Source organism: Trichomycterus rosablanca, chromosome 5 (genome assembly GCF_030014385.1).
Source record: "Trichomycterus rosablanca isolate fTriRos1 chromosome 5, fTriRos1.hap1, whole genome shotgun sequence".
Taxonomy (NCBI): Eukaryota; Metazoa; Chordata; class Actinopteri; order Siluriformes; family Trichomycteridae; genus Trichomycterus; species Trichomycterus rosablanca.
Genome location: NC_085992.1, coordinates 23067492 through 23188151, shown reverse-complemented (window position 1 = coordinate 23188151; position 120660 = coordinate 23067492). Strand labels below are relative to the sequence as shown.

Here is a 120660-nt window from a genome sequence, read left to right as displayed (position 1 = left end):
GGTCCTTATCTTTACAGCAAGACATGCTTAAGATGAGACGGTTATAAAAGCATCTGGATCAGTAAATCAGGTTGGGTGTAGTCAAGCTGTAGCCTAGTGGTTAGGGTACCGGACTAGTAATCAGAAAGTCGCTGGTTCAAGCCTCACAACTGCCAGGTTGCTGCTGTTGGGCCCTTGAGCAAAGCCCTTAACCCTCAATTGCTCAGAATGTAAACTGTAACTGTACTGTAAGTCGCTTTGGATAAGGGCGTCTGCGAAATGCCAAAAATGTAAAATGTAAATGTAAATGCATTCTCGTGTCTAAGCCATCAATACTACTGCCTTTCTTGTTCTTGCAACAGCGACCTCTACTGTGTGGTCAAGGTGTCACCATCAGTGGTCTAGTCTGTAGTTCCTTCTTGGCCATTGAGGAGGAGATGAAGATGCAATAGGGAATTCGACAAAAACAAAGCCCTGTGATGGACTGGCACCTTGTCTGGGATGTGCTACTGAATTGATAGATTAATATATATAATATATAATATAATAATATAAATAATATATAATATAATATGTATGTATGTATGTATATACAGTGGTACCTTGAAACTCAACATCAATTGGTTCTGGGACTGGCGTTGAGTTTAAAAGGCACTAAGTTTCAAGGTATTTTTACCATAAGGATATATGGGAAACCTGTTAATGCCTTCCATGGTCCCGTGGAACTGTATATATTTTAGGCTTATGTAAAATAATAGGGTTGTTTTTGACACTTATACACTGAAAATAACACACAAATTACACACAAATGCAGATTCGTCTTATATGCACACTTTGATGATGTTTTACTGCACCGCTCAAGCCGAGCTCTGAACAAAGCAGTTGTTCAATGTTAATCTGAAAGGAAGTAAATGAATTTATTAAAAAAAAAAAAAAAAAAAACGGAACACATTGAGTTTAAGGGAAATGTTGAGTTTAAGGGTACAAATTTCTCAACAAAGGGCATTGAGTTTCAAAGATTTTAAGTTTAGGGGGCGTTGAGTTACAAGGTACCACTGTACTGATATATTATTACTATGACAATTATCCAGGCTAGATTAAAAAAAAGCCAGCTCTACCTAGTAAGCCACACGAGCAGCTGTTAAGTGAACTGTACTCACCAGGGTACTCCTAAACTATGATTTGATTGACTGACTTATTGACATTGCAATAATTTATATAACCACTTTGTCACTTTGTTATCCACAGGAGGATAACTGTATGTTTATCAGTGATAGACAGTTTCCTAATTAGTCTTCATCGCAATAGTGTATGCAATATCTTGAGAACACTGGAAAATAAGTCTTAAGAAAGCAACTTTTGTTACGAAATAAAATCACGAGATTTGATCACGAGTTAAAAAAAAAAAGTAACCCATGACTTTTCTGTACTTCTGCACCACAGTGTAACTGCAGGCTGTAGTGTTTTTTACTAACTGTAAGTCTGGTGAGTGGTGTGTGACCATGTGACTGATAAGAGTTCAGGCGACGGTGACCTCTGATGGTCTGGAACAGTATTACAGTATCAGCAGCTGATAAGCTGCCTATAAACGAACTACTCAAGCAAGTAAAATATATACACTGATCAGCCGTAACATTAAAACCACCTCCTTGTTTTATCAGCTCCACTTACCATATAGAAGCACTTTGTAGTTCTACAATTACTGACTGTGGTCCATCTGTTATCCCCCTTTTATGCTGTTCTGCAATGGTCAGGACTCTCCCAGGACCACTACAGAGTAGGCATTATTTGGGTGGTGGATCATTCTCAGCACTGCAGTGACACTGACATGGTGGTGATGTGTTAGTGTGTGTTGTGCTGGTATGAGTGTTATCAGACACAGCAGTGCTGATGGAGTTTTTTAACACCTCACTGTCACTGCTGGACTCAGAATAGTCCACCAAACAAAAATATCCAGCCAAGAGCGGCCCATGGGCAGCATCCTGTGACCACTGATGAAGGTCTAGAAGATGATGACCAACTCAAACAGCAGCAATATATGTGTGATCATCTCTGACTTTATGTCTACAAGGTGGACCAACTAGGTAGGAGTGTCTAACAGAGTGGACAGTGAGTGGACACGGTATTTAAAAACTCCAGCAGTGCTGCTGTGTCTGATCCACTCATACCAGCACAACACACACTAACACACCACCACCATGTCATTGTCACTGCAGTGCTGAGAATGATCCACCACCTAAATAATACCTGCTCTGTGGTGGTCCTGTGGGGGTCCTGACCATTGAAGAACAGGTTGAAAGCAGGCTAAAAACAATATGTAGAGAAATAGATGGACATCAGTCAGTAATTGTTGAACTGCAGAGTAGTTCTTGGTAAGTGGAGCTGATAAAATGGACAGTGAGTGTAGAAACAAGGAGGTGGTTTTAATATTATGGATGATCAGTGTATATACTATTGTTTTAAAATGTAACATTTGCAATTTAAGCTAAAAACATATAAAAAGGAAAGAAAAGTGCACGTCTTTGGACTCAACACAGAAAGGACCCGGATGTGCCCCACCTGGGGATCGAACCCAGGATTTTCTTACTGTGCTACCCATAGAGCCACCGTGCCGCCCCAGCAGGTGATAAGTGGGCTATTAACGCACTACTCAAGCAAATAAAAAAATATATTATTGTTTTAAAAAGCAAGATTTGCAATTTAAGCTAAATAAAAAGGAGAGAAAAGTGACATAAAGTTAGCATTTAAATAGTATGTTTTTTGGTAATACAGCACTGATATAAAGGTGCCAGTTATTTTATTTTATTCAACGTTTTATTTTGGTTAGGGTCATGGCAGGTCCAACAAGTAAAAACAAGTAAATAAATAAACAATGAAACTTGTAGATCTGGGAAAGTGTTGTATTGAGGCTAAGTGGTAAAATCAATTTTAATTGAATACATTTTTAATGGGTTTAATGCATTTTCTACCCATTTTCTCCCGACTTTTAGCATATCTAATTACCCGAATGTATTATGCTTCCTCTCTACTGATGCTGATTCTCATCCTGATTGAAGAGAGCGAGACTGACACACGCCCCCTCCGACACGTGTGCAGTAGCCAACTGCATCTTTTCACCTTTAAATGCTGATCAGCTTTGTGTACAGAGAGCCACACCCTGATCAACGCATTATTTCTTGCTTCTGTGCAGGCACCATCAATCAGCCAGCAGAGGTCGTACTTGCCTCAGTTATGAGGAGTCCCTATCCGACTCCCACTCTGTATAAACAACAGCTAATCGTTGTTCATGCAGGCGCCCAGCCTGCCGGATGGAAGAGCTGAGTTTCAAACTGACGAGTTCGAAATGTCAGCTCTGGTGTGCTATCGTGTTTTACTACTGCACCATCTGGGCGCCAGATTTTTTATGTGTTACCACTGTTTCACCCTGGTCAGGGTCACCGTGTGTCCGGTCTCCCAGAATACACTCTGCGCAATGCAGAAACACGCTCCGGACAGGACACCAATCCAATGTGAGGCCATCACCAGTACCACAGACATGTATGTACACACCTGACCTTATGTGTTCTGGGGCTTACATTATGAGGAGGTTCGTCCTGTGACCACTGATGAAGGTCTAGAAGATGATGACCAACTCAAACAGCAGCAATAGCTGACCGATCGTCTCTGACTTTACATCTACAAAGTGGACCAACTAGGTAGGAGTGTCTAATAGAGTGGACAGTGAGTGGACACGGTATTTAAAAACTCCAGCAGCTCTGCTGTGTCTAATCCACTCATACCAGCACAACACACACTAACACACCACCACCATGTCAGTGTCCCTGCAGTGCTAAGAATCATCCACCACCTAAATAATACCTGCTCTGTAGTGGTCCTGTAGTGGTTCCTGACAATGGAAGAACAGGGTGAAAGCAGGCTAGCATGCAGTGCTTCATATGGTAAGTGGAGCTGATGAAATGGACAGTGAGTGTAAAAACAAGGAGGTGCTTTTAATCAGTGGTGTATAAAGTACCGGAAGGCCATACTTGAGTAAAAGTACAAGTATCTTACCAGAAATTTACTTTGATAGAAGTAAAAGTCACCTTTTAGAATATTACTTGAGTAAAAGTCTAAAAGTATCTGATGTTTAATGTACTTAAGTATCAAAAGTAATTTGATATTAAATGTACTTAAGTATTAAAAGTAGAAGTAAAAGTAAATGCTGTTAGTATAAATGGAAGCGGTCATTTTAAATATAAAGATTGTTCTTTTAAGCCTGTAAACCACCTTAACAATTAACCTGTTTTCTTCCTTTCATCTGAACATGATTTGTGCCAATTCATGATCATAATTAACTGTTGACATCACCTGTTTGAAATCATGACATTATTTAGTTGTTTTTTTAACTTATTACTAGCCCTAAATGTTCCTGTTCCAACGTTTTTAGAATGTGAGTCGATGTAAATGTAAGAAACACTGCATCTATTTTATTTGCATTTTCTATACTGTCCCATTTTTGTATTTGGGTAGTATATTTCAATAACAAAAAAATAATTTTGGCATAATTAATTTAAAGCAAAACTCAAGAGAGTTTAACAAAACGTGTGGCACTTTTATCCCTTTAATGATCTGTTCAACCATTAATTCAAATCAAAATATTTGAGTAAAATAAGCTGTTTTTAAATAATTTTTTTTGGGCTGTATTTACTCACTGAATGGCATGTGTTAAACAAAAAAAAATATTGGTATTCTTACTTTAAGAAAATACCATTTCTAACTTGAAGCCAACAGCTGAAAAATCATTAATAATAAGTTGGATAAGTTGAGTTCTTGTTGAGATCATTAAAGGGTTAAAGATGTGCTGCATGTTCCTCAGCACCATGAATATCTCCTCTGTCAGTGTGATACAGAAGTTATCTGAGGAAATATTTGTCCGTAGGTGAGTTTTTAAAAATTATGGACACGTCTTCATGAGTTTTCAGTCAATGAATTCCAAACAAATTTAGTGAAACGATGCTGCAGCTTTACTTTGTTAATCATTGTTAACTTACATCAGTGTGTTGGACGGGGAGCTTCTGAAATGTCCATATTTGCGTGAACGACGCACTTTTAGAAAACTCCAATAGCTTTTAGAGAACGTTTGCACATGCGCATTCATGTGTTTAACCACCGTCTAACTTACAAGCGCAGATTCACCGAACCAGCGTGCAGTCCGTCACACATCTCACATCATTTAACTTTCATTTTGTAGTAACGAGTAACGAATTTACATATAGCGAATGTAACGGAGTAAAAGTACACAATTTCTTTAGAAAATGTAGTGGAGTAAAAGTGAAAGTTGCCGAAAATTTTTATACTCCAGTAAAGTACAAATACTTCAAAAAACTACTTAAGTACTGTAAAAAAGTAGTATTACTTCGTTACTATACACCACTGCTTTTAATGTTATGGCTGGTCAGTGTATATAGCTTTTATAGCATTTTGCAGTGTCATGATGAGTGTGGCGCTGGAAGAAAAAGATTAGTTGACTTGGCAACAGCAATCAGTGTGATTCATTAACCTAAGAAAACCTATGAGACAAAGAGAGAGGGAGCGTGGGAGAGAGAGAGAGAAGCACACTTTCTTCTTTACTGCCCAAACAAACGTGGTATTTAAACAGTTTGTGGAAATTAAGAAGGTATTCCTCTTGTGACTTTTTCTTGTGCACTGTTCTGTATTTAAACTTTGTTGGCAGAGCCTTTTGTCTGGCCAGCTTTAGAATTGTTGACACTCTCTATAATGGTAGGTAAAAAGGTCATAAAAACGTCTTTGTAATCAGCTGGGGCATGGCAAAAGCTTGAATATGTGGTCATCAAACTTTTTTGGATCATTGTCCTGCTCAAATACTAAATCACTGCACTGAAACACTGTTTGACTAAGGGCATGTTATACTGTTATACACCAAACACACAGAAAATGCTGATGTTTTTCATTACAACGTTTGTGGATAGAAATGGATTTTGGTGCCATGCTGAATTTTACAAATCTAAATACAATGAATTACAGTTTGCCAAAGGCAGGTTTCAAGGGTTGTGGTACTGATTTAACTCAAAATGTGTTCAAGGTACAATAAGTTCCTTTTTTGTAATATCATAAGATATTCATTAAATATCTAAGGCAATCAGAAAGAGGCACACCAGAGCTAGGATTTTGAATACATCGTATCAAATCTCAGGGACCCCAAAACTGATGCAATTACGACCTCTGCTGGCTGATTGATGGCGTCTGCACAGAGTAGAGGAATAATGCTGATCAGGGGGTGGCTCTCCGTGCACAAGGCTGATTGGCATATGAACTCGCCTCACGCAAGTGAAAAAATGCAGTCGGCTACTGCTCACGTGTCGGAGGAGGTGTGTGTCAGTTCGCTCTCCTTAATCGATGCGGGGGTCATTACCAGTAGAGAGAAGGCATAACGCAATTGGGTAAAAATTGGACGAGCTAAAAATTTGGAAAAAAAAAAGGGAGAAAATGCATAAAAATTAATAATAATAGTACAAGGGATCTTTAAAAAGTTTCTGCACTTTTTTATTTTAGTTGGACACGGTGAAGGCGGAAGGAGTAGTAATTGGTCGTGTCTGAGAGACGGAGAGAGAGCTTATAGTCCGGATTTAGCGCCATCTGATTTTCACCTTTTTGGAACGCTCAAAGAAGCTTTAAGGGAAAGAAGATTTTCATGTGATGATGATGTGAAAGCAGTGGAGCATCAGTGGCTATGCACTCAACCAAAAACATCTGCTGATGGCATTAAAAAGTTGGTACGAAGCTGGAAAAATGCATCAGAAGACGACTATTTAGAAAAATTATGTAATTTGTTTTTGAAATTCTTAATAAAAAGAGTTTTGGTTTTTTTTAAATATGCAGAAACTTTTTGAAGATCCCTCATATTATGATTGGCACTGTGTTTAAGGTTGTTTATAAACATATTAACAAGTACAGTACAATGAAATGCTTTTTCTGTATGTTTGGAAGCTGAGGTCTGAGCGCAGGGGTGGTCTTTGTACAGCCCAGGAGCTGAGAGGGTTAAGGGCCTTGATCAAGGAGTGGCTGCATGGATTAAAACCAAACAACCTCAGGTTCGATAGCTCAAAGCTCTACCCACTAGGCTATCACTGTCCAACTGTCACCAATCACACACACACACACACACACACACACACAGTATATTCTTAGAAAATACACAATACACATTAATAAATAAATATTTCTAAACATTTATTAAAATGTTTATTGCAATTATTCAACAACAGAATAGCACATGACATACGCAAAAAGTATGTGGACACCCCTTTAACTATTTAGTTCCATACCCATTACTAATTGGGGGACAGTATAGAAAATGCTAATTAAAAGCAGTGTTTTTTACATTTACTTTGACTTTTATTTCATTGTTGACAATATGAACCTGAGATATTTCATGTTTTTTTCTCTGATCTACTTAATTTAATTTGTTAATACCAGGGTTCTTAAAAACGTTTCCGCACTTTTTTTAAACTCTATTTATTAAGAATTTCAAAAACAAGTGCGTAGCCACTGATGCACTGCTGCTTTCACATTATCATCACATGAAAATCTTCTTCCCCTTAAAGCTTCTTTGGGTGTCCAAAAAGGTGGAAATCAGATGGTGCTAAATCCAGACTATAAGCTCTATCTCTCAGACACGACCAATTACTACTTCTCCCGCCAACCAAAAATATAAAAGTGCTGAAACTTTTTGAAGATCCCTCGTATATATGTTTATTTAATTTAGGGCTAGTGATGAGGTAAAAAAAAAAGTGATTTCAAACAAGTAATGTCAACAGGTTACAAGCCTATGTGCTCCTGGAGTGTGTTTATGTGCCACACAACTCTCTCCAGCAGCACATTTTAGAGAAGTTTTGTTTAGGTTGGCAAGCCAACGCCCCCTCACTGTGATTGGTCTCCGGCTAATTACCCAAAGCTGCACCTCATCTAAGGTAATAAGCTCATGGGATTTAAGAAGGCAGCTTGGGAACAGTCATTGGAGGGTGGAGAGTCGGAGGGATGGCGACGAGAGGAGGGCGTGACACGCTGTTACAGGCGGTTGGCAACGACTGGGCTGTGAGTGGACAGGAGTTTGCAGAGGGAAGTGACGAATCAGGAAATGAGATGGTCCAGGGAAGCGGGAGTTTTGACGAGTGGAATGTAGTAAGGAGGAGAAATAAACGTAAACAGAGGGATAAATCGGATGAAAGCGATAGTGATAAAAGAGCAAATGAAGTGAAAAGGAGCAGAGAGGAATATAAGGTGTTCATTAAAATGGAACAAGAGGAATCTACGTTTGATGATTGGAGCCCTATGCAACTAACCAAAGTGATACACAAAGCAATTGGGGAGGTAAGATTCGCTAAAAAACTAAGAAATGGATCACTGATAGTTATCTGTAAAAACGCAGAACAACAAAAGAAAGCAATCAAAATAAATATGATAAATGGCAAAAAGGTGAAATGTTCAATGGGGTATGACAAAAAAATTATTAGAGGAGTAATTTTTGGGATCCCTTTGAATGAATCACTAGAATCTATTAAAGAAAATATAACGAATGTAAAAATAAGAGAAGTAAAACGAATGAAGATGAAAAGAAATGGAAATATTATGGACAGTCTATCAGTATTACTTACATTTGAGGAAGAACGGCTCCCGGAAAAGGTACTTATAGGATACATGAGCTATGAGGTCAGACTATATATCCCACCGCCGCTTAGATGTTTTAAATGTCAGAGATTTGGACATGTAGCTGCAGTGTGTAAAGGAAAACAAAGGTGTAGTAAATGCAGTGAGGAACATGAATATGGTAAATGCAAAGAAGGAGCAGTAATGAAGTGTTGTAATTGTGGAGGGGAGCACAGCTCAGCGTATCGCGGATGCATGATAAGTAAGAGAATGCAGGAGGTACAGAGGATTAAAGCTGTGCAAGGGATATCTTACGCAGAGGCTACCAAGAAGGTCCCAAGAGACATACCTGAACTAGAAAAAGGGAAAAAAGATATGTACAAAAACAAGGATCAATGCGCTAAATGTGATAAATTAGATGAAGAAACATTATTGGTGAGTAAAGGTAACTTTGTACTTTTTATGGCAGAGATAATTAATTGTTCAGCACAGACAACTAGAAAAAATGAAAGGATTAAAATAATAATTAAATCAGCTGAGAAATACTTGGGTATGAAGGGGTTGTCCTGGGAAAATGTGAGAGATACGCTTAATGAAGAAGCACCACAGGTTCAGACAGGGACAGGATCTTCACAAGCATAATGATTTTAAATATACTACAGTGGAATGCAAGGAACTTGATTTCAAATGGGCAAGAATTTAAGAAGTTTATTGTAAGTTTAAGCATCAAACCTAGCATTATATGCATTCAGGAATCATGGTTGGTACCAAGGCTGGATTTTATTATAAAAGGGTACACTGCAGTAAGAAGGGATAGGAAAACAAGAAAAGGAGGAGGAGTTGTCACCTTTGTTCAAAGAGGACTACAATACAGGGAATTTAAAAAAGGGAAGGATATGGAATATATAATTATAGAAGTATGGTCAAACAAAGGTAGTGTGAAAATAATTAATTATTATAACCCATGTCAGCGGATAGAGACAGGACATCTTAATGAAATCTGGAAGGATTTAAAAGGGAAAGTTATCTGGTGTGGGGATTTTAATGCACACAGTACATTGTGGGGTGAGAGGGATGATATGAACGGAAACGTAATAGAAGAATTCATAGAAGAAGAACAGTTAGTTAAATGATGGGACAAGCACAAGAATTGATATTGGGAGGGGCTCAGAATCAGTAATAGACCTCACTATAGTAACAAAAACAATGTCTGATAGATGTGAATGGGAAGTAATAAAAGAAACTACCATAGGGAGTGATCATTACCCCATAATAATTAGAATAGGAATGGAATTTAAATTTGATCGGGAAATTAGAGAAAAAAATTGGGTCCTAAATAAGGCAGATTGGAATAAATTTAGAGAAAATAGTGAGAAACTTTTGTTGAGAATTGAGAATAAACAAAACATTGAAAGGATAAGTAGCGAAATTAGTTCAGGAATAAGTAGTGCTGCGGAAATAGCAATCCCAAAAACTAAACTTAAGAAAATAAATAAAATAGTCCCATGGTGGACACTATAAAGCAGAAATAAAGCATTCAAAATCTTAAAAAAAAACACATAACTTTCAAAACCTAATTGAATATAAAAGGACCCAAGCTATTGTCAGAAAAACAGTAAAATATGCCAAAAAAGAGTACTGGCAGAGGTTCTGTAATTCAATTGGTAGAACTACACCAGTGGAAAAGGTCTGGAGTATGATAAAGAAAATGAAAGGGAATGGTAAGGAATATGACTTTCCAGTATTGATACAGGACCAAAAGGTAGTTACTACTAGTAAAGAGAAAACAGGGTTAATAGCAAAGACTTTAGTTAATGTACATAGCACAAACAATTTGAATGAAGATGAAAAGAGAGCAAGAAAAGAAATAACTGAAAAGTATCAGGTTCAACTAGAAAATGAGAGAGAAGAAGGAGACGTATTGAACATGTTATTCTCAAGAGCAGAACTTAATAACGCACTAAGGAAATTAGGAATAACATCACCAGGGGAAGATGGAATATGTTATTGTATGTTAGAAAACCTAAGTGACAAGGGAAAGGAAGTGCTGATAAGTTTATATAACAGGATATGGATAGAGGGGCACATTCCAAGTGCATGGAAAGAATCAATAATCATTCCAATCAGGAAGCCGGGAAAAGACCCTAAATATCCTAGCAATTATAGGCCTATTGCTCTTACATCTCATATGGGAAAAACAATGGAAAAAATGATAAATGAAAGACTGTCATACTGGATTGAAACTAAAGGAATACTGCAGAATCATCAAAGTGGATTTCGAAGAGGAAGGAGCACTATAGACCCAGTTATACGACTAGAAGATGACATAAGAAAAGCTCAAATAAATAAAGAGACATTGATAGCTGTATTTTTTGACATAGAAAAGGCATATGACATGTTATGGAAGGAAGGTCTGTTAATTAAACTAAACCAAATAGGAATTAAGGGACGAATTTTCCAATGGGTTAAGGAATTCTTAACAAAAAGGACAATAAAAGTTAAAGTTAATGGAGAAGTTAGTAAAAGTTACATCGTTGAAAATGGTGTTCCACAAGGAAGTATTATTAGTCCTTTACTATTCTCTGTAATGATAAATGAAATATTCAAAGATGTAGGACAGTCGGTAAATGTTGCACTGTTTGCAGATGATGGAACTATGTGGAAAAAAGGAAGAAATATAGGTTTTGTGATAAACAAGATGCAGCAAGCTATAAATAGTATCGAAGAGTGGGCCCTGCAGTGGGGATTTAGAATATCAATCGACAAAACTAAAACAATGTTTTTCACCAGAAAGAGAACAGATTTAAATGTAAAACTTAAAATATCAGGGAAGGAGCTGGAAAAAGTAGAGTCATTTAAATATTTAGGAATTTGGTTTGATAAAAGACTTACATGGGCAACACATATTCAAAAGATAATTGACAAATGTAAAAAAGTATTGAACATAATGAGATGTTTGCGAGGTGTTGAATGGGGAGCAAGCAGAACTGCGTTAAAGGCTATCTACACAGGGCTCATTAGATCAGTGTTTGATTATGGATGCTTGGTGTATGGATCTGCGGCCAAAAGTTTAATAACCAAACTAGACATTATTCAAAACCAGGCATTAAGATTATGTTGTGGGGCAGTTAAAACAACACCGGTTACATCAATTCAAGTAGAGATGGGGGAGATGCCTCTACATCTTAGAAGAGACCAACTGGCCCTGGTATATTGGGCAAATCTTAAAGGTCATAATGAAAACCACATAAGCCAATCAGTATTAAGGCAGTGTCAAGAAAGAGTGAAAGAAAAAGTTAGAAGCTATGGATGGACAATAAATAGCAAAGTTAATGACATGGAAATAAAACAGTTAGAAGTAAGTCCTACAGTGGCATATCCAGCTGTCCCTCCCTGGGTACAAGAAGAAATAATAATAGACTGGTGCCTGTTGAACAAAAGACAAGAACATGAAATAGACAAATACTGGGTGATGAATTATATGGATAAAAAATACAAAAACAATACTATAATATATACAGATGCATCAAAAAGAACAGACAAAAGAATGGGAATATCATGTGTCATACCAGAACATAAAATATTCTGTAATAAAAGAATAAATGATGAGTTGGCTGTATATACGGGAGAATTAGTGGCAATTCAACAAGCAATGACATGGATAGAGCATAATAGACCAAAAGAGGTGGTAGTGGCATCAGATTCCAGCTCAGCTCTATTAAGTCTTGAATTATCTCAGGTTGAGGCAAGACAAGATATTGTATGGGAAATAAAACAGTTGGTAAATGACATAACAAAATCAGGGACAAGAATTTCATTTGTATGGGTTCCGGCTCATATAGGAGTAGCAGGGAATGAATGTGCAGACAAATACGCAAAACAAGCAGCAGGAAAAGAAAGAATTGAAATTAAGATCAAATATAGTAAAGCAGAAATGAAAAGTATTATTAAAGCTAAAATGAAAGACAAATGGCAAGAGTTATTGGACACAGCACAGACAGGTAGACAGTTTTATAATATTCAAAGAAGAGTGGGAAAGGGCAGAACCACAAGCAGAGGAAAACAAGAGGAAGAAGTGTTATCAAGGTTGAGATTTGGACACACAGGGCTAAATAGCACACTAGCAATAATTAAGAAACATGAAAATGGGAAATGTAATTACTGCAATAAACCGGAAACAGTAGAACATGTAATTCTTCACTGCTCTAGGTATCATTATTATAGACTCAGATTAATACAACAACTAGAAGAAAATAAACTTAAACTGAATGTTCAGGACATCCTAAAAAAAGGGTCAGGAGAAATTGATTTTAAGATTCTTTTTTCTTTTTTGAAGGAAACAGGATTAGTAAACAGGATATAGGAAAATAGACTAAAACTCTACAAACTACTGGTTCCATACTCCAGTCTAGATGGTGCACCAAAAAGCTAGTTGCCATCCGCCAAAAAAAACAAGAAGAAGAAGAAGAAGAAGACAGTCATTGGAGACTATTTTGACTTTGACTTGTTAAGCTCTTGTTAGTCCATGCTCTTGTTAGTCCATGCTCTTGTTAGTCCATGCTCTTGTTAGTCCATGCTCAGTGTTTTTCTTGTTCCTGTCTTGTGTTAGTCTAACATGTTTAACCTTAGCTTAGGGTCTAGTATAGTTTAGTCAGGTTTCTTGTGTGTTTAGATTAGCGTTGGCTGTGGGTAGAGCATAGTTTAGCTTTAGCATTGTTCATGTGTTTAAATTAGTGTTAGCATTAGCATGTAGCTTAGGTCGTGTGTTTGTGTCTGGTCTTGTCTTGTGTACCCTTGTCTTGTCTTGTTTTGTCATTATTAAGTACTTTGTGAAACATCTCTGCATGTGTGTTCGCCCCTCTCTGTCACGTTAGCCCAATTCGTTACAGTTTCTCAAAAATGGAAAGGTTGGAAGGGATCTGCAAATTGTATTCTTCTACAGTGCATAATATCATTAAATGGGTCAAGGAATTTGAAGGAATTTCACAGCATAAAGGGCAACAGTGTCATACTTATTTGGAATATCTAACCACAAGGGCAAGAGATTACTTTTTTTGGAATATATAAAATACATTAAATGTTTCTCAGCTTGGTGTAAAAGAAACTAGCCAGCATAGAGCGCTGCACCTCAAGCCCGCTGAATAGCTTTGGGATAAATTTAATGCACCCAACCATTCTCTCACAAGTTTCTACAGAAACACGCCAATGTGTTGTGCAATGTCATCTAAAAAAAAATCTGCAAGAAAGGGTTACTGTATATAAGCTTTTTTGATTTTGTAATCGTTGTCCAACAAGGTGTGTTGGGCGTGTTCCTTACGAGGTATGCTTTTAGTTACAGCTCTATACAGTCGTATGCTATATCACTGTTACTCAGCGTAAAGCAGTGATACAATGAACAAGTCAGTGAGTAAATGAATGAATGGTTTAGAGAAGGGTGGGAGCTGTAAGCCAAACACTTTTTAATATTTAGATTAATAAGTTGGCAAAAAATAGTAGAAAAGTCATTTCCTGTTTACACTCTGCATGACTCAGTGAATTATTTCCTTTTCTATGCAGATAACCTGCTTCTGCTGTCCGCCACTGCACAGGGTCTACAGCAGAACCTGGACCTAACAAAGTGACTAATGTCATGATATTCCAAACAGAATACAGATCTCAGGGGTCAATACACATTTACAAAGGATCTTCAAAAAGTTTCTGCACTTTTATATTTTCGTTGGAAACGGTGAGGGTGGGAGGAGTAGTGTAATTGGTCGTGTCTGAGAGACTGAGAGAGAGCTTATAGTCTGGATTTAGGTGAATTTCCACCTTTTTGGACCGCTCAAAGAAGCTTTAAGGGGGAGAAAATTTTCATATGATGATGATGTGAAAGCAGCGGTGCATCAGTGGTTACATGCTTAACCAAAAACATTTTTTGCTGATGCCATTAAAAAGTTGGTACAACGCTGGGAAAAATACATCAGAAGGTGACTATGTAGAAAAGTGATGTAATTTGTTTTTGAAATTCTTAATAAATAGAGTTTTAAAAAGTTCAGAAACGTTTTGAAGAAACCTTGAACATTAGCTACTAACAATATTAAATATTCAAACATTTATAATTAGTTAGGAGTCAAAACTAGTTCTTCTGGATACTTTAACCTGGCAGTGAATGAAGAAAGAAGAAAAGCACCCAGGGCTTTTTTTGCCATAAAACAAAACATTCCAGTAGTCATTCAAATCGGCTAAAATATTTAAACCTGTAATTAAACCAATTGCCCTATTTGGCTGTGAGGTGTGGGGACCGCTTACAAATCATGAACTCAGCAAATGAGACAAACATCCAAATGAGACCCTGTAAAACTATTTAAAGGTGCACAGAAACACCACAAATAATGCCAGCAGGGCAGAATTAGGTCGGCCCTTATTGTCCCTACTTCCCTTACTGATGAGAAAAGCTGGCGTATGTTCTCAGTGAACACAAAGAGATTAGCATACTGCCAGCACTGGATATTCAGACCTGCCACAGGGACAGTGAGTGACCATATCAGATCTCAGATATACAGATCCACGAGCACACGCTGACAGTTTAATTTATAAAAGTGATAACAGTAATAATAATATTATTAATAAAATATTATACGGTTAATATATTATTATTAAAGACGGCGGTAGTGGTGGAAGTAATTATGATAATGGGAGTATTGATGTAGTATAGTTTATTATTGTTTTTATTACTATCGTTGGTAGCTGTAATAGTATGGCTGGTGGTGGTGTTATTACTTTTGTTTATCATTTTAATTTTCTTATCAAAGCCTTGATATGTCAATAAAGTACTATTAAATTAAACTGAATTGAATTGAAGTGAGAGAGAGTTACTGCAGTATATCTGCACCAGAATAAAGTAACACTGTACAGTTATATAAGCCTCTAAAGCAGGGGTGTCAAACTCATTTTCACCGAGGGCCACATCAGCATTATGGTGGCCCTCAAAGGGCCGATTGTAACGTATCCTGCTGTGATTGCAGTCTGTCGTTTTTCTTGGAGGCCAAATTCTGCATTTATATTGTCCTACTTTACCACAGACACGGCCTTATAACACAAGAGACGCACCGGTTTCTCTTCCTGAAGCACAAACTTGTTTTCACTTTCATTAAATTTCCTCCTTCTGCTTAATTTTCTTACTTATCTTCTTGTACATTTTAGGATCATGTGTAAATATGTGTAACATCATCTACTGGCGGGCTGTGTCACTTTGCAGGTCACAAAATCAGCCTGCATTTTGAAAGATGCAGTTTGTTTAGGATTTTACAGTGTATTTTTAAGACAATCATTCTGCCCTCACTACTAGTTATCCCCCTTTCTCAGCTAGACAGACAGACAGACAGACAGACAGACAGCTCCCTTCAGAATAGTCGGTTTATTTGCTCGCCAGCTGTGTGATACACTGTGTGCATCAAAATGAAGTAAAAATACAAACAATAAAAACAATAAAGAACTTAATACAGTAAAGGCACACAGCTGTAGTCAAGTGTTACATCTGGTACAATATGAGATTTAACCAAACGTAAAATAACGAGTTAAAATTTTGTGTAAAGATACTAATTGCTATAGTAACAGTAACAACAGTATTTAATTACGGTAAATTTGTAACTAAAACGCTGTGATATACTCACTAAACATTTACTAACAACTGAGAATATAAACGCCACTACTTACAGACGATGCTTTGGTATTATACTGAAAGATATTTGTATTTATTTATTATTGTTTACATTACTGACTACGCTACTTCGCGTTCTCTTTGCCGTAAAAGTCACATGGCTTCTTAGCGAAGGTTAAAGTTAGTTGCCATGACTACGATGTCACGGTTGTCTCTTAAAGGCGCAGGAGTCCCGTTAAATTATAAGCGCGTCTCTGTAACGACTCGAACCATCACAACAATCATACAGTCGTTAAACCTCTCGCGGGCCACATAAAATGACGTGGCGGGCCGTGAGTTTGACACCCCTGCTCTAAAGGAACTACAGTAGGATTTTTTTAAATGTCTATAATATATAATATATAATATGGCATCTTTTTCAGTTATGCTAAGTTCACACTACATGACTTTCAGGGTGTTCAGATCGCTGTACAGTTCACACTACACAACTTGATCTCTTGTAATCTGGAGTCTTTAAAGTCGTTGCTGTTTTCACACTACACAATTGACTGGCAATAAGGGGTCACACACTACACAATCTATCACAGGGAGGAATCCCAGACGAGTCTATCTGGTCTCCCAGATTCGTGTCACGAAAACACACGGAGAGGTAAAAAAGCGTAAAAAAGAAAGAGGAAAAAGAAAATAATCTGAGAAAACCCGGCCAGCAGGGATTGCCCTGTTTTGCAGAGAGAGTTGGGGGTAAATAAATATTTTTGCAATGCACTGTTGGTATGATGGTTTGTCGTGAATGATAAGGTCACTAATACTGTAAAGCTTGTGTTTGTGCTGATGTATTCTAATAGAAACTATATTATGCTCCTGCCCCACAAATGAACAACTTCTCCCCCAGGTTTCCCCTCACCTAGTATCTTGGAGTGACTGGAGTTTGACACTGCACTCACTGCCAGTCACAACCTGATTGCAACACTTTTGACACTACATGATTTTGAGTCGCTGACAGGTCCACATATTTACCATGCTAGAAACCTTTACCCCTTTTCCACCGACGCAGTTCCAGTTCCGTTCCGGTTCCCGAACTTGATTTTGAACCGGTTCCACCGAAAAAAAGACAGGAAACTTGCATTCTAATTTGGCACCACAGAATAACTGTTTTTTCAGCAGAACCGTGACGTCATCTGTGGGCGTGTTTAAAGTGGACCTTTTCACATTATATAGAATTTAAACCACTTTCATCTTTTAAAGTTCACCTGATTAAAATTTGATCCAGTTTGCCGCTGATATTTTCAAAGCGCTGAACTGTGTGATATAATGTGGTAAAAGTGACCCGGACAGTATAAACACTTCACGTGAAAAGTAAAGCATAATGTGGAAACACTGAGGGATAAATTTGGGCAGTACAGAGCACTTATAACCAGTAATAACGGAAAGAAATTGAGTGTTTCTGTGTGGTACTTTTAGTACATTCAGCCACGTTACGCTTTATTTAGGTGAAGCTTTTTGTGGATTCAGAACCCCGAGCTGCATAAACACCACATGTGAAGTAAATCCAGCTAAACACAGATACATGTGGAGCTTTTAGACTGGATTTGATGGTTATTTCACACAGATGTTTGTTTGTGTCGTGGAATTTTAGTGATGTTTTATTGCTCAAGTCAAGTGCTGAGCAAACCGAGAGTCGCAGTGAAAGCGAAGCGCAAAACGCTTCTCACGTCAATGAACTAAAGAAAACAACAACTGCAACAAACACGTCTACGTCTTCTTATCACCAATAGTTGAGCGATGCTTTTTGCATAAAAACGAACATCTGTAACAACAGCACAAATGCTCGCACATAATCTACACAGTCAAACACAAATCATTAACCAAATTATCTAAACAAAAAAACTGGAAGAACTAGAATAAAGAGTCTCCTCACTCAGCTAGTCCTGAAACACAGTTCAGTATTAACACACTAACACTACACTAACACCACACACACACTCAGGACCAGAACATAACAGCAAACCCAATCAAAATTACTCAAACAAAACCCCTTATTGGGAAACTTAATCAAAATCAAAGAGTAAAATGAAATGTTATTTGGCCCTAAATTGACAGTACAGCATAGCAGGTTACCTAAGCATCCTGTCTGACCCAAAACTCAGGTCACCCCTGACCAATGTACAAAAATAACAAAATTCATTACCAAAAATAGTCAAATATTAAGAATTTTAAAACCTTTCTGATGATGAGAATAGCTGCCATATGTTCTCGGTGAACATAAAGAGCTCAGCATACTGGCAGCAGTGAACGTTCAGTCCTGCCACAGGAACAGTGAGTGACTATATCAGATCTCAGATATACAGATTCACGAGCACATGCTTACAGTTTAATTTATAATTATTATTATTCATTCATTCATTCTCTTTTACCACCGCTTTATCCTATTCCGGGTTGTGGTGGGTCTAATTTACTGGGTAAAAGGTAGGAAACACCTTGATGGTTGCACGCCCACACACACATTCACACATAGACTCATATTTAGGGCAATTTTGTGTCTCCAGTAAACCTGACTGCATGTCTTTGGACTGTGGGAGGAGACCGGCGCACCCAAAGGGAAACCACACAGATATGAGGAGAACATGCAAGTCCTACACAGAAAGGACTCGGACTGCTCCACCTGGGAATCAAACCCAGGACCTTCTTGCTGTAAGGCGACAGTGCCACCAAGCAACCTTGTCACCTATTATTATTTTTATGTTAGATAATTGTTATTATTATTATATATATATATATATATTATATATATATATATATACTGATCAGCCATAACATTAAAACCACCTCCTTGTTTCTACACTCACTGTCCATTTTATTGGCTCCACTTACCATATAGAAGCACTTTGTAGTTCTACAATTACTGACTGTAGTCCATTTATTTCTGTACATACCTTTTTAACCTGCTTTCACCCTGTTGTTTAATGGTCAGGACCCCCACAGGACCACTACAGAGTAGGTATTATTTAGGTGGTGGATGATTCTCAGCACTGCAGTGACACTGACATGGTGGTGGTGTGTTAGTGTGTGTTGTGCTGGTATGAGTGGAAAAGACACAGCAGCGCTGATGGAGTTTTTAAACATCTCACTGTCACTGCTGGACTGAGAATAGTCCACCAACCAAATTTATCCAGCCAACAGCGCATGTGGGCAGCGTCCCTTGACCACTGATGAAGGTCTAGATGATGACCAACTCAAACAGCAGCAACAGATGAGCGATCGTCTCTGACTTTACATCTACAAGGTGGACCAACTAGGTAGGAGTGTCTAATAGAGTGGACAGTGAGTGAACACGGTATTTAAAAACTCCAGCAGCGCTGCTGGGTCTGATCCACTCATACCAGCACAAAACACACTCTAACACACCACCACCATGTCATTGTCACTGCAGTGCTGAGATCATCCACCACCTAAATAATACCTGCTCTGTGGTGGTCCTGACCATTGAAGAACAGGGTGAAAGCAGGCTAAAAAAGTATGTAAAGAAATAGATGGACTACAGTAAGTAATTGTAGAACTTCAACGTGCTTCTATATGGTAAGTGGAGCTGATAAAATGGACAGTGAGTGTAGAAACAAGGTGGTTTTAATGTTATGGCTGATCAATGTACAGTATAATACTGTATATACTATATACGGAGAGAGAGAGAGAGCAGGAATGTAGACTTGCTGAGTCATAAGATGACGCGCCTGACGAGCTTGGATCGGTCACGTGGTCTCCATCAGCTCTATGTTAGCGTGAGGGAAGCAACTGTCCTCGACACGACGTTTCAACTCTATTGCGAGCTGATGTAGATGTACCGCACTTTATTCCCCTCATACTTTCGTGTCTCTCTTTGTTCACCTTTACTTATTACAGCAGCAGTTTAGTGCTTTACAGTAACTGTGTGACCGTCACCGCTTTTTCGCTTTTTAATTGCAGTCGAGGCTTTTATCGCTGCTCACAGTTCGAGTCGTTGCCTTCGACTAGCGTTTGAGTTACCTCTCAGAGCAGCCAAGGCCTTTTGTTTTTACTTAACAGGTTCATCCCGCTATTGCCGTTTTTAACTTCTAACGTTGGCTATCTTGAACCGAACCTGACTGAATTAGCGGTCAGCTAAACAACGCGCTCGTGTCAGGTAGCCCGCTGTCTGTTTCGGTCGGTGAGTTTGTGCGATCCGTGCTAATGGGCTTGCTGTCTCAAGGCTCGCCGCTTAACTGGGTAGAGACCAAGAAATATGCCGACCATGTCAGAAAACACGGCATTCTGCAGTTTCTCAACATCTACAACAAGGTGAAGGACCGACAAAAGGATGTGTTAAAATGGGGCGACGAGGTAAGAATGTCCACTCCTCCATCCTCCATGTGTGCGTTTCCGTTTCGTTCAAGCGTTTGTTTACATCTAGCTCCACTGACTGTTGTGGTTGTAACTGCACGCAGTTGGAAACCACGTTACTGTCAACAGAACACTAGAAAATATTGTCTAGAGTGCAAGCAAGGTACATGCTTTGGATTTGAAAGTCTTGTTAAGTTACCAAATAAGTACGGCTTTAGTAAACTTTCACTTGTTGTTTTAGTTCTAGTTTATTATAACATCAGCGTATTAGGTATTACGTATTTGGCCTAGCAATGTGTCTAAAAATCCTGTTGTTTTATTTACAGGTGGAATACATGCTGGTGGAACTAGACGAGAAAAATGAAAAAGCTCGTCTGATTCTGAATGGACACAAAGTTTTGGAGACGCTGCAAGAACAGGGCGAAAATATCGATCCCAAGTAAGCTTTAAACGTTGCCGTTTAATCTGTGCTTGTTTCATTTGGATTTTTGTGATCTGAAAGTGCTGCTGTCAAATGCCCTTTACCCTAGACACGCCTAGCTTTCTAAATACATTTAACACACAGAAACATTACATACTGAACGTGAGTGGATAGATGGAGAACTACGGGCTATTTTTAAGTGAGTTTGTCTGGATTAGGCTTTGAGTTGGTCATGTGTGCTAATTGAACTGTAAAGCTATGGCATTTCTTGTTCCCACCTCTGCTGGAAACACTTAAAAGAAGAGAACAATCGTGCAATCACATGTACTTTCTCTCTCTTACACACACACACGCACCCACCCCACCCCACCCCACCCAACCAAGCAGTTTTTAAAGACTTTGCATTACGCCCAGGACTCCTTTTCCCCAGATGCAAATGTATGTAAAGCTATCATTTTTATTCATGTTTACTGTTCTTGTCTTTCCTAATTTCCAGCCATCCAACCCTGTGGAGACCAGAGTATGGTAGCTACATGATTGAGGGCACGCCAGGTCAGCCTTATGGAGGGACAATGTCCGAGTTCAACACAGTAGAGGACAACATGGTCAAAAGGAGGAGGGAGGCATCGTCAGTGCTCCACGAGCACGAGACGCTCTGCACCATCACAGCATTCCCCAGGTAGCGTGCAGTAGACGACATGCAACACACACAGCAACAGTATTTCCTCTGCATTTGCATTAACCAGCAGTGACGTGCAACATTTATGTCCTGTCCTAACAAGAGCAGGAATTATTTGTTTGTGCCATTGTTTCCTATTGGTTTGGGTGGTGCTGCTTGATTTGCTGCTGTGCTACTTTGAGTGAACATTTACCTCTTTGATGCTTGTTTTTACTGCTTCTTGCTGTGCTCAAAAGTTCAGTCTGATTGAACTTTGACCCAGTCTTCCCTGACTTATTCAAGATGCCGCAAAAGATACAAATTGTTTATAGACTGAAGAGAAGCACGGGCGGCCCTTGGCAGTTAGAAACTTTCTCACTGTTTCATAAAACCCTGAACTGTTAAATTCAACCTTAAATTGAGCATTACATTGTGAGAACAATATGGTCTGGTGAAAGGTGAAATAAGAAGACAGGTCTGAATTTTAGAGAGCCAGTTACTAATTCTCTAATTGCTTATTGTGGTTAATTGTGATTAATTGACCCTTAGTTTGCTAGAACAAAGTTTCATTAATTTTAGGCCGCAGTAAAACCGGTTCTACAGAAAGTACTGGGCACATAGCAGGAATGCCCTAGACAGGTTTTCAATCCATCACAAAGCTTTGGCCAAACCCCCATCCCCCATGACCTAGCCAAGCACAGTCTGTGTAGATGCCGGTCGGTTTAAAAGCACCGCTATTGTTCAAGGACAGATTTTATTGGTAATGAGCTCACATAATAGTGTAAACCACTGATTAAAATATAACAAACACTTCACATGTGATAGAAAATTGTTAATTACATTTTTCACTTTTTTAATACAATATTGGTTTTAGTATTGAGTATCAGTTGAATATAATTTTGTTTCAATCAGTTACTAAATTCTTAGTAACTGAGCTGATATGCAAAATGTCAAAGGTTTGATAGAGATCTGCTTCCTACTAGTTTATTTATGTGTCCTGTTTGCCTACGCCAAACATCCTCATGGCTTAGAATATATCAGCCTGTTGACTGGAAATTGTAAAAATGCGTGGCGTGCCTTTGCAGTAATTTCTAAAAAGACATTAACATAAAATATGTTAATATCCTTCAGTTAATAATGGCAAAGTTCATTTCTGCCTTGCCAAAAGCTTCAATACTTTTTATGTGTACTGGAATTTTTTTTTTTTTTTATTTGTTACCAGGCTGTTTTTTTGTGCAGAAAACAGTCAAATGTATTACTTGAAGTGTGGCTGCTTTGCATTTAATCTGTTCCAAATCCTGTGTTTCAGGTTGGGTTGCCCAGGATTTACAAAGCCGGAATTTAGGCCGACTCCTGTTGAAAAAGGAGTGTCAAAGTCCCTCTTCTTTCCTGATGAGGCGATCAACAGGCACCCCCGATTCAGGTGCAGGTTAAGAACATCCGTTTGGCTTGGCAGTTCAGACGATTGTACATAGATATTTACTCTGAACCCTGCTGTTATGAAAGTGCATGTTTCACATTATTAACAGGTGCTCATTTGTTCATCTGTTTCAGCACTTTGACCAGAAATATTCGTCACAGAAGGGGAGAAAAGGTTGTGATCAATGTACCGAGTGAGTACATCTTATTTACTTTGCATTTAATACATTTGGGTTCAAGAGCTAGGCGCCCAGGTGGCACGTGCACACCAGCGCCGAGATTTTGAACATCCCAGTTAAAATCTTGGCTCTGCTACCGGTCGGCAGGGTCTTCAAATGCTGTGCTCTATCCCATGGTTAGGGATAGAGATGTCTGTGCAGAAGCAGAGGCGCAAAGAAGGGGTTCGCTAGGACTGCGTACGCGTCTGAGGGTCTGATAGGTTTTTAAAAAAAAAAGTATGCATTTTCTCCCCATTTAGCACACTCAATTTGTCTTTCGCTGCTGACGGATACCAGATTGCATTCGAGGAGAGCACGTCGCTGCACACGCCTCTTCCGACATTTTCACAGCCCTCCTCTTCTCGCCCCTGCTTTCTGCACAGGCGTCTCTTCCGCCAATCAGTGTCCTTACACAGCGTATGAAGACCCACCCACCCACACATAGTCCGGCCCCCACCCTGCAGATACGGTGGCCAATTAGTATCTGCTGCAGGCACTTCCAATTATGCCCGCTAGATGGCGCCCAGCCAACCAAAGGCAACGCCGAGTTTCGAACCGAGGAGTTCAGAATCTCGGTGTTAGTGTGCTAGCAGAATATCCCGCTGCGCCACCTGGGCGCCCCATAGTATTATTTTATGTAAAAGCAGCAAGCTGAGCTTCAAAAACTATGAATTGTCCTGTCTCTGAATATTTCATTTTCATGTTTACCATTGCTTTACCATAGTCAGGGTCTCACTGGGTCCAGTTTTTTCAAAATCATTGGGTGCAATGCAGTAACACACCCCGGACAGAACACAATCCATTGCAGAGCCTTGGCCATCCTCTCAGACATAGCCAGTCAATGTCCGTATGTAGATGCCTAACTGGCCAATTGCACTACTTTGGGATTCGAACCATGAATTTCAATGGTAGTGGGCCAGAGATGTAGAGAAAATATATTTTATTTCATTTTCATTTTTAACACTGCTTAATCCTGGCCAGGGTGGTAGGTCCGGTGTCCACTAAAACACTGTGCACAAGGCAAGAACACACACCGAACCAGGTGTTAATCCATCTCAGGCTTTGGTGACCAAACCTCATGCCCATCCCAAGCCAATCATGTCTGTGTAGACGCCCAACCGGTCGACATCAGTGTGTATATCGGAGTGTATTTTGCTGCTGCACCACCTGAGCGAAATTATAATTTTTGTTGCCATTTAGATCAAACTCTGGTTTGTTAAACATTTTCTTGTTTACTGTTTTCATAGTTTTCAAAGACAAGAACACGGCATCTCCATTTTTGGAGACATTTCCTGAAGATGATGGTGAAGCAGCGCGTGCAGTCATCCCTGACCACATCTACATGGATGCTATGGGCTTTGGAACGGGAAACTGTTGTCTGCAGGTAAAACCGTTCATGCAGTACATTACAAAGTATTTCTCATCTGCCATTCCATGTGAAGTTATTGTTAGGGATACAACTCTACATAGTGTTAATGGGTACAATGTGGTAGCTATTTGCTGTCTGATTGCCTGTTTGTTTTGTTTCTGTTATTGTAGGTCACATTTCAGGCTTGTAGCATCAATGAGGCACGATACCTGTATGACCAGCTGGCCACTTTCTGCCCTATTGTGGTAAGTAAGACCACTGAAGAGTAAAATTCTGGGTTGAATTTACCAATAGGCTTAATAAGTGCCCGAGATCATATACACAGTTTTCATATATATGTTATTGTTTTTTTTTTTGTTGATTGACTAATCCAGATATATTCACATTATCATGTGCATCATATATCAATAACTTGTCCTGCCCCCACCTTATAACAATCTATTGGTTAGAAAAGGCAGCAACTTTACTTTGCATGCAAGGCATCAAAATAGTCATTAAAATAGTAATGGCCCATGCTCATTTTCCATTTTTAAATACATGAAAATGTTTTATCCTTTCACACTTCGGATTACAACTATGGCATTGTGTGAAAAATGCAGCATGGGTTTGCATTTTAGATAGCACGTTTTCTTATCATGGAATCACTTGCTGTGACCTCCATATGAATTAAAGGTTAGATTAAAACAATAAAAATTTAATTTACTCATTTCACTTTTATTTTTTATTTTTTATTTATTTTTTTTAAATTATCTATTTTTTTCCCACTTTTTCCCCCCAACTTTTATCCCTATTCTAATTGTGTCCAATTACCCTGATTGTCCTCTATACTGATTCGACCCTTTTGCTGCTGACTGAGGACGCCACTCAACTGACTTGCGCCCCCTCCGGCACGCAGTCAGTACAGCCTGCATTTTTCACCTGCACGAGCCGAGTTAATACACCGAGAGACACGGAGGGTGCAGGCGCCGTCAGTCAACCAGCAGGGGCCGCAGTTGTACCAGTTATGAGGACCTATGCTCCGACTCTACACCTAAGCCCCTGAACAACAGCCAAACGTTGTTCATACTGCCGCCCAACCCAGTCGGAAAGGTAGAGCTGAGTTTCGATACGATGCATCTAGAAACCCAACTCTGGTGAGCTAGCGTACTTTACCGCTGCGCCACCTGAGCGGCCTCGTTTCACTTTTTTAAAAATCTCTTATGTTCATTGACAGAGCTTTCTTGTTTTAACTAAAGTGCATTTCATAACAAAACTGCATATGTATTTTCCGCACTATATGGCGCACCGGGTTATAAGGCGCAGTCTCAATTACGGGATCTATTTCTGTACTTAACCCATACATAAGGCGCACCGCATTATAAGGCGCTAAAACATACGGTCTACAAAAAAAGGATACCTACCGGAGGCGTGGCGGAGGTAAGCGTACGTACTGTACGTATTACGTAATGCTCTCTGATTGGTTTATCGCTGCCAGCGTACGTAGTGTACGTATTACATCCCTGTGTCAGCGGGAAATGGTCCGATAGTCCAGCCATTCTCAACCGGGGTGCCGTCTGGCTTCATCAGGGCTGCCGTCAAAAACATTCTGATGTTATTTAAATAAATAAACGCGGGTTGCGTCTGCTGCGTACAGCGATGAGTCGTTTGCGAAAGATCCAAACTGAATAACAGGAACCGAGTCGTACGCGTTGGCTCGCAAAGGGGAGGGGGGGGTGTCGGAAGCGCCTGCCATACGCAACCGCTTGTTGGTTTCACCAAGTGGAGGGGTGTGTGGCGCGAGGAGGGATGCAGAGGGTAAGTGCTTCTTAATACATTTCAGACTGGGGTGACTCAAGATTTTGAACACTAGTAAAGGGTGCCGTGACTGAAAAAATGTTGAGAAACACTGCGATAGTCAATCAAGCGGAGCGCTTACCAAAGTCGCACAACAACATTTTTACAGATTTTGGAACTCAGTGCACACATAAGGCGCACCTGATTATAAGGCGCACGGCAGATTTTGGAGAAAATTTAAGGCTTTTAGGTGCGCCTTATAGTGCGGAAAATACGGTAAATAAACTGTCAATATTGTCTGTCAATCGAGTATTGTTGCATATCATGTGAAAGGCGTAAATGCAGCAGTAAGCAGAAATATGCACTAAACCAAGCACAAAAAGCTTCTCTTGTAAAGGCAGCCTTTGAGTTTTGTCTAAATTGCTATAGAGTTGCACAGATACTAACTTGCTTTAAACACCATATAGCCCCCTAGTGGTCAGCATGTATACACATTCACCAGTCACCTAAAACAGACACTGATTAAGATAATAATCTGCTACATAATGTTTGTCTCATTGTCGTTTCTTGTGGTTGGTGAAAATGTACCTGACTTGGGAACGCTAAATAGTATACAAATGCTAGTTATCAACTCTACAGTACCGTTACACCCTCGCATTTGACCTACATCAAAAAACCTACTCATGAGAAAGAATGTTTGATGGCACCCATGTGGAATTTAACCTAAGAAATTCTGTGGTGACCTGGTGGAACAATACTGTGGCTTAAAAGCCACCAACAAAACCGGAGGATACTTGCAAAAAAGTGGTGGCCAAATAATTAGAAACAAAGCAACAAATGAATGACACAAATACAAAGTGGGCAATGTGGGTGAAGCAAGAAAAACTCCAGGCAGTACTCACTACATAATGCGTTTGATATTTGCAGATATCAGTTGTTAGCTGGAGATAATCAAACAGTTGCTAAGTGTATTTGTTGCTCAGCTGTCAATCATTAACATTCCTACATTTCAGCCAACAGCAGCAGATCAAAGCAATTATTCATTTCAAATGTGCTGAAATATGTGCAGATGGCCCTTAGTGCTGCTTCACCTTTCTATCGTGGCTTTGTGTCGGATATCGACTGCCGGTGGGGTGTGATCTCGGCCTCTGTGGACGACAGGACTCGGGAGGAGCATGGGCTCGAGGTGAAACTTTTTCAAACTTTTAAGGCTTGTCTGTTCAGTTTATGCTGTATGCAAGACAAGTTAAATGTGTTTTCTGTACAGTAACCTTGATTGCTTGGGTGTTCTGCAGCCTTTGAAAAACAACAAGTTCAGGATCCACAAGTCCAGATATGATTCAATCGACAGCTACCTGTGTTTTTGTGGGGAGAAATATAATGATATTGAACTGACGAAAGACGAAGAGATCTATAAACAGCTTCAGGATGCAGGTAGATACAATAGAGCGGTATTGTACACTGATTATGTTGAAAGAAAAAGGTTGTGAAACCTTTAACATAATTTAAATATCTGCAAAATGTGGTCTGTCAATACAAAAATAATAGAAGACATATCCATAGATAGAAACTCTAAAGAAAAGTATTGTGTGGTTGTTCATTTCTGAGACAGTGGCAGAAATACATAACTCCATATTTAAAATAAAGCTGTTTTGCACAAGATCTTTTTACTCATACTGCAAAGCTTTATGCTTAGGAACAGATCACAATCTGGGTGTCTAATGCTTCTGGGGTTCACTATTTTTTTTGCAGTTGTGCTCTAAAGAATAAGAAGTGTAACTTGTTTTTGCAGGAATTGATAAATTACTGGCCCAACACATTGCCCACCTTTTTATACGTGATCCACTGTCGCTCTTCGAGGAGAAGATCAATCTGGACGATGAGAACGAGTCTGATCATTTTGAGGTATTTTGAGTATATTTTGAATGTATTATTTTTCTTTGCATCACTTTTAAAATTCAGGCTTGTTTAGAAATGCCATTGAGTTTTACAGCATTTTTTTCATGGGACAGAACCTGCAGTCGACCAACTGGCAGACCATGCGGTTCAAACCACCCCCTCCAAACTCTGACATAGGTTGGAGAGTGGAGTTTCGCCCTATGGAGGTATGTGTCTTAAATAAGCTCTTACATAAGTGTTTACATAAGTAGTTAGTCAAAACACCTGCATTGCATTCAGCAGAACCTTTAAGCTAAGCGCAATGTAAAAGTAAAGTTTGCATTCTTTAATTTAAATGTGAAAGCACAGTGCTGTGCATGCATATGCAGTGTTCAGGATGGGGAGGAAAAAACCTTAACAATGTTTTTTGCTTAATATTGAGTTTAATATACAAGTACATAGTAAATCAAGCAAAAGCTAGGTGATTTAGGTGCCTTTCTATAGACATGTAGGCATCTATAAAAATGAACTACACCATAATGGTATTCTGATTTGGAGTATACCCTGGCCAGTGTAAATATATTACTTGTAAATGTAGTATTTTTTTCCAGTTATACTAGTAATGCTCATTTAATTCACCACCAATTCAAGGTCTAGTAAAGTAAAGTCAAAAGATAAGATAATCCTTTATTAGTCCCACACTGGGGAAATTCACAAAATCAAAATGTTCTGCTAAATTAGCTATGGGAAATTACCCTAGCCCACCAACCAGACAGGCATCTACACAGCCATGATTGGCAATGTCTGAGAGGAGGGATGGCCAGAGCCCCGCAGTGCATTAGCGTCCTGTTTAGGGTATTCCTGTCTTGGGCCCAGTGAAAACTGGCATGACCATCATGTGGCTAAAAAGAAATAAATAAATGTATAAAAATGCAAGTGGACACACAGTGTGACTTGTGCTATATGGCCAAATGTATGTGGACAATTTACCATTAGTGTATTGGACAGCCGAAACCATGGACAGTAATATGTAAAAAGGTCCCAAACTGTTGCAACAAAGTCGGAAGCATATAATTTATTTTCTACCGTTGATTTAGTACAGTTTTTTTGAAGTGTTTGGCTTGAATATCTGAACTTAATAATTAGAAGGGGTGTCCACATACTTTGGGTCATACCAAATAGCTAGAATATGTGGTTAGAAAAAGCTCCATCCAGCATTCCAGTTTTTTTATACAGTATTGTACTGTAGATTATATACACTATGCTTTTATTTTTGTTGCTCCTGTATTTAGGGGTTGCCTAAGCAGATAATTTCTGCTCTGCATACCTGATCTGGCACAGTTTTTACATCAGATGCCCTATCTGATTCAACCCTCCTTATTTTATCCAGCCCCCCTTCCCCCTTCACCAAGACCTAGACTGACTGACAGCACTGCTGAGATCTGCAGTTCAAATCTCAGTAGTGCTTGTGGGCTATCATATTTTACCACTGCAACACCTGAGTGCCCAATGCTTTATACATATTATTTACCAGCTAATGTGTGCCAAGGTTGTTAACTGGAAGCATGGTTTTCATTTTTTCTATTCTTAAACATAATTAGCTGAGTTGAAATGTAGGTTTTCACATACAGGTATTGTTCATGAGACCTGACTGATTTGTCCAAATTTAATAAAACAACTCATCTTGTCTCAACAGGTTCAGCTGACAGATTTTGAGAACTCTGCATATGTTGTGTTCATTGTCCTTCTTACCCGGGTGATCCTGTCTTACAAGTTAGACTTCCTCATTCCCTTGTCAAAGGTTGGTAAAATTCTTAATTATTTGCCAAGGCTATTTTAGTTATGTTTTAAAACGATGTCAGTTAGATTTGCTTTTAAATCTTAATGTAAAAAACTAGTAAAACTAGTAAAACTAGAAAATACAGAAAGACACATTTATATCAGATTTATGCCAGGATTCTTAAAGAATGACCATTTTTTATAGGTTGATGAAAACATGAAAGTTGCTCAGAAGCGAAACGCTGTGCAAGAGGGCCTGTTTTACTTCCGGAAGGACATCTACAAAGGTAAAGAAATGTTGAACTGTAATTACAATTATGAAAGCATGAAAGAACATGTAATTACAATTATGAAAGCAGCTTGAGCTTAAACCAATGCTCATCGAAAATAACATATATTGTTTGTAATTTTCCTCAAGGCTGCAACCTCTTAATTGACTCAGCTTCCACAGCAGTTCAAAACGGAGTAGAGAGCGAGGGGGTGCACGAGGAGTACACCCTGATGAGCATCGACACAATCATCAATGGCAAGGTACACATTCTTGGTTCAGCCAATCAGTTCAGCTGAGCTTAGCAGTAAATGAACTCTTGATTAAAATGCTGATTGTGATTTATTCAGGAGGGAGTGTTCCAGGGTCTGATACCAATCCTGAACTGCTACCTGGAGAATATGGAAGTGGATGTAGACACACGCTGCACTATCCTGAACTATCTGAAACTCATCAAGAAGCGAGCATCTGGTATGTAAACAACCACTCTAGGGCTGAGCGTATACAGTACACTCAGAATATTTAAAGTTAACTGCATTCACAAGACACTTCAGACCAGGGGGTCTGGCAAATCCAGGGTGTGGGAATTTGAGGAGAATTTTTGTTGGACGCAATCAGAACTCATTTTAACTAGTTCACTGGATTTTTCTCTTGCATTTCAGTGCCTAAAATCTTCAGCGTCACTTCACCTTACTTGGTGCTTACATTGCCCAAGTTTCCTCAACTTGTCTAAACACTGACTAAACACTTGGAAACCCATGCAACATTGCTTATGTCAAAATTAATGAGACATTATAAATAGGTGTCTCAATGATGCCACTGTTTTCCTTAAACCCCTCTTGTGACTCTTGGAAGTTGGTTGGCAGAGCTAATTAATATGCTAGGCCATTTGTACATTCTAAGACTCCGTATAAATTTGCTACTGGGGATGGCCAAGGCGCTGTGATGGATTGGTGTTCTGTCCATGGTATGGTAATGCACTGTGTCAAGTGAGTCTTGAGAAAACAGACTCACTGTGACCCTGACCAGGCTGCAGCAGTGATAAAATCAAAGAAAAACAAAATTAAATTCTGCATATATAATTTCTCTAAAATTGTGCTTGAGTGGCCCAACCTGCCGTGATCCTGACCATGATACAGTGGTTAATGAAAATTAAAAAGGAATAAATAAATTACATTGAAGAATTTGTTAGTATTTGGCAGTACTGACTGATCATGTTAGTTGCTTTATACAAATGGTCTGAATTCCTGACTTATTATTATACATTGTTCTTCTTATTGTCTATCTTTTTATACTGAGTGCTGTACTATCCCTTCGGTGCTGCAACGATGTGAATTTCCCCACTGTGGCACTAATAAAGGATTATCTTATCTTATCTTATCTTAATTCCTTGAGAGTTCAGATGCTCAGATGACTTTGAGCAGGTAATTTTAATCTTACTTACTAGAAGCTGATTTACGTTCATATGATTGCAGTCATTGTTCACCTGTTATAAATATGGACGTACCAAACTCTAAGAGATTCTGAAATTTGTTTACTATAGTATACTGTATTATACTGATTATGCGAATAGAAAAGAAAATCGCTGTACTAAATTCGAGACATACGCAAAACATTCTGCATTTTCCCTAGAGGTCTTAGATTTTTTCCACCACTATGTACTACATACAGTATGTTGATAGTTCTGACAGTTTGGGAAAGTAGTAACATGAATCTTTGCTACCAAATGTGATTTTTAATAGGCACTTTTTTTCTTTTCTATATTCAGATGCTACTTACTTGATATAATGCACTAATCCCCGACGGTACTAATTTCAAAAGCAAAAGTACAGGTCTTAAAAAAACTGTAGCTACATGGCTAATGTTTTAACTTGATGTGTGTTCATGTTTCTAATTAATCTCAGGAGAACTGATGACTATGGCCAGATGGATGAGGGAGTTCGTCACCAAGCATCCACAGTACAAGAAAGACAGTGTGATCTCCGACAGAATAAACTACGACCTGATTTGTCAGTGCGACCGAATTGCTAGGGGCCAGGAGCACTGCCCTGAACTGATCGGTGATCTAATAAACAGAGGACTATGAAGGTCTTTAACATTTTCTGAAAAGAATGTGCATTTTAATTCTTTCTTTTGGGATGAAAACCGACAACCAAAATCTTTTACTTAACGCAAAGATAAGAATGTTAAAGGCAGGGTTCCAATTCATAGTTCAAAATGCAAGGCTTGGCCAAATGTTTATTGAATTTGTATATATAAGATTTTTATGATTCTTCAAATTATTTTATTATCTTTGAGAATGAAAGCTATTGAGAGCAGATATGTACATATTTCATTGTTGTTTCTGACTAGATGCAGCTCTGCATGAAATGTAAATGTAGCGTAAATGATTTGTACATCAGTAAGATTTTTTTCAGTGACGCATACTGTAAATATTAATTCCTTCATCAGATATTAACAAGTGTACTTTCTTTTTGTCATGGACAAATTCAGTGGCTTTAACTGCAGTGTCTTGAGTAAATGGATTCTGCTGTGTTGCTATTTTCTTGGTTTGAATCAGGTATATGCATAATAGATTTTATACATAGGAAAAAAACTTGGTGTATAGGTCTGTATGAGGCATCACACGTGACTTAGTAGTGATGTGGTTGATCAGTGTTTTTTAAAGATAAATAACTTGACTAAATAAGTAATAGTAGGTTTAAGGTAGCTGGACGTAGATTTAATTTAAATATTTGTTTTTGCTTAGTAGTTCATTTGTACAGCAATCCACTAGAGGGTGCACCTGTCCCGGACACCGTCGGATGAGCTTTGAAAAGCTTTCTGGCTGGGGTTCATTGTGCCAGGATGTCACGACCTTGCTGGTGTTGATGGCCTTTTAATGAAGTGATTCCTGTACACATCAAACGTTTAGTTTGGTTTATTATTTAATTAGCATGTTTCCTTGTTGAAAAATATGTTCATTAATATTTGTCTGCAAAGCACAATATTATGCCTATCTTTGCTCCTCAAAGGATCTGTTTTAGTTTTAAACCATGATTACAATCACCTGTTGACATGAAATGTTTAAAATCACATCATTATTAATTTTCTTAATCTCATAACCAGCCTTTCATTGCCCCTGTCTTAATTTGGGTTCATAAAAAACAAGCTCATGGTCAGGTGTCCAAATACTTCTGGCTGTATAGTGTATGTGTAAATTACCCATTCAATGACAGATAACTGACCATGGCTTTTGAAATGTACCCAGTTATCCAGATGATTCTTTTTTTGGCACAGAAAAAGTAAATCCATTATTTTCATAACATTTTATGTTACCTGTGTATGGTACAGTTTTAACCTGGAACTGTGGATGCAGGTATGACTATTAATAACAGTCTGTTTCCAAATCCATAAGGTGATATTTAGTACAGTCTAAGGAATTGATGGTGCTTCTTTGCTGACAAAAAGATTCTTTAGTCTAATGGGATGAAAATGTAACTTTTTAGATGAAACAGCAAAATGTACTTTGTTGCAGTACTATAGCAAAAAAACAGGCACTGTACATCATCTGGCTAATACCATCCTTAAAGTAAAATATGGTGGTGGACAGCGGTAAGAACTGAAGGACAATTAAATGTATCCAGATACAGGAACACCCCTAAAGAAATGCTCCTCCAGAGTGTACACAACTCCGATTGGTGTGCCAGTTCACCTTTTAACATGACAATGACTTGAATCATACAAGCAAAACGCGTGGCTTTGAGGAAAGTCTCTGAATGTCCCTGAGTGGCCAAGCCAAAGCCCAGACTCCATGAAACATTTGTGAAAAGACCTGAAGATGTCTGTTCACAAATGCTTACCATACAATCCAACTGGGTTTGCGAGTCTGCCATGAAAAATGGGATAAACTGCCTAGCTGTAGAAACTTAAAGAAATGTACAAAGGAGCAGCCCCATTATGTTTCCACCCTGATATCTCTGTGAGTATGGTGTTCTTGGGACTATATGTGCAACCCTCCTTTTTTAAGAATGACAAGCTGCACACTTACCAAAGCTGTCTATTTTAAGTACTTTGAGATCTGCATTATCTCTGCATAGAGAACTTGGCTGTAGTGTGTAGGAACAGATTTAATTGTGGTGCATTGTTCGACTTGTTTATTGTTTAACTGTTTTAGGTTGTTTAAGTGACTGCTTGTGTGTGTTATAAACAAATTTCTTCCTGGGTACCTTAAACTTTCAGAAACATTAGGGCAAGCCAAAGCCTAGTGGTTAAGGTACTGGACTAGTAATCATAAGGGCCCTTGAGCAAGGCCCTTAACCCTCAGTTGCTCAGACTGTATACTGTTTGTTTATTGGGATTTTAACATCATGTTTTACACTTTGGTTACATTCATGACAGGAACGGTAGTTACTAATTACACAAGGTTCTTCAGTTCACAAGGTTATATCAAACATTTTGTCATTTTGTATCTCCAATTCACTTACTTGTCTTTGGGCTGTGGGAGGAAACCAGAGCTCCCGGAGGAAACCCACACAGACACGGGGAGAACATGCAAACTCCACACAGAAAGGACCCGGACCGTCCCACCTGGGGATCGAACCCAGTACCTTCTTGCTGTGAGGCGACAGTGCTACCCACCGAGCCACCGTGTTGCCCCGACTGTATACTGTAATGTAATCACTTTGGATAAAGGTGGTAAATGCTGAAAATGTGAATGAAACTTCTTTATCTTCAGCATAATTACAAGTTGCATGACATTTTCCTAATGAACATCAGTGCCCTCTAAAACCAATTTGCACTACTGTATTTTACAACACTTATATTTACAATGTAAGATTTTACCATCCATTATTAATATAAATGAAATACGTTTTCCCTATAATTTTTAAAACATATCTTTATGTTTATAAATTTAACGTGCGTTAAAAGGCATTGTGGGTTTTATCTTTTAACCTCACTAGAAGTTGTATTAACTATCACATCTTGCAGTTTTAACAGTATTAAATAGTGTTTTTTTGCGAGCTGATGCATCCTCACTGAAGAGCCGGATAAGCACATCAGCCCACTTTCCCATAGAGGCAGTGAGTGGACTTTCTGCCCAAAACGCATGCGCACAGCGTTCTGGCGCTATTTCACAGCCACATGAGAGCAACGCCGTGATTGGTCAGTTCTTGCTCCAGACTGATCGGGTGATGTTGGACAATCAGTTGGGAACGCCTAGTGAGCTCAGGGCAGGATGTTCTTTTCTACAAACTAACTGCTCAGTGTGTGGAATTATCAGTCAATTATACTGAGATATAACAGTTACATTAGATTATACTGCTTTGTTTCTGTTTTAAGAATTGATTAACTCTTGTCCAGTTAAACAAAAAAGTTATAATATGCCTGCATTTAATAAATAGTTTACACATTTTGATAAGAGATTTACAGTACAGTAGACCCTTGACTTGCGAATTTAATTGGTTCCAAAGGGCTGTTCTTAATTCAAAATGTTTGTTAGTGTTACGACGAATCTTTTTGTCGAGAAGCCTTGAAGAAGCAGTCGGAGAATCCAGAAAGTACTCTTCAAAAACACTTTATTAAGTGTAAGAAATGATCTGTGAATATATGTCAGAGCTAAGCCGATCGGCGCTCCTTTTCTCCTGCAATCCAGATGATCGCCAGCCAAAGAAAAAGAGACCCGTGTGTCTGAGCGCGCGGTTTTTTAAACTAAGCTAGGCTCCTCCTCCTTCACTGCTGGTGGAGCCAATGAAATGTGCTAAAAAAGCCCAGGGCTCCGCCCCTCCCCCCCTACGGCAGACATCTGGAGGGTCCCTAACAAGGGATCATGGTAGGCGCCATTTTGAGTGCACCTACCAGACAAAGAGCCACGTGGGGAAATGCCGTACAACTTCTCACATTGAATTTATGTTTAATAATGATGTTATGTTCCAAAAATCCTAACAAACCCCCCTTGAAAGCATCTTAATGCTTTCACATTAACTTTTAACTTTAGGTTAGGTGTTTCTAGATTCCAGGAGAAAAGGATAGCCGTCAGCAACCCCCAATTTAACCCCTTCTGACTACATGGCCACTGGGCTGAATTTTTACAATAAAAGGTATCTAAAAAATAAAAAGGCTGCCAGTTAAACTAAAGGAACCGTACCTTTCGCAACAGCTCCTAACCCTAAAACAAACAAACAAACAAACAAACAAACAAAAAATAATAAATAAAAAATAGAATAGGAAATCAAAATAAAGGAATTTAAAAATGGGAAATCAAAAAGAGAAGAGAAGAGAAGAAAAACAATGGGTGCATAGCTTCTACAGGAAATCCGTTCAGGTTGCCCTCCACAGGACGGAGCTGCAGATATTCAGAAGGGGCCCATAGCCTCTGTTTCTCTGCATGGCTCTTACTGTCTCATGGATTCTCCCCTGTCGGTCTTACCTGTTTCCGCAGCAGCACAAACATTTAAACGATGAAGCACAGAGAATATCATTCATATAAATAGCAGAATATCAAACATATATACATCATAAACAATCCTGAGCTACCCCTTGCGTTTTGTAGCTAAACTATGTGTGTTGCACTTAACTAGTGTTTTCAAAGATGGTCTATGTGTCTGCGAACTATATGTTTATGTTTTTCTCTCCTAGTCTGACTAAATCCTTCCTCATCTTCTTGTTTCGTTCCGTTGGCTCCACTGGACTCTTCTTCCACATAGTCGGCTTTGCCGGGCTTTTCTGCTGTGGTTTGTTCCCTGTAGGCAGGTCCAGTTGGTGGCACTTCTGTCCCTTGGAATGGGTCTCCCAGCCCCCACGGAGTCTGCCTCTGCCAGTCCTTCCAAGTCTCCTTCCTTCATCACGGTGTGTGATCAGTAGTGCTGGTCCTCTCTCCTCATCTTGTCTGGTCGGTTTTATCTTTAATTAAGCAGAATTAGTAGCACTTATGCCACTTGAAATGGGTCTTCCGGCCCACCTTCAAGGGTATCCTCCACCTCATCATCTATATGATACTTAGACAAGTCTGCCAACACCATCTGGATGACTGGTGGATCCTGCCCCCCTCTACTTCCTCTACTCACTACTTCTACTACAAATTTTTCTATTAATACCCTGATACACGGGACACAACAACAACCACATACCACTAAAATTGCCAATCCCACACATACTGACATCACCAAACTCGTAATAACTCCCTTCCATGGTCCAAATATCTTTTCTAGCCACTTGACCCATTCATTGTCTATCCCTGAATTTTCCTTCCATTCTCGTGACAAAGCCCTCAATCCTTCCAAAGCTCGTGTCACACTACCATCGGGTGCAGTATTATTAGGGATGAAGGTGCAACACGATGAACCCACAATCTGGCAAACTCCACCTTTCTCTGCTAACAACATGTCTAATGCCATTCTATTCTGTATGGTCATAAGTGAAGTCTGGTCTAGCTGGTCTCTGTCCCTCAATGGCCTGAACACTGAGTTTATCCAGTCTACATTATAGTTACCCACCAAAAGAGTGCACTTTCAAACCCTGCAGCAATCTGGTTCCTAGCCTTAAATTCATCTGGGACCCCCCTTGGGACCCCTATACCATCAATCCACACGGTCTTGTCGAAGGATCCGCCAGGTTTGACCTCTCGGGTGTCTCTTCGATGGCTGTGGTGATTGGTCAGGACGTCCGCGGCATCCTCCACTCCGTGCTGCTTGTAAATTCTGAAAGGCATAATCAGAAAGACCAACGCACACCCCCCAGACCAATTCCCATGCAACCTTCGCCGGATTCTCATATCTCCACACAACCATACTAAATCCGCCCTACTGAATTTTTGTGCATTCAGCTGGCTGCCTGTATAATTCCCATCACTATCCAGGATAATGGTTTCCTTACACCATCCTTCTGAAAAATTTCCCCTGTTTATCGGTCCTGGTTTGTTGCTCCTGAAACAGGTGTAATTGCCTTTATAGGCTTTGATGTTAGTTGGGGTTGGTTCCTGCTTAGTAGGATCTGAATGCTCCTCATCCCTTAACGACATCTGCTGGAGAACTTTTAACATATTACTTACATTTTCATATGGAGGAGGGGCCCTAGGCAAAGGTATTGCACCGGAATTCAAAACTGATGGATCAGGGACTGGTAACTTAGGTTGTGGTGTGTTAACGTCTAGAGTCGCAAGTCTTTTGCTCATTTCTTTATCTGCCTTGCTTATTACAACTTTCATATGTTGCAAAGCCACCTTAGTTCTAACTAGTTGATGCTGCAGCTTTACCAGCTGTCTCCTGTTTGCTAATGCCCTCAGTCACCCTTCTCGATCTAATTTCTCCTGCTGCGCCTCAACTTCTCCCTGCTGGTGTTCCAAGATTTTTAATCTCTGTGCAGCTGGAGGAACAGGCTCACTTGAAACTGGATACAATCCCCTAGTTTCCCAATTATGAAATAATTTTTTATATTTCTCACCTTCCTTGTCTCTACCTTTTACTGGTGTGGTGTCTTTGATCCTATTAATAACTACCTGCTGCAATTGTCCTGCTGTTAGATCTCCCATTTTAGGTTACACTACTCTACTTTTTTTTTTCTAAATATAACTAACTCTGAAGTTTACTGTATATATTGTTATCAAAGACCTGAGCAGTCAAAGTCAAACACAAGTGTGATGGACTGGATAAAGTGTCAAGCTAAAAGGCAACGCACACCAAGTTATTCACCTGGGGAAGAAATGGTCTTACACAGAGATGGGGAGTCGCAGATAATGTCAGTCACTCGTGATGTCACTTTAGCTCCGCCCCTTGAGGGTCGTCCAGGGCCCCCGGTGGGATTCCTCCAATTCACTACCAACTACAGAGGGGAGCACATGCAGTATTTCTAAAGTTTATCATCAACACTACAATGGAGGCCTTAAACTTTTGGATCACGTAGACATGTGTTCCTAACTTCACAACCCCCACACATTAGAACAAAGAAACAATAGAACAATCTCTCAACAATACATGCACCAACACACCCAGCAAATCTCTTATCACAATTAACAAGCACTGTGTTACTCTCAAATAATTTTAATCTTATTCCCTATAACAACCCTGATTAAGGAGATTTTCCTTAATTACTTGTGAAAATGTTTTACTCTTCTCAGTTGTGAGGGATAATACTTTTCACAAATGGATGAATTCTACTCTGAGTGCCCCCTTTCCTAGTTTAAGAATTAAAACCTATTGTTCAAATACAATTCACCAGGGCTTGTAAGTCAATGGATTCTTTCAGACGCTACCCACATTAAAACACACTTAATAAGGTACCATAACAAATACTTCATCTTAACTCACAGTTTGCGCAAAATTATCTGCAACAACTTACCCCAGGCATACACAAAGACAAAATGGCCGACAAACCAGAGATAACAAAGCACACTGCACACACAAAGACAGGATGGCCAACAGACAAAAATAACGCAAAGCACACACAAAGACAAGATGGCCGACAAACCAAAGATAAAGCACACTGCACAGATAAAGACAAGATGGCCGACAAACCAAAGATAATAAAGCACACTGCACACACAAAGACAAGATGGCCGACAAACCAAAGATAACAGAGCACACTGCACACACAAAGACAAGATGGCCGACAAACCAAAGATAACAGAGCACACTGCACACACAAAGACAAGATGGCCGACAAACCAAAGATAACAGAGCACACTGCACACACAAAGACAAGATGGCCGACAAACCAAAGATAACAAAACACACTGCACACACAAAGACAAGATGGCCGACAAACCAAAGATAACAAAACACACTGCACACACACGGTTTCACCCGCGGTTCGCAGACAAATTTACACAGAAATTTACTGACAAACAAAACTCCTGATGTACTATTTTTCGAACCGAATTTAGAATTTAGAATAATCAAATTAATCGGGCCCCGCTACCAAAACAGACAGGCTCGTTAAAATTTAGAACAATCAAATTAATCGAGCCCCCCTACCAAAACAGACAGGCTCGTTGAATTTTAGAACAATCAAATTAATCGAGCCCCGCTACCAAAACTCTCCTTTCGCTCCAATGGTGTCCGCGAGCTCCGACCCAGCTGAACACAATGGCGCCCTGTATAGTTTATTTAGACCGGTCTGGTTCAAACTCAGCAATCAGGAAACATACATTTTAGCTCCAGCATATATTCACAGTTTTAAACTATCTAATGATACTTTAGTAATTTAATCAGACACTTACGGATTCTGAGATTCAATTTCACACTCACTACGCTAAATAATAAGTGCAGCTAATCTATACAGAGAACGTCTGTTTACCTTGTGTAGGCGCGCCTTGTACTGAGTACAAAAGATTCCCAGAATCCAGGTCTTAGCTCAGTCAGCTGAATCAATTTGATGCTATTTCAGGCCTCTTCGAACCATCCTCTGCTACCATCTGTTACGACGAATCTTTTTGTCGAGAAGCCTTGAAGAAGCAGTCGGAGAATCCAGAAAGTACTCTTCAAAAACACTTTATTAAGTGTAAGAAATGATCTGTGAATATATGTCAGAGCTAAGCCGATCGGCGCTCCTTTTCTCCTGCAATCCAGATGATCGCCAGCCAAAAAGAAAAGAGACCCCTTGCGTCTGAGCGCGCGGTTTTTTAAAACTAAGCTAGGCTCCTCCTCCTTCACTGCTGGTGGAGCCAATGAAATGTGCTAAAAAAGCCCAGGGCTCCGCCCCTCCCCCCCTACGGCAGACATCTGGAGGGTCCCTAACAAGGGATCATGGTAGGCGCCATTTTGAGTGCACCTACCAGACAAAGAGCCACGTGGGGAAATGCCGTAAAACTTCTCACATTGAATTTATGTTTAATAATGATGTTATGTTCCAAAAATCCTAACACTACCCAACTGGCTGATCAGCCTCAGTCTATATTCGTATCAGATTGTAATTTACTGGGAGGGCATTGACATTAACGACACAGAAACTGTAAGATTACTACAGTACAAAATCCATTCACGGAGGGGGTGTAACTTTCAAGTTGACAAATCGATGTAGCCACATGCCATTAGAGATGTTTGCTAATTTACTATAGTGTATTTAGGAAAGCTACCATTTCATATAGCTGTTTGTGACAATCAAATAGAACCGCTGTAGTTTATTATTATTTACTGTCATTTTGCTGCAGTGCTGGATTTGCTGCATGTAAACAGGAACTTAGCCAGCCTTAACATTATAGTACATGCAGAAGTCTGTTGTTTTTCCCACTCGTATTCCGAAAGGCTAGTAAACTAGGATTGGCTGGTGGTATCCCGCCCCTACATACTGATTCGACAATCTCCAAGTCTGTTAAAGCAAAGTAGGCGGGTCATAACTGAAAACAGGTGGGAAATGCAAATCTACGTCATAAACGTTGCATTAGCAATTTTAGTCAACAAGCAGATTAGCAAGCAGCTATATGCATCGAAAGATATTTACCATGTCGGTTTCTCTCTTAGCTTCTGGGTGCAGACGCTTTAATCGTGTAATATCAGCGTGTTTACAGATCACGGTCGGAAAAACGGACAACGCAGCGAGAAAATTTGCGAGCTCGTCACACGGCAGCCATCACGCTAAGTGTTTGAGTAGAATCTAACCTGCAAGGTCGCTGCAGCTCTGCTTTATATAGCAGAGTCATGTGAAGCAAGTCGTACTCAAATACCTGCCAAACATCAGCTCTGATCTTCAAACTAAATGTTTAATCAAAGCAAACAGCACTGACTTTTAAACTGTCTTTTACAAAAAGTTTATTAAAATCATGATGGGTGCAACACAATCCAAGAAATGCAGAATTTTGCAGGGAATTTAAAGATTTTTACCACCTACAATCCATTACATTATTAAAAGATTCAGATAATCCAAAGAAATGGGCGGCACGGTGGCTTAGTAGGGTAGCAAGAAGGTCCCGCTAGATGCACAAACCAGTGCATTGTAGTGCCAGTCCCAAGCCCGGATAAAATAGGGAGGGTTGTGTCAGGAAGAGCATCCGGCATAAAATTTGTGCCAAATCAATGTGGATCATGATCCGCCAAGAGCCGACACCGCAACCGAACGGGGCAAAGGTCGAGGAAGAATAAAATAATCCAAAGAAATATGCATGCATAAAGTGACACCCCCCCCCCCCCCCCCCAAAAAAAAAGAGAATTAAAAGCCTGTGACTTTTGATACCTATTAATATAACCACATGAGCTTGCTACTTTACTGTGCAAAGCAAGAGCAGCACGATGACTTCAATTGGTACCACTGTCGCCTCACAGCAAGAAGGTCCTGGGTTTGATTATCAGGGGGAGCGTTCTTACCGTGTCTGTGTGGGTTTCCTCCAGGGCTCCGGGTTCCTCCCACAGTCCAAATACATGCAAGTGTGGTGAATTGGAGATACAAAATTGTTTGCAACTGTGTTTGAAATTAAAAAGACTTAAACTGATAAATCTTGCGTAATCAGTAACTACCTGTCCTGTCATGAATGTATCCAAAGTGTGTAAAACATGATGTTTAAATCATAATAAATAATATAAATAAAAAATAATACTGTGCAAAAAGCTAAATAATACAGATATTCCGAAACTGCAATGATTTTTCTAAAGATTTGACAAGGTATACAGAGCAACAGATGGACCTTGGTCAGTAAATGTATGCCCCCACTGCATCTATATAGAAGGTGTACCTTCTAAAAGGAAAATGAATTGACATTTAAGACAGGTGTTCCTAATTAAGTGCTTGAATACAGGTCAAAAATGATTTGCAAATCATTGTTGTCTGCTTTTATTTACAGTTATCCTATTTGAGCAACTATTATAGAACTAGAGTTGTAAAATACTGTAGCTCTGATTTTAAGAACAAAGTGAACAGTTTGATTATTATATAAAGTGGGATTATTGGGGTGTAAAAAAATCCATAAATAAGTTTTTATTTACTTATTAATTGTATCAGTGTTTTTAGTGGGTAAAACAGTTGTTGATGCAGCACACCAACATGGATTCTGGGGACCTGCATTCAAGCCTTGCCCTAGGTCACTGTTTGTGAGAGGTTATGCATGTTCTACCTGTCTTCACATGAGTTTCTCTCACCCTCCAAGACACAGATAATGTAGATTACCTGCTCTAAACTGTCTGTAAGTGTAAATAAGTAAAATACTTTGTTAGTGTGTGTTGTCTGCTCATGGTTTGATTGTTAAACGTCTGTTCTCAGTTTTTGGAGAAAAGACACAAACATTTTCTACAATAAGGAGGCCAATTTGGACCCAGTTATTTCTCACTGGAGTGGCACAATTCAACCTCTTCATGATGCTCTAAAATCTTAGTGTACTTTTCTGCTTTAATGCTGCCATCACACACCAGGCGCAAGTAGATAGCTCACAGACAGCCATGGTGAGTACCCACCAACAGTGGACAAGCCATGCAGGCACTGGAACTGGACATCGGAGCAATAGATAAAGATCAACTGAACTGACGAATCCTGTTTTCTCCAATACTTTGTGGATGGCCAGGCATATGCACATCATTTAAATGGCACCAGAATGCACTGTAGGATGGCTCATCAGTGTATGTCTGTATTGACAATGAGGAGGTATTTTTTTCCAAAAGAATGGCCAAATAATTTTCAAGGATCACAGTGAAATTTCAGACATTAGATCCTAGTCAGAACATCTTCCTAACTACAGTCTAGTGCCCAGCTACACGTCCTGATATTGCAGAGTGAGACGTGGCCCTGGGTCAACAGGGGAGGTGCTTCAATCGAAATCGTTCAACCAGTCACAAACTAGCCGCCGCTATGACATCACCACATTTGCCGGGCCTTTCTCGTTTTTCTCCTTTTTTTCTATTTTTCTCATTTTTTAACCTCAACCAGAGAAAAAGCTCCGTGCCACGCACGCACTGAATCCCCTTGTTATAATACATGCTTAACATGTAGTAGTACAGTTTTTTTTGCTTACACAGAATAATATTTTACATATTGTAGCTAGCCTTGGCTTGGCTAATCTCTCATAGCTTTTTGCTATGCTAGCTAGTAGTAGTTAAGCTAGCTGGCTAACCTAATGGTAAATCTGAGAAATTTATTTCATGCTTTGCACACTGTTAATATTTTGCTTGGAACAATGATTTCCAACATTCTTTGAAATACTGAAAGTAACACAGTTGCCGGATCTTTTAGCTTGCATACTCATTATACCTAGCTAGGATTAGCTAGCCCCGGCAAATGTGGTGATGTCATAGCAGCAGCTAGTTTGTGATTGGTCGAACGATTTCAATTGAAGCACCTCCCCTGTTGACCCAGGGCCACATCTCACTCTGCAATATCAGGTTGTGCAATGCCAGCTACATAACCAGAAGTTGTAAATTGGTTGGAAGGGTTCTGGAAAAAAACGAATTAAACACCTAGACTTTGCCAGACGTTTAACTAAAAATGTAAGCGGGGCCGAGTCAAATTACACAAAATTAGAGCTTTTTGGCTACAAATGTCAAATAAAGATGCACCCATACATGATGGTGGATCTGTGATATTATGGGGCTGCTTTTTTTCAAAGACCCTGGACAACTTGTTTGATATATTTTATCACAGATTCCATTATGTACCAGCAGATATTAAATCAAAACCTGAAAGACTCAGCCAGGAAGCTTAAACTGTAGTTGTTTGGAATTAACTTCCAGCAGGACAGTGATCTATGGCACACCTTATAATCAACACAAAAAAAGTTCACTGACAACAGAATCAAGGTTTTGTCATGACCGTCCCAGTCTCCTGACTTAATAGGAGAGTCCACATGCTGACCTTGGAATCTGAAGGATCTGGAGAGATTCTGTATGGAGAAAAGGTCTGCCATGTATTATACGGATATATACGATATATATACGGATATTAAACATTATAAGACAAGCTGTTATGTGTAAAATCATGCTGAGATTTAGTTGCCAGATTTAGTTTAACTTCTCTTGATAACTGTACATATGATATGTAAGTGCAGTTGACAGATCAAAAGGATAAGCAATAAAGTTTTTTTAATCACCTTTTTAGTTAATTTTCAGAGGATCAAGTAGATTGGCTTTGGGTTAATAAGAAAGATAAGAAGAGCTCTAAAAGCCCTGTGCAGGAAACTGTTGGATGTAACATGATGTAACTTGATGTAACTATATCTGCAGCATTCCATAAATCAGACATGTATGATGAGGCAAAATTACTTGCCTAATATTTGACATTTTCGGCATTTAGCAGCTGCTTTTATCCAAAGCGACTTACAGTACTGTGACAGTATATTGTCTAAGCAACTAAAGGTTAAGGGCCTTGCTCAAGGGCCCAACAGTGGCAGGGTTTGAACCAGCAACCTTTCAATTACTAGTCCAGTACCTTAACCACTAGGCTACAACTTTATTACAAATTTATTTATTTATTACAAATACTTGTAATAAATGTTTATAATTAAGCTACTTTTTAAATTAAACTTACAGTTCATGTTGCCTTCAAGATGACATATTGTCCAGTAATGTCTATGCATTTTTCAACAAGACAATGAAAAACCACAAGCTGCACACATTACAAAGGTATGTCTGCAGAAGAAGAGTACGCGTAGTGGACTGGGCTGAGAATTTTGAAACAAAAAAATTCGACATTGACAACATGTTTGCAGAAAGAATAGGACAAAATGACCTGAAACAATCCATCATTTAGTATCCTCTGTGCCAAAACATCTTTTAAGTGTTGTGAAAAGAAATTTTAGCTTAATTAAAGCAAAAAATACAACAACCCCCTCCATGCTATAAGTGTAAAAACATGCAAATTTTTTGTCAAAGATATCATTGCTTGGGTCTCCTGGGGTTAAGCCATAACAAACTCAGGAACAAAAGGGCAGTTGTTGCTCAGAAGTTAAGTTAATTAGAGTTCATTAAAGTTAATTACTGAACTAGTAATTAGAGGACTGCTAGTTCAAGCCTCACCATCATCAATATGCCACTGTTGGGCTCCTGAACAAGGAAGGTCCTTAACCGTCAATTGCTTCAACTATATTCAGTCACAATTTTTAACAGATGCTTTTATCCAAAGCGTTTTAATACTGCAAATGTAATGTCGGACAAGCTCACCAAACCTTCTTATAAACATCCTGACCAAGGTGGGAAAGAGGGTAACTATTCATTAATCATCTGACCTTTACTCGCTTCCCCAGCCATTGGCATGTCTTCATTTGATTAAAACTAATTATTGCTTACACCTGTTAATCCCGTGTGCACATACAACTTTCACGGGATATCTCTAGATGATTTGTTATTTTTCCATTCCATTGACTTTGGTCTATTTTGGTCTTGAGAAACACTTCAATTCAAACATTCAGTTTGTCATTTCCAAACTGCTTAGTTTCTGCGTTATCCTTGTACAGGTACACACACAAGTACAGTATGGTTTCTCTTCTAGAACTGTACCTGAAAAGAAAAACGTGTATTCTTGGTTATACTGATTATGTCGACTGTGCAAGAAGAATGTCATTATTTTCAACTGAAGTAGAACTAAAGCCCATTTTCATATCAACTCAAATAACCCAAAGTTAAGAAAAATACTCCACATGGGCATAATAAATTCATAATTTCATAACATAATAGAATAATAAGAAAAGTGTCGCCTATAAAATGTTTTCATATGTTTAAGTTTTTAAAACGTGGCTGTTTGAATTTTGTGTGGATTTCTCATGTTCCTGACTTGCTTTACTGTTGTGTTTACAAATGGCACACCAATGTACTGGGAAAGCGCAGTTTCCTATTAGGTAAAGGAGGAGGAGGAGGGGTTAGTAGCTCGCGTTGTACAGTATTTGTTACATCCATCTATCCATTCACGTCTATTCGAAACGTTAAATGCTATATTAAAATACCAACACGAATAATCTGTAATAAACGGGTTTGATTGTTTATTTTCAGGTTTAGTAAATGCGCGCGTGTTGTGAAGCTTTATGGCTGGATTAGAGTGAATCATCTTTAGCTAGGCTAGCGAGCGTTACAACGGGTATGCCTGGTACTAACAGGAGGCCTGAACTGCGTTGTTAAATCGTTTAAATAAAAAAGAAAAACACAGTTTTTGTGTCGCAATGGAGGAAATTCTAAGAAAGCTTCAGAAGGACGCATCTGGGAATAAATACAAAGCTATTCGTGATGCTTGCGGCGTGGCGTATGGTGAGTGTTCATGTGTTTGTGCATTACACCTGTCAACATCTCCATATTACATTCATTACAGTCGGAGATTTAAGTCTCCGTTTATATACAGCTTTACAGCTATACTTTTAGTATTATACTTGCTATTTACATGAGTGTCATTCATAATGTGGTGTTCTACAAAAAGACTATATTTTAAAGCTTCAAAATGTAAATTTGCTTTGACAGTAACTGTAAAATGTAACGTCTCCTAACGTCTGCCTACTACACTTATTAGTACAGTTGCTAACAATATTATTTATTATTTATCTGTTTGCAATAAACCAGTCACACAAGAACAATTTAAATAGCCCACAACTAATATAACAAGTGGTTAATCCAAATTCAACACTAACTGCACTCTCAGAATTATTCAAACCCTTCATGACAAGCGTCTTTAGTACTGATTAGAGCATCATTTTGCATTATGACCTGCTGCAAACATGATGCACAGCCAGACACCAGCTTCTGGCAGCGTTTTTAAGGAGTCTTAGCCCATTCCTCATGGGCAGGGGCGGCACGGTGGCTAAGTGGGTAGCACTGTCGCCTCACAGCAATAAGGTCCTGGGTTCGATCCTCAGGTAGGGCGATCTGGGTCCTTTCTGTGTGGAGTTTGCATGTTCTCCCTGTGTCCGCATGGGTTTCCTCCGGGTGCTCCAGTTTCCTTCCACAGTCCAAAGACATGCAAGTGAGGTGAATTAGAGACACTAAATTGTCCAAGACTGTTCCATATTCCATTCATGTCATGAATGTAACCAAAGTGTAAAACATGACGTTAAAAGCCTAATAAACAAACAAACAAACTCATGGGCAATGGCCTCCAGTTCACTAATATTCTTGGGTTTACACACTGCAACCCCCTTTTTTAAATCCCACTCAATATTTTTATGGGTGGTTAAGTCAGGTGACTGTAACGGCCCCTTCAGAATCTTCTAGGACTTAATCTGAAAACTGTTGGAGTCTGAGATATGCTTGGGAGTGTCGCCCAAGCTTCAGCTTTCTAACTGAGGGCATTATGTTTTCTCCTAGAATTGCTGAGCCACTGCCATGCTTCACTTTTGTTTCATCGCTGTACAGAACATAATCCCAAAACTTTTGTGGCTTACTTATATGGTTTTGAGGATGCTGGAGCTTTTGGGTTAGTAGAGGTGTACATCTTGGAGTTTGGGCATGGAGTATGCTCCTTACTGTGCAAACTGAAACTCAATGTCTGCTGCCACCACATCTTGCTGCAGGTCCTATGCAGTCACTTAAGGGTTTTTGAATACCTGCTTCTTAAGGAATCTGGTGGCAGCCATTGATCGCTTCCTCCTTGTGCCACGAGTGGGTAGTGTAGCCAGTTTTTGTTTAACCTGCAAACTCTGCTTCCAACTGTATTTTTAGGAACATATCCAGTTCCTTGTTTGTGCAAGGTAATTATAATGTCTTTTAACTTTTTGGATAACTGTATTGACATATTTCTTACATGCAGTCAAACCTCAGTCAAAAAGCCCCTAGCCAGTCAAGTTATTTTATGTGTTTTATCTTAAGCACACCTGAGGCAACCAATAAAGCCCTTAATTAGTTGCTTTAGGTGTGCTTGAGACAACCCCATTTGCAAATGTGTGCTGTTATGATGGATTTGATTGAGATTTGAATCTCACTCTAAGACTGCAGTAGTCATTAATAGTGGCACTTTGTGTTGAATTTGGAGAAACCACTTGTTATATTAGTTGTGTTGAGCCATTTAGGGTATTTGTTGTGTTTAGATGTTCTTATTTGATTGGTTTATTGTAAACACCACTGTAACACCACAGGTGGTGTTCTATTTTAACATAGTTGCAATCAAAATTCATCAATTTATTTAAATTAAATGTATTATTACATTTATATTCATTTGGACTATAATGCTTAGATTTGCCATGCACTAGATTACTGTTTTGGGTCTTTATTATTGCATTTATTTCTGGATTGGTAGGTAAGCATATGTTAAGACTTGATCAGTATATCAGATTGCATTAAATATTCTAAAGTAAATAGCAGATTTGATACCCATCAACGTTGTGTAGTGGTAAACTTGGGTTGTGGGGACTGTCTTACGTCCTCCAGTGTCTGTATGGATTTTTTCACATTCCAAAATATGCCACCAGGTTGAATGGCCTAGGTGTGTGATTAATATTTTTGAATTATTGGTTCAGAGTGCAATTTTAACATGTACACATTATGTTGACCCTGTACAGTGTGTACCCCACCTTTGTGCTTAGTGTTCTCATGATAGCTGATCCAGAGCAACCCCAACCCTGATCATGATAAAACAGCTGCTGACAAATAAATAAATAAGAATTGTAACCACATTGCAAAAAGACTGGTTAAAAGCTTTCTTTGATGTGTCTAAAAAATTTAATTAAGCAAAAATTGTATACTGCTGAAAAGCTATGGAAGTGCAGAACATCAACAATGGAATAGTACGCACACAAAGCAGTGATTAGTCACCAGTATTGTGTAATTTGTTACAAAAAAGACTAAATTACTTGTGCAAAATGTTTGAATCACTGTTGTTGGTAATCTCATATTCTACCTATATATCTTTTTCTTTCGGGTGCTCCCATATTTTGGAGTTGCCACGGTTGATCATTCTTGACTGCATACCCGATTTGGCACAATCTTTACTCCAGATGCCAATCTTGTCACAACCCTTCTTATTTTATTTGGGCCTGGGATCGACACTAAAGGCACATGGTCACATGTCTGCATGGATGCCTGACTCCTGCTGAGATTTGAACCCTGGACTCAGTGGTAGTTGGCTAGTGTGTTTTACCGCTGTGCCACCCGAGCGCCTGTTTATAAAGTTATTATAAATATTATGTCAACATTCTCATGCAACACTCTGTTTGGAGTACAACATGTTTGGAGTGTTGCATGAAGTATCTGTTTGGCTATTTACTTCAACATTTATGTAGTTATACGCTGACCCCAGGGCTGACATTGCAATATAAAGGGAAAAATGGACCATGTAGTATGGGCCATGTAGGAAATGTTGATGCATGAGGCAACTTATTTCCATGATAAACAATATAGGATAGCCTTTTATTATCCCACAGGGGAAATTTGCAACGTTACAGCTACTTAAAGAGATATAAAAGTGTTTATACATTTATGATTTTGGCATTTTAATTTATTTAATTATGTCAACAACATCAAAATGTTTTTGACCAACCGCTGACAAAGCCAGACTGCACCTTGGTTGGGAAAGGCTTGTTTAAGGTAAAATAACCATGACACCTAAATATCCACATAGCCAATATGAAATATATGCTCCAAAAACCGGATTGTCATGGTTATGTTTTCTTGTCAGATTGCCCTCAGCGGGAGCTCTAAGGAATTTGACAGGCATCATGCTGTCTCCTTTTGATGTGTTAATAGTGTAGCATGTATGCCAAAGTGAGACTAATTGAATTGTGTTGCAGGGGTGCAGATCATTTCAGGCCATGGCCATAAACATGTAATGGGATTTTTGGGTAACATATTTTGGGTTCTTTATTTCTTTTGCTTTAACAGAAACCCTGAATGCTCAAAATGGATCGATCAGAATGTCACCATCTAAGCTCAGGTAAGCAGTGTTGGATTTCATTTCTAATGACTCACTATTTTTGTTCCCTGAGGGATAAAGATGTTCAGCCTTAAGTGTAAACTGCTGTCTTTTTGTCCTTAGCTACAACCACAAAGCACTGCAGTGTCTGCACCAAAGCACCATAACAGCTTTTTATGTTTGGATTGTTATATTTGAGCTCTTTACTAAAGGTTTTTGAAGGATTTTGTAGACACGACAGGCTTTGAAAGCAACGCACTGAGCAGTATTGCATGAGTCACTGTCCTCTTTTGAAGGCCACCAGCGATTTTTAATGACTGCAGATTATTTTGGTACACATGCATTTTCTCCTAGTGAATCAAATAACTACATAATTAAAGCATTCTATAACAGGTGTGTGCCAGGTGTACAAGTAACTTTTTCTGCAATTTCCCCACCGCCGCAGACTTAATCTTTCCTTAGCCGCTGCAGAATCCAACAGCTGTAGACTCCAACCCTGACTGTATTGCATATGGAGAGCCACGCTGAGCTCCATGTGATGGTCATAAACCTAAAGGGCTACTCCATGTACAGTTCGCCCTCACAATGTCCAACAGGGGGCGTCTTGCCAATCCCGACTAGACAATGATAGCATCATTTATGGGGCTACAAGGAGGACCTATATGCAACCTCTAAATTCCATTCCTCACCATGGTCTAAGACCAGCCCTATGAGTTTTCAGAACAGCTCAGCTGGAAAGCTTATATGTAGAAGCAGATGAACCTTCAAAGGCACCAATTAGCCTGCAATACATTGTTAAACTCCTAGACTACAGACAAAACTAAATCTAGAAAACATCCACATCCTAAAGGACACTTTAATAAAAGCACACACAATAAGAACTCCCTCTGTGGAAATGTATAAAGTCATTTTTACTACTGACTGTATATAAATCTGCACCCATGTGTTTCTGTTCTGGAGCCATCAGTGTAGATTTAGTGATTTGGGTAGTTTCCACTGATGTTATAAAACTGCTTTTGGTAGGTCATGGGGAGGTGTTTTGTTTTGGGTCTCAGTTAGTTTAAAAATGACTTTATATACATGACTTTATATACATACTTATATACATGACTTTATATAAATGTATATAAAGTCATTTTTAAACTAACTGAGACCCAAAACAAAACACCTCCCCATGACCTACCAAAAGCAGTTTTATAACATCAGTGGAAACTACCCAAATCACTAAATCTACACTGATGGCTCCAGAACAGAAACACATGGGTGCAGATTTTGTAACAACTGACCAACAACACAGCATCCATTTATCCAAACATAGTTCCACCACTGCAGAAGCTTACTCCCTATTACTCACTGTGGACTTCATACAACAAAACAAAAAACATATGTTTTTTAATCTGTTCAGACTCTAAATCCTGCCAACAAACTACGGAATCTCAAACCATCCCATCACTGATAACATTTTCATAAAGCTGGAACAACTAAGAGATGGAAACCACAGAATAATCTTCTGCTGGGTTATCTTGTCACTGCAGGCTACCAGGAAATGAGCAGGCAGGACAGACTTGCAAGAAATACTGCAAGAAAAGAAACTACCAATTGCTACTTTCCATCGTCAGATGCTTTTTCCACAATAAATACATAGCAAAAAACCAAAAGACTAGAAGATAGGAACAGTCAATCAAACCACATGAAATTAGAGAAGACCACACCCAAGAAAATCCTAGATTTGTTGAAACAACTGCATTTAAGACACTTAACATAATTACTGCCGATACATAACTTCTCTATTGAAGCCTTAAACTGTAAACACAAACAAGAGTATGCCATAGACATTGTCTATTGTGTCTATTAAGTGGCAATTAGCCATAAATAACCTTGCTGTCTCTGTTCTGAATAACGGAAGCAAAATTCTGACTCCAAAGCTTAAACTGTAGTTCTTTCTGTTCTCATTAGCTAGTGCTGGAAGCTTAGCAATACATATACAGCCATGTTGTAGAGTTTTTTGTAAGGTACCATCTGCCTGCTCTTTTTTTTTAGGGAGAGATGCCTCTACCCACTTCAGCTCGCTCTGGAGTCCAAAAACCCCAAGCTGGCACAAACTGCTCTTGCAGGAATGCAGGTAAGGCAGGGCATTTTTAAAAATTTGTTTAACCAGATTTTTTAGCACAATGGGAAAATTAAAGCCTGTTTAAATGACCTTTATATTTTTATGGACTGGATACGATACTGCTGAGAATTCTGAGATTTCGTCTTTGTCTTTTGAGATTTTGCTATGACATCCAGCAAGTTCCCGGAGCAAACCACTCAGTGAAGCTCTGTCACAAGCGGATCAACGATTGAAAAAAGATGTCTTAGTTGATACCATTGAGTTTTGTTTGAAGCAGATACAATTGGGTCAAGCAGCAGACGAAACATGCTAGGCTGTGAAACATTATTGTTAAGCTGGCTGACCTGAGAAACACGCTGTCTACAAAAAGATCTAAAACTTTTTTGGCAGGTTGGAGCAGGGGTGGGGAGTTCAGAAAAGAAAGCTACATGAGAAATCGTTCACATATACAGTATGTCTGCTAAATAAGAACCATTTATACAGAAGCTACATTTGCATTTTCAGCATTTAGCAGACACCTTCATCCAAAGTGACTTACAGTACTGTGACAGTATACAGTCCAAGCAATTGAGGGTTAAGGGCCTTGCTCAAGGGCCCAACATCAGCAACCTAGTACTGAGAAAATATCCTTCGTAATAAATCTTTGCTCAATCTTTTTCAGAAGATTCTGTGTGAGGATCGCTTTGTTGCCGTGGAATCAGAAGTGCCAGAAAAGCAGCTGTTGAATCAAATGCTGGAGGTTGTAAGCGTGACGCCCTCCCTTCACGAAGACTTGCAGGTTGAGGTCATGAAGGTCAGTCATTTATCTCTATGCAATCAAAAATCAAATCAACATCTTTTGTTTGAACCTTTTTACTGCTATGCTCCATGTGATTTGTGGAGCATTACAGAGATGGTAACATTTCCGGTTGTAGGGTAAGCTGTGCGCGTTTTGTGCTGCTGCTCCTGCCGGTGCTTCTTTTTCTCTGTTTCGTGTGCTTTATAATTTTCGTTTTTGTGACCTGTTTTTTTTTCTGGATTTTCTGCTTTGACTCTTCGCTTTTTCTGGATCATGACTAACGCTAAGCCTTCCACTTTTGCCGGTTGCTATGTGCTTGTGTGCGAGCTCTCTTCACATAGGCCGTTCCTTTAGCTTCAACATGGGTGAATGAACTTCACTTCTCTCAATCTGTTGTTTACTGCCAGTCCGGCTTTAGTTACGTCCATTGCTGATTACCGGTCTGTGGTTCTGGTTGTGTCTCGGGCTAACGCAGCCTAGCTTTTAGCTTTTAGCTTCCCGGTATTTTTATGTGGAGATTGTATGGCTAGCGGTTGGATTCATGTAGGTCTTCTGCTTGCGCGAGCCTACTTGTACCTGCACGATTTCTTGGAACTGTTATGTTACCTTATTTTTTGTCTGGATCACTCACCTGTGGATTATTCGCCTAGTCATGTGGCAGCTGGCGGATTTTAAAGAAATCTCTCAGCGTGTTTACTCCTTGGCTGAACTTTATCATCTATGCTCTTCATATCGTCTTGACTCCACAACTTACTATTTATGTCATTCCATTGGCATTACACGTGTTTTAAGTGAGGTCCCACGATCCATATCTCTGTGCACCTAGGCTGAGTGGTCGTGGTGGGGGTCTAGCCGTCTTCTTTAGCAGTAAATTAAAAATAAATATGTGTAAGATGTAGAAACGGCTCATTTTGAGTACATGGCTCTTAGGATCTTGGGCCCTAGTCCAACTGTTGTACTATTAGTTTACCGTCCCCCTAGCAACCCCCTCATTGACTCCTGTGGGAGTCAATGTTTTTTTTACATCCTGCCCCTTGGTGAAATATTTTGTCATCATGGGTTGAATTTTCACTGCTACGTTGACGACACCCAGGTTTATCTAAACCTTATACCATCTGATCCATTTCCACCCCCATCCCTTACCGAGTGCATCCGGGATCTTAACTCATGGCTGTGTGCGAACTTTCTTCTACTGAATGCCCATAAGACTGAGTATCTCATTATTGGCTCTAAATCCGCTGTCTCTTCTCTCTCTAACACATCCCTCACTATTGCTGGTATCTCTGTTCAGTCTTCTTCCAAGGCACGTAATCTTGGGGTGCTGTTCGACCCTCTCCTGCCACTGGAGCCACATATAAGTTCATTGGCAAAGTCTGCCTTCTTCCAGCTTCGAAAGGTCACTCGTCTGCGTCCGTTCCTATCTTTTAAAGCTGCTGAGACCCTAAACTGGACTACTGCAATTCTCTCCTCTATGGACTTTCCCTCCAATCCTTGCAGATTGCTCAGAATGCTGCTGCCCGAGTACTGACCCGGTCAAAAAAACATGACCATATCACCTCGGTACTTGAACAACTTCATTGGCTTCCAGTCAATTGTACGGCCTTTATAGCAATGGATGGGCTTGTAAAGAGATGTAGACACATCTCATGTAAAAGTAAAGCAAACAGGAGGCACCAGATCACAATTTGGAGCGTGACAACAAAGGTCTGAATAACTGAATACATGAATCATCAATTACAATTATGACATTATCAATTTGTAACTTGTGTGTCTTTTTGTCAGGTTTTGTTGTGTGTCACCTACTCCTCCAGCTTTGAGATGACTGGAAACAACATTTTAAAAATTGCTGAGGTAAGACTTCTACAACCGAAACAAAAAACTCTTAAATTCTGCCCATTTAAGCAGTTGAGCACAAGGTTGTTGTGTGTTATTGCAAATAACATTACAGCTGTGATTTTGTAGCAGGCACAAGACAACCTTAAGTGTTCTATTGCTTTTATAGTATAGTTTCCCATCAGTGTTTATTTTAAAACTTTTACTTTTATGTATATTTGCCTTTTGTGCTTTTTTACTAGCTTTTGTAGCCAAAGTATTTAGTGCTTTATATATTATGTGCTAGTAGCAGATAATCAGTACCTAGTTTTTAATTAACCAAACATTTCTGGATCAGGTTTTATTTTTAATGTTTATGAAGTAACATACAAATTAGCATCTTGTTTCATTGGTGTGACAATCCAGAATGTCAAGATGACCCCAATGCATGTTGGTGTTTTAATAAATTAAGTGTCTGGATGTGTTGCAGCTGTGTATTCAGATCTACACACCGAGCTGCCATCAGCGCAGCATCAACACTGCAGTGAGAGCTACACTCAGTCAGATACTAGGGGATCTCACTCTTCAACTGCACCACAGAAAGGACGGCTCGGTAGGCCATTCGACTCAAAGAACACGAACACACACACACACACAAACAAATGTAATGACAACAATAGAATTCAGAACAACAGTTCTGATATAATTTATGTAGCCAGAGTAGAATCGTCAGACTATTATCCACAGTGGTTAATAAAACTACTCTTTACTACCGTAGGTAGCAGAAAATCTTATAATGCACAACACATCAAACCCTGGAAGTGGCCGGTTTACAATAACAGATGGCCACATTGGATTCTACTTCTGCCAGCCACAACCTGCTATCTGGGGCTACAGTGAGCAGTGTGTAGGTTTATTAAAACTGGCCAAAAATGACCTGGACTAATAAACGCTGATTTTAAAAGTCAACTGTTAATGGAATCACTGTGCAGCTGTAAAAGACAGGACAGGACATTCAATTTTCTCATATTTTATGAAAAATAAGGCACAAAGAGATCACAATTAATAGCTAATAAAGACTGCCTTTTATTTATTGGTGTTTAGGTTTGTACATGCATGTGTGCATATATTTCGAAATTAGATTCAGTTACTTTATCATATTTAACAAATGCATAGAGATTTTAAAACTTTTACATTTGGATTTAAATAAAATTTGGATTTGGATGGTGCTGCCAGAACACCACAGGAAAGTGTTCAAATTCATCAGTTCGAATCATAGCAGTGCCACTGACCTGGCTGGGTGTCACAAACACAATTGGCCATGACTGAGAGATGGAAGGTTAGTAAGGGCACTGCAATATGCAATCCCAAGGACTCTCTCTTGCAATACAGTTCTTGTGTGGGATTCTAACACTGGCAAGTGATGAACTGCCACGTATTTGAAACATGTTAGTGTGGGCGTGTGGTAATCTGGAAAATTTGGGACATTTTGTGAAAAGCAATAAAACAAGAATCTGATTTGTCATATCTGTGATTTAAATAAAGGTTTAAGAAAATTAACAAAATCAAAGGAAAAGATTTCCAGTATTATCACTGACCATTAAATATAGAATTTCATGTCTGCAACACACTTAAGAGGTGAGACAGGCAGGTTTGTATTAGGGCTGGTACCAATCTGATATTGGCCCAAATCACTGCATCGGATATCGGAAGGAAAAAAAACGTGTAATTCGATCCGATACTGTTGCTTAATGTAAATAACACTTAATGTAAATAAGGCCATTGTTTGTGTGTAAAGCAAATAACACACAAAGATACGTTCCAACAGAGCGCCGTTTATTGCCAGCTCACTCTGCAACTGCCACAACTTGATGACAAAATGAACATGTGCCACTGATCTACAACTCATCCGCAACAGCCATTCAGAAATTAAAACACACTGATCTACTAAAGCTTTTAGCATTTAAAAAAATCTTATACTACTGCCACATCTAAAAACACTGTTTAAACACAATAAAAATCGCTTTATGTAATCTTGTCCCAGCTTGGAGATCTCTCACATCCTCAACGATTAATCCATTAGTGTTATGAAATAAAACAAACTAAACCGTTTCCCGTTTAGTCTTTTAATAGTTTTGTAGTTTTTTTAATAAGTCCGCTTTGGTTTTTAATAATCTAAAAACGCGACAGAACTTTAACAGAAAATCTCAACTCTGCATCAATTCTAATTGGTCCATCGCGTTTGATTGACATCCACATCTTCCAATTGTAGACACTTTTGTTAAACAAGCCAAAAATGCTGCTAAATGTTCTGTGTGTAAAAGTTAAAATAAAAAAGCAGTTTTGTGTAAGTGTGATGTTGTAGGTTCTGTATTTATTCCTTTATTTATTTATTATTTTTACAGTCTGAGTATTATTATTTAAATAGCTAGTCTAACCATGGGGCATTGAGACATGTATTATTACTGCTTAGTTGTTTGAGAGGAGAAATGACGGTATCGGATTGGTATCGGTATCGGCAGATACTCAATTTGCAGTATCAGTATCGGACATAAAAAAGTGGTATCGAGTCAGCCCTAGTTTGTATTATAAACACATCTTATTTCTACACCTTTAAAAACATGTTGCTGGTTTTAAGTGCTTTGTTCTGTGCTTTAGACTGCAGATGGACTGGAGTCTTCGGTGCCAACATACCAGCGCAAAGGTACAGGTATTTAAGTTCATTAACACCTGAACTGAAAACAAAACTGCAACTAACCAAGTTCATGAGTTACTAATAAAGAAACTGGCAGAATTGTTTTTTTGAAAGGTACACTTTTTTGCCAAATCTATGTGGACATGCCACATGAGCTTGTTCTATTCCGGGACCATTGGCATAAATATGGAGTTGTCACCCCTTCCTCTTTGTCTGAGGGAATTTTGAATTTGTGAGGACAAGATGTCCTGTTGGACAAGAAGCCCTGACTCACAGTTAATATTGCAATTCCAAGATATTGCAAAGGTGTTCAACGATGTTGAAGTCAGGACTCTTCTTTCTTTCATCAAACCATGTCTTTTTGGACCTTGCTCAGTATTTAGGGGCATAATCTTGTGTATAGTGTATAGTTGTGATTGATTTCATACACCTGTTAGTGATGGGTGTGGTGGAAACGTTACTTTTGGTAACAGGGTTGTTATATATATATATATTTACATTTACATTTTCAGCATTTAGCAGACGCTTTTATCCAAAGCGACTTACACAGTGAGCGGAACACAATGAGCAATTGAGGGTTAAGGGCCTTGCTCAGGGACCCAACAGTGGCAACTTGGTGGTGGCGAGGCTTGAACCGGCAACCTTCTGTTTACTAGTCCAGTACCTTAACCACTGAGCTATCACTGGCCCACATATGTATATATGTATATGATTAATTTGACTTTAATTTACAGCTAATGTGTGTTTGTGTGTGTATGTGTGTGTGTGTAGATGTCTCTCCCACCACAGCAGCTCTATATGATGATGTGGTGAATATTCTCACTTTGTTCTGTGAAAAGCTGGAGTCTGTTCCAAGGTAAGGCCATGTTGTGTACACTGAATAATGTAATAATTAATCATTTGGCATATTTTGTATGTGTATGTCTGTAATATTGGTGTATTGGTTTACCTGTAGTCACCATGCTATGATTCTGTTTTGTTTCTGCTGTCCCAAATAGTGAGAACCAGCTGCTGCAGTTGCTGTATCTGGAGTGCATCTTAGCCATGCTCAGCAACTGCCCTCCCACAATGCACCTTCACCGCAAATTCACAGATCTCGTCTGGTAAAGCTCTATTTGCAATATTTAATTGGCTGTACTAATGATCTTTAATCCAAGAATATAAATTGATAAAAATCCTGCATAAACTTTCAACAAGTTCCATCAGATTTTTTAGGTTATTGATAATTGCTTATCAGCTGGTGAGTCCTAACGATGTGGGTTTAATCATTGCGTTACTGTATGTATGAATTTCGGCATGTTTTTCCCATGTCCACGTGGGTTTGTGCTGAAGGCTTCTAGTTACTCAGCTTTAGCTGCACCCACACTACTGCCTCATATACAGTAGACTACCAATTGCTACCTTCAACACACATAAAGAGATTTACCTCTTCTTTTCACAAGCCAGTGGCGGACATAACAGCCAGTAGTGTCCGTAGAGCGTCTTGCCAGGCCGGGGTTACTACAGGGTTAGAATATGCGCTACCCAAGCTCTTACATTTCATAACAAATTTGGAGGTTCCAGATGTTCCTCCATGCCAAATTCCCCAAACCATGTCTGTATGCACATTGTTTTGTACACAGGGGTGCAGTCATGCTGGAACAGGAAAGGGCTTTCCCTGAAATCTTGTGTCAAAGTTTTATTCATTTTATACCCCATTTTAGAGATGGTGGCTCAGTGGGTAGCACTGTCGCCTCACAGCAAGAAGGTCCTGGGTTCGATTTCCGGGTGGAACGGTCCGGGTCCTTTCTGTGTGGAGTTCTCCCCGTGTCTGCGTGTCCTCCCACAGTCCAAAAACTTGCAAGTGGTGATATGGAGATACAAAATTGTTCATGACTGTGTTTGACATTAAAGGCTTGAACTGATAAATCTTGTGTAACCAGTAACTACCAAAGTGTGTAAAACATGACGTTAAAACCCCAATAAATAAAATAAATAGCTCATTTCTAGAAAGAAATGGTACATTTTTCTAAAACGACAACTGTAATTTGTTAAATGGCTTGAGCTTTTATATAACTGATAAGCTGTAGGTGGCACATTCTGTAGTTTTAATTAATTAACAAATTACCGATTTTAGTTTTTATTGCATTTTTAGACAGTGTCCTAACTTTTCTATAAATGGAGTTTGTACTTTGGTCATATAGTTTATTTTTCTGGGCTGGGTAAATAAAATCCCCAGTACTAAGAAATATGAGCAGTCTATGTTTTAATCATTTGTTCAGGAAGCAGCTGTGTCCAGTTCTGGTGGTGATTATGGGAAACCCTGTCAATGACAAGACCATCACTTCAGCTCATGGTACTCCATCACAGGAGGTGGATGCCACGTCCGGCCCAGGGGTGAGCGATCAGGGCCGGGGTTCTGGCTGCTCTTCCAGTGCCCCCGCCATGATCGGACCCGTGATCCGCACCATCTGCTACATTGCAGCCGAGCTGGTGCGTCTCGTAAGCTGTGTGGAATCCATGAAGCCTGTGCTGCAGTCTTTATACCACCGCATGCTGCTCTACCCGCCACCACAGCACAGAGTGGAGGCCATGAAGATCATGAAAGAGGTAAAGCCACCATAAATCCTTAGCTATCAATAACTTTTATTAATGGAGAAATGTTCATATTTTAATAAACAATCTTACCACCAGATACTTGGAAGTCCACAGCGCTTGTTTGATCTGGCTGGCCCATGTGTGCTTGAGCCTGAGCCCAGGAAGAGATCCTTCACTAAGAGGAAGTCGTATCTTGACCTGTTTAAGTTGTAAGTGTGACTCTACCAACAAATAAACAAATCAGTAACCTGGGTGCCGGTTTTGTGTGCAGGCATTACAATTGTCATTATATTGCTAAACACATAGGCTATAGGTTTTATTATTATTATCATTATTATTATTATTTTTTGCATTTTTCCTAATTTTCCTCCTAATCTAGTCGTATCCAATTACCCGATTGCATTATGCTTCCTCTCTACTGATGTTGATCTCCACCCTGGTTGAGGAGAGCCGAGACTAACAAGTGATGCAGTAGCCGAGTGCATCTTTTCACTTTCACGAGGGGAGTTCATATGCGGATCAGCATTGTGTAGGAGAGAAACACCCTGATCAATGCATTATTCCTCATCTCTGTGCAGGTGCCATTAATAAGCCAGCAGAGGCTGTAATTGCATCAGTTATGAGGTCCCGTCCAGCACCCCCCCCAGAACAACAACCAATCGTTGTTCGTGTAGGCACCCAGCCTGGTGGCAGAGCTTAGCTTAGAACCGACGAGTTCGAAATACCTAGCTTTTATTATTTTTAGTATTATTTTGTGACCATGTTTCTTCTCCCATCAATCAAAAAAATTAAAAAAAACATTTTTTTTATTTGTATAATGCTAGCGATGGTGCTAGAGCGTGTGGAACAGCAACCTTCGATCCCTTCAAATGTCACTTTGTGTGTGGATTTCTTGTTTTCCATGTCTGTTTGGGTTTCCTCTGTCTGATCTGGTTTCCTGCTACACTAAATTAAAGCAAGTGAGTAAATGTCTGAGTGTGGGTTGCCCTGGAATGATTTGGTGGCCTGTCCAGGGTGAACACCTGCCAGGAACCACTGGACCCACAGCTCAGGATGAAGCTCTCTCTGAAAATAAATAATAATAAAACACTAAAGCAAGTTTGACTTTAGACAGTTGAAAAGCTTATTTGCACTGACCAGAGATGGATTCGTATTGAGAGCTTTACTGGATAATTAGGTACAAGCTACTGTGCCCTTCCACTACTCATGCCGACACATCAGACAGACTGTAGTAGAGTATTAGATGTTGCAGCAACAGGTGATTTCCCCATTCATCCTTTTACTCCCTCAGACACAGCCAAGTGTGTATGTTGGGTGTCCCTTCACGCTAATAGCACCACCAAGACTTCAACTCAAAAATCTCAAAAATGGGTTTTTAGAGGTAATAGACCAGTGTAATAGTCTACTGCATCACTCATGCCCCAACATCCCTAGTTTTAGATAATTCAAAACACGGGACCAGGAAATGTTCTTGCCCAGTGGTTTGGCCTAAAATGATTGGTTACAAAAGCTAATATTAATAAAGGATATAGTTTAATAGGATTCTGAGGACCGCTCAGGTGGCGCAGCAGTAAAAACACATGCTGGAACACCAGAGCTGAGATCTCGAATACATCGCAGGGCTCTAGAGTGCGACCAATTTGGGTCGCACATGCGACCTAATTTCTCAATGGTGCGACTAAAAAAAATCTCAGGTCGCACCGGTGCGACCAGGCGTCCGAGGGAAAAAAAAAACAACAGACACACATTAGGCCAATATCATGGTCTAAACCAATCAGAGATAGTGAAGGGCGGGACAATATTGTAGCGGTGATATGTGAGCGACATTCAGCTCAGCCAATCAGAATGCAGCACCAGGTTTATACACGTGCGTTTGGACTCGCCGGATGTCCCCAGAATGGAAGTTCGGGTTCTGGAGCTCGGCGGTGTAAAGTGTTGTAACGCTCACTTAAGTCCTGACTAAACAGTTAAAGTGACTCTACCCTGTCGTGTGCCTTTATTCCCCCACCTCCACCACCGCACAGCAAAAGACCCGCAGCATCCCCACCGGACAGCGGCTAGGTGAGCCGAGCCTCTACAGTAGCAAGGGGCTAATGCTAGCGGTAAAGTGCCGCGATAGTGAAAGTAAAAACACGACAATATTTTCGTTAAGTAAAATATAAAAATAACTAAAAGACCAAAATATATTACAATAAATGTAGTCAAAATACGCAGTTAGTGCACCGCAAGCGATTTTGGGAATCTGTGTAAAAGATTCAGTAAAGCCGATAATATAATGCACTGCATACACACACAAACATATACATATAATTTTAAATATACACACACATATAAATAGATATACACACATACATACACATTTACTCTATTATTTTTATAATTTTTATAAGTGCTATAATTAGTCTGTAATACTATAATTAACTGTAAAGAAGACAGTGGCCGGCAATAGTATATTTGTGACTGGTTCTAATACATTTCGAATTGAAAGGCTGAAAAAGCCCAATGCATCTATAAAACACATTACATGCCGCGATAAATGCACTGCCCAAGTGTCCCCTCTCCCCACTGCCCTTCATTGTCAGGCAGCAGAAAACAGATCATCAGACGAGGCCATGTTGACCAGATTGTTAGTTATTTCCAAGTCAATATTGCCTGTATGGACAGTGATTAAAAAAAAAAAAAAAAGTGAACCTGTAAAACTGCGGTGTTAAATGCGATGCGGTCGAAAATTTGGGTGCACCTAACTTTTGTGCTGGTGCACCTAAGAAAAAAAGTTAGGTGCACCAGTGCAACCAGTGCAAAACGTTAGTCTAGAGCCCTGCATCGTATCGAGTCTCAGCTCTGCCTGCCGGCCGGGCTGAGCACCCACGTTAACAACGATTGGCCTGTTGTTCAGACAGGGGTAGGATATTAAAGCCGGATAGGGACTCCCTCATAACTAATGCAATTACGACCTCTGCTGGCTGATTGATTGATGGCGCCTGCACAGAGACGGGAAAAGAGTGCTGTCAGGGTGTGTCTCTCCGTACACTGTGCTGATCCGCATTGCACTCGTCGAAGTGTAGGTGACAAAATGCATACGGCCGCTGCCCACGTGTCGGAGAGGGTGTGGGTTAGCTTCGTTCTCCTCAATCAGAGCGGGGATTGGCATTGGTGGAGAGGAAGCATGACGCAATCGGGCAATTGGACGTGCTAAAAAGGGAGAAAAAGGGGAGAAAATGCATAAACAAAATATAAATCAAATAAAATAAAGGATTCCAAGGTTGACATTCTGTTTCCTTAGGGTGATGGATGGCATGACTGAGGCTTGCATAAAGGGTGGCGTTGAGGCCTGCTATTCCTCTGTTTCTTGCGCCTGTGCTCTTCTTGCTGCCCTGGATGAGCTCAGCCAGGGAAGAGGATTACAGATGGACCAGGCACAGCTTTTGCTCCGTCGCTTAGACGATTTGAAAGAGGGGGCAGAGTTGGAGCTAAACGAGGCTGACTTTTGGAGGCAGCGGCACGTTCTGTCATCTGAGCGAGCTGCCTGGGAGGCTGGCCTTTCTCAATGCAGCCCAGATATCAGTATCAGCGTCACTACCGACACAGGACAAACGACTTTGGAAGGGGGTTTGGGCAGAACCACTCCAGAAGATTGCATGGATGATGCACACCTACCTTCACCATCCTTTTGTGGGGGCGCAGCAGGGGAGAGTGGCGCTCCACCGGATGTGGTTCAGCGCAGCCATGCCCTGGCCTACCCTGACCTGACTAACTTCCTGTCAGTAGAGTCCCGCACACGTTCACATGGCTCACGCTACAGCGAGAGCAACTTCAGCGTCGATGAGCAGGAGCTCTCGCGCACAGAATTCGACTCATGCGATCAGTTCTCCACTGCTGCTGAGAAAGACTCTGGGCGGTCGGATGTCTCTGATGTGGGCTCAGACAACGGCTCGTTGGCTGACGATGAGCAGACCCTGAGGCAAGGGCCCGCCCACTGTTCACTACACACCGCTGCGCTCTCACTTAAGCTGCTCAAGAATCAAGAAGCAGACCAACAAAGTGCACGCCTGTTCGTCCAGTCACTGGCTGCACTTCTACCACGTCTACTCGTCCTGCAATGCCCCACTGATGTGGATGTAGCACTTCAGAACTTCTCCTCCACATTCTGCTCAGGCTTGCAAGCAGGTACGTTAACAAATACACTAAATATGGCTTTAGGTTACTTGACCACACCCATTATTAACATCAATATACACCGATCAGGCGTAACATTATGACCACCTTCCTAATATTGTGTTGTTCCCCCTTTTGCTGCCAAAACAGTCCTGACCCGTTGAGGCATGGACTCCACCAGACCCCTTAAGGTGTGCAGTGGTATCTGGCACCAAGATGTTAGCAGCAGATCTTTTAACTCTTAAGTTGTGAGGTGGGGCCTCCATGGATCGGACTTGTTTGTCCAGTACATCCCACAGACGCTCAATTGGATTGAGATCTGGGGGATTTGGAGGCCAAGTCAACACCTCAAACTCGTTGTTGTGCTCCTCAAACCATTCCTGAATTATTTTGCTTTGTGGCAGGGCACATTATCCTGCTGAAAGAGGCCACAGCCATCAGGGAATACCATTTCCATGAAAGGGTGTACATGGTCTGGAACAATGCTTAGGTAGGTGGTACGTGTCAAAGTAACATCCACATGGATGACAGGACTTAATACGCAACAAACTGTGATGCATTGTGTATTCTGACACCTTTCTATCAGAACCAGCATTAACTTCTTCAGCAATATGAGCTACAGTAGCTCATCTGTTGGATCAGATCACACGAGCCAGCCTTCAATCACCACGTGCATCAGTGAGCCTTGGTCGCCGGTTTACTACTGTTCCTTTCTTGGACCACTTTTGATACATACTGACCACTGCAGACCAGGAACACCCCACAAGAGCTGCAGTTTTGGAGATGCTCTGACCCAGTCGTCTAGCCATCACAATTTGGCCCTTGTCAAACTCGCTCAAATCCTTACGCTTGCTCAATTTTCCTGCTTCTAACACATCAACTTAGAAGATAAAATGTTCACTTGCTGCATAATATATCCCACCCACTAACAGATGCTGTGATTTAAGAGATAATCAGTGTTATTCACTTCACCTGTCAGTGTTCATAATGTTATGCCTGGTTGGTGTATAAAATCAATATTAAAAATAAATTGTACCATACAGTGGATTCAGAAAGTATTCAGACCGCTTGACTTTTTCTACACTTTATTTTGTTATAACTTACTCATCAATCTAATACTATTACAATCTATTAGAAAAGTGCCACATTTCACGGCAGTCATTAAATAACACTCATAAATTGAATGATAGAATTAATGGAAGCTACAATACAAACCACAGCCTACCTTAATGGTTGAATGTAAACCTAGAACATCCAGCGACGGTCTCAAAGACAAAAATACTCAGCCATGTTTTGACACACATAATTGGTTGGGAGTTTTCCAAACTCAGTTACCCGACTGGTGTTTTTTGCTGCTTTAGACTAACCGATTGCTAACTGAATTGCCGTAGGATTGCTCGAACTCCGTTGGGCTACCTGTTGCACTATGAATTGATTGGACATAGTTTGTAAAGGCAAACAGCTTTGTCTATAAAAGCCTCACAATTTACTTTGTACTGTCACAACAAAAAACAAATTATGAAGTCCAAAGAACTCCCAGACAGAATCTAAAGCAATATATCAGACTTTGAGTGTTGCCAGGATTATGGTGGCCTCAGGTATGAAAAGGAAGAACCTTGACACAACCTTCCTAGAGGCCATCCTGTCAAATTCTGCATCTGGGTAAGAAGGGCCTTGGCCAGCATGTTAAGTAAACAGACATGTAAAGGATTCTGACATTATGAGAGTCACAGTGATTAACAGCAATCTCTATGTCTAGCAAAAAACAGGCATTGCACATCACTTGGCTAATACAATTCCTACAGTGGTACATGGTTCTGGCAGCATAATGATATGAAAGTGCTTGAAAGCAGCTGTACCATGGAGACTTACAAGAGTTGAGGGCTGCCAAATAGAGAAAGAAAACCACCTTCAAAGCACACAAACTCGAGGCCAGACGAGGCCAAAAGTTCACCCTTGAGAGTGACTCAGGGCAAGTCCTAAAATGATGTTGAGTGGCCCAACCAAAGCTCAGACTTAAACTTCATCGTACTGAACATACAGACACGATTGGCTGTGTCTAGGGCTCGGTGGCCAAGGCGCCATGATGGATTGGTGTCCTGGGTGTGTTACTGCATTATTCCTAATGATTTCAGAGAAGCCAGACCCACCACAACCCAAACCAGGAGAAAGCAGTGGTAAAACATGAAAATGAATTTGAATTTATGAACACTAGCATTAAGCCCTTGTTATGATCACTATGTAAGAAGTTTTGTTGTCCTGTTTTACTCCAGGGGGCATGCATTCTCCTGGCTTTGAGGCGAGTGAGAATTTAAGCTGCCAGGCTCTGATGAATGCAGATGGACTATACTTGGTGTCTTACTACGCTCTGCTGCTCAACCTCAAACTGTGCACTTGTGACTTCTACCAACAGAAAGTAACTCCTCATCTTGTCACTTTGGTAAGAACAAAGCGTTTTATCTTATTTTGGCTTAGTTCACAAATTTTACTTTGATTTGTTCTACTTCAGATCCTTAGATATTGAAGTTATTGGGGTTTCACTATTACACTAAATAGTGATACAAAAAGGCTGCTTGGGTGGCGCTGCAGTAAAAAAACGCTATCCAGGGTTCGAATCTCTGCCGTACCATTGGCCGGTCAGGCTTCTGCACAAGTGATTGTCTAGTGTCCTGTGGCTGAGACAGTCTAACCATTGAGGGTGCACTTGTTAGTGCACTCTTGGTGTACTGACATTCTTAGTATAAAAATATGAGCTCCTACAGCATCCCATTTAAAATTCATATGCATTAATATGGAGTTGGTCCTTCCTTTTCAGCCATAACAGTCTCCACTCTTCTGGTAAGATCTTTTACAAGATTTTGAAGTGTGTATTTAAGAATTTTTCCTTAGAGCATTTGTCAGGTTAGACACATGCAAAGAAGCTGACTGTTTTTTTTCACCTGCATGAGGTGGGTTCAGATGGGGATCCACATCACGGGCAGCTAGCGTGTTTTACCGCTGTGCCACCCGTGCCCTCTGCAATCTCCTTTCTAGTTCTAGGTGTTTAATGGGTCTCTCACCTAACCATGTATTTTTGGACTGTTGGACTATCTAGACGCCTAAACTAAATAGATAGTACTGTTCCAAAAATAGTCCTACTTTATGTGTGTAAAGGTCTGACTGACTTAGAATAGCTGGTGTTTGCTCAATCTTAAATTTAAATGTTATTGGTCCTGTATATTTGTAGTTTAACTGCTGATTTGTATTTGTGTATGCATTAGTGGTGGTGTTGTTCATTTACCAGTTTTCGGATGAATGTTTGTCTCTGTAGAAAGAGTTTGTGCATCAGATCCAAAGCAGTGGTGTGCTGGTGGTGCTCTCTCAGGCTTGGATAGAAGAACTCTTCCACCAAGTGATAGAGAGGAACCTGCTGGCCGAGGCTGGCTATTCAGGCTCTCCAGAGGACCACTCACTTCCACTCATCACTATGCTCACAGGTAGCAAACACCTAGTCTGGGAGATGATGAACTTATGTATTAACAGGAATATTTCACAAGAAGATGAATTCTGTTTTGTTGCATTTTTTTTTATATGTGGTGGAAAATAAACTAGGCAGTTTCAGCATAAACATGCCTGTTTACAGACAGGAGTAGGAATAATAATAATGGAGTTTATTTCTATATTTTAAAGTACACGTCACTAAGTGGTACTGAAATCACAATCGTTTTTAACCGACAGCACATAAACGACTTGGCAACTCCTGCAACTCCTTGTAGTTGCTTTCTCCCTAAGTCTTTGTAGATGTGCAGATCAAAGTCTATAAGTAAGCCCTTGCTGAGCAAAAAACTGCAGTTAAAAATAACTGTGCTATGCTATTTGTTGTCAAACAGCAAAAAACAGTGAAGCTTCTTATACTACCAGTAGTCCATAACTTATAATCGCTCCTTAGTGGTGGAAGTAATCCATAACACTCTTAAAGATCAACCGAACACAGACAGCGGTTACAAGCCTAGTCTGGAAATACTTACAAATACAGCTCTAAATCACTTCTTTATTTATAATCAAATCACTGCTTTTTAACTGTAAAATATGTAAAAGCAAGATTTCAGTCCTTGATAATATATAAAAAATTAATGATTGTGTTTTAATGGCATTTCTGCTTTTGCATTGATATAAAGTTGGTATGAAATTTTACTGGTATGGTTATGGGCTATCAAAAACGTTAATTATTATATTCTTAAAGTAACCTTTTTTAGCTGAATTTTAAAAAAGTTGTGACAACAAATAAAAAACAATGCTGCATTAACCTACATTAAATTATAAACTGTCTAAAACACAATGTTAAATTTTTTACCCTGGGAATTTTTAAACCTTATGATTTTTGTGACATTTATTCTCAATTTAATGCCTACAACATATTCCATAAAAGTTTGGACAGAAGCATGGTAACCACAGCTTTAAATCACCTTATTTAAACAAATATTGAAATATTAGATTATTTTACAAGTAGAATATTTATATTAGAATTTACACCGATTAGCCATAACATTAAAACCACCTCCTTGTTTCTACACTCACTGTCCATTTTATCAGCTCCACTTACCACATAGAAGCACTTTGTAGTTCTACAATTACTGACAATTACCTCCATCTGTTTCACTAGATATTTTTTAGCCTGCTTTCACCCTGTTTTTTAATGGTCAGGACCCCCACAGGACCACCACAGAGCAGGTATTATTTGGGTGGTGGATCATTCTTAGCACTGCAGTGACAATGACATGGTGGTGGTGTGTTAGTGTGTGTTGTGCTGGTATGAGTGGATCAGACATAGCAGTGCTGCTGGAGTTTTTAAATACCGTGTCCACTCCTTGTCCACTCTATTAGACACTCCTACCTAGTTGGTCCACCTTGTAGATATAAAGTCAGAGACGATCACTCATCTGTTGCTGCTGTTTGAGTTGGTCATCTTCCAGACCTTCATCAGTGGTCACAGAACGCTGCCCACAGGGCGCTGTTGGCTGGATATTTTTTTTTGTTGGTGGACTGTTCTCAATCCAGCAGTGACGGTGAGGTGTTTAAAAACTCCATCAGTGCTGCTGTGTCTTATCCACTCATACCAGCACAACACACACTAACACACCACCATCATGTCAGTGTCACTGCAGTGCTGAGAATGATCCACCACCCAAAAAATGCCTGCTCTGTAGTGGTCCTGGGAGAGTCCTGAACATTGAAGAACAGCATAAAAGGGGGCTAACAAAGCATTCAGAGAAACAGATTGACTACAGTCAGTAATTGTAGAACTACAAAGTGCTTTTATATGGTAATTGAAGCCGATAAAATGGACAATGTGTGTAGAAACAAGGAGGTGGTTTTAATGTTATGACTGATCAGAATCAGAATCACTTTATTTCGCCAGGTATGTTACACATACAAGGAATTTGCTTTGGTGATACACTCAATGATATACTCAACAGTCCACATAGTAGTACAAACGATACACATAATAGTACAGATAATTACACATGAATGACATGTAACATAGAACATATTTAACAGACCCGACAGCACACGGACTGTTAACCAGTATTTACCAACATTTGCCCAAGAGAACAACTTTGGTTAAAAAGTGTTACAGCTCTGGGGAAAAAGCTGTTAGTGTGTATGGATGTGTTTGTTTTTATTGTCCTGAGTCTTCTGCCAGATGGAAGAGTTTGAAAAAGGTGATGTCCAGGATGAGAGGGGTAATTTTGCCGGCACGCTTCAGCACTCTGCTGTTGTAGATGTCCTGAAGCGTTGGCAGACTACATCCAATGATCCTCTCCGCTGTCTTGATTATACGCTGGAGTTTGGCTCGTTCATGTGATGTTGAGGAACCAAACCAGATGGTGATAGACGATGTAAGGATGGACTCTATTATTGCTGTGTAGAACTGGATCAGCAGACTCTGGGGCAGGTTGAATTTCTTCAGCTGTCTCAGGAAGAACATTCTCTGCTGAGCCCTCTTGGCGATGGAGAGTGTATTTTTTTCCCACTTTAGGTCCCTGGATAAGGTGGTGCCCAGGAACTTAAGTGACTCCACCACTAAGACCATAGAGCCATTAATTGTGAGGGGGTGTAAGGAGGGTGCGTTGCGCCTGAAATCCACCACCATCTCTACAGTCTTTTGTGTGTTGATCAGCAGGTGGTTGTCGCTGCACCAGGAGACCAACTGCTCGACTTACTTTCTGTAGGCAGACTCGTCACCATCGGTTATGAGGCCCACCACAGTGGTGTCATCAGCAAACTTAAGGATCTTTAGAGCTGGTTTCTTAGAAACACAGTCATTGGTATAAAGACTGAAGAGAAGGGGTGAAAGCACACAGCCTTGTGGTACACCAGTACTTAGGTTCCGCTGGTCTGAAATGTGTTTTCCTAGCCGTACCTGCTGTGTCATATTTGTCAGAAAGTCCATGATCCACCGGCAGATGGCATCCGGCACTGACAGCTGGGACAGTTTGACCTGCAGCAGCTCTGGCACTATGGTGTTAAAAGCCGAGCTGAAGTCCACAAACAGAACTCGAGCATAGGTTCCAGGACTGTCGAGATGCTGTAGCATGAAGTGCAGGGCCACGCTGACTGCATCATGGACAGATCTATTTGCTCTGTATGCAAACTGCAGGGGATCTAGTAAAGGATTTGTGATGGTCTTCAGGTAGGCTATGAAGAATTAGCTGAGAAAGGCTGAGAATTGTTCTTATTGTGTTCAAATCTGCGGTAGAACTCGTTCAGGTCGTTGGTGAGTTGACGGTCATTCAGGAGAAGGGGGGTCTTTCGCACCTTGTAGTTAGTGATCTCTTCGAGGCCCCTATTCGATTCCTTATTCAGTGTATATTCAGTGATCGGTGTATATACAGTAGAATATTTGTTCTTTAACTATCCAAGTCATTAACTGTTGTACTTTGTGTTTAGTGGGAGATAGGTGTTCACTGCAGGTATGCATATCTAGCACAGTGCTTCTTGAATATGCTTGCAAGCTATATGCAAAACATGCAAAATGTGGTCTGAAAAGTACTCTGCCTCTTAAGCCTTCTGTTGTGACAGATCCCTAGATTTTTCCACTTTAGCTTGGAGAACACGAGGTCCATTAGTTATATAAACAATATAAAAGGTCAGCTCTTCAGCCACGTCTTTCCACTGTCCACAATTCCATCCAAGCTACGCTAAAAGAAGTCTTGTATGTCTTTGACTGCATAGTACAGTTGAACTTGTATTTGTGAATGTAGTGCTGAACTGTGTTTATTGACTGGTTTATGAGAGTATGGTTTATAGAAATCCCATCCATTGCAGGGCTTTGGCCATATCTCCCCACAGACATAGCCAAGCATGTCTGTCTAGACACCTAGCCAGCCAATAGAATCGCTTAGATTTAAAACTGGTTCTCAGCAGTGGTGTGCTAGCGCAATAGACTGCCACGCCACCCGACTTCCCCCTGGATTGTATTGTTATAGGTAACACTGATGTATCCTTGCTTGAGCTATTTGATTAGCTAAATTATAAAATCTTCATTAATCCAAGTTCTTGCTCTCTTTCTCTTACTCTCAGACATAGACGGCCTTGGCAGCAGTGCTATTGGAGGTCAGCTGATCAGACGCGCCACCTCACAGTCTCCTTTTACAAGTGATAATACCAACAACGACACTGTGTTGGCAGGTACAGTGTATGTTTTTCTGCACCTCGCCCATATGTTTGCTTTAGTAAGTGTGTGTACATAAAGAAGTGGGTGGCAGGGTTTTATTCTGGTTGCCAGCTATCGCCATAGAAACAGGAATGCGTAAGTGTTGGACAAACAAAAGTGTTTTTGTGTTTGAAGAGTTTGTACAGTAGATGGTCTCTTTACTTCCATGCCACTTAAAAATATCAGATTAAATGCAGGGTTTTAGTTTTATACATACACAATTCAGTTTCACTTGAAAAATAGACTCAGTTCTTTATGTTAACGTTTGTTGTCTTACACTGTAGATTTTAAATATAGTACGGTTAGTTTTCTTCTAGTCTAGTTGTTTCCAATTCCCTATTGTAATAACTAGAGATGCATGAGTACCGATACTGGTATCGGGTATTTGCCCGATACCGTGCTCATTAACTTGTACTCGTACTCGCAAACGAGGCTCCGATACTAAACATCCGATACCGTGTGCGTAGTGCACGTTGCTGCGTTATGCCTAGTTCACACTACACCATTTTTTCGCTCGGCGACTGGTCGGCGATCAAAACTCGGCTCTCGATCGCTATGTGTGAACTATCCAACAACTCGATCCGACTGGCTCGCCGAGCGCTCGGTGACCGGATCGAGTTTTCTAGCATGTCAGATATCTGATCCAATAGGTATTGGTATCGGTATCGGCAAGTACAAAAATACATGTACTTGTACTTGTACTCGGTTGGGGAAAAAATGGTATTTATGCATCCCTAGTAATAACAGTGTTTTTTCCATCATAACTTTTCTAACACTGAGAGTAACAACATGCTTACACTCTTATTTTTTTTTACATAGACTTATTTTTACATAGAATAGTCACAACACAAGCTGGTAGAGATCGCACACACACGCATACACAAAGGAGTAGTCAAATCTTAGATCTTAAATCCCCAGTGCTAATTTTATTTCTTCTTTTGGCTGCCCCTGTATTTAGGGGTCGCCACATTGGATCATTCGGGTCTGCATACCTGATTTGACACAGTTTTTACACCAGTTGCCCTTCCTGATGCTTCCCTTCTTATTTTATCTGGGCTTGGGACCGGCACTGAGAGTGCGCTGATAAGTGCACCTCCCAATGTCTGGACTGTTTGGCCACTACTTTAAAACACAGCCAATCATGTCTGTATAGATATCCGACTAGCTCCTCTGAGATCAAGGGTTTGAATTTCTGGTCTAGGTTGATTTACCGCTGTGCCATGGGCTCGGTGGGTAGCACTGTCGCCTCACAGCAAGAAGGTCCTGGGTTCGATCCCCAGGCTTGGCGGTCTGGGTCCTTTCTGTGCGGAGTTTGCATGTTCTCCCCGTGTCTGCGTGGGTTTCCTCCGGGAGCTCCGGTTTCCTCCCACAGTCCAAATACATGCAGTCAGGTTAATTGAAGACACTGAATTGCCCTATAGGTGAATGGGTGTGTGTATGTGTGTCTGCCCTGCGATGGACTGGCACCCTGTCCAGGGTGTTACTGTGTGCCTTGCACCCATTGAAACGCTGGAATAGGCTACATCACCCCCTGCGACCCTAGTTGGATAAGCGGTGAGTGAGTGAGTGAGTGTATGTCTATGCCTCCCTAGCCATCATATTTTGGTACTTTGCTCTACATTTAGCCAAGAACTTGGGGAATGTTTTAAATAAACTTAAGTCATGCTGCATTAAAGGGACTACCCATACATTGCAAAGACTCATACACTGTCTTCTTTTTTTATTTTGCTGTAGGTACAGTGTTTGCTCGCTATATTCTGATTGGCTGCTGGAAGAACCTTATTGACGTATTGTCCACTCCGCTGACGGGTCGGATGGCAGGCAACTCACGAGCTCTGGCCTTCATCATAGGGGCTGATGGAGCTAAAGTTCAGAATCAGAGGGAAAGAGACACTATCTGCCTCAGCCTGGATGGTCTGCGTAAGGCTGCCGCACTCAGCTGCGCTCTGGGTAAAAACCTTTATGCTTATATGTTCAGTTTGTTGATCACATGGCTGCTTCTAGATTTTAGATATTAATTGCAAGTTTTCTATTACTTGCGAGTTATTTTATTTTGAGTTTTGAAAGTATTATTTGCACCCTTTTTTAAATAATTGGAAAATTATTATATGAAAACAGAGAGAAAGTCATATTCTTAAGACATATTCTTTGTAAATTGGGACCTGTAGAAAATCTTTTATTCCTTTAGTGATTGGAGACAACAAGGATTTTTTGTGTACATCATCATATAGAAAGAAAAAAGGAATTTGTCATATCAGTAGTGGACTCCCTAGTCAAATATTGCTTATGTTGTCCCAGGCAGAGATGGCGCACACACAGCGACTTCAGACTTGACTCGTTTCAAATGACTCGGACTTGACTCGGTTAAGTTACGTGTGACAATTTTATATATATATATATATATATATATATATACAGTATATATATATATATATATATATATGATCCGACATCATTCTGATCGTGTCATTTTCTGCTCTCTAATAACGCTCCGGCCGTTTTAACTCGCAATGCACGCAATGAGTAAATGTTCCAGCCAGCTTCTGGCGTAGCGATGAAGCGTCGCTCCCTACCTTTGGAATGTCACTTAAAATGGTGAAATACCCTGCGTAGTGCACTTCACTGGAACAGCTGGTGTGAATGAAACGCTCCTACAGAATTGGCGCTAATGGTTGGAAGAACCGCTTTCTGAACCAATCAGACCTTCTGATTTAAATTTTTAGTAAGAAATGCTGTTATTTGCATTTATTTAGTTTGCAGCGTCACACAGATGATATGTCAATGAAATGCTTGATTGGCTTTCTAACAAGTTAGTGTTTTACTTCACAACCGGGAAAAGTTTGGAGGTTTTTAATTATATGCACATTTACAAAATAGCAGATTATATTCCTAATGGGACAACACACGCTTATAAATTTAATAGCATCTGGAAGTACAGAAGTTAAGGTAAGCCGTGGTTATGGATTTTTTTGCTGTGTTTTGGATTTTGGCCGCTGTGCCTGATTTATCACGCGCTTTTGTTTGGCAATGAAAACAAAACGTCAGTTTAAGCTTTTAACTGGTACCTAGGAAAGTAATGGCACTAAGTAAAATGGCAAAATACAGCCGCTAATCTGTTGTTGTTTTTATCTGAACGTACATATTATTTATTTATTTCGACGCTACATTTCCAATATATGTTTTGTGTATATTATATTGACTCGTGACTTGACTCGGACTCTAGCCTAAAGACTCGTGACTTGACTCGGACTCTAGCCTAAAGACTCGTGACTTGACTCGGACTTGTATTTTGTGACTTGTGAACATCTCTGGTCCCAGGGTTGTGAGATTAAATCATGATGATGAACTTTTTAGCCTTAACTGGCATTCTTTGAAGTCAGGAATGGCAATGGGCATCAATGTTGGTGATGACCAAATTAACAATGATATGGAAAACATCACTTGGCACCATCACCAAGCTATTGTTGATAAAATCCTTGTTCTGGCCAGTAGACATATGTGGATGTAAAGCCCGGAGACTGAAGAAAGGATGAAAGACACAATCAGGCTTATGAGAACAAGTGCATCAGAATCTCATGGATGAAGATGATAACCACTGAGCAAGTTTACTAGATGACCAGAACAGAAAAGGAGCTACTAAACCACATTAAGCCCTGCAAGTGACAATACTATAGGCATGTGATGAGACACCCACATGACAACATTAGCCACATTTACATGCAGCCTGATAATTCATTAATAATCTGACTAATAGCTCAACAGCTTGTCCATGTATACACCTCAGTCTGACGGTCTGATTTAGGCCATTCCAAATACAATTTGACTGAATGAGGTGGGTATTTTTTAAAACATGCCATTGAATAGAATAATAATCACCATGCAGACCCCACCCACATAGTCTAGTTAGCCAGCCCTAGCAGAACTCTGTGCCAGTTATGCCCGCTAGATGGCACCCAGCCAACCCGTGTCAACACCGAGTTTCAAACCGATTCTTCAAAGGGGTGTTTTTTGCCATTTTTTTGCAAGAAGAAGGATAGTTTTTCAGTTGCTAGAATTGTGATGTGTATTTTTGTTTTGTCATAGCTTTTGCACTTTTTGTTGCTCAGTAGTTCTGGATTTTACTGTGCAGTTTATGCAATACAAAAAATCCTTACTAGCCATTTCCACCCGAAAAAAATGTTGTTTATATGTCTCCTTCACTAAATTGTCGAATACGTACAATACACCACTGATTAAGTTTTGTGCATGTCTGCAGGCGTGGCTGCAAACTGTGCATCAGCCGTAGCTCAGATGGCAGCAGCTTCCTGTGTTCCAGAGGAGAAAGAGGAGAAGGAACTGGTTGTGGTTGGAGATGCTATTACTCAAGGTACTGACAAACACACAAACACACACAAACACACAAACACACACACGCACACACGGTACTGTGCAAAGCTTGTAATCTTGTTATTAAGATAAAAACAGAAAATACAGGAAATATGTACACACAAAAAACAAATTTTTCAGAAAAAAATGCTTTTAGGCTTAGTATTAAGTGTGACCGCCAATCTTTGACACTAAGCATATTTAACACTTATGCATAGTATATGCTTGTATATATAAACATACACATTGTTTCAGAATTTTTTACACACTATTAAATTAACTTTAATGAAATGAAAAGATCATTCAGCAGTAAATTAAACCCACTACAGTTGGGATCCATGGTTTGGTTCCTCAGCTGTGCTATCGGCTGCTCGGGTGTCTACATACAGACTATCTGACTGGCTATGTCAAAGCAGGTGCATATAATGGATTAACGTCCTGAGGTGTGTTACTGCATTGCGTCAGATTCTGGGAAGATACTGGGGAAACCAGTTGCACTGCGACCCTGATAAGGATAAACCAGTGCCTGCTAAATCTGAATCAACTGATGGCGGTAAAAAAGCTAAAAAAAAAAAAAAAAAGCCAAGCAAATAGCAAAATAAAACAACTTGGTTGTCACATTGTTTATCAAATACTTTAACTTTAACTAAATGATGAGTCTTGAGTTATCTGACCTGAGCCTTTATTGATGATCTATATACTCAGGCAAACAGCCTATACAAAATGATGCTATCTATTTTTTTTCCTGGCTGCTCCAGTAGGTAGCAGTTGGGCATCACAGATCATTTTGGTCTGCATATCTGATTTGGCACAGTTTTTAAACTGGATGACCTTCCTAACACAACCCTTCTTATTTGTATCTGGTCTTGAGACCGGCACTAAGAGTGCACTGACAACCCTAGCTTAGACATAGCCAATCATGTTTGAGAAGACACCCAACCAGATAGTAAAGCTTAAATGCACAGAAAGCCAAATATATAAAGCAAAAAATAAAAGAAATGATTTTATCATATTTTTATCCTATTGAAATTTCTTTTCACAGTGTCAAATCACAGTGACCTAATGTGACTGTGAAAGCTTGTTAATTTTATGTCCACCAACATAACCATTATATATTTGTAATAATTTAATGTAATGTATTTTTAATACTGTTGATGTTAATGAAGCAAATGCCAGAATTAATGGGTTGCTTGTGTATGCTGATGTTAGTTAAACAGAGAATGGAGCAGAAACTGGAGCAGATAGGTCGTTATCAGGGAGTGAAGCTGCACACTGCACACATGCTCTGCATGGACGCCATCCTGAATGTGGGTTTAGAGATGGGAAGCCACAATCATGACTGCTGGCCGCATGTCTTCAGGTACATGTCCTTTTGATTCTCAGAGAGAAATCAACCTGCTTTAAATTCGCAATCAATTGGTGTGCAACCAGTCTATTCTGGTGCAATGCTGACCTGGATAAAATAAACTGGGAAGAAAAGATCACATTTGGGTCACTATATACTTAATTTTTTTAGCCTGATTTTTTTTCTGTATTATTTTAGAGTGGTGGAGTATGTGAGCTCTCTGGAGCACAGCCACTTCAGTGATGGAAGTTCTCAGCCTCCTTTGGCCATTACTCAGACCCAACAGGCTTCATCGGTGATGGGGAATCCGGAGCTGAGCACTGAGTCTAGTCCTGAGCTGGAACTAAGCCTGAGTCACCCAGTCATCCAGCCTCTCACTATCCAGGAACTGTTGCGTGATAACAGCCAAGCAAAAATTTCTGACCTGCGGAGTGGCGGTGTACTCACAGGAACCAGTGCTGCTAAAGCTGTCTGCACACTCTCCACACAGGCGGACAGGTATCACATTCAGAACATTCTCTTATAAGTGTGGCCTTGTTCTATAATAATTCATTACACTACAGCTGAACGGATCTGAATGCATATTCTTTTATAATTTTAAATAGTTTAGAATGAATTGTAATTACGCAATTTTGTATGATTATAATGTGTGTTTCTTAATGGTCTTTTTGAAGGCTGTTTGAAGATGCAGTGAGCAAACTTAACCTTGTGAGTCTAGTGGGTTTCCTGCACCAACTGAGAAAAGCCTCCCAATCCCAGCTGTTCAACTCGGACACCGAAACAGGGGACTACTCTTTAGCCATACCAGGTAGAAACGAGAATTTTCAGTTTTTTTTACTAGGGTAATCATTGTCAAGATGTGATGATAAACTGCAAACTTGCTTGCATGTTTCTTTATTTAATTCTGCTTCTATTATTAAAGGGGAGGCGAAGTCAACGCAGGACAAGCGCACTGCTCTTCATCTCTTCAGGCTGGGTGAGGCCATGCTTCGTATCGTACGCAACAAGAGTCGACCACTTCTGCACATGATGAGAGCCTGGAGTGTGGTGGCTCCTCATCTGGTGGAGGTACTACAGAAAGAAAAAAAGTGGTAGTAATGATGTGTTATAAATTGTGTGACATATCTTGGATCCATGGTTACTATGAGACATTTTAGGTTGCCAGTATTTTGAACTGACGAGAATTGATTTGACTTTGATTTGACCCTGTTTTTTAATGACGCAATGCATTCTTAAGGCTGTAATGGCCCTTTTTAAAAGCATACAGCCCCCAAACCTGTTCCTATAAATAATAATTAAAACTAGAGACTGACATCAGCTTTTGTAAGGACCTTTATCTGTCTTAAGTCTGTTTGTACTCAATAAAATAAATGTTTCCTCTGCTACCGGTCGGCTGGGCATCATCTAGCGGGCACAATTGACAGTGCCTTCAGCAAACAAAATTGGCCACCGAGTCTGCTGGGTGGAAAAAGACGGTGGGTGGGGTCTTCAAACGCTGTGCAAGGACCCTGGTTAGTGGACCGAGGCGCTTGTCCACAAGTGAATGAGCCTCATGTGCGAATCCACCAAGGCACGGGCAAAAAGAAGGGGTTGAGGGACTGTGCACATGTCAAAGGGGGTGTGGAGCAGGCAATATACAGTCCTCGAATGCAATTGGGATCCCCATTAGCAAAAGACTAATTGGCTATGCTTAATTGGGAGAAAAAGGGGGAAAATGCATAAATAAATAGAAAAAAAAATCTATTTTTCATTTAGTTTTACTGATGCTGATATTTCCTTCGATTGAGAGCATCCCTACAACATGATGCTACCATCACCATATTTACAATGTGAAAGAAACATTGCACTTAAGTCTTATCAGAATACATTTTTCATCACTTTGTTGGGGAGTCCAACATTTTATCTTATTTATTAATTAATTCATTCATTCATTCATTAATAAGTATTTTTGACCTGTCAATATTCTTCATATGTAACAAGATACTGATCGAATAGAGTAACAACTTGATATACTGTTGTTTATGCTTCATGTTTTTCCATTCTGTCTCACAAGGCTGCATGTCATAAAGAACGCCATGTATCCCAAAAGGCTGTGTCATTCATCCATGATGTACTGATGGAGGTACTGAGCAGTTGGGCCGAACTGTCTCACTTTCACTTTAACGAGGCGCTGTTCCGGCCCTTCGAACATATCATGCAGCTGGAGCTCTGTGACGAAGATGTACAGGACCAGGTACGTTTATAAACACTGGCTCAATCATATACAGTGTATCACAAAAGTAAGTACACCCCTCACATTTCTGCAAATCTTTTATTATATCATATATACATGAAACTTGGATATAACTTCGAGTAGTCAGTGTACAGCTTGTATAGCAGTGTAGATTTACTGTCTTCTGAAAATAACTAAACACACAGCCATTAATGTCTAAATAGCTGGCAACATAAGTGAGTACACCCCACAGTGAACATGTCCAAATTGTGCCCAAAGTGTCAATATTTTGTGTGACCACCATTATTATCCAGCACTGCCTTAACCCTCCTGGGCATGGAATTCACCAGAGCTGCACAGGTCGCTACTGGAATCCTCTTCCACTCCTCCATGATGACATCACGGAGCTGGTGGATGTTAGACACCTTGAACTCCTCCACCTTCCACTTGAGGATGCGCCACAGGTGCTCAATTGGGTTTAGTCCATCACCTTTACCTTCAGCTTCCTCAGCAAGGCAGTTGTCATTTTGGAGGTTGTGTTTGGGGTCGTTATCCTGTTGGAAAACTGCCATGAGGCCCAGTTTTCGAAGGGAGGGGATCATGCTCTGTTTCAGAATGTCACAGTACATGTTGGAATTCATGTTTCCCTCAATGAACCGCAGCTCCCCAGTGCCAGCAACACTCATGCAGCCCAAGACCATGATGCTACCACCACCATGCTTGACTGTAGGCAAGATACAGTTGTCTTGGTACTTCTCACCAGGGCGCCGCCACACATGCTGGACACCATCTGAGCCAAACAAGTTTATCTTGGTCTCGTCAGACCACAGGGCATTCCAGTAATCCATGTTCTTGGACTGCTTGTCTTCAGCAAACTGTTTGCGGGCTTTCTTGTGCGTCAGCTTCCTTCTGGGATGACGACCATGCAGGCCGAGTTGATGCAGTGAGCGGCGTATGGTCTGAGCACTGACAGGCTGACCTCCCACGTCTTCAACCTCTGCAGCAATGCTGGCAGCACTCATGTGTCTATTTTTTAAAGCCAACCTCTGGATATGACGCCGAACACGTGGACTCGACTTCTTTGGTCGACCCTGGCGAAGCCTGTTCCGAGTGGAACCTGTCCTGGAAAACCGCTGTATGACCTTGGCCACCATGCTGTAGCTCAGTTTCAGGGTGTTAGCAATCTTCTTATAGCCCAGGCCATCTTTGTGGAGAGCAACAATTCTATTTCTCACATCCTCAGAGAGTTCTTTGCCATGAGGTGCCATGTTGAATATCCAGTGGCCAGTATGATAGAATTGTACCCAAAACACCAAATTTAACAGCCCTGCTCCCCATTTACACCTGGGACCTTGACACATGACACCAGGGAGGGACAACGACACATTTGGGCACAATTTGGACATGTTCACTGTGGGGTGTACTCACTTATGTTGCCAGCCATTTAGACATTAATGGCTGTGTGTTGAGTTATTTTCAGAAGACAGTAAATCTACACTGCTATACAAGTTGTACACTGACTACTCTTAAGTTATATCCAAGTTTCATGTCTATAGTGTTGTCCCATGAAAAGATATAATAAAATATTTGCAGAAATGTGAGGGGTGTACTCACTTTTGTGATACACTGTATGTTGTCAGACACAGACCTTGTTTAGTTAGGTTTGTAGTTTAGCAACTTTAGGTTAAATAAACAGTTCTAGTTTTGCAAGAATTAAAAATGTTACCCTTTAAGATAAAGCAATAAGCCACGAGAGACCGTGCGTTACTGCGATTTTATCAGTAACGAGTGGCTTATTGCTTTTATAAAACGGAGGTCAACATAAAATATAATAAAATACAACAATGTTCAATTTATAAATGTTTTTATTTACAAAAACACTTACAAAAAGCATTCTTCCGCGAAATCACGTAGTCTGTTAAGTGTTTCTAGGCAACATGAGGGCGAACATAACATTCACTTTTTCTTTTCAGTGGCGTATTAATATGGAATGATGTGAGGTGGTCATAGGTGTGCGTTTATAGGTGTGCGTTTTATAATTTACCTTTTACAGTTGTGGGTCAGAGGAAAAAGTGTATTAGGGCACCTGACCATGAGCTTGTCGGATATCCCATTTAAAAAACAAATGGTATTCAAGTGACCTCTGTGTGATCTTATCAGTTATAACAGCCAGTTCTTCACACAATACTTTGAAGGATGTTTGTGGGAATTTGTGCCTGTTTAGTCACAAGATCAGTCAAAAAAGCCGTTTCATATCAATTGATGTGCCATTTTATTGTAAAGCTGTTCAGTAGGGATGAGGACAGGGTTTTCCATTACTTTTGTCCATGTAGTGTACACCCTTTTCTATCATTAAGATAATTATTAGCAGTCATGTGTTACAAATCAAAGGAAAAACCTAAAAGCTACATCACATGCTGGTCGCCCCCTGGTCCCTATAAGCATGTTAAATGTTTACATTCATGATGGCACAATTAAAAAAGACTAAACAGGTATGGCATTCATGGAAGGGTGATGACAAAAAAGCTGCTTTTGCCTAAATGGACAGCATGATTACTTAGCTTTGCATTGCTTCTGAACAAATCACTGGAACAAAGTTCTGGAACAATATACTTTTGGACTGATAAGACCAAGGTGGAGATGGTGGAGTTATGACCAAATCCAGCATAACAAACACCTCATACTTAAATTGACTAACACTGGTTTTTGGAACAGAACAATGGTCCCAGTGACAAATCGGCATCAATTAAATATTAAATCATATTAAATAATCATATTAAATATTTGCAAGATGTATTGTCTTTCATGGGTACTATAGGCTCTACGCCATCCTCTTGCATCAGTGAGATAAACCGTTTACTTCAACTTATCGTGGCTAAAGGTTCAAAATGTTACTAAATTATAGGGTATACTTATTTTTCCACACCTAGTCTCTAAATGCAGGTTTACTTTTTTGGAATAAAACGACTGCTAATTGAAATCTGTTGTATTTTCTGCTGTCACCTCAGAATCGTTGTTTGTTTTTAGAGCTGCTGAGGACTACACAATTGTTATTTAGGCTCTTAAGGAGGGTGTTATTTCTTTTTCTATTGAGGTGTTCTGGTTCCAGATCCATGGAGGCTGAAGCTGCTTTATTATACTTGTTGTGCATAATTATAGGCTGTTTAGTAAGGCAACCTCAATGCCCAAAAGTGTTGAACCTTTTTTTTGTCTTCATTATGGCTTGGTAGGTGGTCACATCCATTGGGGAGCTGGTGGAACTGTGCTCTCCTCAGATTCAGTCCGGTTGGAGGCCGCTCTTCAGTGCGCTACGCACGGTACATGGAAGCAAGTGTGACATGAAGGACTATCTGATTGGAGAATACGCTACTGGTTAGTCAAAATACTTCATTCATTAATTTTCAGTGTGGACTATTTGCTGGTGGTGTATTAACTGTAGTGTCAATGCTGGTACATGTTTGATTTTAGACAAATCCCAGGCTCCTGTCTTTGATGTCTTTGAAGCTTTTATTAACACAGACAACATTCAGGTTTTTGCCAATGCAGCGACTGACTACATCATGTGCCTTATGAAGTTCGTGAAGGGTTTAGGTAAGTTGCTTTTACAATTTAGACATTTGTATGGTTTCCATCTGGATATTTTTTTCCAGACAAATAACTGGGCCTTGGTCCACTAGGAAACAATGGGCACAGGGCACCTTTGCACTTGTTTTAAAGGTGTCACACTGCAGCCGCTCAGGTGGCGCAGCGGTAAAGTACGCTAGCTCACCAGAGTTGGGTTTCTAGATGCATCGTATCGAAACTCAGCTTTACCTTTCCGACTGGGTTGGGTGGCAGTATGAACAACGTTTGGCTGTTGTTCAGGGGCTTAGGGGTAGAGTCGGAGCATAGGTCCTCATAACTGGTACAACTGCGGCCCCTGCTGGTTGACTGACGGCGCCTGCACAGGGCTGAGGAATAACATTGAGGGGGGTGTGACCCTCCGTGCGCAGTGTCTCTCGGTGTATGAACTCGGCTCGTGCAGGTGAAAAATGCAGGCTGTACTGACTGCGTGCCGGAGGGGGCGCAAGTCAGTTGAGTGGCGTCCTCAGTCAGCAGCAAAAGGGTCGAATCAGGGGATAAAAGTTGGGGGGAAAAAGTGGGGAAAAAATAGATAATTAAAAAAAAAAAAAGGTGTCACACTGCTTAGAAACCACAATGCATGTGTTTAGATTATAGCCTTATAATTTCAGTTCTCCTATTTGCGCTCTTAGCTTTACTTAATATACAGTAAAGTATATGCATCTCTTAGTAATCTATTAAATAGTTAATGCAAGCAAATATATTACAAATAAATAAATTTGTGACCTCCTGTAGCGTAATGGTTGAAGATATGCTGCTGGTAACAGCCGTGACTGAGTTCTGGTGATTTAAATCCCAGGCTCGGCTCAGAAATACAGAACGAACATGGCAGTATGTGAACCTAGCCAACGAGGGGTCACATATCATGGACCCTTAGTGCTGCTCCCAAGCCCATATAAATAGAAGGGTTGGGGCAGGTAGGGCATCTGGTATAAAAACTCTATCAATTATGCAGATGAATGATTCGCTGTGGCCTTTAACAGAAGCACCACAAAGGAATCATTCATTTAATCATTAAATCTATTATTTGTTATGTTTTTATGTTGTAATTCTTTTAAAGTCTAGATGTAGCCTATGTCTTTTAATATTATAACCTGCCATGTATGTTCTTTTAGAGTATTTACAGAACAGTAGTTAATGTAACACACAATCAATCATTACTGCTTTTCTAAATGGGTTGGAATTGTGAAGTATTAGGATGGAAAGTGATAACATTTCTTATTTACATGCTGGTGCATATGTTTGTGTGCAGGAGAAATGGACTATAAGCAGATAGGAGACTGTGTTCATGCAAATGGATTCAGTTCAACAGACCTGTGCCTTCCAGCCTTGGATTATTTAAGAAAGTGCTCACAGGTAACTAATTATTTACCAACGTCATTAAAAGCCCTCTGGATTGAATCGATTGAGGTCATTGTTAGACTTTCTAAAAACCAATTACAGCATTAAGCAGGCGTTTTTAATTAAAGCAACCTACAATTGGGAATACAGTGCAAGCAATTAAAGATTAAGGGCTTTGCTCAGAGGCCCAACAGTGGCAACCTGGTGGTGGTAAATCTTGAACCTGTAAAATGTCTGATCGCTAGTCCAATACCTTAATGATTACACTCCCACCATCACTGGCCTATGACTGACCAGTCAGTGATCTGCAAAAAATTTGCAGTACAGAGATCCAATAATAAAAAATGATATAAATTATTAACCAATAGCATAAATAATGTTCTTTTAACAAATGTAAATATAAAACATTACCAAATTTAATTCAATAAATTGCGGCGGTCTAGCCTGCACACTTGCCCACCACTTCTGAGATCCAGGTTTGAATCTTGGTGGTGCTGTCTGTAGGCTGTCTACACAGAAGTGAGGCTATGTCACAAAGGCTATGTCTGTGTAGGGAAGGCCAAAGCCCTACAATGAATTGGCACCTTGTCCACGGTATTCCTGCCTTGTGCCCGGTGTTTCCTAGTGGAACAGGAGCAATTAATTGCATCATTAAATCCATTATTACCAATATTAAATTACATTTGCTGCATTTGGCGGCCGCTTTTATTCAAAGTCACTTATAATTATGACTGAACACAATCCGAGCAATTGAGGGTTAAGGGCCCTGCTCAGGGGTCCAACAGTGGCTACTTGACAGTGGTGGGGCTTGAACGGCAACCTTTTGATTGCTAGTCCAGTACTTTAATCACTGAGCTACCACTGCTCACAAGAATCAACATCCATGGCTATATGCTGCAGAGCTCTTTGTAGGAACCATAGACTAGTAAAACTCGCACTTGGTTAAAATTGTGTATACAAAGTTTGATTACTGTAGATCTGAAATGGCATTATGTCAGATCATTGTGCTGAACCGTGATATGTATGGGTTCCAGCTGCTTGCCAAAATCTACAAGATGCCTTTAAAGCCAGTGTTTTTGGGTGCACGGTTGGCCAGCCTGCCCATGAGAGCCCAGGAGCGCTCTGTAATCAGTGATGATGGAATGGACTGCGTTCTGTCCGAGTTTGATGATGACACAGGTAACTCATTATGCACTTCATGACTTGAATAGGATTAGAATAGCACAAGCAAGGCAAAGTACACTATATGATTTGGTGTTGAGAAACAGTGCTCGGACACATAGCACAGAGCCCTGATCTCAGTTCACTTTAAACAACGTGAGTATGAGTTGGACCTCAATTGTGAGACAGGTTTTACCTCATTAATACCCTTTTAACTAAATCAGCACAACTTTTCTTAGATTTGTTTCCCTTTTTTTGTGGAAAGCCTTTCTAAAAGAGTGAAGGCTGTTATTGTCACAGAATATTCAGTAATCTTGTGGTTGTTTTTGGCCAATAATAGCAGCATTATGATAGTCATTTTTAAAATATAATGAAGTAAATTCAGTGGTTTTCATTTAAGCCAGTGTCGGATTAGTGCTAATCACATGGTTTTTTAAAAGAAGGCATGGTCAATCTGGAAGCAGTTAGCAATTACTGTTTCCTCATTATTTAATTCCTATTTCCGCAGAGCAGAAAATATTTAGATATGTAAAGTTTTTTTACAACAGACCTGTGGTCAAGTTGTACAGTGGAGTTGGCAAACGTCGTTTTATTTGGTAATGGTAGAGCTAAGGGTAAATATTAAATAAACAAAAAAAATTTTATTTATTGCACCTGTTTCACGCATACTGATTCTATCATATATTGTGTCATTTTGTGGGGCCAAGCAAAGCTTATAGTACTCAAAACCTTCATTACAGTGGAGGAAATAAGTATTTGATCCCCTGCTGATTTTGTAAGTTTACCCCCTTACAAAGACTTGAACAGTCTATAATTTTTATGGAAGGTTTATTTTAACAGAGAGAGACAGAATATCAACAAAAAATCCAGAAAAAAAACATTAAATAAAAGTTATAAATTAATTTGTATTTAATTAAGGGAAATAAGTATTTGATCCCCTACCAACCAGCAAGAATTCTGACCCCCACAGACCGGTTTTGTGCCCATGAGGCACACAAATTAGTCCTGTCCCTGTATAAAAGACTCCTGTCACAGAATCAGTTTCTTCCGTTCAAATCTCTCGACCACCATGGGCAAGACCAAAGAGCTATCAAAGGACGTCAGGGACAAGATTGTAGACCTGCACAAGGCTGGAATGGGCTACAAGACCATCAGCAAGAAGCTTGGTGAGAAAGAGACCACTGTTGGTGCGATAATTCAAAAATGAAAGAAATACAAGATCACAGTCAATCGCCCTCGCTCTGGAGCTCCATGCAAGATCTCACCTGGTGGGGTAAGAATGATTCTGAGAAAGGTGAGGTCAGTCCAGAATTACACGGGAGGAGCTTGTCAATGATCTCAAGGGAGCTGAGAGCAGAGAAATGCTGGATATGACCCCAAGAACACCATCCCCACTGGGCATTTCTTTGCCTCCAAACACGGCGAGTGGAGTTGATGCCAAAGAGCTCAATTTTGGTCTCATCTGACCATATCACATTCTCCCAAGCTTTCTCTGAATCATTCAGGTGTTCATTGGCAAACTTCAGACGGGCCTGTACATGAGCCTTCTTGAGCAAAGGGACTTTGCGGGCACTGCAGGATCTCAATCCATTACGGCGAAGTGTGTTACTAATGGTTTTCTTGGTGACTGTGCTCCAAGCTCCCTTGAGATCATTGACAAGCTCCTCCCGTGTAATTCTCGACTGACCTCACCTTTCTCAGAATCATTCTTACCCCACCAGGTGAGATCTTGCATGGAGCTCCAGCGTGAGGGTGATTGACTGTGATCTTGTATTTCTTCCATTTTCGAATTATCGCACCAACAGTGGTCTCTTTCTCACCAAGCTTCTTGCTGATGGTCTTGTAGCCCATTCCAGCCTTGTGCAGGTCTACAATCTTGTCCCTGACGTCCTTTGATAGCTCTTTGGTCTTGCCCATGGTGGTCGAGAGATTTGAACGGAAGAAACTGATTCTGTGACAGGAGTCTTTTATACAGGGACAGGACTAATTTGTGTGCCTCATGGGCACATAACCGGTCTGTGGGGGTCAGAATTCTTGCTGGTTGGTAGGGGATCAAATACTTATTTCCCTTAATTAAATACAAATTAATTTATAACTTTTTTCTGGATTTTTTGTTGATATTCTGTCTCTCTCTGTTAAAATAAACCTTCCATAAAAATTATAGACTGTTCAAGTCTTTGTAAGGGGGTAAACTTACAAAATCAGCAGGGGATCAAATACTTATTTCCCCCACTGTATATACATGATGATATTAAAAGTCTTTATATTCTGTGTATTTATGAGAGTAGAATAAGTCCCAGTGAAAAAAAAAGAAAACATACCAAGATATACAGTGAAACCGTCAGAATCTTAAAAAATACAGTGATACAAATTTTTGTTCATACTGCCCAGCCCTACAATGTTGTTTAAGTAAATGATATATTTTACGAAATGCCCTTTGTGTAGTATCATTTTTCATTTCATTTTCATCAGCCGCTTTATCCCGGTCAGTGTTGTGGTGGGTTAGTTTTCATAAGGTAACAATGAGTGGAAGGCAGGAAACCCTTGAGAGGGATGCAGTCCATTGCAGAGCTTCAGCCATGCCGTTCCTTTCAAACATGACCTATCAGGTATGATATCAGAATGATATATTTATATATATATATATATATATATATATATATATATATATATATATATATATATATATATATATATATATATTTATATATATTTATATATATGATATATATACTCACTGGCTGATATCATTAATGAGATTTGAACCCGGTGATTGAGTAAATGATTCTTTTGTCTGCTCCCGTTAGTGGCTTCCAAGGTGGATCATTTGTCTGCATATTGGATTTGCACAGTTTTTACACTAGATGCCCTTCCTGATGCAACCCTTTTATTAATCTGGGCTTGGGGCCAGCACTAATGGTACAATAATACATCTCCCCCCAGTGGCAAGGTTCATGTACTGCTATGTACCTAATGTATTTGTGAGACCATCCATGGATTCAAACCCCTGGAACTCAGGCTCTGCTATTACCATGATGCCACACAAGCTCACACTTAACAGAATAATTATTGAGTATCACATTGTGTTCTTGCAGGTTTGATCCAGGTGTGGATTTTGCTGTTAGAGCAGCTTACTGCAGCTGTTTCTAACTGCCCTCGTCAGCACCAGCCACCCACGTTGGAACTGCTGTTCGAGCTGCTCAGAGAAGTCACTAAAACGCCAGGTAAGCCAAAACTTTAATAGAACACCAACACCTACTAATAATAATAATACATTTTATTTATATAGCGCTTTTCAAGATACTCACCTTTAGATATCACATAAACATGGTCTTCCAGGTACACTCATAAAACATCCCTGTGTGCTGTTGTTGTTTTTTTACAGGACCAGGCTTTGCCATTTTTTCAGTTATCCAGCTTCTCCTTCCTGTCATGTCACAGTGGCTTCAGCGAAGTCATGCAGATTATTCCTACTGGGATATCGCAGCTGCAAACTTTAAGCATGCCATTGGCCTATCTTGTGAGCTGGTGGTGGAGCATATTCAAAATTTCATTCATTCAGGTAGAGCTGTCTACATTTGTCATTGTAGAGCAGGCAACTTAGCATAAAACACATTGGTGATCATTAGGGACCAGTCATTTATACCCAAAAAACACAACTATAATAATAATTTATTGAGCAAAATGTTTAAGCAGAATCCATCTCTCTCTCTCTCTCTCTCTCTCTCTCTCTCTCCCTCTCTCTCTCTCTCTCTCTCTCTATGGCTTGTTTTACTTTTTAATGACACACATGATACAGTCAGATTATGTAAGATTTATCCATTCTATCAACCACCTTTTTTAGCTCTGTTAACAATTTGGCACCATGTTTGCTTTGTGTGATCTAAGTGGTCTTATAACATTTTATACTGTCCAATTTTACATGTTACACTGTGTCATGTGACATGCACATAATGTCAGATTATATGCTGTAATTCTTTAATGACAGGCCTCAATACAGGATTTAAAATGTCAAGTAGGGAAATATGAAGTGTTTAAGTCTGGCTAGAGAATTAAATTCTTAAGTTCTAAAGAGAACAGAAGTTATGAAGTATTATTTTCACACTTATGAGCATTTGTGGCAGCTGCTATGTCAATGTAACTAGACTTATTAGGTTGATTTTTTTTTTTTAATAATGGTTCGTTGGTTCACTTGATTAATCTATATAACAAAGTCACTGTGTTCCCTACATTAGTTTTATTACTGCTGTCCTCGGTTTGGTGGTTTCTAGCGATCACACTGTTAGATTTTGATACACAATTTTTGACTCTGTCAGAACTTTTTCAGTTGAAGTTGCATCAGAGCCTCGGTTATCGCAGTGTAATGCCAGCTTTACATGTCACTACATCCAACATGTACATTTGTGTTTACACTTACACCATTCACCAGGTGTTTACAGTTGAGAATAGGTGTGGTTACATTGCCCCATGTACACCAAACCACCCTTTAATATTACTCACCATAGATATCACATCATTAATAGATAGTAGAAATAAATGCTTGATAACTAGAACAATAACACAGTGTCCCTGTATCAATGTTGGAATTACACTAGATGTCCTAGAATGTCTTATTATTGATCATGGATCTTCTCATTTTTAGTGCCAAATTGATTGTTAGTCAAAAGCTTTTTGTTTGAAAACAAAGCTGAAAGCATTGATCTAAGCATCTAAATGAAATCTGGACCTGACTGTTTCCCTTTAACCAGTAAATGTCTGTGTTTTGGTGTAGATATGGGCTATGAGAGTCTTATTAACCTGATGCTGAAGGACTTATTTAAGCTGTTGGTGGCTTGTGTGGCTGAGCCTGCAGAGACCATCTCCAGAGTGGGCTGTTCCTGTATCAGGTGTGTGTGTGTGTGGATGTTCAGCTGTGTTTTTAGAGGCAAGATCATTCCAGAAAGGATTGCAGGTTTACAGATTAAGCAAAGTTAGGAAACATGCTACATTTTTCTTATTTTAAACAGTACGCTACGCAGGCCCACTGGTGACATCCTATATAAATAAAAATAATGCTTGGCCATGCTAAATATGTGAGAACGAGAGCCTAATGAATTACTGTGAAGAAGACCTTTATTTGTCATATACAGTAGTGTTCAAAAAAATAGCAGTGATTTTAAAAAAGTGAATAAAGCACAAAATCATTCTAATAACTTTTATTTCCATGAATGCAAATGCACTGAAAATACTACACTTTCAATTCTAAATCAAAACATTAACAAAATTTAGCCAGTTTGTGTTCATCCTTTACAGAAAATTAAGAAAAATGAATATTAGGCTGTTCAAAAAAATAGCAGTGCCAGCATTTTTCTCAAAAAATGTATCTATAAACTAAAAATGTTTGAGGTTTCACTTTAGTTTAAATTACTGAACTAATATTTAGTGGCATAACAATTGTTTCCGAGATCTGTGTTGCATGGAGTCGACCAACTTCTGGCACCTCTGAACAGGTATTCCAGTCCAGGATGATCACACTACATTCCACAGTTCTTCTGCAATTTTGGGTTTTGCCTCAAAAAAACGCGTTTCAGACGTCAGCCCACAAGTTCTCTATGGGATTGAGGTCAGGGGATTGGGCTGGTCACTCTATTACCTCAATCTTGTTTGTCTGTAACCAAGATGTTTTGGGTCATTGTCATGTTGAAACACCCATTTTAAGCACATTTCTTCTTCGACATAGGGCAACATGATCTCCTCAAGTATTCTGATATATTTAAATTGATCCATGATCCCTCGTATGTGATAAATAGGCGTAACACCATGGTATGAAAAACATCCCCATATCATCATTTTGTACCACCATGCTTTACTGTCTTCACAGTGTACTGTGGCTTGAATTCAGTGCTCGAGGGGCGTCAGACATACTGTCTACGGCCACTAGACCAAAAAAAAATACAATTTTGCTTTCACCAGTCCACAAATGTTGAGCCATTTCTCTTTGGACCAGTTAATGTGTTCCTTGGCAAATTTGAACCCATTCAGGACACGTCTTTTTCTTAACAACGGGACTTTGCAAGGAGTTCTTGCTGGTAAATTGGCTTCACTTAATCATCTTCTGTACTTACTGGTAACTTCAGATGTTCCTTGATCAATCTGGAGGTGATCATTGGCTGAACCTTTGCCATTTTGGCTATTCTTCGATCCAATCGAACAGTAGTTCCACGCTTCCTTCTGCATCTTTCAGGTTTTGGTTGTCACTTCAAGACATTTGAGATCATTTTAGCTGAGCAGCCTATAATTTGCTGCACTTCTCTGTATGTTTTTTCCCTACTATCAACTTTTTAATCAAAGTATGCTGTTCATCAGAACAATGTCTGGAACAACCCATTTTACCCAGTATTTCAAAAGGAAATGTGCTATGACCAACCTGTGCAACATTTGCCACCCTCCTACCTTAAATAAGGGCCAAAATTGACACCCGTTCTTCTGCAGAATGAATGACTTCACCAATTGAACTCCTCACTGCTATTATTTTGAACAAACCCCTTTCAATCAATGCTTCGATTACTCACAATGAGCGGCATGCATGTCCTAATTGTTGGGTTTGTTTTGTTTTCATTACTCTACTACACTTTCAAGTAAAATTTTTGCTATGTAGAAATAGCATTTCTACTAAAAACAGTGATTTATCAGGTCAATGGTGTTGGACTGCTATTTTTTTGAACACCACTGTATACATAAACATATGTACAATACAATTAAATTCTTTTTTCGCATATCCCACCTTGCAAACAAGAGTGCAGGGTCAGCCATTGTACAGTGCCCCTGGAGGTGAGAGGGTTAAGGGCCTTGCTCAAGGGCTCAACAGTAGCTGTGTGATAGAGCTAAGATTCGAACCCTCACCCTCACCCTATAGGCTTAACACCCCTTAATCCACAAGGAACAGTATAGAAAAACCTAAGCCATAGCAGAAAAAGTTGGAAGCTGGTCTGCATGAATCTGGCATTGGCCATAGCAAATAATGCTGATAATGCTGATTTGAGTTAAACACAACTATCTTCGGAATGTCTCTTTATATAACCTAAATGACTGGATTTGGCTGTGCTTTTGTATATAGGTATGTGCTGGTGACAGCGGGGCCTGTGTTTACAGAGGAGATGTGGAGGCTGGCCTGTTGTGCCCTACAAGATGCCTTTTCAGCTACTCTTGAACCTGTCAAGGTACACCACATTATGATTCATAAGCACAGCAACTGAAAATGACTGATTTCATTAAATGACAAAGGAAGAAAAAAGATGTTTTTAGATGTTACAGATGTAGTGGCCTATTGAAGCAAAATGTTTGTGTACAATATCCCACAGAACCTACTTGCTTGTTTTCGGAGTGGTTCTGACACTTTCACGGGGGATGCATGTGAGGTGAAAGTAGCAGCTCCAACACACTCTGCTTCTGCAGAGGCAGAGTACTTGAGGATTCGGGCCATGGCACAACAGGTAATCTTAAACAATACTAATACAGTCTGTACATGCTCTGGCCTTAGTTTTTATTTTTAGAGGTGAAACAAAAATGTAAATTTTGTGTTTTGGAACACTCTGGTTAGATCTTTGACCCATAATATACCTTTCTGCAAAGTATAGTCAAAGATAGACTGTAATTGTATTTAAAAAACTGCTAAAATGGAATTTGTCTCTGTGCTGGTGCATGATCACGTGTGTAGAGAAACACACTTTTTCATTGATTACGGAATCCCCAAAGGGACAAAATGCTCTCAATATGTAAACACATACATCAACGTTGTCAGCACACTACACCACAGAAAAGTCTGTTACACTAACCTAATTGACGTATGATTGCTAGGACCACAAGTAGGGCCTTACTTATAGGCTTTTGGGCAAAAACATCCCTACTGATTCATGCCAGATCAGTTTTGTCTGAAATTTCTTGAATTACATCTGACCTTTCAGAAAAAAATCTTTATGCATTATTATATGTAAGTTTTGTGTTTTCTTTTTGACCCTGGCAAAAGGCTACTGTTTTATTTATTTTAATTGGTGCAGCCAGACTGGTCCTGTTTATATGGGCACAGAGAAGTTACTTCCAGCAGTCAGTCCTAATCATTAACAAAGCCATACCACAGAGTTTTATGTCATTATAGGTCAACCATCACAGCAGATATTCATAGAAAACCCAAAGTAAACCCATAAAATAAATCAAATTCGTAAACGTTTTCCCCCTAAATTACAAGTATGTCTTTCAATATGTGAGCTGCAGAATGATAACAGTTACAGTTATCATTGAAATCCCAAAGTTGCCATGATGTACCTGTCCCACATATGCATGTAAACTTAAGATTTTACAATAGGTATACAAAACAAACAGTGGTGTTGGCCTACATAAAAATAAGGATAGATATGGAAAAACAAAACAAAAAAGACAATTGATTATTTGATCCAACTTTTTTTTATTCACGCTATTATAAAATAATTAGCTATGTATGTCAAATGTAGTTACCTAAACTACCTCTAGATAGTGACCGTGTACCAATTGAGTTTAGCACAATGTGTACCAAAAGATATCAGAAATTTTTGTTTTTTTATTGTTTTCTGCAAATTATTATCATTATTACAATTTTATCATTATTACAACATTATTATAATTCATAGCATTAGACAAAGAACATGCATTGTGTTCAGAACCTGAGCAGAAATGTTTTTTTTTTTTTTTTTTTTTTTTTTTTTCTCCTTTTTTAGCGCATCCAATTGTTCAATTAGCATCGTGCTTCCTCTCTGTCTATGCCGAACCCTGCCCTGACGGAGGTGATTGAAGCTAACCCGTATCCCCTCCGAAACACGAGCAGCAGCCAGATGCATCTTTGCCACCCACACATTGACGAGTTTGGCGCCACCCAGCGTTGCATGCGGAGAGACACACCCTAAGGGCACCCTCTCCCATCTCTGTGTAAGCGCCTCCAATCAGCCGGCAGAGAACGCAATCGCATTCTGACAGAGAGAGACCCACATCCGGTTCTTTGTCCCACCCCCCATATGAGCAACCGGCCAATCGTTGCTCATATAGCCACTCAGCTTCGAACCGGTAAAGCAAGGCTGAATTCGATACCACGTTCTCAGAATCCAGCCCTGGTTGCAGCGCGTTTCTTTTTACCGCTGCGCCACCTGAGCGGCTACCTGAGCAGAAATGTTTAACACTAAATATTAACTTCCATTACGTTCAGTAGTATAAAGTTCAGTAGTTCATTTCATCCTTTCATATTGGGAGCAGAGTTTTCATTTGGGGTTTGTTTTTATGTGTTTTAGGTCTTTATGTTGGATACTCAGTGCTCCCCCAAGACTCCCAACAGTAAAGAAGGATTTGAGCATGCTCAGTCCTGTGTTCTGATCATTGAACTTCCTGCAGACCAGCAGTCCAATGGCCACACTCAGAAACGGTATAAAGTTTTTTATCTTTCTAATAACAACATAACAAAACATTATACAATACAGTACTGTCACTGGACAGACATATGGACACCATCATTTAGAAAATAAATATTTAATTATAATTAAAATATTTAAATACAAAAGATTTAACACTGTCTTGCAGACTATATTTAAAAAAATATCTCCACCTTATAAAAATAACACTAATATGTATACTAACATTTTTTAGATTTACCAATAAATAAAGAAACATCCACAAAGAAAGCACTTTTGTTAGTCACTCTGAATAGGAGTTTCAGCTAAATGCTGTCAATGTAAACAAAGCTTGGTAAATATGTTGTACTTGACTTTTGCAAATTTTGGACTGTTTGCATATCATGTGTTTTCATTTTTTCCCTCCTTCCCTCATGCTGAACTCTGTGTAGGAAAATTGGGTAAGATGCCTTGATTCATTATTACAGTATATTAGCATGTTGAGCTCCCAATGGCTTCCTTCTGTAAACCAGTGTAATAGCTAGTTAACACTGAATGTTAATACAGGCATCATTTGATTTTGTTGATTAATGTTATATAAAAGTATTATCAAAAATACAGATATTAAAGTAAACGTTCCGTAGCAGCTCTGCATTCAATATACTGGTTTAACTTTTTTTTTTTCTTTTTTTTCTTTTTTCTTTATGCATTTTCTCAATTGTTTTCTCTTGATTTAGTGTAGTAATTTGTTTTCTGCTGCTGTGGATCCCTGATTGCGTTCGAGGAGGGTATATTTGCTGCTCACGTGCCCTCCGTTGCACGCGCAGTCCTAATGGACCCCTTCTTTACGCCCGTGTTTCTGCACAGGCGCCTCTATCTGCTAACCAGGGTCCTTGCACAGTGTTTGAAGACCCCACCCACATAGTCCAGGCATTTCCCCACCCAGCAGACACGGTGGCCAATTTGTGTCTGCTGCAAGCACTGCCAATTGTGCCCGCTAGATGGTGCCCAGCCGACTGGTAGTAGAGCGGAGATTCGAACCGGGGTGTTCAAAATCTCGGCGCTGGTGCACTAGCAGAATATCCTGACGCTGGTGCACTGGCTTCGGTTCTTTATGGAGTTGAGAGTTTTTTTTACAGCCCTTTTTTACAGCCCCAGTTTTGATCCCTTCATTAAGCAGTTACAAGTGCTAAATCAGGTTTTAAAAAAATGTCTATCCCATAAATACAGGGCAGAATTAAAGTTGTGATATGTCTAATTTGTTGCAATTGAAAATACAAGTGCAGATTTTGTTTTACAAGTTCTCAAGTTTTGCTAAATAATTACCTTATGGTCCTTATGTTTGAACTTATCAGTGTATGAATCAGTGCACACTGTAGTGAGTCTGGTTGGCATTTTTTCCTGGGTCACTTTAGCTTTAATATCTGAAGCTCTCATTCTTTGATCTACACAGCTTGATTTGTCTGTGAAATATACAAATATGTATATAAATACATCTATAGATACACAGGTATGTACGGAATAAGAGTGGGTAACCCTAAACATGCTCTTAGCCATGTAATCTTGTATTATTATATATAAACCCTAGAAATGCAATTGTTTATTTAATTTAGACGTTTTTTTATAATGCATCTCCATGCTCTGCTTTACAGGATTCCATTCCGGACCATTGTGGTGAGTCTGCTGTCCCACCAGGTGCTGCTGCAGAATCTTTATGACATCTTGCTAGAAGAGTTTGTCAAAGGCTCGGGCAGCGCAGATATGCACGATCGACTAACACCTGTCTCCGAGCCCAAAGCTGTTGGTTTTCTGCGCTACATTTCCATGCAAAACCTGGCCATCATCCTGGACTTACTCCTGGAGTCCTACCGCACCGCACGAGACTTTGACACCAGGCCTGGACTGAAATATCTCCTTATGAAGGTGTCAGGGGTGTGTGGAGCTGCTAATCTCTATCGTCAATCTGCAATGAGCTTCAACATCTACTTTCAAGTGAGTATTTAAAGCTTGGAGTATAGATTTGTGATCACTGTTGTCTGCTTAAAATTTCATGATGAGTCAGTTTTCTGGTCCCATGGAGACCCAGTGTAGAAATGTTCCTCATGTTGTGCTTAAAAGGCAAAAACAGGGCACCCTAAGGTGCAACTTGTCTCTGCAAAGAAAGAGATCCTGAAACATAAATTAAATGGTAAGCTGTGGCTGCTAGGACTCAACACAGTGCTTTGGCTTCTATTTCACATAGACTGGGGGTTGGAAAAGTCTGCTCCAATTCAACGTCTGGTCAAGACATGGCCTGAAGGTTCCCAGATGAGCCATTTTAGGTTGACTAAGAACCTCCAGAAGGAGTGGGTTAAGGGTTAATCGAGTAGTGTCACAACATCAAATGTCTGCTTGAGTGTACCACCCCTATAGCCCAGTGCACACCCATAAAAAGTCTGTGGCTCTGGGCTCTGAGAGGGATGGGGAGTAGCTCTTGCTGTGACTACAGGGCTACAGGGCTGAATTTTTTCCTGTGTATTTAGCCCCAGGTGTTAATAAGTATATGTATATGTATGACATTGCGAGATTTTTTTACTTCTAAAACTAAAGCAATTCATTTTTCACCCACGGGAGACAGATTGAATTATTCTCACTGACCACGCTCACACGCACATTTAATGTTATTTAGTTCCGTTTGAAAAAAAACAACAAACCTTCAAAATAGAGCTAACAGCGAAGATAACCGGTTACAAAACCAGCGACCGCTGTTATAGGACGTGTGTGTGTCTTTAATACTCTGTTCACAGTGTCGATACAAGTGATTTAGGAGTCGACTCATTTTAAGTGCAGTTTCTTTTCTCAGTCATCTCTCGGTGTTTACTGTTATAATGAATGTTGCGGTTGTAAATAAACACCAAATACTACAGAACATTTTGTGTGACTCGCTTACATTATAAAGCTCAGGCTTAATTATACTGGTTATTACCACAGAGCGGGAGCCGACTCAGAGTCGTTTACGATTTACCGAGGTGAACCACGAATGTATGTGCTGATAGAATCGGCTCAGATGGGATCGGACTGTATTATCCTTTTAAAGTAAATATTTCAATCAGCAGAATCGCATCGCATGTATGATGTGCACAACGTTAATGACGTGCGTTTATTAATGAACGTTAACGTTAGCTTGTCAGAAGCTTTCTCAATGATGTCTGTGCGGTGTTTTTTTTTTTACAATTAGTGATGGCAACCCAAGCAACTACACTATTCCATAATGCTCCAGATTGCATCATTCTAAATAGGTATCGGTATCGGTATCGGCGAGTACAAAAATACATGTACTTGTACTCGTACTCGGTTGGGAAAAAATGGTATCGATGCATCCCTAATATATATATATACTGTACATACAGTGAGCAAACATTCAGACAGCGGACGGTGTTTTCTTCTGTGTTTTCTTTATATTTTGTAAAATTCTATATTAAAATGGCCCCAAAGAATGTGCAGAGAAAGCTTAGTGGTGAGAAAATGAAAAAATCTATTACTATTTGTTGTTGTATAATTACTTCTGCCAGTAGCTGTCACTGTGTATCAGGCAGAGGGGACAGTGAGTGAGAGAGAAGAAGAAAATCGTAAAATATTCTTTCTTTCATGCAATTACACCTACAAAATACAACACTATTTTTTTTCCCCTTTTTCTCCCCCTTTTAGCACATCCAATTGTTCAATTTGCATCGTGCTTCCTCTCTGTCTATAACGAACCCTGCCCTGACAGAGGAGATCGAAGCTAACCCATATCCCCTCCGAAACATGAGCAGCAGCCGGATGCATTTTTGCCACCCACACACATTGATGAGTTTGGCGCCACCTAGCATTGCATGTGGAGAGACACACCCTAAGGGCACTCTTCCTCATCTCTTGTGCAGGCGCCTCTAATCAGCCGGCAGAGATTGTAATCGCATTCTGACAGAGAGAGACCCACATCCGGTTCTTTGTCCCACCCACCAACTGAGCAACCGGCCAATCATTGCTCATACAGCCGCCCAGCCTCGAACCGGGGAGGCAGAGCTGGATTCGAAACGATGTACTCAGAATCCAGCTCTGGTGCAGCGTGTCTTTTTACCACTGCGCCACCTGAGCGGCTCCAAAATACAACACTATTGAAATAAAGAAGGAAATATGAGAGTTATTGTTGTTTCTGGTAGATACATTTTATAAAAAAGAAGGAAATTGATTATGGTGTATGGTACAGCACACGTACTGTACTGAAATGTGATGTGTGTTTTTATATACTGTACTACTGTGTATTGTTGTTTATTATTGTTTATTACAGGACTGTCTATTCTATTATTTAAGATTTAAGGGAAAATGTAGTTGTATTTATAACAAAAAGACCATTTAAAACATTAGAAAGCTTATGTAAGGGGGTGGTTTGGGAGGTCTGGCACGGATTAATTGTATTTACATTATTTTTTATGGGAAAAAATAGGTTTAACTAACGAACATTTTGACTTAAGAACAGCCCTTCGGAACCAATTAAATTCATAAGTCAAGGGTCTACTGTATATGGAGGTGATGTGGTTAGAAAATGGAATGGGATTTTTTATATAAGGGTTTTATGAGCTGTTGAATTATTGCACCTAGAATGTAACTTCAAAATGCATTTTTGCAGAAGTCACACTAATTGTGTGTCAAAAGAAAACAGCAGCACTCCCATCTCCAATCAAAAATTACACTAGGGAAGTTCAACCTCCCTAAGCCTTCCATTAATGTCCATTATAAAAGATTATTACTGTTATCACTGTCACTGTTACCCAGCGACTGGAGGATGAATAGCAGTAAGGGCAGCTGAACCTGCCAATGGGCGGGTTTAACCAGAGGTCCTGTGATTTAGTGTGTTACACAGTGACCAATCAGCAGGGTTGGCAAATACCCAATCAGAGTTTTAAGTGTGAGTTTACCGTGGTTTTTATTAGAAATAGTACAAAATGAAAATTAATCATTTTGTGAATGATGAGGAGGAACGCAGAACCTCCAGGGCTGTAAAGAGTTCTTAATCAAACCTCAAATCAAAATAAAGTTGTACAGCAAGGCAGTAAAAGAAAGAGTTTGCTAGAGGGTTCTGAGTGAAAATTGTAGGTGTGCTTGAGCCTCAGTTACAGTAAAAAGGAGATTAAAATAAAAGTTTAAAATAACCTGAAATTCTAATTAAAAATCATAAGGTGATAAAATACAAAATTGTTAACAGACAAAGAGTATGGTGGGGAGAATAGAGTACAGGAGAGAAAAGAACAAAAAAAGTAAACGAATCAACATCACATGTCAAGACAAAATCATCAGAACAAACACATACATCCTCACTTTTAATAGACCACTTCCTCTTGAGAAAATTGTATTGGATACCTGGGAACATCAGTAAATCTGCACATCCCTAATCCACTTAAATTCTACAAGTGCCAAAAATACAGTCATGAAGATACCACCTGTAGAAGTAACGCCATCTGTTACAACTGCAGTGAACCAGAACATGACTCAGGATGTCAAAACACATCAAAATGCACCAACTGTTCAGAGAACCACAATATTGTATCAAAAGACTGTCCAGAAATAGTCAAATCCAAACTTACAGTGAACAGAGGAAGTCCGAAATTGGATGAGCCTATGATTTCAATGTTTTGCTTTTCGGTATGAATTTGAGTCCAGCCCTCCATGGGTTGATGATTTTGGTTTCCATTAACTGTTGTTATGTAATTATATAAATCTATATAAATAAATATATATATACAGTGTATCACAAAAGTGAGTACACCCCTCACATTTCTGCAAATATTTTATTATATCTTTTCATGGGACAACACTATAGAAATAAAACTTGGATATAAGTTAGAGTAGTACAACTTGTATAGCAGTGTCCCACCCACCAACTGAGCAACCGGCCAATCATTGCTCATACAGCCGCCCAGCCTCGAACCGGGGAGGCAGAGCTGGATTCGAAACGATGTACTCAGAATCCAGCTCTGGTGCAGCGTGTCTTTTTACCACTGCGCCACCTGAGCGGCTCCAAAATACAACACTATTGAAATAAAGAAGGAAATATGAGAGTTATTGTTGTTTCTGGTAGATACATTTTATAAAAAAGAAGGAAATTGATTATGGTGTATGGTACAGCACACGTACTGTACTGAAATGTGATGTGTGTTTTTATATACTGTACTACTGTGTATTGTTGTTTATTATTGTTTATTACAGGACTGTCTATTCTATTATTTAAGATTTAAGGGAAAATGTAGTTGTATTTATAACAAAAAGACCATTTAAAACATTAGAAAGCTTATGTAAGGGGGTGGTTTGGGAGGTCTGGCACGGATTAATTGTATTTACATTATTTTTTATGGGAAAAAATAGGTTTAACTAACGAACATTTTGACTTAAGAACAGCCCTTCGGAACCAATTAAATTCATAAGTCAAGGGTCTACTGTATATGGAGGTGATGTGGTTAGAAAATGGAATGGGATTTTTTATATAAGGGTTTTATGAGCTGTTGAATTATTGCACCTAGAATGTAACTTCAAAATGCATTTTTGCAGAAGTCACACTAATTGTGTGTCAAAAGAAAACAGCAGCACTCCCATCTCCAATCAAAAATTACACTAGGGAAGTTCAACCTCCCTAAGCCTTCCATTAATGTCCATTATAAAAGATTATTACTGTTATCACTGTCACTGTTACCCAGCGACTGGAGGATGAATAGCAGTAAGGGCAGCTGAACCTGCCAATGGGCGGGTTTAACCAGAGGTCCTGTGATTTAGTGTGTTACACAGTGACCAATCAGCAGGGTTGGCAAATACCCAATCAGAGTTTTAAGTGTGAGTTTACCGTGGTTTTTATTAGAAATAGTACAAAATGAAAATTAATCATTTTGTGAATGATGAGGAGGAACGCAGAACCTCCAGGGCTGTAAAGAGTTCTTAATCAAACCTCAAATCAAAATAAAGTTGTACAGCAAGGCAGTAAAAGAAAGAGTTTGCTAGAGGGTTCTGAGTGAAAATTGTAGGTGTGCTTGAGCCTCAGTTACAGTAAAAAGGAGATTAAAATAAAAGTTTAAAATAACCTGAAATTCTAATTAAAAATCATAAGGTGATAAAATACAAAATTGTTAACAGACAAAGAGTATGGTGGGGAGAATAGAGTACAGGAGAGAAAAGAACAAAAAAAGTAAACGAATCAACATCACATGTCAAGACAAAATCATCAGAACAAACACATACATCCTCACTTTTAATAGACCACTTCCTCTTGAGAAAATTGTATTGGATACCTGGGAACATCAGTAAATCTGCACATCCCTAATCCACTTAAATTCTACAAGTGCCAAAAATACAGTCATGAAGATACCACCTGTAGAAGTAACGCCATCTGTTACAACTGCAGTGAACCAGAACATGACTCAGGATGTCAAAACACATCAAAATGCACCAACTGTTCAGAGAACCACAATATTGTATCAAAAGACTGTCCAGAAATAGTCAAATCCAAACTTACAGTGAACAGAGGAAGTCCGAAATTGGATGAGCCTATGATTTCAATGTTTTGCTTTTCGGTATGAATTTGAGTCCAGCCCTCCATGGGTTGATGATTTTGGTTTCCATTAACTGTTGTTATGTAATTATATAAATCTATATAAATAAATATATATATACAGTGTATCACAAAAGTGAGTACACCCCTCACATTTCTGCAAATATTTTATTATATCTTTTCATGGGACAACACTATAGAAATAAAACTTGGATATAAGTTAGAGTAGTACAACTTGTATAGCAGTGTAGATTTACTGTCTTCTGAAAATAACTCAACACACAGCCATTAATGTCTAAATGGCTGGCAACATAAGTGAGTACACCCCACAGTGAACATGTCCAAATTGTGCCCAAAGTGTCAATATTTTGTGTGACCACCATTATTATCCAGCACTGCCTTAACCCTCCTGGGCATGGAATTCACCAGAGCTGCACAGGTTGCTACTGGAATCCTCTTCCACTCCTCCATGATGACATCACGGAGCTGGTGGATGTTAGACACCTTGAAATCCTCCACCTTCCACTTGAGGATGCGCCACAGGTGCTCAATTGGGTTTAGTCCATCACCTTTACCTTCAGCTTCCTCAGCAAGGCAGTTGTCATCTTGGAGGTTGTGTTTGGGGTCGTTATCCTGTTGGAAAACTGCCATGAGGCCCAGTTTTCGAAGGGAGGGGATCATGCTCTGTTTCAGAATGTCACAGTACATGTTGGAATTCATGTTTCCCTCAATGAACTGCAGCACCCCAGTGCCAGCAACACTCATGCAGCCCAAGACCATGATGCTACCACCACCATGCTTGACTGTAGGCAAGATACAGTTGTCTTGGTACTTCTCACCAGGGCGCCGCCACACATGCTGGACACCATCTGAGCCAAACAAGTTTATCTTGGTCTCGTCAGACCACAGGGCGTTCCAGTAATCCATGTTCTTGGACTGCTTGTCTTCAGCAAACTGTTTGCGGGCTTTCTTGTGCGTCAGCTTCCTTCTGGGATGACGACCATGCAGACCGAGTTGATGCAGTGTGCGGCGTATGGTCTGAGCACTGACAGGCTGACCTCCCACGTCTTCAACCTCTGCAGCAATGCTGGCAGCACTCATGTGTCTATTTTTTAAAGCCAACCTCTGGATATGACGCCGAACACGTGGACTCAACTTCTTTGGTCGACCCTGGCGAAGCCTGTTCCGAGTGGAACCTGTCCTGGAAAACCGCTGTATGACCTTGGCCACCATGCTGTAGCTCAGTTTCAGGGTGTTAGCAATCTTCTTATAGCCCAGGCCATCTTTGTGGAGAGCAACAATTCTATTTCTCACATCCTCAGAGAGTTCTTTGCCATGAGGTGCCATGTTGAATATCCAGTGGCCAGTATGAGAGAATTGTACCCAAAACACCAAATTTAACAGCCCTGCTCCCCATTTACACCTGGGACCTTGACACATGACACCAGGGAGGGACAACGACACATTTGGGCACAATTTGGACATGTTCACTGTGGGGTGTACTCACTTATGTTGCCAGCTATTTAGACATTAATGGCTGTGTGTTGAGTTATTTTCAGAAGACAGTAAATCTACACTGCTATACAAGCTGTACACTGACTACTCTAAGTTATATCCAAGTTTCATGTCTATAGTGTTGTCCCATGAAAAGATATAATGAAATATTTGCAGAAATGTGAGGGGTGTACTCACTTTTGTGATACACTGTATATATACACACACACACACACACACACACACACACACACACACACACACACATCGATAAGCCATAACATTAAAACCACCTCCTTGTTTCTACACTCACTGTCCATTTTATCAGCTCCACTTACCATATAGAAGCACTTTGTAGTTCTACAATTACTGTCTGTTGTTCATCTGTTTCTCTGCATTGTTAGCCCCCTTTCGTGCTGTTCTTTAATGATCAGGACCCCCACAGGACCACTACAGAACAGGTATTATTTGGGTGGAGGGTCATTCTCAGCACTGCAGTGACACTGACATGGTGGTGGTGTGTTAGTGTGTGTTGTGCAGGTATGAGTGAATAAGACACGACAATGCTTATGCTGGAGTTTTTAAACACCTCAGTGTCACTGCTGGACTGAGAATAGTCCACCAACCAAAAATATCCACCCAACAGTGCCCTGTAGACGTCCTGTGACCGCTGATGAAGGTCTAGAATATGAGCAACTCAAACAGCAGCAATAGATGAGTGATTGTCTCTGACTTTACATCTACAAGGTGAACCAACTAGGTAGGAGTGTCTAATAGAGTGGACAGTGAGTGGACACTATTTAAAAACTCCAGCAGCGCTACTGTGTCTGATCCACTCATACCAGCACAACACACCTAATGGTATGTGGAGCTGATAAAATGAACAGCGAGTGTAGAAACATGGAGGTGGTTTTATTGTTATGGCTGATCAGTGTATACTGTATATATTTAATTGTAAACAAATAGTTAAAATTTATTGTTTAAAGAGGATAATGGGATAAGGTGCTAAACATTTGCTACTTTGTCATAGCTTGTCTTGTCTGAGTGTGAGTTTATTGATGTTTTCTTTTATTTCCAGGCTGTTCTGTGTGCCATGCTGACCAACCAGGAGCAGATCACTGTGGATCAGGTGAAGAAGATCCTCAGTGAAGAGGAGGAGGATGGTAGCTCCGATTCATCACAAGCATGCTCATCTGAGGATGAGGACATATTTGATGAGACGGCAAGGGTGAGCCCTCCTCGCCGTTGGCGTACCCGCATGTCTGGTCTGAGCACACAGCCCGTCAGTGGCACAGACTGGGCATGGCTGCTCAAACGCATGCACAAGGTCTGCATGGACCTTTGCACAAACTACATCCAAATGCACCAGGACATGGAAAGCAGCACAGAGGAATTACCTTCCACTATCCGGACAGACTCCTTGTTCTTCTTGCCTCTCTTTCCCTCCGAGAGCTCCACCCCTTCTACAGGCGGCCATTCGGGACATGGTACACCGTTGGAGGACTGCAGCCCCCGCCTCTATGTGCCCAGTATGCCCTCTTTTGAAGAGGAGGAGAGAAGGAGGAAAAAGGAGTGGTGGGAGAATGCTGGCAACAAGCTCTACACTATTGCCACTGACAAGACCATCGCCAAGCTCATGATGGAGTACAAGAAACGCAAGCAGCATCAACAACAGCAGCAGCATCACAGCTCACTAACCAAGAAAACGGGGGAGAGAATGACACCAGAATCACCTGCGCCACAAAGACCCCAGTTGCTGGTTGATCAGAGGACCATGAGGCACTCATTCAGCGCTGGCCCAGAGTTACTACGCCAGGACAAGAGACCTCGCTCAGGCTCTACAGCCAGCTCTCATAACATCTCTATTAGAGACTCGGAGGCTCAGATTCAAGTAAGCAGATGTGTTTGTGTTTTTTTATATTTCTGTCAGAAGGCCAACATATAAGTTGTATTGGCAAAAATCAGGGGGAAGAATGCAATTCCCCATACAGCCTTTCCTTCCTCAGACACAGCTAATTGTAACTGTTGAGCACAAACCAGGCTGGTGGCACTGCTGAGACACAGACTAGGGTCTTTGTAGTACTGGACTAGCTAATTAGACTGCTGTGCCACCTGAGTGCATGCTATTGAAAAACTAAGAATTTTTTGGCCTGTAATGTTTCCAATAAAGCTAGTACACTATGAATAGGGAGCTAGTAAATTCACAGAAAAATGTGCTTAACTTCACAGACCCCGTTTTTCAAAAATCACAGATTTCAAGGATTTTTAAACAAAAGTTCCACATTTCACGACAGTCATTATATAACACTCATGAATTGAATGATAGAATCAATGGAAGCTACAAATCAAAGGACCTTAAATTTTGAATTTCACAGCAAATTGCATGTGTCACAGGAAATGGCTCATAAATTAGGTAGGGCCTTAACTATGAGTAATTGTGCTATTGGATAACAATTAAAGGTTGGTGTTCAACAGTTTAAACATGAAATGGAAGTTGGTTGTTTTCTTTAAACAGCACACCCTGGAGTGATTTTTTTTAATGATAACCTGCCTAATGCACCATTAAAATAACCTAATATAAAGCTGCACGCATCTATCTGGTATGTACATTCATTGATTATTTGATCAGCCACACCTATGTTGTTTCAAATCGGCTCTGGTTTTCTGCACTCTCAATTGGGATTAAGCATCAGCTGTTGCAAATGAACGTAAAAGACAACAATTGAACAATTAATTATTTGTTTGTTATCTGTTAACCGGTTAAACATTCATAAGCCGTCTTAGGGTCTGTTCGACAACCTAGTGAGCTAATGCCTACATAGGCAGCTGCCTAAGTAGAGAGGATTCTAATAAGTCATCGACTCATAAGTCGGGTTATTCGAATGCACTACTTAGACAGCAATTCCATCAGTTTTTGCTTACTAAGCTAACACAGTATGCCATTCAAATCAATGGGATGAGGTGGCACAATGCGCTAGCATGTTAACTAACATCTCCCTCCGTGTACTGAAAACGGTTAAATTCGCTGACAAGCCTGAATTTGTAAATAAATGACACATGTATACCTTTACACAAATTAAAAATCAATAATAATGTATTTACGTTTGAAAATAACTCTGTTCGTTGCTCCGCATCCGTCCGCCATATTTGTAATTTTATGTGAGAAAAGTTGTGCCCCACTGAATGCTGGGATTGCCTTCACCACTAAGGCAGCATCGAATGCTCTCTCGTTGTTCAGTCAAAATACTGGTCAAATTTAAGGTGCCTTACTAGGCAGCATTTTAAGGCATCTAAGAATTCGAATAGCCTAATTCTCGTGAGCGTGCGTAGGATGACGTAAAATGCTGCCTATGTAGAGAGCTCACTAGGTTTTTGAACACACCTGTAGTGTTTAGTACTGTATATTCACATTGAGTTGTCACGCTGTGTTGAATGTGATCAAAACTAGTCTCAAAGCTGGAATGACAAATGATATATGTACTTTAAAAAAAATAAAAAAATACTAGGTGGTGCAGCGGGATATTCCGCTGTTTCTGAACTCCTCAGTTCGAAACTCGGTGTTGCCCCCGGTCGGCTGGGCGCCATCTGGCGGGCATAATTGCCAGTGCCTGCAGCAGGTACTAATTGGCCACCGGATCTGCAGGGTGGGGACCGGACTATGTGTGCGTGGGTGTGTCTTCATACGCTGTGTAAGGACCCTGATTGGCGGAAGAGAAGCCTGTGCAGAAAGCAGGGGCGAGAAGAGGAGGGCTGTGCACGTGTCGGAAGAGGCGTGTACAGCGACGTACTCTCCTTGGATGCAATCTGGTATCTCTCAGCAGCGGAAGACAAAATTGAGTGTGCTAAATCGGGAGGAAAATGGGGAGAAAATGCAAAAAAATAAAATAAAAAATACTAAATGCAATCTTAAACAAAAAATGTGTTTAAAGGGTTAAATATTTTTCAAGGCTCCTTATTTGGGGATACAATAATAAAAGCTATATTGTTGTTTAATCTAATATCAGTATTAATAGTTAAATCCTAATTCGTGATGTTTTTTTTTTTTTTATTGGTACTAGGCATGGACCAACATGGTCCTCACAATGCTCAACCAAATCCAGTCGTTGCCAGATGCCACCTTTGTGGCCCTGCAGCCAGCAGTATTTCCCTGCATCAGTCAGCTGACGTGTCATGTGATCGATCTCCGAGTGCGTCAAGCAGTGCGAGAGTGGCTGGGACGCGTGGGAAGAGTTTATGATATCGTCCTGTGAGAAGCTTGTATTTATTCAAGTTTCTAGTGTACATCGTTTTTTTGTCGACCCATCTGATTGTAATCCATTTCCTTTCTTGTAATATGACTTGGAATGTGATTTTCTTTCTTGTATTGAGCTTATTTATTGCTGTACTCTACTGTAATCTTTGTATTCTGTGATCCTATTTATCTGAATGCTTTGCAGAACATATCTATATTGCCATGTTTCCTTTAAAAAAACCAACTCCTCTATCGATTTATGAAGGGCACAAGACCTATATCGACACAGCTAATAGCTGAATAAATCTGCCAAAGTGTATCAATAGTCTTAATTATTACAGTTAACACAGTCAAACCATTATTTTTGGGTTAATATGGCTACCAGGAATACACAATTTGACAGCCATTCCTGTACTAGCAAATTTAGTTTTTTTACTGCACATGATTCCATGTTCCTCAACAAATTTTTTATATTAATTTAGGAGTCACACTGTACATGCCTGAATCTGTGCTTGCAGTAGTGTATGTATATTATGCCTGGTTTTATTGGTTACAGGGTGATTGGCTTTTTCTTTTCATCTGTCGTATTGAGTGTTACTTTTTCTGTTTAAATATTAAACCAGTGACACATCTTTGACATGCTGACATTAATCACTACTATTTCTGTGTGCAGAGACTAGTGTGGAAGTGCAGGCAGTGCTATCTTCTGTCACATGCTACAGGTTATTAATCAAGGTTTTTAAAGTAGAGCCTAATTACAGTGCCTTGCAAAAGTATTCAGCCCCCTTGAACTTTTCAACCTTTTGCCACATTTCAGGCTTCAAACATAACGATATGAAATTGTAATTTTTTGTGAAGAATCAACAACAAGTGGGACACAATCGTGAAGTGGAACGAAATTTATTGGATATTTTAAACTTTTTTTAGAAATAAAAAACTGAAAAGTGGGGCGTGCAATATTATTCAGCCCCCTTGCGTTAATACTTTGTAGCGCCACCTTTTGCTGCGATTACAGCTGCAAGTCGCTTGGGGTATGTCTCTATCAGTTTTGCACATCGAGAGACAGAAATTTTTGCCCATTCTTCCTTGCAAAACAGCTCGAGCTCAGTGAGGTTGGATGGAGAGCGTTTGTGAACAGCAGTTTTCAGCTCTTTCCACAGATTCTCGATGGGATTCAGGTCTGGACTTTGACTTGGCCATTTTAACACCTGGATACGTTTATTTGTGAACCATTCCATTGTAGATTTTGCTTTATGTTTTGGATCATTGTCTTGTTGGAAGATAAATCTCCGTTCCAGTCTCAGGTCTTTTGCAGACTGCAACAGGTTTTCTTCCAGAATGGTCCTGTATTTGGCTCCATCCATCTTCCCATCAATTTTAACCATCTTCCCTGTCCCTGCTGAAGAAAAGCAGGCCCAAACCATGATGCTGCCACCACCGTGTTTGACAGTGGGGATGGTGTGTTCAGGGTGATGAGCTGTGTTGCTTTTACGCCAAACATAACGTTTTGCATTGTGGCCAAAAAGTTCGATTTTGGTTTCATCTGACCAGAGCACCTTCTTCCACATGTTTGGTGTGTCTCCCAGGTGACTTTTTATAGATATCTTTGAGAAATGGCTTTCTTCTTGCCACTCTTCCATAAAGGCCAGATTTGTGCAGTGTACGACTGATTGTGTCCTATGGACAGAGTCTCCCACCTCAGCTGTAGATCTCTGCAGTTCATTCAGAGTGATCATGGGCCTCTTGGCTGCATCCCTGATCAGTCTTCTCCTTGTTTGAGCTGAAAGTTTAGAGGGACGGCCGGGTCTTGGTAGATTTGCAGTGGTCTGATACTCCTTCCATTTCAATATGATCGCTTGCACAGTGCTCCTTGAGATGTTTAAAGCTTGGGAAATCTTTTTGTATCCAAATCCGGCTTTAAACTTCTCCACAACAGTATCTCGGACCTGCCTGGTGTGTTCCTTGGTCTTCATGATGCTCTCTGCGCTTTAAACAGAACTCTGAGACTGTCACAGAGCAGGTGCATTTATACGGAGACTTGATTACACACAGGTGGATTCTATTTATCACCATCAGTCATTTAGGTCAACTTTGGATCATTCAGAGATCCTCACTGAACTTCTGGAGTGAGTTTGCTGCACTGAAAGTAAAGGGGCTGGATAATATTGCACGCCCCACTTTTTAGTTTTTTATTTCTAAAAAAAGTTTAAAATATCCAATAAATTTCGTTCTACTTCACGATTGTGTCCCACTTGTTGTTGATTCTTCACAAAAAATTACAATTTCATATCGTTATGTTTGAAGCCTGAAATGTGGCAAAAGGTTGAAAAGTTCAAGGGGGCTGAATACTTTTGCAAGGCACTGTATATTGACCTATTCGTGTTCCACAGTCGTATCATATAGTAGCCAGAATCATGCAGATAAAGCTAGAGGGCGCCAGAGAGCACTCATCACTTACTTCATGTAGCTTATACAAAGCCCAAGAATCACATTAAAATTTGATGGAGTTCCTGCTTGGGGTTTCAGTTGAGTGTGCTATTATAAGGTATGAACTTTAACATGTGAACTATTTTGTTTTTATTTTTTATTTTTGTGCCAACAATGCATATATCCACTTTAAATTTACCGCAACAGTTGATATGCACACCGAGACGGCTTCTATGTGATACAGCATCTATTAGAAGTTTAGAAGAGGCTTACTGACTGAGTTGGTCTTTCAAAATGTGATTCACACTTTTTTTATGTTTTGTTTAGACTTATTAAAATTCACTCTGCTTTCTTTCTTACCAGGATATTCCAAACCCTCATTAATATTCTTATAAACTGATTTCTTTCTGTAAAGTGCCTTCCAATTCTCAAATTTTAAATTTATAATTTGAATTGTTTAGAGACCAGCCAACCCTTTTTTTCAGACCCTTTTTTGTCTACACTAATTTGTCATTCTCCTGTTTATACGTTGTTTTTGCTGTTGCAAAATCAGTCATTATAAAACTGTGTATACCAAATGACACAAAACAAGCAAACGATCAGAAATTAACCAGTCATTCTGCATAAAGTGTTTAAATCAAAGTTAAAAAGATTTCTGTAATGGCACTCGGGTGGCCCATCATCGCTAAGAATAGAACAGAATGCCTTTATTTGCTATATATACATATACAGGTGTACAATACAACAGAAATCTTTCTTCGCATATCCCAGCTTGTCAGGGCGCAGGGTCAGTCATTGTATGGCGCCCCTGGAGCAGAGAGAGTTAAGGGCCTTGCTCAAGGACCCAACAGTGGCAGCACGGCAGAGCCAGGATTTAAACCTTTAACCTTTTGTTTAATAGCTCTACCCACTAGGCTACCACTGTCCCATAAAGATCCGGGTTTGAATCTCAGCAGTGCTATTGGCCGGCTGGGTGTATACACAGACATGACTGGCTGTGTCTAATAGGTGCAACTGTGGCCAAAGGCGTGATAAATTGTATACCTGTATATTTTGCCAACCATGTGTCATGTTCATTTATTTATCAGCTTAGATTGTATGTGCCAAGCGAATCTGTAAACATTGATGTTTTTAATATCATCATCCCTACTTGAAGAATAATTATTTAATGCTTATTTATTTTTTTAATTGATTTTTCATGGAACATTAAGGGAACTGATTTGATCCAGTTTTTTAGCTGAACAAAATATTAAGCTAAATAGACTGAACACCAATCCTTCAGTTTTGTTGTTGGTCTTGGAGATTCCAAAACTTCCCAAAGGTGATTTAAAAAGGCATTGCATATAATTAATATAATTAATCATACTCAATAGAATAGAATGCTTTTTTTTTTCGCATATCCCAGCTTTGGAAGCTGTGGTCAGAGCGCAGGGTCGGCCACTGTACAGCACCCCTGACTGCATGGCAGAGCTGGGATTCAAACGTTCAATCTTTCAGTTTATAGCTCAAAGCCCTACCCACTAGCCTACCACTGTCTTCATATCAGTTGCTCAGTCAGAATATGTCCCCAAAGCATCAAGTCCTTGATCCTGTAGTAAAGCTGAATTGAAGGATTCAGCCCTCCTAATACTGTTGCCACAAATGTGGGCCATAAGAAATGTTTTTATATAATGGACATTTATACAACATACAGGTATAGCAGTAGATTTGGCTGCCACACCTGAATTAAATAATTTGGATGGGATGATTACACTTTTGGCTATATAGTGTATGTTGAACATGAATTACTAGCTACAAGTAAGTTGCAATTTTTTTTATTTTTTTTTATTTTCATGACCCTTCACCGCTGACTGAGGACGCCTCTCAACTGACATACGCTCCGGCACATACAGTCAGTACAGACTGCATTTTTCACTTGCACGAGTCGAGTTCATTCACTGAGTACGGAGGGCCACACACACCCATCAGCATCATTCCTCAGCCCTGTGCAGGGGCTGCAGTTGCACCAGTTATGAGGACCTATGATCCGACTGTTTTACCCCTATGAACAACAGCCAATCGTTGTTCATGCGGCCACCCAGCCCAGTCAGAAAGGCAGAGCTGAGATTCGATACGATGTATTCGAAACCCCAACTCTGGTGTGCTACCGTACTTTTTACTGTAAGTTGCATTTTTATGAAACCACAATTAATAAGTACAAAACCTTTACATGCAGTATTTTAGTGAGGTCATGAAAATAAAAGCTATGCTGAATCTGAATATAAAGCCCTCTGATTGGTTTTGGCATGGATGTGTTGGTCAGTGAATCAGACCAAAGATGTGTATTACTTTGAAATGATTGGAAGATTTAATTTATTTGTTGAAAGTGTACTTTATAGTAAACGTTTTTGAGTGAAGGCGAGAGATAAATGTGTCTGCTGGAAACACGATGTTTGAATGTAATTAATCATCTGTTTTTCATTTATAGTTTATTCATTAGAAGTTCTATCATTTTACCTTGGCAAATCAAGGTAAGCACCATCAATCCTACTGCTGTGGCTGACACATGTAAAACAGCTATCTTGAAATTGCTATTTGTTGTATTTTTTTAAATAAATGTAGAATAATGCCATAAGAATTGTAAGTTTATGTGTGTATTAGATCTGTGCTGGGCCTTCTTTGTACAATTACAGACAATGCACAATTTTTTGTCGTTTTGAAATCTGACTAAAAAGGTGATTTTAGTGATTTTCCCATAAAGATTACCTTCCATTTTTAGTGCGAGTTTTGTCCCACATGCTGTTTATGTGTTATTAGTAATTATTTATGTACTGATTCAAGATGTATGTGGTTATACTTTTTACGTATTTATTTAAAAATGTACTGCATTTATGTGTATAAAGTATTTAATAACAGTTTGAACGTCTTAAATTGAAACCTCCGAAAGCCTTAAGCCCATTTCATTTTAATCTTTGTATTTAAACCCATGAAACAGACATAAATTTGATCGTGTATTAATACATAAATACAATTGAAGTCAAAAGTTTACATACATTTGTAAATAGCATGTATTGTATGTAATGGCATGGTGGGAACCCAGCACTGGCAGGTCATAAGAAGCAGCCACAGATTGCACATGTGTTGGAGAGGATGTGTGGTGATCCAGCTCTTCTTGATCAGATCGGGGTTGTACAAGCAGCAGTGGATTTACAATCGGGTATTGGAAATGACTACATTGGGGAATAAAGGGATGAAAATTCAGAAAAAAGCCCCTTTTGCTGATACAAAAAAACAAAGGACCAATGACTTCTTTGTTGCACAGAAGCCTCTAAGCTCGTTTTACTGTAAAACTTGCTTTCCACCACCAGTTGAGTTGTTTAACTTTCTGTATGTCTATTTTCCACTGGATTTTTAGTAAATCCCACAATAAAGTTAACAAAAGAAGAATGTGTTTCAATCATTTGGTCAGAGAAAAATAACAGAAATCTTTAAAATCTAAAAAATGCCATTACCTACATGTCCCACACAGCTGTATAGAAACTGTTGAAGTATATTCTTCTGATTCTAAGAATTTGTAATGACCTGCTGACTGTTCAAATAGATTTTTCTGTGCATAAAATTACAAGTGACAAATTGTTCTTACCTTTGTATGTGCCCAAACAATCAGACTGCTCCATTATCCTGTATGTGCACATGCTGAGTAAATGTTTGCCAAGTCATTTGTTGTGTTGTAGAATTAAAAAAAGCAAAGTCAGAATCTTGTGAATGGGCTTTCATTTATGCTGAAGAGTGGATTATGTGCTGTAGAATATTCTTACTAGATGAGTCTTAAAATAGACTATACTATATGGATAAAAGTATTGAAGCACTTTTTGTCAGTTTTTTTAATTAATGTGTTTAGCCACAACAATGACAGGTAGGTATAATTAATCAGTTGTATAAAGGAAATTACGGTATATGCTTCTGTCTTTGCAGCAACAATTTAGAGAGGCTCTTTAGACTGGGCCCCTTATGCACAAAACAAGGTCTATAAAGACATGAAGAAAAGCTTGGTTTAGGATCTCCAGCCCTGACTGAACAGCTTTGATAAGAACTGGAACATCAATTGAGGCTTACTTAACCAACATCAGTGCCCAACCATACAAATGCTCATTTGACTAAATGGGCAGAAACTATCAGTTTTTCTATTTATGCAGTGTTCCCCAGTTTTGCTACCAATCTAGTCCTATCCAATTACCTAATCTCCATTATCCCCACGCTCATTGTTCTGGTTAGCGGAGGCCGTAATTGCAGCAGTTATGAGGAACTCTCTCCAGCAGTCCCACCTGCCGACGATTGTCAACATGATTAATGTTTTTTATTTTTTTATTTTTTTTTATTTTACAAAATCAGCAAATTAACACCCTATATCTGGAGTAAGGATGGTCAACTTTGGTAGTGGTGGGGTAACACGACATCTGCTTAGAGAAAAGAAAATCGCAGCCTTGAAATGCACCAATACGGCCAGAAATAATATCACACAACAGAAGCACAATACATGTAAACTACCTTGTACCCCTGTGGTTTTGAAAATGTAAGCATGCTGTCTGATGGAATTTGTCATGAAGGAAGGCTTCTGACATTTGAATAAGTATAAAGAATTTATTTAGGTCATATAAGTCAAAAATGTGTGTTTCCAAGTGGAAGAGAAGTAAGGCTGGGATGGGAGGTGCATTGGAAGTGGGTTCAACTTGATCCACACTAAGGTTCATGTGGTTATATCAGCTATTAATAAATGATGGTTCTTGATGAAGTCACAGGAGTTCACCATAGGCTTGTGCCCTTGCCCTTTACGCACTGAAATATTGCATTAAATGATTCCATTAATCATTTAATGACATTAAGCACTGTAGAGGGCAAAACATGCAACTCCATTTTTGTTCTTTGAAGAAAATTTTAAACATTTAAATTATTTTCTCATTTGTTGTTGTCCTCTATCTTTGCATCTCAAAGACAGCCTTTTTGTGGATCCTGCCTTCATTTAAAATCATGATTACAAGCACCTGTTGACATCACTTATTTGATATTACATTCTTACTTAAATTTGTAACCTCATTACTAGCTTTAAATTGCCCCCATGCCAACTTTTTTTAGAAGAGGTTACAGGCCTGAAATGCAGGAATGGATTTATATTAACAAATAAAATGAAGTTGACCAGATAGAACATTAAATATCTTGGGTTTATACTTTCTGCAATTAAATAAAAGTAATTTGCATTATTTGCATTTTCCATTCTGGCCCAAATTTTTCTGATTTGGGGTTGTACTTCTACCAAATAGCCAGACAGAGGAACAGAGCTGGATAGGATATACAGCAGGTTAGAAATGAGGAGAGTGTACTGAGAAAGTGGAAAAAGCTAATAAAATTAGAATATAAGAGAGAGGGTTGGATGGTATAGAAATAGCAAAGCAGGGGTGGTCTTGGATTAGCAAGAAGGAAGTGAGGGCAACTATAAAAAATGATGAGTGGAAAGGCAGTTGGGCCAGATGACATACGACTAGATGCGTGGAAATGTTCAGGAGAGATGGCAGTGTAGTTTTTAACTTGATTGTTTAACAAAATCTTGGAATTTGAGAGGATGTCTAGGAAGTGGAGAAGAAAAGTAAAAGGTCTCAAAGAATATATACCAAGTGTGTGGGTGCTGAACTGGCCTGCCTGCATTCCAAACCTTTCACCAATAGAAAACATTTTCACTTAATGACACCAAAAATCTTGCATCAGACAAAAATGGGACACCATTCCTCTCCCAAAACTCCAACAATTGATCTATTTCCAGACATTTACAGACTGTTATTAAAAGAAGAGGGGATGCTACACAATGGTAGACGTGGCCCTGTCCCAACTTTTCTGAGACGCGTTACTGACATCTAGTTCTAAATAAGTTAATCATTTTCATGCAATTGTACAATGTCTCACTTTCAACATCTGTGTGTGTATTTAACATATGTATTCTGTATTCTTTTGTGAATAAAATATGGGCCTATGAGATTTGCAAATCATTGCATTCTGTTTTTATTTACATTTATTTCCATTTTACACAGCGTCGCAATTTTTTTGGAATTGGTGTTGTACTTAAACACAGAGATACATAGAATACATACAATTTCCTCTGCTTCTCTATTTTAAAATACAGTGGACTGCAAACTGGCTTCAAAAAGATCAAAGAAACCGTGGAACTGCTTTTAATTTTCTTTAGAACTGAATATAAATTTGTGCAATCAGTGCAGGGTTACATCACCAGCAGAAATAAATATTCATTAATAAGCAATTTTGCTTGTAAAATTTGAATGAACCAGCTCTTGAGTTTCTGGAATATCATTATCCTGTTACTGAAGATTGTTGTGGAGCATAAATTATGATGCCTATTTATTCATACTATACTCAGCAAGTCTCTGTGCTGACACAGGTTGTGTGATTAAATCCCAGCTGGGTCAAGCTGCCCCAGGACACACTTTTAAGAAATTAGGTGTACAATTGCCTTGCACCACTCACATGTGTAAGTGTATCAGTTTGACTAAGAATTACAAAAACATCAAATATTTGGGTGCATATACACCGATCAGCCATAACAATAAAACCACCTCCTTGTTTCTACACTCACTGTTCATTTTATCAGCTCCACTTACCATATAGAAACACATTGTAGTTCTACAATTACTGACTGTAGTCTCTGCATGCTTTGTCAGCCCCCTTTCGTGCTGTTTTTCAATGGTCAGGACCCCCACAGGACCACTATAGAGTAGGTATTATTTGGTGGTGGGTCATTCTCAGCACTGCAGTGACACTGACATGGTGGTGGTGTGTTAGTGTGTGTTGTGCTGGTATGAGGATCAGACACAGCAGTGCTGCTGGAGTTTTTAAACACCTCACTGTCACTGCTGGACTGAGAATAGTCCACCAACCAAAAGTATTCAGCCAACAACGCCCCATGGGCAGCGTCCTGTGTCCAGCGTTTTAAAACTGCTGTGTCTGATCCACTCATACCAGCACAACACACACTAACACACCACCACCATGTCATTGTCACTGCAGTGCTGAGAATGATCCGCCACCTAAATAATACCTACTCTATAGTGGTCCTGTGGGGGTCCTGACCATTGAAGAACCGCATGAAAGGGGGCTAACAAAGCATGCAGAGAAACAGATGGACTACAGTCAGTAATTGTAGAACTGCAAAGTGCTTCTATATGGTAAGTGGAGCTGATAAAATGGACAGTGAGTGTAGAAACAAGGAGGGTGGTTTTAATGTTATGGCTGATCGGTGTATATTTACACTCATTTCTGTAAAACCCTTAAATTAGTTCTGGTACAAACAGTTGCAATTAGAGGTCACATAATTTATTGGGTATGACTGTGTGAAATGACAGTGTCACATGATTACAACATAAAAATACTACATCATCAACATGTCAAACAACATCATAAAGTCCAGGTTATGGAAAGTATTAATCAGGTATTAGTTATAAAGACATATACCAAATTTTGACCATGCCACAAAGCACCAATACGATATTTAAAAGATGTATATTATATGGCCCAACTGAGACTTTGGCTAAAAGCCCTTTTACAAAAATGTAGTGACTGGTAAGTAGGTTATTTGTCAAAAAGGGAACCAAGAGGCTAAATATGGAAGGAAAGCCTAGTTAAGAATTTTAAAATTCAGTGTATATTGATAATTAATGTGGTAATTAAGGCTTCATATATACAGTATATATATATATATATTGTATTTTACCCCTTTTTCTCCCACTTTAGCGCATCCAATTTCTACCCGTCAATCATCCTCTCACTAATGCTGGTCCCTGCTCCTGATTGGGGAGGACGAGGCTGCTCCACGCCCCCTCCGACACGTGCACAGCAATCGAACATCTTATCACCTACACTTGACGAGTGCAGCTGCGGTACAGCGCTGTGCACGGAGGGCCACACCCTCTACCGCACTCCTTCCCCATCTCCGTGCAGGCGCCACCAACCAGCCAGCAGAGGTCGTAATCACACTAGTCAGAGATAGAGTCCCCCTCCGGCTTAGTCCCGCCCCTTATCTGAACAACAGGCCAATCGTTTTTCATGTAGCCACCCATCTTTAGCCGGCAAGGCAGAGCTGAGATTCGATACGATATATTCGAGATCTCAGCTCTGGTGAACCGCTGCGCCACCTGAGCGGCTATTAAGGCTTTTTGAAGCATTTTTTAGCATATTTAGGTGTTAAAGTTGATTGATTTTTAACAAAAAGCAGCTGTTGAAGTGAAGTTCACCATCCTCAACCTACTTTATCTTGGCCAGAATTGTGCTTTACCTGGAGTCTGTCTTGGCAAAACCGGCCTAAAGGTGTGAATATAGGTCAGGCTTTCACAGGACCCTACACTCACAGTAATCTAAACTAAATAAAATCTGAAATAAGCAATACAATTGCATTCATGAATTTGGCTGACATGTTTAATCAAAGCAACTTTCATTTTACACAGTATACAATACAAGCAACTGAGGCTTAGACGGCACTGCTTAAAGGCTTGATAATGGCAGCTTGGCAGTGGTGGGGCTTGTACCTCTAATATTCTATTTAATA

The 120660-nt window shown here is 39.8% G+C and overlaps 2 protein-coding genes and 1 long non-coding RNA gene across 6 annotated transcripts; 2 read left to right on the top strand and 1 right to left on the bottom strand.

Annotated features, from left to right (window-relative positions):
* Positions 1-16449: 16449 nt before the first annotated feature.
* On the top strand, positions 16450-32512 carry LOC134314395 (glutamate--cysteine ligase catalytic subunit-like). Of its 4 annotated transcripts, XM_062994984.1 has the most exons (17): positions 16450-16630; positions 18811-18955; positions 20944-21056; positions 21535-21717; positions 23006-23119; positions 23251-23309; positions 24581-24717; positions 24873-24947; positions 27545-27661; positions 27771-27909; positions 28268-28380; positions 28488-28580; positions 30050-30154; positions 30338-30419; positions 30551-30663; positions 30751-30871; positions 32305-32512. In XM_062994984.1, exons 2-17 carry the CDS (start codon positions 18824-18826, stop codon positions 32484-32486), a joined length of 1878 nt encoding a protein of 625 aa, XP_062851054.1. In that variant the 5' UTR covers positions 16450-16630; positions 18811-18823; the 3' UTR covers positions 32487-32512. The 4 variants fall into 4 exon arrangements, with proteins under 4 accessions (XP_062851054.1, XP_062851055.1, XP_062851056.1 ...); XM_062994985.1 differs by lacking the exon at positions 18811-18955 and having other exon boundaries at positions 16452-16630; XM_062994986.1 differs by lacking the exons at positions 16450-16630; positions 18811-18955 and adding an exon at positions 16783-17005.
* Positions 32513-47232: 14720 nt separating this feature from the next.
* On the top strand, positions 47233-110236 carry LOC134314996 (brefeldin A-inhibited guanine nucleotide-exchange protein 3-like). The gene is made up of 35 exons (XM_062995869.1): positions 47233-47526; positions 51082-51133; positions 53153-53234; positions 53884-54015; positions 55783-55851; positions 56303-56425; positions 58471-58516; positions 59279-59363; positions 59506-59610; positions 60769-61096; positions 61181-61293; positions 64368-65251; positions 67513-67679; positions 68550-68715; positions 72803-72910; positions 74670-74885; positions 77191-77301; positions 78510-78660; positions 78844-79143; positions 79320-79453; positions 79568-79713; positions 80699-80878; positions 84088-84229; positions 84326-84448; positions 85731-85834; positions 86854-86998; positions 90076-90204; positions 90366-90542; positions 91752-91866; positions 94077-94179; positions 94321-94452; positions 96274-96404; positions 98022-98361; positions 106497-107309; positions 109477-110236. The coding sequence occupies exons 1-35, from the start codon at positions 47442-47444 to the stop codon at positions 109666-109668; spliced, it is 6429 nt and encodes a 2142-aa protein (XP_062851939.1). The 5' UTR covers positions 47233-47441; the 3' UTR covers positions 109669-110236.
* On the bottom strand, positions 60956-61515 carry LOC134314997 (uncharacterized). Its single transcript, XR_010012446.1, has 3 exons — positions 61478-61515; positions 61175-61305; positions 60956-61042 (listed from the first exon to the last, which is right to left on the bottom strand). It is a non-coding gene; the product is annotated as an uncharacterized LOC134314997 (long non-coding RNA).
* Positions 110237-120660: the final 10424 nt, after the last annotated feature.

Excerpts from the sequence above, each read along its gene's own strand:
- LOC134314395 (XM_062994982.1), top strand. The coding sequence starts at position 20,468 with ATGGGCTTGCTGTCTCAAGGCTCGCCGCTTAACTGGGTAGAGACCAAG. Across the intron at positions 23,120-23,250 it reads AACAGGCACCCCCGATTCAG|CACTTTGACCAGAAATATTC; the intron begins GTGCAGGTTAAG and ends CATCTGTTTCAG. Across the intron at positions 30,420-30,550 it reads CCGGAAGGACATCTACAAAG|GCTGCAACCTCTTAATTGAC; the intron begins GTAAAGAAATGT and ends ATTTTCCTCAAG.
- LOC134314996 (XM_062995869.1), top strand. The coding sequence starts at position 47,442 with ATGGAGGAAATTCTAAGAAAGCTTCAGAAGGACGCATCTGGGAATAAA. Across the intron at positions 61,097-61,180 it reads CCATGAAGATCATGAAAGAG|ATACTTGGAAGTCCACAGCG; the intron begins GTAAAGCCACCA and ends TCTTACCACCAG. Across the intron at positions 90,205-90,365 it reads AGAAGTCACTAAAACGCCAG|GACCAGGCTTTGCCATTTTT; the intron begins GTAAGCCAAAAC and ends GTTTTTTTACAG.